Below are 116,017 nucleotides of genomic sequence, written 5' to 3'. Positions count from 1 at the left end.
CCATTATATTAACACTAAGGGTCTTTGGAGGTCAGAAGATTAATGGCCACAGTCTTCACTATTTTAATCCCCCCTTGAGTTTCTGGAGCTGTATAAAATCATTCAAATAGTAAGCAGAATGAATATGGAAACACGTCATGGTACACAAGGGGTTAAGTATTCTGAGCAGTGAGCACACCTGACCGAACGTATTTCTAATCTTAATATTATCTAACCTACATAAAGTGATTCTGGTTGACCTTAGCTGATTTAATTAATGAATCTATTTTGACCTATTTCTTGCCTTACCTTATCATAACTTCTCAATTTTTACCTAACGTTTCCTAATCATTATTTCACCTAGCTTGAGCGTCTTCCTTGCTCATGTTGTGTTAGGGATTCTAAGCTAACCTCATCCAACGTACTTAGGTCTAATTTCATCTAACTTAACCTTATTCAACCTGATTTAACTTATTTAAAGAAACTATATAGACAAATCTAATCTAAGCCAACTCAGTCTTATCTAATCACACGTTATTTGATTTAACGTACCAGTGCAATCTAGCCTTACCTATTATTTACGTAACATAAGCTAGCCTATTCTATTCACATAATTTAATGTAACCTAATATAGCCACACACCCCCACCCACCCACCCACCCACACACACACACACACACACACACACACACACACTTAACATAACTTATCCATCATATCTAACATACCTAATTTTACATTACTTAAGTATCAAACAGTCCTTCCCATTCTTTAACTAATATTTACATCTTCAAATTCGCACACACACACACACACACACACACACACACACAGTATATGCGCAGCTCTCGTCTGCTTCAGGACTGGCAAACACGAATGCAACTCTTGCGTGTAGGAAGTTTGTAAATGCCGATTTATTCCCCGGCTCACGTTTTCACCTCACCCATAACTCTTTCCTTCTTCAAACCAAACATCCATGATCAAGGCTCATCACTTATCTGTATTATCACATGCCACGCACACACGGACGCACAGCACACACACATACACACACACACACACACACACACACACACACACACACACACACACACACACACACACACACACACACACACACACACACACACACACATACACACACACACACACACATACACACACGAGAGAGAGAGAGAGAGAGAGAGAGAGAGAGAGAGAGAGAGAGAGAGAGAGAGAGAGCTGGTAGAAACGTGTCAGAAAACATACACAATCTCGGATCCAAAAGTGTCTGTGTGGAGAGTCCTGGCCTTTGTGTTGAATGGAGAGCCTTGGGACACATACCCTGCAGCAACAGAGGCGACGGGGAATCAGTGAAGCTAGACTGCGTTGCGACAGAGAAGGAGACTCTTATGCGGTCATGAAAACGGAGCAGATTAAAGGCGATTCACACGTTTGGAAGACGAAAAATAGTGAACGAAATGCATCCCAGCAGGAGTAAATTAAGTTGACTCAAGTATTAGAAAGGATAGTAAAGCGAAAAAAACAAATCGCGTTTCAGAAGGAATAAGAGAAAAAAATGCGCATTGAATGAGTGAAAAGACGAGCAGAATACAACTCAAGGAGAGCGATTTAAGAGCATTCGCTGACAGAGGAGAGAAGAAAAGATAAAAAAAAAATGCATCTCAACAGAAGTAAATTGAAAATAATCGCAAACTGAAAAGAAGGTACGAGACAAGACAAGACAAGACAAGACAAGACAGACGAGAGTAAAATAAGATAATTTGCTGACGGAAAAGGGAAGATTAAGTGAAAAATGACAACGATATATTTTCCAATTGAATTAAGTTAAGATTTACGAAAAACGACGAGAGAGAATGGGAATCCCGCGAAATAGCAAATACAGTGCATCCTAAGAGAAGTGAATCTAAGAGAATTTGAACTGGAAAGGACACTCAAACTAAATGGCGAACAAAAATATCAGCCTCTCACAAAAAAAAAAAAAAAAACCTAGTGAGTCTCGTCTCCCGGTGACAATTAAGACGCAACGACCCGCAGTTTGTTGAGGGCTTCTATGAACAATTTTCCGACGACATCCGCCTTTTAACTGATCCGAGACGTAGGAGGTGCCTGCCCTCAACCGACATGCCAGAGCGAAATGTAGTCAATAAATCATTACCGAGATGATCCGACAAGAAGAAAGAAAACTCCTCATTCTCCTCCACGTTCCACCAAAAGTGTTCGAATCCACATCCACTACAGAAAGAAAGAAAGAAAGAAAAAAATTGCTATACTCTGGCGCTCAATTTCTGGAGGCGGAGTATTATGCTGGAGGAAAGGTGAAATTGGGTAGCAAGAAACGAAATACTCGTGTTAAAGTCAGCCCCGCGCCTTTATGACTCTCAGCGTACTAGTAGTGGCATGCAGGTGTGTTTGGCGGCCTCGTATTTTCTTACCCACTGACGGGAAGGTGTATCATAATGAGTTGTGATTTTGTGATTTTCTTTTTTCATCCTATCTCTCTCTCTCTCTCTCTCTCTCTCTCTCTCTCTCTCTCTCTCTCTCTCTCTCTCTCTCTGTGTGTGTGTGTGTGTGTGTGTGTGTGTGTGTGTGTGTGTGAGAGAGAGAGAGAGAGAGAGAGAGAGAGAGAGAGAGAGAGAGAGAGAGAGAGAGAGAGACAGACAGACAGACAGACAGACAGACAGACAGACAGACAGACAGACAGACAGACAAACAAAAAGACAGAGAAACAGACAAACAGACAGAGACAGGGACAGACAGACAGACAGACAGACAGACAGACAGAGACAGAGAGACAAAGAGGTCAATTCACACACACGTAAACCCACCAATCAACATTTGCCCTTCCTGAAGTAGCTGTCCATTGCTTCACGGGCGACCATTTGTCCTGGCCGAGATATGCCAAGGCAGACTTACTTGACATGTGGAGTGACGTGTGGGGCGGGAGGGTGGTGGGCTGGAGTAGTGGGAGGGAAGTAGAAGAGAGTGAAGAAGGAAATAGAGGGGTGGTGAGGTAGAGGAATGAATAAGGCAGGAGGGAGATGGAAGGGAGTAGAAGAGAGTGAAGAAGGAAATAGAGGATGGTGAGGTAGAGGAATGAATAAGGCAGGAGGGAGGTGGAAGGGAGTGAAGAAGTATATATATGTGAAGTGTGGTAGACTGGATATAGTGCAAGGGAGGTGGAAGGCAGTGAAGGTGGATATAAATAGTAGTGGATAGTGGAGGAAGGAGGAAGGGAGTGAAGGTGGATAAGATAGTGGGTAGCTGTCTGGATGTAGTGCGAGGGAAGTGACGTGATATGGATTAGTGGAGGGTAGTGAGATGGATGTGGTGGCAGGGAGGTGGAAGGGAGTGGTGAGTGATATAGATGGATGGTAGACTGTAGGTAATGAAAGTGGAAGGAAGAGAATAGTGATGAAAGAAAGATCATGCAGGTAAGGAAGGGAATTTGAAGTTGATTAGTTAGGTTAGGTTAGGTTAGGTGAGGTGAGGTGAGGTGAGGTGAGGTTAGGTTAGGTTGGGTTTGGTTATAGGTTAGGTTAGGTTACGTTTGGTTAGGTTAGGTTAGGTTAGGTTTGGTTATAGGTTAGGTTAGGTTAAGTTAAATTGGGTGAGGTTAGGTTAGGTTGGGTTGGGTTGGGTTGGGTTTAGTTTGCTTAGGTTAGGTTAGGTTAGGTTAGGTTACGTTAGGTTACGTTACGTTAGGTTAGGTTAGGTTAAGTTGGGTTGGGTTGGGTTGGGTTAGTTTGGTTAGGTTAGGTTAGGTTAGGAGAATAGACATGAAAGGAAAATGATGCTGATAAGGAAGAGAATGAAGTTAGTTAGCTATTCCTTTCTTGCTTTTTTTTATTCCTTGAACGCTAACAGGATGGTCGTAGTAGATAAGAGACTATATTGGCCATTATCAGTGAAGGTCGGCGGAGAAAAAGTAAGCAAATAGTGTTAGATTTTCAAGAGACAGTATCAATCCTTTCACTCCATGCTTACCGTTTGTTGACATTCAGAAGAGTGTAGTTTGCTGTGATTTGCTTGAATACACACGGAAAAAGAGAACAGAAAGTTGATTTTGTCTTTCTAGGTTACACAATTCATTATTCAAGGTAGTGTAATAGAAAAATTAGGGGTTAAGAAAGTTATGAATGATTATAAAGAAAATTGCATGCTAATAACAGAGATAAGCTCCGTATTCTGGAAGCCTTCGCTCTCTCGTTACGACAATTTTCAAAAGCCATACAAAATTATCAGCTGGGTTCTCAAGACTGTTTATACCCTGTTAATAATCTAGAAATGTTGTTCATCTATCACTAGAATCATAAAAAAAACACTGTTAAATACTCGTGTGATTTTATAATGGAGCCTTTTGAAAGTTGTCGAGGGAGGGGCAATAGTGTGTTAGAATATGGTTCAAGGAGTTACAGCAGCGCCGAGCTCTTGCCGACCACTCCCTCCACTAGGAACAGACCCCGAGTTGTGTCTTGACGCCTCTCCTCTCACGACACACTTTTAAGATGGGAGCATCATGACATTTACCAACAAACATTTAATTACTGCCGCGGAACGTATTAAATCTCACAAATGCTTATACTTTCATCTTTTTTGTGTGCAATAAATATTAACCAACCCTCCACTATTTTTTTTACATTAGTAATTATGTTTTTCATGTAAATTAAGAAGCATGCACTGGATTCCTATGAGTAATGAGACATACCATGCTTTAACTTTTCACATTTTAAACTCGGCGAATGAAGAACACATAACTCTTCCCTGACAGGCGAATGATAACCTTTATGACCACGAGGTTATGCACTGAACTGAAAAAAAAAAAAACTTTATATGATGCTTGGCTACCTGTATTTTTTCTCTATAATGCCTTACTATTATGTAGCAAATGTAACGAGACTTGGCCACGGAACAGAAAGCAACATGACAAGCAAATTACACACACCTGCCTTTACTATTGCATATTTTCTGGATTCGATTTTTTTTTTTTTTTTTTTTTTCAAGCGTCAATTTTACCTACTTTTTATCATTTCATAGCCCTTGGGCAGTCTTTTATACGTAAAAAAATATATATACATATCAGATGCTCAAACTTCCATAGTTCGTAATAAGTACAGTATTGAATTTTCTTCACGAATCATTAGTGTTTATAAGCTTATTGAGACACCAACGAACGATTCAGAAGGCGATGAGCGCACAGGGACGAGGCAACAACGAAATGAGGTTTGTTCAATAAGAGTTTGAGTTCCATAAAACAAAAAACAAAATAACAAAAAACATCTACATTTTCTGCTTTTAATTTTTTGCACGGCACACAATGATCATAAACCTCTCCACTACCGCAACTAGATGATTTCTCTTTGCGGTGGGTCAGAGGAGGAGAAAAAAGATAATAGCAATTGGTAGAGAGGAAAAAATTACTAATACTACCTCAAAAAGCACAGAACTCGCAAAACCCTCACTGATAAAGAAATAAAAAAGCAGATTATACGAGGCTTTAGTACAACCTAGACAGGATTAAATAGCACGTAAGTTTCACAGCGTGCTTTTAAAAGAAAGTCTTGATTCTTTACCTACATACCGTCTTACAGCCACCTCTCCTGCCTCCCCCCGTGACGTCTACGAGATCCAACTACCCACGGGCGACGGTAAATCGAAACACATAATCGTGGGTAACAAATCAAGGTCCTGGTTCTCGAGCTACTTATCCACTACCTCCAAATTCCCTCAAGCGATGCGTACCTACCTGGTGGCGAAGGTAAATCGGAACTCATAATCGTGGGTAACAAAACGCAGCTACTGGAAGCGCGACCGGTTCCTGGGTGGCCCGTCATCAGAGGCTGCCAGCACCTCTTGCTTACTCGTGTGTCTTCAGCTTCGTTGTCCTTAGTGTGCATAGGTAACACAAGTAAAGGCAAGCGCTGAGAGGACTTCAATTCGTGTGCCATGATGCAAGAACTACACGACAGCAAAGACTTATGGCAAGATGATGTTTTTTGTGGTGTGGTTATCTAGGAATCACCGCAATAACTCGTCAAAAGAAGTTCCGGGTGGCTATAATGATAGTTCTTCGGTGTGCGCGCGCGCGCACACACACACACACACACACACACACACACACACACACACACACACACACACACACACACACACACACACACACACACACACACACACACACACACACACACACACACACACACACACACACACACACACACGGGAGAGGCTGATATTCTCTTAGTTCTCATCCTTTGAAAAAATAATATGAAAATGACGTACTAATCACTGGATATTGACGACTTATTTCTGGGTAATATATATATATATATATATATATATATATATATATATATATATATATATATATATATATATATATATATATATATATATTTAAACAGGAATCAGCACTAAAATTAACGAATTTGATAAGTTTAAATATATATATATATATATATATATATATATATATATATATATATATATATATATATATATATATATATATATATATATATATATATATATATATATATATATATATATATATATATATATATATATATATATATATATATATATATATATATATATATATATATATATATATATATATATATATTCTTTTTTTTTCAAACAGGGATCTACACAATGAAAAGATCAGCAACAAAATTAACGAATCTAATAAGTTCAGACCTAACCTGGCCAAACTAAATGGATCCCATGGATAAAACCATTGAAACAATGTTATCTCAATGTTATCCAATGAGAGCCGACCCAACAAGAGACCCGCCAAAAAGACCAGACGTAGGCTATTCCTGATTCCAATATATCATCACGCTACACGATAAGACTACGCCTGTAAACAAATAGTTCTACTTAAATCATAACAGCCCTTCAAGATATCGTACTAATAATTGTCATCAGGGACAGGTAACAATCAACGGTGATGCATTTGGCGAGTACAAGACGTGTGTGGCATGGGTCGGGTGGCAGACCTCCCTGCAATCCTTGCCTGGCAGGTGCAGCTCTACATCTCCAGTCTTTCCCGGTTCTGTCCTCTGCGGCCATAACACCGACCCAGTCACCTGAAGATGTGTGAACCCGCCAGGACGAGGGAGCAGTTCCGCTACCAGAGGAGCACGTCACCAAGACCAAGGAGAGGCACTCCTCATTTAATTAAGATCAGGATGCCTGTAAGAGCGGGATGGAGTCCTTGGTAGCCTCAGCTTCTCAAGTCTTCAATATCTAAGTGTGGGATGTCGCTGAACTGCAGATCTCTGACGATCACCTTCTGCGTCAGCGCATCCTGGCCTTAAATAAGGAGCGTTCCTCCTTGGCCTTGTTGACGAGCTCCTCGAGGCAGCGGCCACTGCTCTCTCGTCCTGCGGGTTCGTGTGCTTAAGGGGGTGCATGAGAGTTGTGGCCGCCGAGAACACAACCAGGAAAGATTGGACAGGTACAGCTGCACCTGATAAGCAACGGTTGTAGGAAGATCTGCCTCCTACCACTCCAAGATTATCGCTTCCAGCTTCCTGGCCTCGGCTTAACCTCTTTGAACTGGCTGCCGAGTGAGACACCCAGGGCCATGTAGTACTTACTACAAACGGCTCCATACTTGATGAAGCAGCCTGCCTACCCTCATTTCTAGCTGGTGACATGTCTAATTATGAGATTTTTATAAGTATATACTTGTATCATTGACCAGAAGTCGTGACATGTAAATTATTATCAGTAGTAGTAGTAGTAGTAGTAGTAGTAGTAGGTAATTATAATCACTACTACTACTACTACTACTACTACTACTACTACTACTACCATCATTATAATTTCCCCACAGAATGAGTTGGTACGCATTCCGTGATAAAATAGCATATTTTACACTTGGTAAAGTTAAAATGATGTCAAACTGCAATGATAATGAAGTATAGAGCAATAAATGACAAATGTACATAAGATAATTAGTTACACGTGCCAGAATTAGACACAACTAATTGTATAAATTCAACTCTTTATGTAAGGCTTATTGCTATTAACAGAATAATATAGTGACACTTATTATCAAGTGAGAGCAATCATCAATCAACAACTGAGGATGCAGCACCAATGACACTAGTCTGTGTAACAAACAATACAGTTTCTGTCAACTCTAGAAATCTTTAAAGAAAACGAATTACTCGAAGAGATACTATAGAAATTCTTCACTCACAAAGGTTTATTTACCTAGTTGTATTTACCTAGTTGTATATTATATTTAGGGAGGCCGTGGGGTAGTGGATAAGGTGGTGAGCGTGAGATCGGGCAGACGTCCACGTGTAGGTTCGAATCCCACCATGTATCGCCTTGATACTCTGCCATTTGTCGAGTGGTTTAAAGTTACCTACGACACCATATTACCTAGGTTCTAGGTGGTTACACCAAAGATGCGCTTGAGTGGTGATATGGGTCCTAATATGGGTACCACTATAAATAAAATTGCCTGCACCACTAATGGGTGGAAGCTTAAAGTATAGCGCTTCCAATACTCTTCATATTACCTACAGGCGCTATAGGCCAAAACATCAAAAAATAGATAAATAAATAAATAAATAAATAAATAAATAAATAATAATAATAATAATATTAATAACAATAATAATAATAATTACAGGGTTCATTGTAGTCTGTCTCCATGTCTACTTTTATCCAACTATTCCTTAAATTTGTGCACACTTTCTCCTGCTACAATTTCTTCCCTCTAGCCGTTCCAGATGTCCACCGTCCTATGTGGAAAAACAAACTTTTTAGAGTCCCTCAAAGACTGACTTTTCATGATCTTCCTGGAGTGTCCCCTTGTTCGTCTATCTCCATCCTCCATCAGTGATACCAGGTCTTATCTATCTATATTTTCCATACGCTTTATTAACTTATACATCATTATTAGATCTCCTCTTTCCTGTCTATCCTTCATAGTTGGTAGTTTCATTTCCGTAAGTCTTTCTTCGTAAAGAAAGTTAAGTTAGGTGTGTGTGTGTGTTTCACTGTTTGATCTGCTGCAGTCTCTGACGACGAGACAGCCAGACGTTACCCTACGGAACGAGCTCAGAGCTCATTATTTCCGATCTTCGGATAGGCCTGAGACCAGGCACACACCACACACCGGGACAACAAGGTCACAGCTCCTCGATTTACATCCCGCCTACTCACTGCTAGGTGAACAGGGGCTACACGTGAAAGGAGACACACCCAAATATCTCCACCCGGCCGGGGAATCGAACCCCGGTCATCTGGCTTGTGAAGCCAGCGCTCTAACCATTGAGCTACCGGGCCGTGTGTGTGTGTGTGTGTGTGTGTGTGTGTGTGTGTGTCATGATCTAGCTATCCATAACCTATTCATCTATCTTTCCATCTTACTATATTTTCCTATTTCTCTTTCATTGGATAGTTAATCTTTTCCATGTCTTTGTGAAGCATCGTCCTTGTTTCACTATCGTATGTTGTGCTGCAGTGCTATAATACTGTAACTTCCATCCATCCATCCCTACACACACACACACACACACACACACACACACACACACACACACACAACGTCGAAATGGTGTTTATTACGTTCATGCTGTCTCCGTCGCGGCGTTATCAGACAGGTTAAAGCAGCAGCAACCAGGTATCACTCAGCGCCGCAGCTTCAGACCAACTATCTATCGTCAACTTGTCAATTTTGAAGACTCCGACTTAATTGGATATATAGGTTTGTGCATCATATATACTGTATCTGCCTGGCCCTCTCTATATGCTGTTCTATATATTAGTCTCCAGCGTACTAGAAAAGAGGAATATTTGAGTGTGTTACTTTCAACGAAGGAAGCATCATAGCATTTACAACTATAGACATGCTATTAGAGCTGGTACCAAAGTAGAGTCCGACAGGTACTTACTTCCATTTTTCTTACAACCAGCACGTATCAAAATGTCGCCCGTTTTTTTCTTCGTCTCTTTCTTCTTAACACATTTAAATACAAACATGCACTGAAGTCCTTGATACGCGCCATGTCTAACTTGGTCAATGAAAAACATGTGACTCTTTCCTGACAGAAGAACCTTTATAACTACCATTGTTTCACTATATTTCAATACTATACAGCAGGTATAAAACAATCTCAGCATAGAAGAATAGACAAGTAAACAAGTAAATCATAACTGCAATTAAAGATCAAACTTGACCAATCTTATGACTGTACAGTATGTAATGACAGTTTGAGGCTTTCCTTTAGGAACCGTTGAAGCTTTGTTGCCTTTTTCGAAACACGAGGAGCAACGACGGTCGTAAGCCAGGCAAGATTAGGTGTCTGCAGTGATGAGTGACTTAGTATGAGAATCAAATAACATCCACACAATAACAAACTTAGGTAATATAGACATCAAATATAACATATATTCAGCAAAAGAAGAGACAGACGTAAACTCCTGCGTAATGAAAGTGAAAGGCGGCCACCTTGACTGGCTGATGTACCTGAAAGGCTCGGCAAGCCGAATCGCTCCACGCCTTGCCAGCCTGTCCTGCCGCGCCCAAGTACTACGCACTTCCCGTGTGGGTAAGATAGGCCATGTACCTCCATTGCCCACTGCCCTATGACTGGCAATGATCTACTTCCTTAACACACCGTTTCCCAGTCTTCGGTTTGATCATTCAGTAACAAATCAGTTCCTGTGCACGAAGACGTGCAATAGGTCAGGCCATATTTCAGCCATGCACACTATAGACCTACACAGAGGTGCGGCGTACAGCTATTGAAAATTACCAGTCAATTTCTTTCTTCGACAAGCAAGCCACACAAGAAAAGATGTCCCGTACATGACGCTGTAAATCTTACACTTCATGACGTGACCTGGAGTGAAAACTGGTGTAGGTATGAGAAGCACACTCCACCACAAGGATGTCAAGGCCTTAAAGGACGAGAATGACTAACGAATTCAGTGATCATTGAAAAATCGAGTCACTCAGAGAATTCACAATCACACTACCAACTCACTTGTTGCAGGAAAGTTCCCGTGGTCAAGCCTTAATTCCTTTATACTGGGACCAGCAGATCAAAAAACCATTATCTTATGATTTGGCGTCCTAAGGTGAAGACTCAGTTACTCATACTTTTCCTTGTGGATAAAACGATAATGTACAGCAATTATGACACTCAACAAGTCTCTCTCTCTCTCTCTCTCTCTCTCTCTCTCTCTCTCTCTCTCTCTCTCTCTCTCTCTCTCTCTCTCTCTCATACACACACACACACACACACACACACACACACACACACACACACACACACCTTGGCCACTCAAAAATAACAAAAGCGTCCTCATATTACAAAGCTTCACGCGAAAATTAATAAAACACACAGTAAACAAACTCAGAAAACCTGGAACGAACAAGCAAATAACGAATAGAGACAAATTGAGAAAGGAAAGGAACCACAACAAAGAATGCTATAAATAGAAAACCAGTCACTGGATGAAAGAGAGAGAGAGAGAGAGAGAGAGAGAGAGAGAGAGAGAGAGAGAGAGAGAACGTACACTTCGCCACAACAAGCTGCTATATGACCCCGTTGTCGCGGCGCCTTCAGTCATAAACCACCAGCAAATCACACATACTCGATGCAAGGTTCCCCGGCAGCCTTGTCTAACACCCACCTCAGTCCCGCCCGGCTCCTCGGCTGCACACACGGCGCCAAGGAGGAACTGCTGCCATTACCTATTCATCTACACTCTACACTATTGTTTTGCTTTGGTTGTGCATGTGGGAGGAGAGGAGCGGTCTCTCTCTCTCTCTCTCTCTCTCTCTCTCTCTCTCTCTCTCTCTCTCTCTCTCTCTCTCTCTCTCTCTCTCTCTGTATCTATCTATTCAATCAAGCTTCTGATGTTTCCTTCACTGTACAAGCTTTTATCCAACTTACGTGAAAAAACGTGAAAAAAAAATTATTTCTTTCCACCATCACCACCACAACCACCACCACCACCACCACAGCAACAATAACAACCATTCAACTACCACCACCTCCTCTTCCTCCTCTTCTCCTTAGACATTGTTCAGGTATCAATTGGTAGTCACTTAATATTTTCACTGCTATGGTTCTTTTTATAAAAGAAAAAAGCAAAATTCTTGCTTACACATGGAAAACAGAAGAAATCGATTTTTTTACTGTTCTTTTCGGTTCAAGGACTATTCAAGAGACTGTAATAAGTTAAATAGAGGTAAAAGGTGATGGTGATTATGAGAGAAAAAATTATCCAGCATTAAAAAGGGTAAAAACTAAAGTGTTATAATGATTCCTCGTCCTTCTTTCCCCCCTCGTCACAAGTTCCTGCTTTGAGTACGAGTGCATATTTAGAACCTCGAGCCTGTAGCGGTGCTGCCTACAAATCCACAGGTACCGAGTTATTTAGCTTTTTGTATGTCACTGCCTCAAATACTTTAAACGGTAGAGGTTCTTTTTTTACATTTGTTATCTACTTTATACGACTACACAATTTGTCTACTTACTTATTGATTTATTGATTTATTCATTCATTTGTTTACCTATATTTTTACTTCTACCTGTTACCTTTTTTTTTTTTTTCTTCTTCTTTTGCAATGTCGATACTGAAAGCCACTCATGGTTATCTAGCTGTTTGGATTTCATTATTCCCGATATTTTCAACTATTGCATCTTTTTTTTTTTCATTCATACATAAAGATATTTATTAAACCAGGTTCCTATAAATGCAAAGATTAGTATTCGCAGACAATTTTTGAATAAACCTACCTATTATCACTAACTTTTTTTTTTCTTATTTATACCATGTGGGCTTTTCACGGGAATTTATGGATTCAAGGGGATACTTTTTGGTGTGTCTCCTATCTCAAAGCCCACCCGCTAGGAAACCGTTGCCCCGAGTACGGAAGCCCTACCTACACTCGGACCGTGGACAGGATTCGAACCCGTGTGCTTGGAGACCCCTCGGACCCCAAAACACGCATGGTTCCACTGTACCACGGTGGTTCCCTTTAAATTTCATTATTATTTCCTGTGACCAATTTGTCTGTACGTAACAAGTGATCAGTTATGACAAGTGACTCAGGGTTAAACGAGTCAGACTTATCTTCTTTAGGGTTAATTACTATTGTTGTTGTCTTTTATAGTGGTGGTAGTGGTGGTAGTGCCATTAATATAGTTATTACTTACTACTGCTACTGTTACTACTACTGCTGCTGTTACTACTACTACTACTACTACTACTACTACTACTACTACTACTACTACTACTACTATTACCACTACTACTATTACTACTACTACTGCTACTCTACTACTACTACTATTACCACTGCTGCTACTATTATTACTACTATTACTACTACTACTACTATTACCACTGCTGCTACTATTACTACTACTATTATACTACTACTACTACTACTACTACTACTACTACTACTACTACTACTACTGCTGCTGCTGCTTGTCTTAGTGTGGTTGAAGAAGAAACACGGGGTCTAGTAGTACCCATCATATGATGCTGCTGCTGCTGCTGCTGCTGCTGCTGCTGCTACTACTACTAATAATAATACTACTAATAATACTGCTGCTGCTACTGCTTATACTACTACTATTACTACTACTACTACTACTACTAATAATAATAATAATAATAATAATAATAATAATAATAATAATAATAGTAATAATAATAATAATAATAATAATAATAATAATAACGATACTACTACTACTACTACTACTACTACTACTAATAATAATAATAATAATAATAATAATAATAATAATCATAATGATCTTTCAGCACAATGTTATCATACGAAAAAATACATTACTTAAATTCATTAAATTCAATCATAACCCTCACCATCATCACCAATATCATCATCATCATCATCATCATCATCATCATCAACATATTTTTCATTTTACGTTGCCCTTAACCAGTGTCCTTCTTCTATAAAAATAAAAACAACAAAATCACACACACAGCACACACACACACACACACACACACACACACACACACACACACACACACACACACACACACAGAGAGACAGACAGACAGACAGACAGACAGACAGGACAGACATACAGACAGACAGACAGAGAGAGAGAGACAGACAGACAGACAGACAGACAGACAGACAGACAGACAGACAGACAGACAGACAGACAGAGACAGACAGACAGACAGACAGACAGACAGACAGACAGAGGACGGACAGACAGACAGACAGACAGACAGAGAGGGACGGACAGACAGACAGACAGACAGACAGACACAGATGGACTGACGGACAGACAGACAGACAGACAGACCGACAGACCGACAGACAGACAGACAGACAGACAAGCATATAAATAGGGGTAAATGAGACCGAAAAAGAAAGTGAGATTGAGCATAACCGATTCGCGAGAGAGAGAGAGAGAGAGAGAGAGAGAGAGAGAGAGAGAGAGAGAGACCAAGGGAGCGGCAGACACACACATAGACAGACAGTGACGGGAGAAGACAACACTTACATGCATTCTCTCTACTAATTCAAGTAAGGAACTTATGACCTTCTATACACAAACTACTGTGGTTTCGGAACATTATCTAACCCCGTCATTACCTTTCTCTTCTGAGCCACTCCCTCCATCCTGCCCTTACATCCCTCTCCTCCTTCCGCTCCCCTCCCTCACTTCCTTTTGCCTCCTTTCCTGCGTGTCACCTTACTTCTCTGCCCTAGATTTGCTTTCTATACCTCACGGCCGCCCTGTCTGTCGCCTGGTGTCGCCTGCCGCTCCGCCACGCACAAGGTGTCAAGAGGTATTGCCACATCGACACATTCACATTTACAGATTCCTCCCAATTCACACACCACAGAATCATGTCCTTTATATACCACTTCCCAGCTGATATACGAAGCAATAAATCATTTCTCAAGCTACGTAAAATGTGCGCCGAGCAGAAATACTAGCCTTGCATATATGTTATCCTTCAAATGAGAGGTGCAAGAGTATTTGTCAAATTGTGTGAATTATGAAAGGAGATATTGAAGATTTGGTTTAAAAAAAAGTGGAAAGGAGATCCGATCTGACGGCCTTCGGTGCAACAAGTTCCTGTGGGAACTGGTACATCACAGCAGCGGCGATGGGGCTGTAGCGCCTGTGTGCCTGCATGAGTGCCCCGAGTCTCGGCCTTGTTCGTCACGGTGAGGCAAAAGCTCACCAACGAAACCAAACACCACGGAGAGGCGCGTTATTTTTTTCACCTTTGAAAGTAGGTCTGTGATATTTATCCTCCAACTGGGAGTGGGTTGAGAGCAGCCTACCTTGGGGTGTGATTTGACTGGATGAAAATAAAATGCAGAGGAGTCAGACGATGGGTGTGAAAGAGGGTGGGGGTAGTAGAGGCTCGCGCGTAACTGGCAGTATATAAGGGACGCAAGGAAGTTCCAATGCATCAGTCAAGCAGCCTGCTGTCTCCTCACACCTCCTCGCCTCAGCCACCACAACCACCACATTACCAACATGAAAGCCGTGAGTGATCTGTTCAGACTTTGAACATCAACAGTAAGGGAGTTCTCGGGCATTTCCTTTTACAAGTTTAACTTTATCTCGGTACATAAATTAAGACTACCAGCGTATTGTTTCCTCACCAACTCTTGTCTTTGCCTTGCCCCAGGTCGTGATGATGATGCTGCTCACCGTAGCCGTGGCAGAAAAACTCTACGCACCATCGCCAAGTGCCTCAGCATCTCCCGTGTCCATCCTCAAGGACGATAGAGTCCATCCTGATGCTGCAGGAAACTACGTCTTCGATGTCGAGACTGAGGACGGGATCGTCAGACACGAATCAGGCAGCGAGGGAGGAAGCCAACAAGGCTTCGTGAGGTGAGACAGCACTAACGATGTCAAAAACTCAACGATAGCAAATTAGTCCAAATTTTACTTTTTGCTATTCAGCGTTAACATGAATGGCAAAATATACTTGCTGTTCCATGTCCGTAAGTAGTTTTGTGTCCGCATTCCCGTGTCCGCTAAATCACCGGGGCTTCTCTCGGCCACAGCTACACCGCCCCTGACGGAACCCCGGTCCACATCAAATTTGTGGCTGACGAGAAGGGTTACCAGCCTGACTCTGACCTGCTGCCCGTGGCCCCCGCCTTCCCCCACCCCATCCCCCAGTATGTGCTGGACCAGATCGCTAAGGCCGCCGCGGAGGACGCCGCTCAAAGCATCGAAGTCAGGGAACCCACTGCAACCTACTCACAGCCTTAACTGTCTTCTTTCTTTTTTTTCTTTCGTCTGCCTGACTGACACGTGATGACTTGATATACTGTACAGTGTGTGTGTGTGTGTGTGTGTGTGTGTGTGTGTGTGTGTGTGTGTGTGTGTGTGTGTGTGTGTGTAACAGTATTCTGCTTGTTCCTTATTTATTTTGGACTACTGTAAATTGTAGAATAAAATGCATGAATTTCTTAGTGAATTTCATTATGAGATGAGCATACTTCAAAACGAGGCCCCAAGGGTAATATTAACGGGAACAGTTTTACAAGACTCCATCGCTGACCATCTAGTACAGTATCTAGATTCTGGACTACGCGGCTCCGACAGCAAACAAAACATCAATCTTATTCATGCAGCACAAACTTTGTCGTCATTTTTTTCAACTACTGTTTAGAACATGAAGGGATAACACGGTGAGAAGTTGGGACTATGATGTGTGTGAAAAGGAATTAGAGGCTGTGTTTGAAATGGAAAGAGATTACAGATTGCGTGGTAGGCTACAGGCTATGAGAGAGGAAGAGATTATAGATTGTCTGTCAATGAAGAAGAGTTTGCAGCCTATGAAGGGATTACAGATTAAAGATTGTGTGAAAACGTGGGAAAATGGGATTATGGACTGGGTAAGATTATATGAGGGAAGAAAAGAAATACAAGTTATCTGATAAGAAAGAACTACACGCTATATGTGATGGAGGAATGGCCTACAAGCAATCTGAAGGGTGGCAAGTAATTACAGGCTGTGTTTGAATTAAGAAAATATTACAGCCTTCATATGTTGTGGGAATATACAATTGTTTAAAGAAATTTGTACCATTCTTTCGTATCTTAAAGAATCTATTTTATGATCAGACGTTACTCTTTTTTTCATTGCAGTAGAGCTTTTATACATTCTCTCTCTCTCTCTCTCTCTCTCTCTCTCTCTCTCTCTCTCAAGACCCACACCAGCCTTTACTCCTTTACTCGTAGCACTCCTTATTCTAAACTAAACTAAACTTATAATTCCCTCTTCATTCTCAGACATCTTGTAATCCTTGTTTATTCTACACGGCCTACAGTCAGTCAGTCTCTCTCTCTCTCTCTCTCTCTCTCTCTCTCTCTCTCTCTCTCAAGAAGAAAAGAGAAAAAAGAAAAAGAACAAGAACAAGAACAAGAAAATTATCTTGCTGCCCACACACGTCAGATTGAGGCTCCACCTGGTCCTACGGTAAATGAGAAGTGGTGTGCTGACTGTGCGCCATCGCTCTTTTAGCTTGGCCGGGTCATTCACGGGCTTCCCGACGCCTACGTACAACATGATCTCACCCCGGGATTGTGTTCAAGCTTTGTGATACATTTTTGCTCATGTTCCCTACACTTTCCACTCCCTTCAAGCGGTCTGGGCCGGCAACCAATCACACCAATGACATAAGCGATGGCAAACCGCTTGCTATAACTATCTTTGCCCACGTTTTAAATGCACGAATTGGCCAAAGATGTAAAAATGTATAAATAATGTATGTAGATGTATTGATACTATAGGGAGCGCCATAGTTCAAGTGGTGACACCCTGATTAACTACAAAGCAAGAACTTCTAGATTCCCGATATATGGCCACTGGCTTTTTTTTTTTTTTTTTTTTCTTTTTGGACGGGGTTTGGGGAGAGCGAGGGCCCGCTCCTACGTTCTTCCAGCCGAAAAGTAAATACCACTCAGCTATCAGGGAATGCAAAGGCGAGGGAGAGATAACGTGTATTCTTTTGATCTTACAACTAACCAACCTACTTCATAATCATGCCAAAGTCCAGGAAGCGTGGTGCAATCAGCCCAGCCCCAACTTTATTGAGTAAGCCACACCTTTACAGTACATTACTGACACGATGCTCTTAGGCAGCTAAACCTTCATCTGGAAGTGAATGGTCGGGAAATGGAAGAATGGTTACTATGAGCACAACATGTTCTAAGATGAGAGTAAAGGAAAGGGTTTTTGTCTGCTTGCTTATATAATAGATGATTTTGGTGACCAGAGCAACAGAACCGGATAAAAAAATGTGTGCAGCGAGACTGTTCCCATGTTTGTAAAGCCTCAACCTGCTACAAAGACCACCATGACAAGTTAGAAACAGAGATACAAGATTAACATCCATTGCTTTGTTTACCATGAAGCCTCAATGGCCAGCCCTTCCTCAGCAAGGCAAAGAGCTTGACTGGGACAGTATCACCAACAATGGTGAAGTCACTGCCTTTTTCATCACCTTGGTGGTTTATGAGAGATGTTGAAGACTTTGATGAGATTATAGAAAAGCATGAGGCCAACGAACTACTCTTGAGATTTTAAATCAATATCCTACCTTCCCCACTTCAGTAAAATTGACAAAATATTTTGGAAAGAAACATAAGATTTATCAATTAAGTATTACCATCAATTGATAATGAATGTCACTTATGTACTCTTGTAACTCCTCTACTGCATAACATGAATGAAAACTTAAAAATACGTTTTGGTGAGCTGAGTCTGAGGCAAGATCAGGAAAGTTGTTCAAGAGTGGAGAAACAGGAAGTCCAGACACAAGCTACTTTTCCCCAAGTTTATCTTTTTTTTCTAATACATGAAAATGCTATTGTGTGGAATCATTCCAGTCCCCAGTAAGTCCAAATCAGGAGGAAATTTTGAGGAAGTTCACACAGACGGGTAGAGAGGAGGCCAAAAGCATGTACATTTCATGGAGATACTAGTCATTCCCTTTATTCCATTCTCTGCTCTCTCCTAAACACTGTTGAGTCCATAAGCCAACATGACTCCAACTTTTAATAATTACGACACATTCTCTGTTATCTATAATAATTTTGCTATTTTTTCATTCATTCTTTTCCTTGTTATCTACATATTTTCTGTCAGAGAAAAGGCAGTTCTCATCCCTTATGTCTTATATTTATATGTGCCTCATTGAAATTTTAATGAAGAAGGTACAGTGAAGTTTGGAATGTAACAGTAAAAGTAGGAGTATATTCTATTTTATCATTGAGGAGTAACACTGGCCTATGGAAACAAATATAATAATGAAAAAGGCCTACTAAGTCCTAGAGTTTAGCAGAAAAGTGAGAATACATGTACTGATTACTCTTGGACAGAATAGGGTGAGAAAATATAGCAAGCATTGTGTAGCAAGGCTGAGCAGAGGGAATACATGCAGCTAGCAAGATCAGAAGAGCAGCTAGCATAAAAATAGCAAAAGATAAGAAGAAATACAATACTGCAGAGATGAGAGAGAGAGAGGCTGAAGATGGAGAGAAGTTGGTAAGAAGTTTTTTACTCTACCTTGTCCAGAAGAGCAGCAACACTATGGAATATATATGTGAAGCATATGAGAGTAAGGAAGGGATGCATTTAGCAAGATCAAAAGGGTAGCTAGCAAGAAAATAAAGCAAAAGATAAGAAGAGGTGCAACATTACAGAGATGAAAGAGAAGCTGAAGATGGAGAGAAGTTACGTAATAAGATGAAATTTGTTTTCATTCTACATTGTTCATAAGAGCAGTAACAGTGGAATATTGATGTGAAGAATGTTCCATACAAGGACAAAATTTATGATATAGAAATCAAAAATTTTGTGGGCTAACTGGATGAGATGTTTAATTCCTTTGGGGCTGGGCAACTATGAAAAGATGTAGAAAAGAGCAGTGGTATCATTACCATAAGAGTGGATAAGACAAGGAGTTTGGCCTACATCACTGACAAATAATGAGAAAGTGGATGACAGGAGAGAATCCTGAGGAACACCAATGTTAATAGACTTATGAGAACAACGGCCATCTATCAGAGCAGCAATACAAAAGTACAGTCATCACTAATTTATCATGGTTTCAGTGTGTCATTATCCTCAACCACAAATCAAACTCAGTATTAGCATCATCCCAGCTCCTTCACACCACATCTTTATAAGAACTGTTGAAAAAGGGAAAAAAAAAAAAAAAAGATGGAAGAATAAACAGATTTTTACATTTCCTATTGATGGGGGAAGTTTTGGGCTAGATGGAGAACATTCTTACCATAATTTTGGGTAGAAATATAAAGTGTATGAGATTCAGGTGATGGAAACCTCAAATGCTATTTGTGGGCCACCTGTATCGTGTAGCCTAAAGCTTGAGAGCAGGACAAGTTAAACCAAGTTTTGAAAGTTTGGAGCGAAACAGTGAAAAATGTACGCCTTCATACCAGACGCTATCACCAATGTACACAGCATACAAAGATGGAAGCAGTAGTAATTCCTTGGAAAATCAGAATAATATCTCCTCAGAGCTAAGACTAAACACCAGGCACACCACCAGCTCATGCAATCTCTATCCATTTCTCTGCATCTTCCCTTCATATCTTTTCTGCATATCTAATTTCATCTCAACCAAACACAGTACTTTCTCTCATTCCATATGATCTATGGCCAAACCAATTTATCAGCCAGCTGATTTCATCAGTTGATTATAGCCATTAGAAAATAATTGGTAATGTGCCCAAAGTTCACTGTTTGATGCCGATATTAAAGTTTCTATTTTCACTAATAAAATACAGGGGACATATGGTGTCTTACTATAGTGTCATGATGTCCTTGTCTATCATTTTTAACTTATTTTTTGTTCAAACTGTTCATATGCTGCTTGCTCTAAATAATTTCTGAAAAAAAGTGCTTGATAATGGTAAAATGTTCTGCCTTCAATTTGTATCCTGGTAATAAATGCTTGAACTATATTTAAGCCATTAAAAGTCCATATTAATCTATATATTTATTTTGAAAAATGTAAAAATTTAATCAGCTGATATATCAGCTATTGGAATATTTTATTCCCCAATATCATAATCAGCATCAGCCACAAAAAATCCATATCGGTCAGGCCCCAAAATGTTCACACCTAAAGAAATTCATATTGAGGTGCATGTGACATGGTGATCCCACGTAATGTTTGATGGATGTGTCCCACAAAGTTAAATGCAACTGTACAATCAAAACACTGTGCTGTGTTAATTACTATGAAAAATTGGAGATACATTGGTGATATGCCTACTGGTAAAAAGTTATGTAAATAGCTAGGCAGTAAGGTGTGCAGTAAAGAGAAATCTGAGAAATCATTTGAAAGACAGAGAAGTCAGAAAACAGTTGGGAATGAATCAGAGAGTAAAGATGTTAAAAGTACTCAATGATCAAGTAACTACAACAGCAATTACAACAGCAGCTTAAAGGAGTCTTGAGGATAAAGAAAGAGAAATGCATGATGGATAGTTAAGATAGAGGTGGCCATGGAAGAGATGAGACCCTATGAGAAAATGTTAGAGAAATGTATCAGAATCAGGAGAAATTAGAGTATAGGTCTTAGAACATGAAAGTGATGGAACTCATAAAAAAAAAAAAAGTATGATGAGAATGGATGAAAAGTTTTGTAGGAAGCTGAGTGTACAAAAATCAATGACAAAATTGTTCTTGAAGGAAATTACGAAAGAGATGGGGAGAAGAGTATGGGACACTGTACAGGTGTTAGTCTCATCGTGGATTGAGTACAAATGCTCCAGATGGACAAAACCATTCTCAGACACACATTTCACTGTCTCTACATCAGAAAATCCTCCAGCTAGAATATTAGTGACTTGCCATGTGTAAGCTGAGATCCAACAGTGCTCATGATAAAATAATGACAAATGGAGCAATGGACCCTTTTTTTTCATTTTTTTATTTATACCATGTGGGCTTTTCATGGGAATTTATGGGCTAAAGGGGATACTTTTTTAGGGTACCTCCTATCTCAAAGCCCACCTGCTAGGAAACCGTTGCCTCAAGTGAGGAAGCCCAACCTACACTCAGACCGTGGACAGGATTCGAACCCGCGCGCTTGGAGACCCCTCTGATCCCACAGCACGCATGGTTCCACTGTACCACAGCGGTTGGCAGAACCTTTCAAGAAAAGTGTGAATAGTGTGTGAGCCACTTATCTCATGAGTGGGAGTGGCCTCACCAGCACCTCCACATTGTCATTCAAACTGCTTAATTGAGTTCAGACTTTCATAACAGTCAAATAAAACTGTGACTACATCAACTCCATCTTCCAGAAGATGCAAGACTTTTTTTTTTTTCCAAGACATTTTGACGGGTCTTCAAATGCTGCAAAGAGTATCTCATTGACTGACTGGAGCATTGCCATTTCAACAACGATGTATGCAGTACAGTATCTTTCTCTCATTCAGATACATTTGACAGGAAAGGGATTTTATCACAGACAGCCTCAATCTTCTTTGCAAGATCAGCTTTAGTAGTTTCCCTCATTGCCCATCATCACTGAACAGAGCTGGGGTTACCACAGCCAGTTCATATTGCAAAACAGTTTTAAGGTCAATGTCACATGCCTGATACAGCCAGCAGACAGGAAAATAATATTTTGGAGGAACATATAAGCGTCTCCCTTTTGTTAATTTTTATTGGTTTCTGCATATGTTTGTGTTGTTGTTCTTGACAAAGGGTCCCAAAAACCTACTGATTTGCTGATCCCAGTCAATCACTGAGCAAAATCAGATGTATTTTCATGACAGTTCCATGTATAGTGCAGAGAGTGATTCTTCTACCTACTTAGATGCAGTCACAATATTAAACAAGTCACCAGGAACCTTTTCCAATTTAAATGGATTCTGATAGTGGTTCAGGCATGCATTTCTGACCTCCACATCAGCTACATCTCTAGCCATCCTGTAGGCCCCAAGCTCCTCATGAGTTACATCACATGTATTGATACACATCTTCATTGCTCTTGCATAGAAAACAGTAACATGCCTTGTTAGTAGCCAGTGCAGGAAAGTACCTTTTCTCAATGTGAAACCAACAATATTTCCCTAACTTTCAGCCTCCCGGTTGATCATTTGTCCCAGTGCTTGGTCTGTCGCAACACAGTTGAAAAGGTGTTTGGTTGACCAATGAACTACAAACCTGCCTTCCTCTATATGTTCATGAGATTCTGATGTTCACTCCTCAGTTAAATTTACACATCTAAGCCACATACACTGGTGTGTACTTGGCGTAGTTACTCCTTATCTGCAACCATGAAATACGGATCAGTTTCACATACATAATTGAGGTGGAGACTCAAGTCAGCATCTAGCCTTACGCTAGAACATAACTGCTGAAATTTTCACACATAAATTTTAACATCTGTATTTACGATTATCAATCATTCCCACACATTTCCTAATCGTTGACTTATCGCTGTGGGGAGTGACTTACATGGCCATGCAGTATAGTCCTGTCAGTTAAATAAATCACCACAACCATCATTTTCCTGCTTCTGATGATTAACCACTTTAAAAAATGTGTTTGTTTCTTGTTATAATGAGGTAGGGGTACCCAACCATCTTCTGGGTTTAATCATTACATCAATAGACATTAATGGAATAATTGCACAGATGTTAAGGTATGGAGTAATGTTAGCAGACAGGATGATTCTAATTATGTGAACTGACAGCAATGGAAACGAAAAGTAGTATGTGATGAGTACATGGAGGCAGTTATTGTGTGTTCATGTAAAGGGTAAATATTGTAAGTTATTGTGTATTCATAAAAAGGTAAACGTTGTAGGAATGTGTAAAAGTCACAAGGGGATGAGGTTTGTTTAGTGTTTCAGTCTGTGGGAGAGTTCTAACTAAGACATTAATGGAAGTTATGAACCTGATTATCATTGAAGTAGGGATGTTCTAAGAAAGGAAAGGATCGTGAATCATAATCAGAATTATAATAGAGGCATTTTCAGGTAAGAATAAATACATCATTCATCATGAGAATGTTATGACAGGATGGGAAAAGCAGCATTTTGAGATCTTCTTAAAGCACAGGCATGAGAAGGAATTAAGACTTCAATAATGATGTGTGTGTGTATCTACCTAGTTGTATTTACTTAATTGTATTGTACAGGATTTGAGCGGGGCTCATAGTGTCCTGTCTCCATGTCTCTATTAATCCAATTTTTCCTTAAAGTTATGCACATTATGTGCTGTAACAACTTCATTATTCAATGCATTCCATTTCTCCACTGTTGTGTGGAAAACTATATTTTTCAATATCCTTCACATACTGCCTCATCCTGATCTTCTTTACATGACCTCTTGTCCTTCTATCTTCTTCTGTCAGCAGCACCAGGTCTTCCTTGTCTATCTTCTCAATGCCATTGACTACCTCGTACATTATTATTAAATCTCCTTGTTCTCTTCTATCTTGTAAGGTTGGTAATCCATTTCCATCAGCTGTTCTTCATATGTTAAATCCTTAAGTTCCGGCACCATCTCTGTAGCAATCTTCTGTGTCCGTTCTAATCTTATATATCTTCTTTAGAACAGCTGCACATTCCAACTTTGGACATATCATGCTTGTGATGATTTTTTTTTTTCATCATATCTTTATCCATGAAATGAAATGCCACTCTTATATCAATCAACATTTTATATGATAGTCCAAATATCTTGTTTATGTGTTTTTCGTGTTTCAGATTTTACTGTATAATTACTCCCAGATCTTTTTCTTCTTTAGTCTTCATTATTTGTTCCTCTGTGTGTGTGTGTGTGTGTGTGTGTGTGTGTGTGTTGTTATTCACCACGGTCGTTTGCTGGTCACCTAGCCATACAGAAAGAGCTTAGAGCTCATACTTACCAATCTTTGGGTAGAACTAAGACCACACCACATACCACACACCAGGACAGTGAGGCCACAACCCCTCGAATTACATTCCGTACCTATTTACTGCTAGGTGAACAGGGTCTATCACATTAAGAGGCTCACCCATTTGCCTCGCCGTGCCCAGGATTCAAACACAGGCCATCTCAATTGTGGGTCGAGTGTGCTAACCCCTACACTACACACTGTGTGTGTCTGCTAGGTGAACAGGGACTACAGATTAATATAGAAGCTTGCCGATTTGCCTCGCCGCGTACAGAAATCAAACCCGGGCCTTCTCGGTTGTGAGCCAAGTATGCTACGCGGTATATTCACCTTATAGTTGTATTTACCTAGCTGTATTGTACATGGTTCGAGTGGGGTTCATAGTGTCCTGTCTCCATATCTCCATTTATCTAACTTTTCTTTAAAGTTATGCACATTATGTGCTGAACAACTTCGGATTGTGTAATTCACTGTTTGATCTGCTGCAGTCTCTGACGAGACAGCCAGACGTTACCCTACGGAACGAGCTCAGAGCTCATTATTTCCGATCTTCGGATAGGCCTGAGACCAGGCACACACCACACATCGGGACAACAAGGTCACAACTCCTCGATTTACATCCCGTCCCGTACCTACTCACTGCTAGGTGAACAGAGGCTACACGTGAAAGGAGACACATCCAAATATCTCCACCCGGCCGGGGAATCGAACCCCAGTCCTCTGGTCCTCTAGCTTGTGAAGCCAGCGCTCTAACCACTGAGCTACCGGGCCGTGTGTGTGTGTGTGTGTGTGTGCATACGCACGCAAGGAGAGCTTGAAGAGGTTTACTGCAGGAATAATAGTTGAAATGTTTAATGGAGATGAAAGATAAAGCAAGAAATGTTATTGCAAGATTAAAACAAATAGAAATGGGATGATGAGGAAATGGGATCAGATGTAGTGTCACATCTGTTTGCAGATGACACTTTTTTCAGTTAAATATACATATTAAAATTTAAGAGAATGGTGATATTTCTTCCATAGGAGTTACCTCCAAAACTGCAAATGAATGGTGGGAAAAAGTAAAATGATGGTGTTCGAGAGGACAGAAGTGGAGGTAATTGCCTTGAAAACACCTTATAGGGCAAGTGTTCAGGCTGTAGAAGTGAGGGGAGTGGATTGGAGTGCGAGCTTAACACATTATTACTGCACTGCCGACCAGGGTATTCTTTTTCAGCTTTTCTACCAATCCACAATCCACACTTGAACAAACCCTCATGCCACACGTGTCATACACTCTTCCCTTGCTCTCACCCTGTCATCTTATAACTTTACACACACACACACACACACACACACACTGTAATTTATTTTCACAGTACCCACTCGCTTTTATTGTGCCCTTTTTCATACACAGGTCTGATTCATATAGACGTCACTTGTAAGTAAACTTGACCTAGGTAAACCTAACAACTTAATGTAACCTAACTTAACCAGTTTTGCTTAGCTTAGCTTAATCTAGCCTAGCCTTGCCCAGCCTACCTTAATCAATCCCATTGAAAACGTGTGTATCTACCTTACTTGTCGTCTCATCAGGTGGTTTTTTGGTGCAGCGCTACGAGTAAGTGCCAACGTCCATTGCCAGCCGCCATTAGCAGGTCATGTACTCCGAATTCGACACAATAGTAGGGAAAACACTGTGCGCTCTTAATAACACAATTATTTTCAAAGCATTTCGCTATATGATAGTGGTATTCATAACTAGCACAAGATAACATGTTATTGAATACCAAGAGATTACGTGATCCATAATCCAAGTTCCAACCAAAAAATAATCAACTGTAACAGGCTAGTAAACGAAACATCGCTAATCAGATTAATGAGGGTTCGAAACGCGGAAGCAGTGGCGACTCGCCCATTGGAGCTGCGGAGCTGCAGTTCCCCCAGGCCAAGACACTCACTGCCACGTGTATGACTCCACCAATCTCACACCAGAATAATACGCAACTAACAAATTATGTCATAACAAAAGGTCCTCATATGTTGTTTTGTTTTGTTTTTCCAAATATTTATAACTAAATTTTGAAACTGACGCCCAGTCTAATGCCCATGGTTACATTGCGTTATACGGTTTATAAAATCCTTTCTTTGATTATGTTTTTTTCTTTTATTTATTTATTATTTTAAGTACACACACACACACACACACACACACACACACACACACACACCTCAACCAAACTAGAATCATTAACTTGTGAAGTTGCACTGCAGTTATCTGATACAGTGCCACGTATAATGTTTGTCATTACACTTAAATTTTCAAATTTAAGCACCAATTGTCAGTGACTGCATACCCTCTCCTCCTCCTTTCCTGTCTCCCACCCCCTCCATTCCCCTCTACCCCGCCCCCGTAGCTACCTCCCTCTTTTTACCCAGTATTTCCTCCGGCCCACTCTCCCCCCATCCTCCCTCCTACTAACAACTCATCCCTCCCCGCCACCCTCCCTCCCTTGCTCTACTTCCAAGTTCCTTCCTGCACTATAATAAGGACAATAATAATAATAACAATAATAATAATAATAATAAAAACAGCATCAGTACGTAGTTGTATTGTAAAACTAATAGTAGCAACAGTAGTAGTATTAGTAATAGTAAATTGTAGTAGTAGTTATAATAACAGTAGTATTAGTAGTTCTGGTAACAACAGAAATAGTAGTAGTTCGGAAATGCTCTTGTGAAAAGGCTTTAAGGGCAGTCGGCTGCCAAGAGATGGTCGTCAGTGACTTTCTAGATGACTGAACTTGACTACTATGTTGTTGAGACGATGTGAACTACGAAGAAAGCAATCCTTGGGTCTCTGTGCGGAGACCTTCCCGTGGTGAAGCATGGACTGATGACTGATCTTCCTATTAGTCCTGAACCCTTGATTATAGCTTATTATCGTTGTTTATTATCGTTGGTAATATCAATGTTCGCATTAAGATTGGCAGCTGTTGAACTTTTGGTGCGGCAGTTAGGGAAGCAATGTGTTCGAGTACTATATCTTGGGTAGCCTCAGCTGTGTTGGGATTCCAGCACAGTGGAACCTGAACACAAGATGGGGAAAAAGACCATCCTTGCCTGTTAGTTATTACGTTGGGTCTTCGTGGCTCAGTAGAGTGATGACATTTAGAATTGGCGTGATGGAAGCGTGGGTTCGAAACCCGCTCGGAACTTGCAAAAATAAAAACATTAAAACTGAATGATCATCATGATCACTCCATCATTGTGGATAAGGTGATGGAACTACCCAGGGGAGAGCTGCCCTCCCCAACCTCACCCCGCCAAGCTGGAAACTGCAAGGAGTACCAAACTGACTCGCTCAAATTTATAGGTTAACAATAAGCTAGGTTAGGACAGGATAGGACAGGAAATAAGAGAGTCAATATTTGGTAGTCTACGTTGTGACCAGAATAAGGTGGAGGATGCAGAAGAAGAGGACCAGCTGCAGCAGAGGAGGAAGAAGAAGAGGATCACCACCAGCAGCAGCAGAGGAAGATGAAGAAGAGAACCACAAGCAGCAGAGGAAGAAGAATAGACTCGATCAGCAGCAGAAGGAGCATGCATCAGGAACAAGCATGTAAGTGCACGACATCTATTCTCCATGTATCTACATACTAATCCATTACTTGTCTCTCCCATACATAGACACATAGAACATAGATGTCATTCACTCACCTGCTGTTCCTGCTGCTGCTGATGTTGCTCCTGTTCCTGCTGGTACTGGTGGTGATGGTGGTCGGTTCTTCTTCCTATGCTGCTGCTGCTGTACCTGTATGGGAGAGACAAGTAATGGTACAGTAGCAGCAGCAGCAGCAGAGGAAGAAGAAGAAGACCGACCAGCAGCAGCAGCAGGAGCAGAAGGAGCAGCAGCAACATCAACAGCAGCAGGAACAGCAGGTAAGTGCATGCCATCTATGAATATATGTACTAATTCATTACTTGTCTCTCCTATACAGGTGCAGTAGCAGCAACAGCAGAAGAAGAAGAAGAAGAAGAAGAAGAAGAAAAGCAGGAGGAGGTGGACCGACCACCATCATCATCAGCAGCAGCAGGAGGAGGAGCAGCAGCAACGTCAGCAGCAGCAGGTAAGTGTATGATATCTATGTATCTATTTTCTGTGTATATATGTTCTATGTACCTATGTACTAATTGTCTCTCCCATACAGCAGCAGCAGCAGCAGAGGAAGAAGAAGAGGTTCTGACCGGTAGCAGCAGCAGCAGGAGGAGCAGGAGCAACATCAGTAGCAGCCGGTAAGTGCATGACATCTCCCATACTAATCCATTACCTGTCTCTCCCATACTGGTGCAGCAGCAGCAGCAGTAGAGGAAGAAGAGGACCACCGCCATCATCAGCAACAGAAGAACAAGAAGAGAAGCACCACCACGATCACCACCGAATTGACCCTAACAACTTCAAGCGTCACCAAACCGACTGACTCAAGCACAGGATAGGATAGGATAGGATAGGTTAGGTTAGATTAAGTTAGGTTAGGTTAGGTTAGAATAGTCAGTTAGGTGACCCATGTAGTTGTCAGGGTCAGGAAGAGGAAGAAGAAGCAACAGCAACAGAGGAAGAAGAGGAGCACTGCCACCAGCACCAGCAGAGGAAGAAGAGGACCGATCAGCAGCAGGTTAGTGCATGACATCTCCCATACTAAACCATTACTTGTCTCTCCCACACAGGTACAGCAGCAGCAGCAGTAGCAGCAGCGAGGAAGAAGAAGAGGACCGACCACCACCATCACCACCACCAGGAGGAGTAGCAGCAACATCAGCAGCAGCAGGAACAGCAGGTAAGTGCATGACATCTATGTATCTATGTTCTATATATGTATATTCTATGTATATATCTATGTTCTATGTATCTATGTTCTAATCCATTACTTGTCTCTCCCATACAGGTACAGCAGCAGCAGCAGAAAAGAAAGAGGAGGACCGACCAACACCAGCAGCAGCAGCAGCAGCAGGTAAGTGCATGATATTTATGTATCTGTGTAGCTATGTTCTATGTATCTTCGTGTAAGTAATTGTAATGTTAGCATGTAGGTAGTAGTAGTAGTAGTAGTAGTAGTAGTAGTAGTAGTAGTAGTAGTAGTAGTAGTAGTAGTAGTAGTAGTAGTAGTAGTAGTAGTAGTAGTATTGCTATAGTAAAACTAAATTGTATTGACCCGTGGGGCTAGGCCTAAAATCCGTGCGACGTGCCATATCTCTCATTACTTCAAGGAAAACGGAATAACTGGTTTTTATTAATTTTAATGCATGACTTCGTTAAAAAAATATAAGTGATGGACAAGACATGAATTAAATATTGTAAAGGTACGGGTTATAAAAGTGAAAATGAGGCTGATAATTTACCAAATATTTACTATTATGTCCTCTCAAGATACCCAGTGTAATATAATGAGGGGGAAAAGAAACGCTGATAAGATTGTTTGCACTGGGACAAATCCTCTTCACTGTGCCTTCAGATATACCAGCTGCACCTGCTGTCCTCTTCCTCGCTTGATTTATTGGTAAAGGTGGTCCTTGCAAGCTTTATCTATTAATCATGTACACAAACTTCTTGGTTTGGCTGTACAACACACAGACGAGGAAGTGTCAGTGCGACATTCCATAGTGGCAACCAGATGAGAAGCGAGTCGATTAACTCGATTTGCTCCTTGTGACTAGCGGAGATAGGTGACGCCAGCCCCGCCGGAGGAGGTGAGGAAGGTCGCGGTCATTCCTTTCCCCTCCATTAGGCAAACATGAATCACTATCTACTCAAGAACTTTTTTTCCCCAAAAAATTATGGCAGATGGCAAACGCGTGCCAAATTATGGCAGAATTCCATAATTATGGCAGACAGCGCAACACTGCCAGTGCGTGGTGACCTGGTTTTCTTTTATTATCTCTCCTCTCTCTCTCTCCCTTGTTGACCAATAGAGTGGCTTCATATATGTGACTTCAAATTAGCTGGGTGGAGTTGCGTAGGGAGACCTGGAAAACGAGGAGAGTGTATATTAGAACATTGCCCAAAAAATAGTAATGCCGAAACAAAATATCGACAAAAAATACCGGTATGCAGTATATTAGAAACAAATCACCGGTAAAGTGGTATACCGAAGTGGCTTTGATACCTAAATTATCGATAATACAGAAGCTAAAAATACCGTTATTTCGGTATACCGATTTTTGGTACACATCCCTAGTGGCTGAGCAGAGGTAGTGGGGTGGCTGGCGGGGCTGGGTAGGTCTGGGCGCCAAGGATACATTGATGTGGTGGTTGCGATGGCGTTGTGGTCATAAGCCTATGTAATTTGTATAGGCCTGTGATGTGGTGTGGCGTGGTGATCCAGTGGAGGTGGTAAAAATTGTGGTCATGATGGTACTGTGGTTTTGGAGTGTGGCGATGGTTGTGGTGACGGTAGTTGGGTTGGTGATATTAACGCTACAAGTCAACTGGTATGTGTGTAATTCACTGTTTGATCTGCTGCAGTCTCTGACGAGACAGCCAGACGTTACCCTACGGAACGAGCTCAGAGCTCATTATTTCCGATCTTCGGAGAGGCCTGAGGCCAGGCACACACCACACACCGGGACAACAAGGTCATAACTCCTCGATTTACATCCCGTACCTACTCACTGCTAGGTGAACAGGGACTACACGTGAAAGGAGACACACCCAAATATCTCCACCCGGCCGGGGAATCGAACCCCGGTCCTGTGGCTTGTGAAGCCAGCGCTCTAACCACTGAGCTACCGGGCCGTGTGTATGTATGTGTGTGTGTGTGTGTGTGTGTGATAATTGATGTTTAAGCCTCAACTCTCGTGTTTACTTATCTCTCTCTCTCTCTCTCTCTCTCTCTGAAGATATCCTAGCCCCCCACACACAGCCTCAGATAGACTCATAAATAACATAGAAAAATTATAGAAGCGTGGTGGTAACAGCGGGAGCAACGGAAGTAACTCGTACCGCTCTTTACCTCTTCAATAGTATTCTTTTTTCTTTTCCTATCTATTTATCTCTCAGCCTCTCTATCTATCTATCTATATATTTATCTATCATTTATCGATCTATGAAGCCGTCCCCACACTCCATACCCACATTTCCAAGAAAAACACAGAAATTAAGGAAAAACAAGAGAAAGGGAGAAAATCTACTCATGATAACACCACACATGCACAGCGGGCCCGTTATCACCCCACATCCCGCCCGCCAGTCAGCAGGCAGCCATATCCCCGGCCACGCTTGCCCACGCACATGCACCTACACGCCAATAGACAGCTTAAAACAAGGATTGGCAAACTTTTCAGTGCTAGGGCCACATTAGAAAAAATATATCACAATCCTATGGGCCCGCATACTATATTAACCCAAAATCATTAATATTTGAGATACAAAATTAAAGGTTTCTAAAGAAAAAGCTATTCTTACACGCATGTGCACAGGAAGAAAATGAAATGATCACAATAAGATTTGGCGTTGTTTATTAACTTGCTCTTTCTTATTTACTAACATTTGTCGGGCTGCATGAATTCCTATGGCGGGCTGCATGTGGCCCGCGAAATGTAGTTTGCCCACACCTGGCTTAAAACATTATATATTTCCGCATACAGGATTTATTGAGCAAGATAGCATGAAAAAAAAAATATATATATATATATATACATAAGCTATGAGATGTACTGCAGCAGCGAAACACGAGGCTGGGTGGGTGTGCATGTCAGGGTGATTATTATGGGTATTTATTATGTTTTTGTTGTGTGTGTATTTTTAGTAATTTTAGAATGTTTTGTGGCATTTTCTTGTGTTTTTTTTTTTTTTTTTTTTTGGGGGTTTATATGATTTAAGGGTGCTTTGGGTTGTTTGAGGGTGTGTTTCTTGTGTTTGAAGTGCTTCGGAGTTAAAGTGGGCTGGTTGGGGGTGGGGGAGCAGTGGATTGGGACTGGGGATGGCGCCATAATGCCTTTGTAGAGGGTTAGTGCCGTCTTCCATGACTGTGTTGCCTGAGATTGTTTTAGAGGCTCGATGGGCAGAGATTGGCATACCATAGTTCCAATATAACTTAAGTTTTGTATTGGCTTTTTTTTTTTAAGTGTTTCAGTATTAAATAATGAGCATATATTGTCAAAATGTCGAGATAAACTTTTCAATTTAGGTTTAGTTCTGAATAATGGGTGGGGGGACAGGGAGGGTAACTAACAAAAGTGATGATTATAATAGTGTTTTTTTTTTTCATTAACACACACACACACACACACACACACACACACACACACACACACACTGAGGGATAGTAACTCGTATAGAAAAGATAGACAGACAAGACCCTGGCGTCACTGACAGAAACTGGAAATAGACCAGCTAGGAAGGGCAAGCTTTCCAGTGGTAGGGCCATATTAAAGAAAAATCACAATCTTATAGGGCCGCACAATATATTAACCTAAAATTATTAATATTTGAAATACAATATAAAAGGCTTTTTAGAGAAAAGGCCACTCTCCCACGCATATCCACATCTGCGGAAAGATAATAAAATGCTCACTTTACTAATTGGCTTTCTTTATTAAATTTCAGTTAAATTCATTAATATTTGTCAGATTACATGAATTTCTTTGGTGGGCCGTAATTTGCCCGCACCTGTCAGTTACACGGACGAGAAGACTCCCAAGATCATGAAGAGTCAATGTTTGAGGAACATTAAAGAGTTTGGTTTTCCACATAGAACGGTGGATGCCTGGAACGACTTGAGTGAAGAGGTTATAACAGCAGAAAATGTGTATATATTTAAGGAAAAATTGGATAAAAGTAGATGTGGAGGTCTCTATGAGCCCCGCCCGAACCCAGAATAAACAGCACTAACCAATTAATGATTATTGCTGTTCCATATTTGCATGTCTGTATGAAGAGGGAAGCAGCGTCAACTCTGTTCTTTGAATTACTCAGGGCAAAAGTTTATTGAATTATACCTGGATTTTGTTGCTAGGAACATTGTGCTTATGTACAGTTACCAACCTTCTCATGTAGGTAGCGAGACAAAATGATGGTGAACCCTATCAGCTAGTAGTAATAGATACCATAAGTATCTTGCTAACAACATCACATAAACCCGAAATGAAACAATATTCTCTTGAATCAACATGTGAACGTAAAGAATGATGAAAGCACTCGAGAGGGAGGTGGCAAATTAAACCTGGCCACCACCTGCATTTTTTTTTTTTTTTTTTTTTATGATAATATCTGGAAACAGGCTGCTGTCGGCGGTGACGGTGGAGGTACACATTTACAAGTGTTTCGATGTCGAGTCACTGACAGGGTTGCCACCTGTCCCTTAAAATACGGAACCGTTCCGTATTGAAGCGTGAAATGCTGCGTTCCGTATTGAACCAATATGGAACGCCATTTGTTCCGTATTTGCCTGTATAAATAGTCAAGCAAATGAAATAAATTAATAAGTCATCGTGACCAAATATTGAAACAAATACATAACTAGTTCACAAAAATATATGAGTTTGTTAGGGGTTTGTCGTGCCGCCCGTGCGTTACGTGAACAGTACACGTAATATCTCGCTCCGCCTCCACGGCCCATCACGAACGGCTGTCAGTCTAAAAATGAGAGGGGCGGAGAATACTGCAGTCTGCAGCTGTGCTGTACCATGCTTATGTCTCATTCATGTTAGGTACCTGGTACTGAACCTTGTTACGTCTGCAGGATCTGTAGACTTGGAAAATGTATAAGTAATGGCTATATTTATGATCTATTCATATTCCAGGTAGCTACTGTTTTCTCCAAATGAGTTTTTTTTTTTTTTTCTTTAATTAAGGGAAATATATTTTTCAGTGTCTCATTCTTTAGAATTTATACAGACACATGTAGTTTAAAAAATATATTACTGATAACTTGACTGATGAACGTATTTTGCAATATATCCTCACATTTAGTCAAGATATCCTTGAATTCCTCCTAATACAGGGTACTTATGGAAGAGCTTATCTTCAAGCCTTGTCAATATGATTGACTTTCTACCCGCCATCACTGTTCCAACCTCAGCTAATGCGTTCCGTATTTTTTGGAGGTGGAGGTGGCAACCATAGCTCACTGAACAGGTAAATGTGGAAGGTCAAAGTAATTTCAGTGATCTTAGTATTGAGGAAAACGAACAGCAGCAGTTTTAGGGGTGACTTGGAGCGACTCCCTTCTTGGGAAAAACTGGCAGACGACAGAAAAAAATTGTTTAACTTTTCGTGACAGCATTATTGTATCATTCCTAGTTCACGTATGGAGAGATACAAGGAAAATATATGTAAAAGGAAATGAGTCAAATCACCTACCGTAGACAAGATATGGAGAAAAAAAATGAGGTCGCCGATGGCTGCAGTACACGTAGCTTTCGAAATAAGGAAAGTATGTACTTCCTTACAGACTTTTCGATATAACTGTGCATTGTTTTTGTTATATTAGGCATATTTTTTCAGTGCATTTTAATTCAAAAGTAAAGGCTAACTGTGAATATGTAATTTGGTATAAATGCTAAGTTGACACCAGTTTACGAAATTCAGTCCACTCAAAAAAAACATTCGATTAATTTGAATAACTGTGTTGATAGAACACTATATAAAAATGTTAAAGTGATGAAAATACTAATAATACATTTTAGAATTTCTATGTGAAATCAGGAAAGAAAGCTGGTCATTTGACCACTTTGTGTACATCATCACTTCCCCGAAGTTCATCGGAGGTGTTGGTGGTGGTAGTGGTGGTGTTTCAGTGCTGCAGGGGGTGCTGTCACCTGCTAACTCTATTTAATGAGACACGAGAGCTACACTAGCCTAGCCTAGCATATCACATGACTCTGAACTGACCTGGTCTGCAATGGCCGCGTGGTGACCCAATGGCAGGTGCCCAGCTGTCACCCGGCGGCCCTCACCCTCACCTGACCTGCTTGTTGGCACCACCTCAGGGCACGTGGACAAGGGTAAGGCTGGTGCTTGGTGGGTCTCGTCAAAATGTGCTTCACCTTGGAGCAGCGTGGAAGCTGCTTATCTCCGTCACTTTGTTCAATATTCATGTGATGCTCAGTGAGAGGGATAAAAAAAAATGTAGATAAAAGAGATGCTTCTCTGTAGTTCATTACATATTCATCTTCAATTCCTAAGGCTTATTTTGTTCAAGTGTCACCTGTTTATTCATCCTCCTATCACGTAACTATACACCTCACTATTGCTTCTTGATTTTTGAGTGTGAAAAAGTAGGAAAAAAAGATGCTAAATACAAGATATTTTTAATCATGCCGCTGTGTTGTGTTTTACAAGTGCCTAGAATTGATGAAACTGAAGATACTCAGAAACTTGTTGTAAAAATCTCTACATACTTTGTTTTCTTTGTGTAGATGATCTTATGGTGAAGCAACATCAAGTTCTTAGATTAGCATTAATATGCATAGATATTTGAGGTTTTACAAAGATTATGAAATTATATAAGGTGCCCCATAATGTTTTTTCCTACTCCATATTTGTTATAATCAATGGTATTATGATGATGTGAACTCTCATGAAGGTGATAGTAGCATATAAAATTAAACATAGGGGTAACAACTTACAAGTATTGAATACTGCTTATTATGAGAAATAGCACCAATACCATCTCAATTCTCTTGTGTGGGAAATGAGCAGTCATAATACTCATTGTGACAGTATCTTTATGATATAATTTCTACTTAATTTAGTTTTTTATATTTGTTATTTATTAATTTATTATATATAGTTATTATTTTTACTTATAATTTTTACCATCTAATGAGGATGAAAGGTTCAGCCCTCTTGCTCACATAAGGCATCATTAATCTCACTCAACATTAATGAAACTTGGCCTTCTGGACACCTGTGGCAATTTTCCATCCTTGATTATGATTGCAATATGGTAAATTTTACTAAGAGTGGCTCCATTGTATTTTATTGTGGCCTCTCTCCAGGACAAGGAAGCTTGGGTGTCTGCTGGGAAAGCTAACCTAACCTAACAAATAGGGGTGATTATCCCTTAACCCTTAACGTACAGTGATCGTTTCGGGACGATTGTAGCGTTGCGTGCGGAGAGGCGGGGATCGTTCCGGGAATCATGATTTTTCAGCGCTAAACGTTTGAATCTCTCCCCGTCACTATTGGTCCTGGGGCAAGTGGAAGTCTCTGGCATCTTTTCTCGCTCGCCTCCTTGAGCCTTGAGACATATGTTCCCTCACAATAGGTCATCTTTTCCCATTTTGAGGCAACATCTGGCAATCCCCGTGACCCAGAGTTAGGTTTCGGTACTTGGAGTGATGTTATGTCAGTGTTACTCGGTAATGACATTGAATATAGTGGTGAAAATGAAGACAGTGATTTTTTTATTAAGACAGAAGAAAGTGAAGACTCCAGTAGTGATTCTGATAGTGATCTGGGAGACAGAGGCCAACCCTCACAGCGACGTTCATAAACCTCCTCACATACTCCCCTCGAACAATGCGCTGGTGTGTGTCACCCATGGTTGCCTCTACAGGACTGTGCTTGTCGGCCAAGTCACGTCAGTCCCATTGCCAAGAAGAGTTGCCACATTCCAATTATTATAAAAATCCACAATATTTGTAATATGTGGTTTATTTTTATTTTTCTGTTTTGAACATCATTTCATCTGAGTTCACATTTTCATGACATGAAAGTGCAAAAGTTCCTACTTTTACATCAAATTCATATGCCCAAATGGAGAGAGAGAGAGAGAGAGAGAGAGAGAGAGAGAGAGAGAGAGAGAGAGAGAGAGAGTGTTATCTGAGCTTGGGGGTATTTCTTAGCGGATTCTGCCATGAATTTTTGACGTGCAATAACGTTGGTGTGAGAGATGATAACATGTTGAAAACTACATTGTTGTACTCAGAATAACACAAAGAAATATGCTTTTATAAGAAAAAAATATTTTTAGCATTTTTGACAGGTGTGATTTTTCCCTGCTGTAACAGACGGAAAGTAAATCAATCCCCCGTACTTTAAGGGTTAAGGATACTAACCTAGTTGTGGGGGCTCTATTCTCCATGGACACCCCCTGTGGACACTCCTTTAAGGACACTAACCTATCCTAATCTTATACCTTAATAGGGAGTTGTTGGTCAACCTCCTTTTCCTCATTCTCAAAGGGTACTGCCACCACTGATTCTTTGGCATAGGTTGATTTGAGCAAGACACTGTGTAATCTTCAGAAACATACACCAACACCAAAGTCCTCTTGCTTATGGAAATGCACAATAAAATCCCAGTACTTAAATCTGCATCCACTGCAGTGATACTGGATACTTTTGTGGTTTGCGAACTGACTGTCGTGGCTGTCATGAATACACTCAGTGATTGGCCATAGATAATTGATGTATTGGTCAGGAGTAAATAATCTTCTAATATATCTTTAATAAGACAGCCCTCATTGGCTGAACAAAAGAGATAGAAGAAAGCATGTGATATTCAATACTGGAAGCCAACACACCAACTCATGCATTACACTGTCTCTCCCAAGCAAGCCTTATTGCCACAGACTTAAAATATTTGATGCAGTGCTAGATGGATCACGTCACTATAATATAACCATGCATGACCTCATGTTAGAGAATTGTCAGCTCGGAGAACCAGGTTGTCGTCTCTTTGGGAATTCCCTTTTGAGCCAGGTATCCGATCTGTGCACCTTATGGAGACTTATTTGACAGGAGTCAAAATAGGTAACTTTGGGAGGTTTCATATACAAATAGTGTGGTACCTCGTCATAACAGGACACTTCGGGAGTGAAGGGGTATTTGTTACTACAAATTGTCCGTTACCAAGAAGGGTTTGTCTGCGAGACATATAAACCACATTTTTAGTAATTTATTCTCTTTTAATATCACAAAAAAATATTTTGAAGACTCAAACCATCTTATTCTACACTCAATGCTGAAAAAATGTTAGTTATTATTAAAGAGATGTACAGTAATAAAAATTTGTCTAACCCAAGAATACGTAGTTGAATTAAAGATATAGCTTCCTGTGTGGTCCAGTGCCATCCTTAACAAGCATTTAATTCCCCCATCCTGAATGTTGCATCTTAGCATGGAAGTGTGACCTTATCGATACCTTTACCTTTTATCTAACACACCTTACATATGCAGTCTTACAATGGACTTTTGTTCTGCTGCAAGCGTGCCATATGGCCATCTTCACAGCCTATCTAAGGCAGTAATCTGCAACATGAACAAGTACTTCTTGGAAGAAGTACATGAGAGAGCGGGGAAGGAGATTTGGAGAAGCAATTGTGCTGTTGACATTGTTTAGTTACCACCACCACACTGAGGACACAGTTTGCTCATTATGTCATCTATAAGAAAATCTAGCACAATTTAAGCTAATTTACCCATAGTTGAAAGAAGAAAAATGAAATTGTAGATCATCAAAGACCAGTAAATGAAGACAAAAATCAAGTGATTAGGGAGTTTTTGTTTGGGTAAGAAAACCTTGAAGAGAAGAGAGAAAAGTTATATGAATTATGGAAGTAAAAAGAAAAGAAACTGAAAAGGAGTTTAAGAGAGAGCATATCAACAGTGATACTTTATAGCTTATAGACATTACAGCAAGTAGTGCTTGCTTTAGGTGTGTCATTGGATCACTGTCACACTAGCACATTTTTGTTTGCAGTTTTGTCAACTCAGGCTCTCTCTCTCTCTCTCTCTCTCTCTCTCTCTCTCTCTCTCTCTCTCTCTCTCTCTCTCTCTCTCTCTCTCTCTCTCTCTCTCTCTCTCTCTCTCTCTCTCTCTCTCTCTCTGCCACACACACACACACACACACACACAGTGTCATTATCCTCATCTGCTAGACAACATTCAAACAGAAATGCATAACTACCAATTCACACCACCAGGCCATGGGTCAAACCAGTGTTGGACCCCAATTCACCATGACTGTCACTCCAGTGACCTCACAGGCAAGCAGTCACCACTCTCCACCTTATTACAGGTTTTGTAAATTATAGAAGAAACCAAGTTCCGATGGTAACTAGCATGCAGAAGTAGATAAACACTGGCCTTATTGTCTTGATTATCATGTCATATTTGTATTAATCTGTGTGGCCACATGGAAATCTTGGACTTGTGGAAAAAAAACTGCCATTATGGTCCCAAAAAATTGGTTGATATCTGACCAGTCAGTTATTGAGTGAATCCATTGTTGTGAAGTCCATTATCACGAGGTACCACTGTAGCACAATTTACATCGCAAAGTACTTGTTTCCACCTGGCTCACACCAGACAAAAGCAACTGCTCCTGATGAGAGTAGGGAGGGTGGAGTCTTCCAACAGCGGTGAATAAAGACTTGCAGTGATGTAGGGAGACAGTCACGATGATGGAGGAGTACAGATGACAGTGTAGATTTAGGACTGGTAGAGCCAATCACTGACCATCAACAACAAATGGGTGGCAGCTGCCAATGCCAACCATAGAGATGAACAAATAGTGGTTATTGGTGAGACAGGCAGAGTTTGGACCATCCAGGTTCAGAAGGTTCCAGACACCATTTGGTGGGATGTAGGTGCATCATGGAAGTGGCACAACATCCAAGTACAACTGAAGGTAACAAAGGTGATGCAGGAGAAGTCATGGGAGGACAGTGGCTGACAGGAGGTGAAGCCACTCTCAACTCCCCAAGTGTTCTGCCTCCTAGCACTCGCCAGTCAGTGTTGTGGCCTCCACTTTGAGTCAAGGCAAGGAAGTGAACAATGACAAGCACTTAAGAAGAAAACATTGGAACAGTAAACCAGCCCCCACAAAATAATCCCCAAACCAACAAATAATGGAACAAGAAACCTGAAGGAAGTGAGACAAAATAAAGTGGGGGAAGAACTCAGCATCGGTGATTAAGTACTAGTAGTTACTAGGTCAATTATTCCTTCACACCTCAAAACAAAGCTGCCACACATGTGTTGTGCAATGAGTATTCACTACTATAAGTGCTCTAGCCAGGTATTCTATGAGGAGCCACTGTTGGTAAGATTTACCCACGGTATATGTAGTAATGTGTGTGGAAGTGATGGTGAGTGGAATGTATGAAGGCACTGAAGACCTAGGTAGCAGGATGTGATAATGTCCATTTAGTGAGTTTTCTTCCTTTTTCAAATAAGAGAGAGTGCTTTGTGGTATGCATGTTTTTTTTTTTTTTTTTTTCCTCTAACCCTTACACCAAAATTTCTCACTTTTTTTTTCAATGTTATTATTGAATGTTAAATCTAATTTCTGTTGTCTTTATTTTTTGGCAGATTGTGTGAAGCACCAAATTGAAATCATCTGGAGGAATTATGAAGAGGCAAATAAACATTCAAATGGAAAAAATCATTGAGCTTCCAAAAAGTTGATCTATTCTGGAAGTTGGATCATTAATCTAGAAAATGTTATAAAAGTGAAAACTAGTGATGAAAGGGTTTCCAAGAAAACATTTTTAATTTCTTTTCATGACGTGCATCCAAACAGACAGTAATGTTGCATATGCCCTTCAGTAAAAGAAAACAATGTTACTTAAAAGGACTTGAGAACATAAGTGTACTTGTAAATGTGTTGTGTGAGTTTTAAGGATTACACTGCATCTCATCTCAGACAGAGACAATGTTGCCTGTTACTATTGATGTGGAGGATACCAAGCCTCTCCTGACTCCTGTCAGTCGCACAAAACTCAAAGACTTACTGAGCAGTGTTATTCGTCTCATTCTTTCAGACTCAGATTCCCGCAATCTTTTTTTCTTTCTTCTTTTGAATCTGACCTTTGGCTTTGTTGAGCTGATCTATGGAGTGTGGACCAACAGTCTGGGTCTTATCTCGGATGCCTTCCATATGTTCTTTGATTGCTCTGGTCTGCTGGTGGGCCTGGCTGCCAAAGTCATCACCAAGTGGCGGGCAAATGAACGTTTTACTTATGGATATGTGAGGGCAGAGATCTTGGGTGGTTTCATTAATGGGTTATTGTTGTTATTTGTCTCTTTCTTCATCTTTGCAGAAAGTGTAGAGCGCCTCATGGAGCCTCCTGAGGTGAAGCACGAACGTCTCTTTGTTGTGTCTGTCCTAGGCTTCTTTGTTAACCTCGTTGGGATATTTGTATTCCAGCATGGGGGAGGTCATGGTCATTCTCATGGTGGTCACGGCCACTCGCATGGGGATCATGGCCACTCACATGGGGACAGCCACCATGGTCATTCTCACAATGGCCATGCACATCATGGTCATTCCCATGGTGGAGGTGCACCATCACAGATCATGCAAGGAGTCTACTTACACATCTTGGCAGATACCTTGGGGTCAATTGGAGTCATAGTGTCATCTATTCTTATGTACCTATTTGGATGGATGATTGCAGACCCTATCTGCTCCCTCTTCATAGCAGTGTTGATCCTAGTCAGTGTACTCGGCCTCCTTCGGAACTCTGTGGAAATCTTGATGCAGCGGCAACCCAGGGAGTTGGACGACTTACTACCAAACTGTTTCTACAAGATTCATGCATTACCAGGAGTGTTCAGTGTCCAAGAGCCCCACTTCTGGACATTATGCTCAGGACAGTATGTGGGGAATGTGAAGCTGGAGGTGTCTGGTGCAGCAGACCCAAGATATCTCGTGCAACAAACTCGGGCCATCTTCTCCACAGTGGGCGTAACACAGCTTTATGTTCAGCTGGACTATACCACCATGTAGCACCAAACTTAGGTTTAGGAAATATTTATGAATTCCCATATAACAATTTCTTAACTTATCACCTAATGAAGGCTTGTTCCTGAAAAATCTCCATAGATAATCTGAAATCAAATTCATGTCACGTAAATATTTATAAAAGTTTATAAAGTAGAATATTATATGGACAGTGATGGTTTTAGTGTTTAGGTTTGCTGGAGAGCTTTTGTGAATTAGTGGACCAACAAAGCTTTTTATAGGAGTGCAAGACTTGCCTTATATTTATATTATCTTGTACTCCTTTGAGGCTCTCCCATAGCAACAGTCCTTCCTGTGTAGTTTTGTAGGAGCTGCTACATCCAGCTACCTTTCATCACACATCTTGGAAACCTGACACACTTTATTTATTCATGATTAACCATAAGATTTTGTCATGAATATTAATAGCACAGAATCTCTTCTCAAGGTCACAGAAGGAATTTGATTTTTCATTGGTTATTCATTAGATATTTCTTCTATTCATAAGTACTGCATTTTTCTCTTGAGCTCTCCAAGAAATATAAGCAGATTACTCTTTAACATCACTGCTCAGGTTGTAACAAGTTGTCTTGCATTATGTTTCATGTTAGGTAAGACTTGGTTATATAGAGAACCATACATGTTACCTCCTGTAAGAATAATAAATGTGGATGGTTGATCTTTAGTTATGGTGAATTTTGTATCATCTTTGATGCCCCATTATCCATTACGGAGCTTCCAGGAATGATCATTGCAGGAATGCTTCCAAGAAAACCTTGTCAGCATTTGTTCATTTACATCTCTTCTACACCCCATTTTTTTTTTTTTTTTTTTTTTTTCTCTCCAGTGGTTTCATTCAGCTTTTCTCCAGATACAGTCAAACTGTTGTAACACAACATATCTTCCCATTAATTTTATATAATGAGACATTTTACAACTTGTTTACATTCACGTAAATTGTCCAGTTTTATCCATTTCTTATTTGTATTCCCATGAATTTGGTTCTCCATAATCAACTATGAAGTAACTATGAAGTAAAGTGCATTTCTTGAACACTATAGCTTGGAAAGCCAAATGCTTTGCCAGAATATATTTTTGTAAAGTATACATACTGCAGGTGTAGTTGTAATGATATGTATAATTTCTTGTTCATCAGTGAATTGCATGTTTGTTCAAGTGCTGTATTCAATGTATCATTGTCCAACCACTAACTTCCTTCCAAGCATAACACCAAAAAAAGGTATAGATTTTGAAATGTGATACTGGACCCTTTTTGCATAATGCTTCATTGCAGAATAACTGTTAATGAAGTTCTTAAATATTTTTTAATGAAAAGATTTGTTTCTAATTATGCAACCATACAAGATGTTGAGTGTTTTTCATATTGATGTAGTCACAGCCTTGGATTCTCATTTCTTTGGTCATATTACATTGGTACTAAAAGATGGGGTACATCAAACACTACTTAGTAGTACACTTGTTTTACACTTGACATTGCTTCTGAAAAATCTGTGATTGTAGACATTTCTTACAGTTTTGCAATATCCATATCATTAACACTGCTTCAGTAAAACAATTAGTAGTTTGGGCATTGAAGTTGTTGGAGGAGTGTTTACTTTGTGTACTCTCCCTCTGCATTTAAGATAATGCTCTCTAAAGAATGTCTGTCTGTCATTACAGTTTGAAGTCATTCTCATAAATCCACCTACCACAGACATACCCACCAGGTGTATTATTTGCTGACTAATATGCCCCAAAAGTGGTCTTCCAGCAAATTAGACTTGTACTCATTGCCACAAGTCAGAAGAAAAATGTTCCTCACATATTTACCAGAAAAGTTTATAAAATTAAATATTATTTGATTGTACATGGTACAAGACTATATTTGTTGAATATTAAGAATCCAGTTGTGATTTTATTGTGTATATGGTGCAAGATTGTGTAAAAGTTTGATGAGTGAGTTTTGGGTGAAAGGTATGTAGTCATTGCCTGCTGGATCTAATAGGGTACCTACATTCCTTTTTATAGGTGACGGTTTGAAGAGTTTATATTAAAAGAATGTAAATTAAATCTGGTTTCCCTATCTCCCCAATATATAAATTGTGCCAAAGCTTATTGATAGGCATCAAAATATGTCACAATGTTCATTACTGAGTATGAATATCAATTCAAGTAAAGCATGTGGCATTGACCCACCACAGTGATATTCACTGAGTCCAGGTGTGGGTGGACCTCAACAATGAGTGAATTACAAAACTAATTATCAGATGCTGATAATATAATGAGTATGACCGTACCTTTCTAATCCCTCGAATTATCATCCTATAGCTTTAATCTCTTCCTTGCCTAAAGTTTTTAATCTATCCTGAATAGGAGGATTCTTAAACATGTCACTTTACAATCTTCTATATCGCCAGTATGACTTCCGTCAAGGTTGCGCTACTGTTGATCTTCTCACTTTCCTTACTGAGTCTTGGTCATCCTCTTTTAGAGATTTCAGTGAAACTTTTGCTGTTGCATTAGGCATGTCAAAAGCTTTTGATAAAGTCTGGCACAAAGCTTTGACTTCCAAACTACCCTCCTTCTCTCAGCAACTTTATCTCAAGTTTCCTTTACGACCGTTCTATTGCTGCTGTGGTAGACAGCCACTGTTCTTCTAAATCTATTAATAGTGGTGTTCCTCAGAGTTCTGTCCTGCCACCCACTCTTTCTGTTATTCATTAATGATCTTAACCAAACTTCTTGCCCTATGCACTCCTACACTGATGATACCACCCTACATTTTTCCACATCCTTTCAGAGAAGACTAACCCCTCAATAAGTCAACAAATTACTCAGGGACACCACAGAATGCCTGACTTCTGATCTTTCTAAGATTTCTGATTGGGGCAGAGAAAATTTTGTAGTTTTCAGTGCCTTAAAAACTCAATTCCTCCATCTATCAACTCAATACAACCTTCCAGACAACTATCCCCTCTTCAGTGACACTTAACTGTCTCCCTCTTCCACACTGAATATTCTCAGGTTGTCCTTTACTTATAATCTTAACTGGAAACTTCACATATCATCTTGCTAAAACAATTTCTATGAATTTAGGCATTCTGAGGTGTCTCCGCCAGTTTTCTTGCCCTTCCAACTGCTAACTCTGTACAAGGGCCTTATCCGCCCCTGTATCGAGTATTCTTCGCATGTTTAGGGGGGTTCCACTCACCAGTTTTATTAGATAGGGTGGAATCAAAAGCTTTTCATCTCATAAACTCCCCTCCTCTGACTGATTGTTTTCAGCCTCTTTCTCACCGCCAAAATGTTGCATCTCTCCATCTTTTATTGCTATTTTCATGCTGACTATTCTACTGATCTTGCTAGCTGCATGCCTCCCCTCCTGCAGCCTCACTGCACAAGGCTTTCTTCTTCCCCTCATCCCTATTCTGTCCAACTTTCTAATGCAAGAGTTAACCAGTACTCTCAATCATTCATACCTTTCTCTGGTAAACTGTGGAGCTCCCTACCTGCTTCTGTATTTCTGTCTTCCTACGACTTGACTTCTTTTTTTGAGAGGGAGGCATCAAGAGATTTGGTCCTTAATTTTGACTAACTCCTTACTTTTCTTTTAAGGAACCAGCACTCAAGTGGGTCTCTTTTTTTTTATATGTATTTTGTTTCCCTTGGCTGGCTTCTCTCCTGCATAAAAAAAAAATTAGAAATTACAGGATTACATTATGATAATCACTCACAAACAATAATGGAGGACAATATAAATGAAGTTTGTGACAAAAAAATCAATCACTAATGAAGCAGATTAAAATGTGGAAAGCTACCAAAGCTCTGCTGAAGGATAAATGAACCTCCTGCTGAGTCTTGAACGCCAGACAATTATGCAGGTTAGATAGAGAGAGTAGCATCAGGGATTCTAAGATGTGAATGCCATAGGATTCAAAATACAGTCACAAATAACCAAATGACTATAAAAATTAATCTACAGTGATGAACCTGCAGAAGGCTGACAATTGCCTATTTTTTATAAAAGAGTGCAATAGTAATTTTCTTTGCAGTATGGACCAGATCTACATAGGTGTGAACATATATGGGTAATTTATTAGCACAGATTTTTAGACCACTTGAATTAGTATCTGCAGGTGAGAAAAACAAGAGCAGCATGAAGACAAGTATGACCTGTTGGTATAGCTAAAGAAGAAGGAATGCCACATGATCAATGACACAAACAAAGGTGCATATGTAAAATGACATGCAGGAAGGAACTCTAATAAAGGAAAATACTATATAAAGTATGTAAAGACAAAAGATGGATAAAATTATCATGTTTTGGTAAGGAGGGCAAAACAAGGTATAAAGTATAAGCATGCATTGTAAATCAAAGGAAAATGCATACAATTCTACATTGAGATTACAAATTGACAAAAATTGGACAAAGCCACTTAAAATGGAAAAAAAAAACAATCATAATCATGTGAAGATTTCAAAGAATAGAAAGCAATATGTTAAAGGAAGGACAAAAAATGGAAAACAACTCAAGGCAGGGCAAAATAGCAGGAACAGGAATAAGCCAAACAAAAAATTAAGTTGGACAAAACAGGACATCTGATAGACAAACATGTAAGTGAAAAATATGTTATCAGAGACATGAATGTGAAGAAAACCACATGAACAAAATACAAGTCTGGCAAAATACCAAATAGAATTAATGAATAGTAGAAACATAGACAGGATGCGTCAGATTCAGATCACATGGAGACACCTGGAGTATAAATATGAATACAATTGATTAACATCCATGATAAGTTGAAGCCATTAAAAGCACAAGAAAAAAATATAGACCTGAAAACTTAATAAAGAAGAGTTTGGCAATCAGTAATCCACTTGATTCTGAGACATGATCAGCAGCTATAAGTTTGTAAAGCAAATCACTCCTTCATAAATAGAAAATGTCAAAATCTTTCAAACTCATACTTCCTCAAGACCTCTGGCATCTGGCCAAAAACCATAACTTTGCTTCTTCATCTTTCCCTCCTTTACATTTATCCTGATGGCACCACTGCCATTTCATCTGTCTCTAAAGCTGAACTTTTCTTTCAGACTTCTGCTAACAACTCCAACTTTGATGGTTCTGAGCTTGTCCCTCTCTCTCTTCCTCCCTCTGACTATTTCATGCCTTCAATTAAAGTTCTTCATAATGATGTTTTACACACCCTCGCTGGCCTAAACCCTCGAAAGGCTTATGGGCCTGATGGGGTCTCTCCTATTTTTCTCAAAAACTGTGCTTCTGTGCTTGCACCTTGTCTGGCAAAACTCGTTCAACTCTGTCTCCCAACTTCTACCTTTCCTTCTTGCTGGAAGTTTGCCTACATTCAGCCTGTTCCTAAAAAGAGTGACCGTTCTAATCCTTCAAACTACCACCCTATAGGTTTAATCTCTTGCTTGTTTTTTAATCTACCTTCAATAAGAAGATTCTCAAATATGTCACTTCACAATCTCCTATCTGATCACCAGTATGGTTTCCATCAAGGCCGCTCTATTGATGATCTTCTGGTTTTCTTTACTGAGTCTTGATCATCCTCTTTTAGAGCTTTTGGTGAAACCTTTGCTGTTGCATTAGACATATAAAAAACTTTTGAGAGTGTCTAGCACAAAGCTTTAATTTCAAAATTGCCCTCCTACAGTTTCTATCCTTCTCTCTGCAACTTTATCTCAAGATATTTTCCTGACAATTCTATTGCAGCTATGGTAAATGGCCACTGTTCTTCTCCTAAATCTAATAACAGTGGTGTTTCTCAGGGTTCTGTCCTGTTACCTACTCTCTTTCTATTACTCACTAATGATCTTCTTAACCAAACTTCTTGTGCTATCCAGTCTTACATTGATGATATCACCCTACACCTTTCCATGTCTTTTCAAAGAAGACCACCCCTCCAGGAAGTCAACATATCATGTAGGGATGCCACAGAATGCCTGACTTCTGATCTGGGCAAGAAAAAACTTAGTTGCATTTAATGCCTCAAAAACTCAATTCCTCCATCTATCAACTCAACACAACCTTCTAGACAATTATCAACTTGATACAACCTTCCAGACAACTATCCCCTCTTCTTCAGTGATATTCAGCTGGCTCCCTCTTCTACACTAAATATCCTTGGTCTGTCCTTTACTTATAATCTAAACAGGAAACTTCACATTTCATCCCTTGCTAAAGTTAGGTGTTCTGAGGTGTCTCTGCCAGTTTTTCTCACCCCTCTAACCGCCATCTCTGTACAACGGCCTTATCCGTCCTTGTATGGAATACTCTTCGCACGTTTGGTAGGGTTCCACTCACAGTTTTATTAGATAGGACGGAATCAAAAGCTTTTCTTCTCATAAACTCCCCTCCTCTGACTGACTCTCTTCAGCCTCTTTCTCACCACTGGAATGTTACATCTCTTGCTATCTTGTACCATTATTTTCATGCTAACTGCTCTACTGATCTTACTAACTGTATGCCTCCCCTCCTCCTCCAGCCTTGCTCCACAAGGCTTTCTTCCTCTCACCACTATTCTGTACAACTCTCTAATACAAGAGTTAACAGGTACTCTCAATCATTTATACCTTTTTCTGATAAACTCTGTAACTCCCTGCCTGCTTCTGTATTTCCATCTTCCTACAACTTGACTTCTTTTAAGAGGGAGGTTTCAAGACATTTGTCCCTGTCCTCTGGCTAACTCTATTGATCTCTAAGGGAACTGCCAATTAAGTGAGTTTTTTTTTTTTATGTTACTCTTGGCTAGTTTTCCCTCTTACATAAAAAAAAGTCAATATTGCAAAGAAGCAACAAAAAGCATAGAATATATACTGAAAAGATCAATGCAAAAATAATCACTCATGAACCAGAGAAAGATACATTATGATGCCACAAGAATTAATGAAATATACACTAACAAGGTAAAAGGGAAAAAGAGAAGGCCTTCATTCTGAGAAAAAAAACAGTAGAAAACAGGACGAGTATGGACATAAAAACCACAACCAAGCAAAGAAGCCAACAAACACATCTAGATAAGCAATAACACCCTAAGAATATATATATATATATATATATATATATATATATATATATATATATATATATATATATATATATATATATATATATATGAGGGGTCCCGTGTAAGAAGGGTCCAACACGCCACCCCCAGTGAAAACCACTTAATTGCATAATACACTAGTTTAAGATCTCCTCTATCAATTGGTCTTGGATGGAAGACCCTAGCTACACTGCAAGTATGGTTGAATGTACCTACAAAAAAATATGTCATTTTCACTCTTACTGCCTGGTTCGGCTCCCTTCTTTCACTGAGGCCTCTGAGGCGTGTAAGGGCCAAACATCCCGTATGCGAGTGGCGGCATGTGATACGACAGTTCTGGAGTCCTGGACAGAATTTTGATCCCTTTTCAGGTCATACCTGAAGTGGGATCAAGATTAAATCCGGAACTGTCGTATCTCACTCAAGGAAATTATTCGTTATGAACAGGGAATGTCACTGAGTGATTACACAACAGTTTCGAATCTGTTGTATCTCACTCAATACCATTACATTACTTGCCTGTACATGTTTACAATAATGAACCAAAAGTATACCAGAAAAAGAGGTCGAAGTTCAGAAGTGACAGATAAATGAATTAAAAAATAACTTAACCTGAACAAACTTAATATTAACATTACTGTCTTAACCTACCTAACCAAAAAACACACACTCTAAGCTTCATTTTGAGACAAATGAATGTGATAGTTAAAAAATTAACAGAGTTACAATGATCTAAATATTGCAGAACTTTGACCTCGTTTTCTTGCGTCTTTTGGTTTTAGCGTGTTGGGCCCTTCTTCCATGGAACCCTTCATATATATATATATATATATATATATATATATATATATATATATATATATATATATATATATATATATATATATGATGAAGGATAGCGTGTCTCTAGGTGGTTTCAAAGGATCTTTCCAAATCAGATCAAGGGACTGCTACAGCACACTATTCCATGAAAATGTAAATTTTGGTTTAAGCTATAGAGGGCAATTAGACTACTTTATGCAAGCCATATAGGACAACCTTTATTCACACATTCAATTAACTTTCTAGAGGTAGATAGTGAAAGTACTCCCAGGAAAGGAACTTCTTAAGATTTTCTACTAAAATTGAGAAAGTCAAATCTTTTCTGCATCTATCCGAGCAACTTATCATTAGAAGGCTGGAAAGCATCATTAAATTGTGAAAGTGATGACTCCTAGCTGAAATACAGCATATAGTCTAAATAGCTCAGAAACAAGTTGTGGTAGTGAATGTCAAACTTCCCTAATTCTCAGCCTTCTACCTCTCTCATTTATTTTTATTAAGTTCACTGTCACTTCTGGAGTTAATCATCTTTACTATTGTCCAAGCCAAGCCTATTTCACTTTTACCTCAGCAATTCATGTCAGGAAAATCATTCACAAGATGAAAAAAATAAAAATGTTCAAACGAGAAACCAAGTGTAGTGAATAGAAATTAATAGTAATGGTGGTTTGGTGACTCAAAAAGAAGAGGTTGCTTTGAAGTAATATTCTGTTGCTTTACTGCTGGTTCCTAAATAAGGGTTCTCAAGCAGTATGACTAGGTCTGGCAAAGACAATGAGTAGATGATATGAATGCAAATGAGATGCAATAAATACTGACAGGATAGACCAGCAATGATGATCACTTAAATTATGTCATCAGAATGAACAAAAACACATAGAAGAATATACTTTCCCTTACAAGTACCCTAATATATATGTATGTAAATATGAAAGTGTAATCTATAACAGCTGTTACTAGTACAGGGCAGAGCATTTAAAAATTAAAGCTACTTCAGCCTGAGTCTAAAGAATTTCCCAAGGGAATAACCATGATACGGTTCATGTCAGACAGTACACTGACAAAAGAACAATAGGAAAACATTGGGGCAGCAAGTCAACCTCGGGAAGGAAATCATCTGATAGAATACATGGCGATTGAATGGTAAATAAAAAAAACATTTTGTTTATTTATTTTGCGCAGTATTTTACTTTTTTTTATATATTTTTTTTTAATGATTATTTTCATGTATTTTATTTCTGTAGGGGTGACTTTCGACGTGCTGGAACGCATTCCCTAATGTTATAATGGGTTCGGTATACGGTAAATTCGATATGCGGTAAGATTTTCAGGAACGCATATGTACCGTATAACGAGGACTTACTGTAATTGGAAGAGGAGGCAGGAGAAGAGAAGAGGAAAGCTTTCCGTTATCCTTCCTATATTCGTCCTTTGTCATTCATTCCTTTCTCCTTCCTTTGCTCTTTCTTTCTTTCTGTCCTTCTTTATTTTTGTATTTTTCTTCCATTTTCTCTTTATTTATCCTCCTTCCTTATTTCACTACTTCCAATTTTCCTTCCTCCCCTCCTTATTGCTTTTCTTTTCCTTCTTCCTTAATTACTTCCTTCCTTCGTTCTTCCTTCCTTCTTTCTTCTTCCCTTTCTTTCTAAGACAGTACATTAATTTCTTCATTGTTTTCATCTTTCCTTACTTCGTTTTCTGTACATTTCTTCCTTCCTTCTTTACTTCCTTCCATTCTTCTCTCCTCCTTTGCCTTTTACAGCGGAAGCATCGACCTTTCCTCCTTTCCTCCTACATTGTCTCCATTTGTCTCCTCCTCTACTTCATTCGTCATCTTTATACACTCTTACGTTTCTCCTCCTTTTCTTCCATTAAAAACACTTCCTCTCTCTCTCTCTCTCTCTCTCTCTCTCTCTCTCTCTCTCTCTCTCTCTCTCTCTCTCTCTCTCTCTCTCTCTTCCACTCATCCTTCCATCCTTTCACTCTATCATTCAAGAAGTCACTCCTCCTCCTCCTCCTCCTCCTCCTTCCATGTAAAGACTCAAACATCATGTATTTTGTTCTCAGTTTCCTTCATTTGTTACTTCCGCCCTCCGTCCATCCTTCCTTTCTTTCTTCCTTCCTTCCTTCCTTCCTTCCTTCCTTCCTTTCTCTCCTCTCCTTCAGTTTTCCTCCAGTTACAGGAACTAACACAAAAGTAGTCTGCCTTGCTTTCCTTTTTTTTTACATCCCTTTTTCATTTCTCTCTCTCTCTCTCTCTCTCTCTCTCTCTCTCTCTCTCTCTCTCTCTCTCTCTCTCTCTCTCTCTCTCTCTCTCTCTCTCTCTCTCTCTCTCATTTCTCTTTTCTTTCTAACATTTCTATCTTCTTTTTCTTCTCTCCTCCTCCTCCTCCTCCCTCCTCCTCCTCTCCTCCTCCTCCTCCTCTCTTTTCTTCTTTACTCCATCCCTTCTCTGTTAGTTTCCTTCATATTCTTGCTTGATTTTAGTTCTTTCTTCTTTCTCAATCCAATTTTCTCATTTCCTCTCTGTTTTCTCTCTCTCCTACTTTTTGCTGTCATTTTCCTTGTTTCCTCTTATTTTCCTATCTCTTTTCCTTCTTTACGTGATTTTAGCAATCTTCATTGCATCTTCTCCAACCTATTATCTTTATTTCCTTCTCCTCGTTCTCCTCGTCCTCCTCCTCCTCCTCTTTAAACTTTTTCTCCATGTCCTCTTCCTCATTTACCTCTTCTCTTCTCTCTCTCTCTCTCTCTCTCTCTCTCTCTCTCTCTCTCTCTCTCTCTCTCTCTCTCTCTCTCTCTCTCTCTCTCTCTCTCTCTCTCTGATTTGAATTTAGTTGAGGAAGCAATTAATGGGACTATTCTGCACTGCAGCTCAGGCTGCAGGGCGACTGCGGCATGGTGGATGGCATCAAGCTGTCCCACAGCAGGACCTCCTGCTGGTGCTGGAAGAGGCGGCGGCTTCTGGCTGCCTTTACCTTCCACGGCAAGGAGACGGGCTACACGCCGCCGCCCAGGTGGCGACCATCAAGCTGGACCGTCTGATGAAGAAGGACGGGGAGACTCCAGTTACCGTGACTTGCTTTGCGGGTGGCACCCGTGTCTTTGAGAAGGAAATGCCCCTGGCTGACCTTCTGCGGGCTCTCAAGTGCACCGCCAGAGGGAACCAGGCGGCCCTCTACTTCTGCCTCGTAGGTGAGAAAAAGGGAAGCAGTCAGGCCTACACAGCGCTGTTCTGCAATGGCAAGCGGGTTGGGGATGGCGACATTGCCGGCCGCTCGGGAGGGGTGCTCCGGCAGGCCCGCTTCCATCCCGAGGCTGACTTCCAGGATGCCCTGGACCAGGTCAGCACGGATCCTGAGGATGACTTCCAGGACGCCTTGGACCAGGTCAGCCAGGATCCTGAGGATGACTTCCAGGACGCCCTGGACTAGGACAGCACGGATTCTGAGGCTGACCTGGACGTGGAGAGTCTGGGTTATGAGGTTGACCTGGATTCTGAGACAGACCCAGAAGAAATCAGTCTGGACTATGATGCTGATCTGGAAAGCGTCAGCCAGGACTCTGATAACGCTCAATCTATATTCTGAGGATAACCTGTAAGAGGTCTGATTAATAGGATTTTGAGGCTCCGCTCTCGCTCCAGTCTCGGTCCGGTCAGTAGGCAATGCACCAGGCATTCACACTGGCGGTAACAGGGCTCCGCTCGCAGTCGTGATACATTCAAAAGATATTTTGACTGGAGCAGAGCAGCGAACCAGACTGTTGCAGCCAGTGTGAACTAGCAACGGTCCGCTCCAGTCATGATTCAGCCTAAAACGCCCAACCTAAGGATCAGAAAAACACACAAACATGCAAAAACCAATAAATAACAGATAGAAACCAAACCTAACCTAACAACGAAACCAACCTAACCAAAAAAAAAAAAAAAAAAAATAATAAAAAAAAAACGAAAAAAAACCAACCTAACAACGAAACCAACCTCCACCAACCAACGAAACCAAACCAACCTGAACAACGAAACCAACCAATAAAAACATGGAACTCCAACCTAACCTAACAACGAAACCAAATCTAACCTAACAACGAAACCAACCCTGCCAACGAACAAAAAAAACCAACCTCCGTCACAAACGAAAACCAACCTAACCTAACAACGAAACCAACCTAACCGAACAACGAAACCAACCTAACCTGAACAACGAAACCAACCTAACCTAACAACGAAACCAACCTAACCTAACAACCTAAGAAGGAAACCAACCTGAACCTAACAACGAAACCAACCTAACCTAACGAACGAAACCAACCTAACCTAACAACCTTCCAACCTAACCAACCAGTTCAAACCTAACCTAACCTAACGAACGTAACCAACCTAACCTAACCAACGAAACCAACCTGACCTAACCTAACCAACATAACCAACCTAACCTAACCAACCTAACCAACCTAACCTAACCAACGAAACCAACCTGACCTAACCTAACCAACTTAACCAACCTAACGAACCTGACCTAACCCAACCAACCGAACCAAACTGACCTAACCTAACCAACGACACCAACCTAACCAAGTTGACCTAACCTAACCAACGTAACCTAACCTAACCGACAGGAACCGAGGCTTCCACTGCCCACCGCCACACACTGATCAGCACACCACCACTGGCCACCAATTAGCCTCTTTCACACCACACCCCTGCCACAAGCGGCTTCACTTTCTGTTTTCTTACTCTCTATTTGCATTCTTGGTATTCTACTTTTACTTCCTCATGTTGTTCCTTTTTTTCCTTAATTCTTCCTCCTTTTTTTTTTTTTTTACGTTAAGGCCTATAGCGCCAGTAGGCTCACTTGAAGAGTGTATATATAGGAAGCGCAGTTCAGCTTCCGCCCATTAGTGGCGCAAGCAATTTTATTTATAGTGGTACCCATATTAGGGCCCATATCACCACCCAAGCTCATCTTGGGTGTAACCACCTAGAACCTGGGTATCATGGTGACATGTAGGTAACTTTAAACCACTCGACAAATGGCAAAGTGTTTAATTAAGGCTGTACGTGGTGGTGGGATTCGAACCTACGCGTGGATGTCTGGCCGATCCCACGCTCACCACCTTATCCACTGCGCCACCGCCTCCTTATTACTCACCTATACCTATTACTACTACAACCATCACTCCCAGCACTAGCACCATTACCAATAGCAACAAGAATAGCAAAACCAAACAAACCTATACAACTACACCCAAAACACCTTCACCAACACAACCTGCAGGCGCCCCACAGACAGCAACGCCCTTTCCTTCCTTCCTGTACCTTGAACACGTTCTGTGAGAGGCGACACAGCTGCTTCTGTTTGGCCACGAGGTGCGTCAAGTCACCTCAATCCTTTACCCTTACTTCGTAGACCTATTCTACATGACGTGCTTCTAACCTTTTCCCTTTCTTTCATCTCTCTCTCTCTCTCTCTCTCTCTCTCTCTCTCTCTCTCTCTCTCTCTCTCTCTCCAACCTATCCTTCATTTTTTTCTCCATGACCTTTTCCTCCCTATCCTGTACCTTTTCCTTCTTTCCTCCTTCATTTTCCCTCCCTCATTCCTTTTGTGTGGTTATGTTGTTGTGTCGGTAATGAAGGTGTCTGGAGGGTTGGTTTCTCTGCATCAGCGTGTTTAACAAGGAGGAGGAGGAGGAGGAGGAGGAGGAACAAGAAGAAAGATAAGGAATGAAAGAGAGGCACGGTGAAGAAGGAGAAGGGAGAAAGAGAAAAGGAGGAAAAGAGAGGCTTAATGAAAAGGATGAGGAGAAGAGAGAAAGGGAAGAGAATGCAGTAGGTCCTCGTTATACGGTAGTTCTTTATCCGGTAAATTCATAGTTACGGTATTTGGAAATTACTACCCTCGATTCGATATACGGTAAGAAAAATTCGCAGATACGGTATCCGCTCATGTCATCCAAGAGGGCCCAGCAGGGGAGCAGGGTGATGACGTCATCCACACCACACCTCCCCGCCACTCACAGTACTAACTTTAACTTGACCACCCTTGGAATCTCTTATCTCTTCCCTTCCCCTTTTTTTGCATTACATGCATTACTAATTAGATGAATAAATGGAATATTAAAGGGTTTATTGTAAGCACTAATATATTCATAGTAATCATGGCAAACATTTAAAGCCTACTACCAGCGGTGAACCATGCAGCAACTGATAAAGGGCACAGATGGGCCTGGCAAACCCACTATCAGTGAATAGTGGAAGTTGTATAACATCAAGCACGCCTTAGATAACATCAAGTCATCTTGGGACGAAGTGAAGACGTCTACCATGAACTTGGCGTGGAATAAAGTATGGCCAGAATGCGCACATGACTTCCCAGGCTTCGCTGAAGACAACATCGGTGCGATCAGAAATGACATAGTAAATCTGTGCCATAGGGCTGGCTTCGATGTTGATGATGATGATGATCATGTTCAAGATCTTTTGGAAAGCCATGCTGAATCTCTCTCAAATGATGAACTTATAGAGCTAGACAAGGCATCACAGGAGGCAGAAAAAGAGGGAGACGAGGAAGAACCTGTGCGTGGACATCAAAACTCTTCGAGAATGTCTCGGTGGTATCGAAAAAGCTCTGAACTCTGAAGGAACGTGACCCAAGTTCTGTCAGGAGTAGCAAAGTGGCTCATGACGTAAAGAAAGGTGTCAAGATTTATCAAGAAATCTATGATGAAAAAAAAAAAAAAAAAACTAAACAGTCCTCCATCTACTCGTTCTTCAAGCCAGTCAGACATGCCGTCCTTGTGCTGACCCTGCTACAGCTGGCCCTTTCTCAATATTCTCTTTCTTCAAACCATTGAAACGTGCTGACCCTGCTACAGCTGGCCCTTCTACATCTGCTTCCGACAATGCAGACGACGATGTCTTATCCTCGTCTGCCCACTCAGCAGAAGATAAGAAGGGCTGAAATCCCTACTGTCCCTTAGCCTCGGGAAGGACATCATCTGATAGAATACATGGTGATTGAATGGTAAATAAAAAAACATTTTCTGTTTATTTATTTTGTGCAGTACTTTACTTTTTTCTATATATTTTTTTTTAATGATTATTTTCATGTACAGTAAGCTCCCACATTTAGCGATCCTATTAGTCTGCCGAAACCATCGCTAAATTGGAATTTCGCCAAATTTGAATACTACTTTAAATAGGGAAAAATACCAATCAGAGTTTCGTCAGCCCAAAGTACCTATTTCGAGTCCCCATTTACAGCTGCAACATCGCCACCTTCACGAGAATCAGCATCCCTCGAACCACTAGTGGAGGCCATGGTGATAGCGAAACTTGCTAAACAGCGAGGATAGGAGCACACACTGGATTAACACACACAATAGCTCAAGAGTGTCAAGCGGGAATGCCGGAAGCACTGTGGGACTGACGTCACGGCCAAACAGACACGCAATTGGCTCAGAGCGAGCTGGAGGCGGGACAATTGGTTCAGAGCGAGCGGGAGGCGGGACAGTGTAGTGTGGTACATTCGCTAAATATGAGAGAAAATCGCTAAACTTGAGGGCTTGGCCAGACAGTCGCTAAATTAGGGTTTCGCTAAGCTGGATTTCGCTAAATTCGGGGGCTTACTGTACGTATTTTTATTTCTGTAGGGGTGAATTTTGACGTGCTGGAACGCATTCCCTAATATTACATGTTATAATGGGTTCGGTATACGGTAAATTCGATATGCGGTAAGGTTTTCAGAAACGCATATGTACCGTATAACGAGGACTTATATAATTGTATATATATATATATATATATATATATATATATATATATATATATATATATATATATATATATATATATATATATATATATATATATATATATATATATATATATATATATATATATATATATATATATATATATATATATATATATATATATATATATATATATATATATATATATATATATGTAGTAGCACAGACCACCAAAAGCAGCTGAAAGTAATGCTACTGAGTGCGGACTGTTGTCTTTATTTATTTACTTTTTTTTTTTTTTCCTTGAAAATCTCAGGTACGGAAGTAAAGAGACAGGTGCATTGGTACACACTTAAAATTTTTTTTGTCTTTTTGTACCTTTTAGTTCTACACTTCTGAAAATTTTTCCGCACTTTGGACATCCGCACCTCGTTTGGTGGTCAGCAGGTACGGAGTGTGCAGCTCTGATATATATATATATATATATATATATATATATATATATATATATATATATATATATATATATATATATATATATATATATATATATATATATATATATATATATATATATATATATATATATATATATATATATATATATATATATATATATATATATATATATATATATATATATATATATATATATATATATATATATATATATATATATATATATATATACCGTATTTCCCGTCTCATAAGACGCACTTTTTTTTTTTTTTCCTGAAAAATGCCCCCAAAATCACCCTGCGTCTTAACACTGGAAGGTCAAGTTGATAGGGGTGTCTGACAAGCCTCCAACGCCCCAGGAATGACATAGAAACACTTATACACTCAACAAGCATGCAATGTAATCCTACAATTATCATTTACTTTGATACTACACTTTGTTTAATGAAGATACAGTATACGAAAATATCTATTTTGATACTGCACTTTTTCTGATGAAGGTAACAAGATATTTACAATAACGATTGTTATGAAGTGAATTGGTCGTTTTCATGACTCACCAACGCCATCTACACACAAACATGCCAACTAACGGTATCCTAGCGGACGTCGCAACTCCCCTTCCCTTGCCTTCCCTGTCATTCAGCAGACAATACGCCGATGTAGATGACCGAGATTCAACTACGGTAAGTGACAGCAGCAATGAACACAGTAGCAACGATGAATTCGCAGGATTTGAGGATCAATAAATGTCTACAATTTGTTATTTTGTAACAATTATTTTAGCAGTATTTATTTTATTATTTTTTTTTTTTTTTTTTTTTGTAATAAAGCAATATTTTGATGCTGTTATTGGTGCTGTAGAGTCGCCGACTTGTAACTGATGCTCAGGTAGGTTGTAAAACCCTCAAAACTTTTTTTTCCAAAAATTGCTTAGCTAATTATAGGGTGCGTCTAACCACTTGTAGCGTCTTATGAGACGGGAAATACGGTATATATATATATATATATATATATATATATATATATATATATATATATATATATATATATATATATATATATATATATATATATATATATATATATACAGGTAACTCTCGATTTACAAGATAAATGAGTTCCAAGAGGCATTGCGTATTTCAGAATTCGCGTAAAACAAACTTTTAATTCTCATAAGAAACAATAGATAATAAGGGGATGCGGGATGTGATCCAAATCGTGTATAGGCAAACTGATCGCACAAATTTAATTCATTATATTTTTTCGGTCGCATATTAACAAAAACACGTAAATTAAACACGTGTACATCAAGAGTTACCTGTATATATATATATATATATATATATATATATATATATATATATATATATATATATATATATATATATATATATATATATATATATATATATATATATATATATATATATATATATATATAAGACCCGTACAAAATTAGTTTGTTAATTGGACTGATGATAGAATGAGTTCTGACAACAAGGTTCAGCTGGCAGCCACTAACCCTGAAACATCCTCTATAAATGATGAGCAAATGTATCCTTTAGCAGCTACACATGCACCATTAAAAAACAGTAAGAGGGAGACTAAGTAAATTTTTAACACAGCACATGCTTGGCAAATGACTTTTCATTCAATGACACTAGTATATAAAACTAGTATATATAAGATTATTAGAAAAAAGCAGCATTAAAAACGTTACCAGTACATTTTATATCACGTTTCTATGATGATGAAGGGAACACCTGTATAAATACAAATTTCAGGTAAAAAATTCCTGGTGATATATTTATTAGAAAATTTACTTTACATAATGAATACTGACAAAAACAATCAATAATATATAGATATGCTATAATGAAAGGACTTCTATAATAAGTATTCTTTTCCTTTTGTAATGACAGCTTTCTTGCCCATGCAAGGAACAGAAAAACAAGAACAGGACAAGAACAGAACCCATAGAAAATACAGGAAATCAGATTAAACTAATAAAGTAGAATATGAAATCAATGAAATAAATATTAGTGAATGAGATTCGTCAAATTTATGTAGATATGCAACGCAATTCCATCACAGTAGAAATCATAAAACTATAAATAAATGAGCTAATAATATGACCAATTGTTGGCATACAACTAAGAGCAACAAATTTGCTGGATGATGGAGCACTATTCAGGTACACTTTATAGTTAAGGGCAGGAATATTCTTATTACAATATTTTTGGAGGGTCAAGTGGATCAGGTAAGTACTGGAAGATAGCCAGTTAATACATGAATGGATCACCAGCCACAGCCAGACACTCAGCACTGTTCATGAGCATATCTCAACTTGATGTACATCCAAACTATAAGCCGTTACAATATGAAAACTTATAAATCTATCTACACATTTCAATAATTATGTATTCATTATGCCAATGGAAATCTTTAATACATATACCTCATATAAAAGTAACTACATAAAAAGCAAATAAAGGCTTCTGTATAAAAGAGCACATCACTATTCAACATGAGAATCAAGTACTGTATGTAGATTAAAAAATGCATCAAATTAAATGATCCTCAATCATAATTCCCAAAGGATACAGGTCAAGGCATTCCAGAACATCACAAGAAATAAAAATCTGGGCATTCAAACCCTGTGCCTGATAACAATATATCTGGGAATCAGTGACAAGATCTGTTCAAGTCCCAGACCTGGTGTTTTAGAAAATGCTGTCCTAGTGCACTACACAACATTTACTTGGGTATTCCCTAAAAATAAGATTGCTTATCAAAAAATACATTGCCAGAAGTTTTCTCTTAGGTCACTGTGAGGTTGACACCCCTAAGACACATATAAAATATACAGACACCTGAATAAAGTATTCTTCATTGGAATTGAATGAACAAGTAATTTATTAGCATGGTGTAAACATTCACCTCTTTCATAAAACTTATTGATTAAATATATATACATATATAATCTTGAGAATTTAATCATATATTAGTATACAATGATATATAATTTTTTTTTTTTCTGACTGCTAATATATCCAACATTACGAAACAAAAATCTGTTATTATCTAGCTTTTTCATATGAGAGTTAAATCAAATGATTCTCAATATGCAAGCAATTAGATAATAAATACTTGCATTCCTGAGAACTGTATCAATTCCACACTTCACAAAAACCAGATTGTATTTTGATTGGTTCTAATGTCCTTGGTATCTGTGCTTCATCCATCCAAACAAGTGTCATAAAAGAACAAGCAAATTTAAGGAATCTAGTTCAACAGGTAAGCAATAAAAATATGTTACATGTTTAAAAAGCTAAGCATACTGCCACTCATGCGAGGCATACACACATTCAAATGAATATTTGGTGCTGCTACCTCAGTTTATGTCTGCTTTGGAGTAAGTCCAAATTGGTACACATCCTGTTTGGACATAAAAAAAATCATACTGTATACATACAACCTTTGTTTGAAATACCACATATGTGCTTGAAATTGTATGGGTTAAAATGAGTCACAACATCTAGCTATCCTTGTTTGTGACTCTGGAAACAAAGTCATGATGGTTCATGAGTATATTATTTCATCTACTAATTGCTTTTGTATTTACTATATTGATGGCATCTAAGACACACCTTTTATCATAAAAATGGTGAAAAATATTCATCCCCCTGTAACTCATATACAAATAAGAGGCCTCCTTTAGATTTAATTTTGAAGTTTTCTTAACCTGTACATCCAAAGACTCACACTACAGTGCTATATCATATTTTTCAACCATAACATAAGGAAATATTGAAAATGAGAACATGGCTGTATTCAGTGATCCGTTGTGTGTTGCTGACATCTCAGCCTGGGCTGCATTCTTCACCTCGCCTTTGTCACTGTCTTATCATTGCAATCATGTAATACATTTTCACTGTATGATTGTCTGCTTTTTGATCAGCGGTAATGCTAGTTTGCTTTAAGTATTTATTACATGCTTAACCCACACAGTGCCAGCGACGTGTTAACACGTTGTCAAGTAGTATATCCCGTAGTGCCAGCAACGTGTTAAAACGTCGGCAACTTCAAAAATTCATAACTCAAAAACTTATCAATTTGGAAACAAACTATAAACAGTGACAGATTCGCCAACTCTTCCCATACATGCCCTCAGGCTAGACGCCTCCCAAGTGTCGAGTGGAAGGAATATACAAAAAAGTACTGATGGAAGCCTGAGCCTGTTCCAGATTATAACCTGTTCATGCGTACAGTTGACCAGTCTGACGCAATGATTTCAAGCATCAAGTGTGCCAGAAAGACGATGAAGTGGTACAAGAAGATGTTCTTCCATCTTCTTGAATTGGCAGTTTATAATGCCCATGCTCTCTACCAGCAAGTACATGGCAAAAGGGAAGTCCTGAATGAGTTCATTCTTGAGGTCATTCGGGGGGTTGTGAATGCCCATAGTACAGTCAAACCAACCCAACCTACCAAGAAACCAATGCCAGGTCCTCATGAACCTCGCCTGACAGAGCACCACTTCCCTAGTCTAATACAAAGTAAAGCCACTATGAAATGTCGTCAGCGCCGCTGTAAGGTTTGCTCGTCAAGTGTCAGACGTGCTCATGTTCGAAAAGACACACGTTACGAGTACAAAGAGTGTGATGTAGGTCTTTGTGTGGTACCTTGTTTCAAGGAATATTATACAATCCAAAGCTACTAGTGTACAAGGTGAATAAACATGTAAATAGCAGTGTAAATATAGTGTACAGTGTATATAGATTAGTTTTCCCTTCCCTCGACCAGAGAAAATGAATCCGTAAAAAACAGTGTTCTGGCCGATTTTGACACATCTGTTTCCTCTCTCCATGTGTACTGAAACTTGTTGGAGTACATAATTATACTGAACGTACTACATACTTGCCACAAAACCACACAAAACTGAAGTGACACCCACACTGTGGTTTACAAAGAACCGCAAACTTGCTACCGCACGCCATCCGGGAGCGACAAAACATCGCATCGCCTCAAATACAAAAGCCTCTATATCTCCACAACGGCTCGTAGGTAAGTCTTAAAATTTTACAGGCATGTTTCTTAGACTGAAATTAAGTGATTTATGTAAAAAAAAATAAATAAAAAAATCGCTGGCACTGGGGCGTAATTTTTGGTAAAACCTTCTGGCACTGTGTGGGTTAACTACATAAAACTTTTTTTTTTCTTTTCTGAATATGCCCTGATGAAATTGGGGTGTCTTATATGTCCGTATGTTGTATATGCCATCAAAATGGTAGGTATTCTAGTACAAACCGTGCTTGAATTATTTTGTACAAGCCAATCAATGTATTGTATATACGTATATACATATATATATATATATATATATATATATATATATATATATATATATATATATATATATATATATATATATATATACAGTGGAGACTCAATACTTGAACTTAATTCGTTCCAAATGGCTGTTCGAGTATTAAAAAGTTCAACTATTGATACCCATAAATCAGGCAATTCGTTTCAGCCATTGCCAAACCCAAGTTAAGAAAAAAGCAGCAGTTTAATTTTGCATTCGCTGCTAGCAGTGGCGCACAGAAGCAGGTTTAGCCTGTTTTTGATGGGCTTGTGTCCTAGCAAACACTTCTCTTCCTTTGTTATATAAGTCCTATTTGGTAGTTGTTGTTTTTTTTCCAAAACAGGCCAGTTTCATCAAATTAAAGATGTTGTGGGTTTAAGCGCTCCTCATCTACAAATTTCTTAAATTCAGGCACAAATTTCTCAGCGGCAACTTTATCAGCACTTGTGGCCTCGCCGTGCCTCACAACAGATTGAATTCCAGTTCTTTTCTTGAAATTCCCAAACCACCCTTTACTTGCTTTAAAATTATCATTGGAGTCAGATGTAAAATCAGAAATAAGATCAAAATGCAGCAGCCTTGCCTTTGCACAAATTGTGCCCTCTGATAAAAAATCACCAGCCATTTCTTCATTTCTTCCACTGACGCAGGTCGCTTAAATTGCCTTTTCACACCAATCGCCACATCAGCTGTTTTAATGAGCTTACATCTTCAGTATTGTGGCTACAGTAGATTTAGCCATACAGTAATCAGATGGAAGATCGGTTATTCTTCCTCCTTTCTCGTATTTATCAATAATCAATAATTTCCTTTCGATGGTTGTCACTACATTCTTTCTTGTAGGCTTATTCTCACCACTCACAAGCCTCTTTGGTGCCATTGTAAGCTTCTAAATGCAGAAAAAAAAAAAAAAAAATTCCTGAGAGAAAGCACAGAACAATGATATTCTTAAGACCATGGAGGATCAACTGGCTGCAGTGGCCAGCCAGTGGGGCACGTGCGAGAGCAGGAAGATAAAGACCATTTGTTCACAGCCAAGTGGATGGACATTGGACATTCGACTAATAGATATTTTTTCGAGTATTAAGTTGAACTTTTGCGTTTGACTATCGAAATGTTCGACTATTTAGACATTTGTGTATTGAGTCTCCACTGTGTATATATATATATATATATATATATATATATATATATATATATATATATATATATATATATATATATATATATATATATATATATATATATATATATATATATATATATATATATATATATATATATATATATATATATATATATATATATATATACCAATAACAATGAGATTTTCTTTTATAAGAATGGATTAATAATTTTTCCTTTACTTCCTACAGGAAATATTTGTTTGGTACAGTATATGTCCTATTTAGTGTAAGTCCAAGGATCTGAAACAGATTAAAGGTGTATACCAAGATGCCACTGTCCATAAAATTAGACACATTTACTCAGAGCAAACCCTTCAGTCTGGCTTAACATGATTAATAAAGCAAATTATCGATTATTACAAGTGCTAATGTTTCATCATGAAAAATACAGCAAAATATAGTGAAAGATTATAATCTAAATGTCACATAATGGCTCAACTACAAAGGAAGATAAAATCTAATGAAAATGAAGTAATTATTCTAGAAAATATTTGCATAAGTACTCACAAGAAACAATGAGATTCCCATAATACAAGCTGTCACAACTATCATGTCAATTATTCCTGCACTGTGAGATACATATTGCTGTTTGTAATCTATCTATTATAACAAAAATATTTCACTATTTCACTGATCCACTTTACAAAATATCTGATATTGACTCATAAACAAGTATCTCAGATTCAAACTGACTAGCAGCAAATTTTGTTATTTTCTCTTAAATAAACATTAAAATTATGAAATCACATTAAAAGTAATATAATCACCTGACTGTACATGTGATAGATGCAACTATAAGCCAGACTGATGTGCCCTCTTGAAGGAAAATGGCCAAGACATGATGTTTAGATAATTTCATGCCAACTGTTCTTCTGATCTTATTAAATGCAACCTGGATCCGTTTTCTGCAGCTTCACAAAACAAGGCTTTTGACTTTCACTCACCCCTATTCTGTCAACAATTCTAAAGAAAAAATCAATCAGTATTTTAAGTCTTTCATCCCTTTTACTGGTAAACTCTGGAACTTCCAGTTGATGTCTGTATTTCCTCCTGCCTATGACTTAAACTCTTTTAAGAAGGAGGTTTCAAGACACTTCTTGAGCTAATCACAGACTTGCCTTTGAACTGTCTCCTCTAAGATTGGGCATCTCTATTGGGATTTTTTACAAGCATTCCCTCTCATCTTTATCTCCAAGCCTTCAGTGTAAAATTATTAAGACTGTCTCCATTGATGATTGCTCTTCATTAAGTCACATGAAAAAAAAAAAAAAAAAAAAAAAAAAAACTTTCTTGGTCCACAGACATCTCCCTTGCATCTGAAGCCTTCACACCATCCATGCATCTCAAACTTATACATTTCACATCAGTTGCACTTATTTTTTACATTTTTTGCATTCCTTTAACACACCTCAAAAGCACTGCTACACTATTTGTTCCATTCAACCAGCTTACACTTGCAGAAAATTAGGTCTTCAAGCCTCCTCATTCTTCAATCAATCCATACATTTCTATTCTCTACATGATCCTCAGATACCTCCTGTCATTGAATTTAAAATCTTCCACCTCCTCCATTACTACCTGTTCTACTACTGTCAAAATTATCCTTCTAACAGGTACTTTTATGGTGGTAGGTACTAATATCAATTTAAGTCTAACAATCCATATCTAACGAGTAGACGAACCAGTGAGAAACCAGATGGAATGGCTCCCCATTTCCAGAACAAAGCCAAGTGGTATCAGTTACACTCCTGCTCCCACTCAAAGCAGTTCCACCCAAGGAGTGATTGGAGTTAGTATATTCTAGCTGCCACATATATACATCATTCACAGCATTATTACTCCAAGCGGACGTATCACCCAAGATTCCAGCTAAGCACCTATATACCCTGGGCCTGTGAACTGCTAGGTGCTTAGCTCAAATTAGGTCAGCCCTCACATCCATTGCATGGTCTGGCTTTAGTTTATCCATGCTAAGTAGTCACAACTCCTTCACACAACCTTTTCTTTACATTTATCCCAAGAGGTCTTACTATAAACACTTTCCAGTCTCATCCACACTTTCCTTACTTTATCTCCTGCCTATAATTATCATTCCATTCATAGCAACATGTAACTTGAAGTACTATTCACATAACTTAACAGTAAAAAAATACATTAACCCTACAATCATCATTCTTGTACAGCATAATAATTATTTTCCTCTTAGTTTCATTCACTCTTCATTTCAGCCTTTTATACACTCTTGTAAACTCTTTTATCCTTTGCCTCATCCTCTCCTCTAAATCAGCGATCAGTGTACATCTGCAAATGGCACCTCATTCACATTTCATGCATCTCTGGTATCAGTATCCATCAGGCTCAAACTTCAGTCAAATACTTACTATCTTCCTCAAATTCATATTCATGTGTACAACTAAATACATACTAGTGACTAAAGACAATAGAAGAAAATAAAAGATGAGCAGTATAGTACTCTCCCCTTATACCAAATCTCTCTCCTGTCAAGACTGACTCCCTGAGAGCATCTGTCACAGGTATGGGCAAACTACGGCCTGCACGCCACACATGGCCCACCAAAGGAATTCATGTGACCCGAGAAATGTTAGTAAATTTAAAAAAGAAACTTAATAAACAGTGCCAAATAATATTGTGAGCATTTCATTTTCTTCCCGCAGGTGTGCATATGTGTGGGAGAGTGGCTTTTTCTTTAAAAGTGTTTTATTTTATATCTTAAATACTAATCATTTTGGGTTAATATAGTATTCAATCCTATAAGATTGTGACTTTTTTTAATGTGGTCCTTCCACTGGAAAGTTTGCCCACTCCTGATTTATCATGACTGTCATTACCTCCATCACTACCACTGCCTTGGTAACAGTCTTATACAAGAGAAATAGAAGAAATAGTTAATTATGTCAGGAGCCAAAATGAGTACAAAATACTACTTCTAGTCACTATAATACTATCTTACTATTTAGTTTCCCACTAAACTTCCACCTCACTACAAAGGAAAACAAAACTTCACTTATTATCTATGGGCAGACTACTCTCCCAACACAGTCTCTTACTAGGTGGGGTCAGCAGCCTGATCTGCTGCATCCCTGAGGGCGGCCATCACCACGGGGGGAAAGTGGTGGCGCATCATGAACGGTGAGATGAGGATCTGTGAGAACTCTTTTGTCTCACTCCAAGTGAACTCCCATTCTCCCACACTGCCCTCCAGCCTGAGATTTGAATAAAGATTAGATACTACACATATCTGGTATATGCAATAGATATTTATGACACCTTGTATTATGCATGACACATTCTAGAAAAATATTCATAAAATTAAAACCCATACACATGCTAAAAAAAAAAAAAAAAATTTAAACCCATACAACCAAACCATTTCAAGTAACTGTTATTTGTACATTTTCCTTATACATAAATACATAGTGACATACAAAAATAAATAAATAAATAAATAAATAAATAATAAAAGAATACCACATGTCATCATTGTTATTGTCACTATCATCACTACCACCACCACCATCATCACTTATTCCCCTCCTCATTCATGCTACACAATATTTTCTCCCCATCAACATGGTGCATGATGCTCCACTCTATTCTTTTATACCAGTGTTTCTCAACCTGGGGTTTTGCAAACACCCAGGGATTCGATTCAAGAAGATTTCCAGGAGTACTTAGATGGCTGATCTAAAAACATCCTTTGCAGTACCATCGCATACTGATTTAATTTCAGTCACTAAATTAACATCAAGAAGATTTCCAAAGGTACTTAGATGGCTGATTTAATAATAACCTTTGCAGTATATCTTTGTATATTGAGTTAGTGTCAGTTACTAAATTAACATTCTGTTCAATGTCAGTTTACTGGGGGTTCAGGTAGATGGTCTTACAACTCAAGAGGTTCATATCAAGAAAAAGGTTGAGAACCCCCTGTTTTATACTAAAAGGTCTCCCAATTTTAGCTCCCTAATTTTAAACATTTTAATTCACTAAAAATGCTAGATAGCCTCCACTCATCTCTTGAATATGTAAAAACTATGGTACATACACCACATAATATCACACCATACAATAACCCTGCTATAAAACTTAGAGGGTAAGAGGTGTTCCCTTCCAACAATGAAAAGACCTTTTGTATAAATTAAAGTAAACATTAATGCCACTTACATGAAAACTTATACTTTATGCTTTTCTTTCATGGATGATCTCAAGAGATTGATGAGTGCAAACATGAGAAGTGAAATGATGATATGACACAATATGGATATGTAATGCTACACTGAAAGAGACACGCAAGTGTGCCATTGAGAAGGAAGGATGTAAAGTGAAGGGATGGAGATATGAGTTTGATGCGGAAAAAAGAAAGAAGGAGAAAGGCTGCATTAAGCAGAAAAAGGAAGTGCTATTAGGATAATTAGTTAATAAGAATAAGATATGTTTTTTGAAGAGAAGCCTATGTACTAAAAATCTAGAAACATTGAACATTACGGTGAGGCTTGGCACCCTGTCATCAGTAACTAAGACTGATGAAGTAAACCTGGAACTTACCATTCAAAACAGCAATGGTGATGATGGTAATGATGATGATTTCTCTCATCTTTACATTTCACTAAAGGCATTTTAGAAAGAAACAAGCTGATGCTGCTTCCATAAGCAATACTTCTGGTACATAATAAGAATAGTGTATTGTTCATAAAGTAAATCATAAGCTCACCTGTCTTCTTCTGGTAGACTAGGGAAGCAATAAAGAACCCTGCCAGGCAGGAAGAGCGGTGTTTCTGTGTGTCTAGGGATGTGGGGCCGCTGGGGATCTGGCTCGGAAAACATCACCTGCACGTCATCCACACTCTCCTGCACAGAGGGAGTGGATGGCTATAAATGACAAGAAGAATTAGAATTTCATTCCACTGTGTCTTGTAGTAAAGTACACTGTGAAGATGCAATCAATCATTCATTTAAAACTTGTAATTCATGCATGTAAAAATTTCCTTTTTACCATAAAATACAGCTTAAAAGGAAGAAAATCTGAAGTAGTGATCAAGATCAAATTATTAATCAAATTCCATGGTAAATCTACTTAATAAAAAAAAAAAAAAGCTATTAGTAACTACAGTAGCTTGTCAAAATTCCTAGCATTAAGGGTATGCTTTTGGCATGCACTTAAATAACAATACTCATTAGTTCATTCATTTATGGATACTCTCCCATTGATAATAGCATGAAATGAGTTCTATGAATGTCAAGAAGGATTTGAAAAAGGAAGGTAAGTGTAACATAAAATGAATGCCAAAAATAAAAATAATAGAAAATTTTTGCAATAAATAATGATAAACTAGAAACATGAGATTATAGTAATTTAGAAGCTGTATTTCCTGAAAGGAAAATTTCATCACATGTTTTCTGCAAACAATGAGTCATACAGACACAAGTTAATTAACAAAAGGGATCAACTGACTTATATACCTGTGTAAAAAACTGTTGATAAATGAATGGAAAAAAAAAAAAAAATCTTTAGGTTATTGTGATCATATTTGAAAGATCAAACCATTTTGATTAGTCTATAAAAAAAAAAAAAAAAAAAAATCACTGAAAATAAAAAATTAATGTCTCAAGTTAGATAATAATATGCAAGAGAAATTTTATGTAACTGTATTTATAAGCCCAAATTAAATTAGAACAAATTGTAAGAGGAGATATGAAATCAAGCTGAATATGTATGCAAATCTGTAGAAATAGTGAAGGAAAGGAGGAATATGAGGAAAGTTTTTAAAAGGAAAAAAAAAAGTAGGATCTTTATGATATAAGATGACAGGTATGACAGAGTAGTACAGAGATAAAGAAGCCACTACATATTAGATAGCTTAACCAACATGGTAATAAAATGAGCATGAAAGACCTAGGATGTATACTTTGATAAGTGTATTAAAGATGAAGGAGAGAATTGTGGAGTGGTAGAGATGACTAAAGGTAACACTTCCTGATGGTTTGGTCAAGTGGGGAAAATACAAAAAAGGAAGATAAGTAAGGAGACTAAATGTTTTGAATCTACATTCCTTAAAGGAGGAGTACATTAAGAGGGTATCTGATAGATATTTCAAGAATGGTATAAAGAGTATAACATGAAGGATACAAAATGTTCACGGGCAGTAATAAAGATTGGAAAAAAAAAAAAGTTCAAACTTGATGAAAGAAGAATTCTAAAAAAAAAGTGATGGGAAGAAAATGGTTCTCAAATAAAGTAGTAAATAAATGGAATAAACTCATTACTCTGGCTGTTAAAGCTGAGTCATCAGAGACCTCTAAAAGAAGATTAAATAATATAGATGATGATGAGTGGTAAAATATGTACATATGCAGGGATATATATATATATATATATATATATATATATATATATATATATATATATATATATATATATATATATATATATATATATATATATATATATATATATATATATAGCATCATTTCCCAAATAGATTTTAGATGTCAATATTCCTTCTGACTTTGTTAGCTGGACTAATCTTTATCTATTCCTAAATAGAAGAAAAAAAAAGTTTGGAAAGATGTAACCAATAAAAGCAAGAAAATGGTAATACACTAACAGAAGTTATGATAAGGAAAGTTATTCTTTCTGGGACAACACTAATGTGTGATCAATCACTGTTCTGTTTTGAAATCTAATTCAACACCAATGAGAAGTAAGTGCCAGTCCCCATAGGACTGGTCTAGGATACATGTAGTACATCTAAGAATGGTGAAGTCTTCCTTATAGATAACACAAGTTCTCAGTGTAAGCCACTGCAAAACAATGCAATTAAAAACATGGAACCATAGGTAACATTTAATTTGTTCCATCATCAGTCATGAGCCATTCATGAATGACTCTGGAAATACCTTTCCATCTTGCTAACTGCCAAATTCTGACAAACTCAGCAACATACCAGATAAACATGCTCATACATTTGATTATCAGATATCCGTTAGAGGAGAATATGCAGTTGATAAGAATAACATAAGTGTAGGTTAAGAGATAAGATGCAGGTGAAAGTAAGTACTGACTGGCAGGAAGCATGCCATGATTACAAAATAATAACAATGGGTAACCCAACAACTAATAAATGACTTCTGCTACATGATCCAAATTATGCCCTCTAGTTAAAAGCTTCAACCCAGAACAGTTTCACTAATATCCTTTAAATGCAAGAAATTCTTGACACTGGCTTGAAACAAGCACAAAGTGAAGCAAGACAGGCTTCTTGTAGACTTACCCTTTGACTGACAGTATATAAACACTACATATGAAAACAATTCTGAGTATAATAGTACAAATGATCAATGTGAAGCCCTATATGTCAAAGAACATGAATGTGATGAGGTTAGTGCTGAAACACATTCATTTCTGGTGACTGCTCCTCCCTCTATTCACTGCTGTTTTCTATTGCATTTTTTTTCTAGCTCAGGGTTGATTATCTCAGATCTGACACATAAATATAAAAGTGCAACCATTTTCCATGTCTTATCTCCAAACAATACAAAAAATCTAAATATATAAATGGACTCCAAAAATTCAGGGGCTCCTGTGGAAATTATAAATGAAAAAAAGGGACATGTGTATGCATTGAGATCTGACTGACTACCCTCACATACAAGTCTTTACAACCCAAGCTGAACTTTCACTCTTTCAAGATGAAGATTTCAAGATGCTTATTTTCCAACTCTGGTCTTCCCTACCGGAAATGGTGGTTCAGGAGCCCTTTCTTTACTAAATTATTGTTGCCCTAGGCCATGGCCACAGAGAGAGAGAGAGAGAGAGAGAGAGAGAGAGAGAGAGAGAGAGAGAGAGAGAGAGAGAGAGAGAGAGAGAGAGAGAGAGAGAGAGAGAGAGAGAGAGAGAGAGAGAGAGAGAGAGAGAGAGAGAGAGAGAATTTAATACATATCTTCCCTACATCAGACTACTACAACTACCATTCATATAAATAGCTAGTACTGTCTCTACATTGATTTTCAATTACAGCATATTATTCTCCTTGCTTTGCCTTGCTCAAATCCTGATGCTGCAGCTGTTGCCACTCCTTTTACTTGTGTACCTTAACTGTTCACCTGCCAGACTTGATCCATGATTCATATTTAATTACTTAACTGATATGCTATCCCAAAAGTCTTCCTCTCGGCATGTAAGTTTACAGACAAGAAAGAAAATGCACTGCAGGACATTTTCATTTGGAAAACATATTTGCACAAATGTGATCCATGTGAAAACCAATCAAATTAATAAGTATAGTTAACCAGTTAGGAAGACAGAAAATAAAATAATACAGGCAACCCCCGCTTAACGAAGGGGTTACGTTCCTAAAAAAAAAACTTCGTTAAGCGAAATTTTGTTAAGCGAACCGATTATAACAAGTTTAACCCCTGACTTGAACTTCCATTGAGAGTAAACAAAGCGAGAGTGCATCATAGTACAGTCAAAGGTTTAATGAAAGTAAAAATTATGAATTTAAACATTTAGGCAGTTTAATTTAAGTCATTACAATGTACACTAATGTATGTGTGTACATAACTTTATAATGTTGATGATCTTAAATTTATGAAGGGAGGGAGAGTGAAACGGGAAAGACACTAACCGGCAACTGTGGAATGTAAACAAAGGGCACATCATTGTATCACATACAAAACTTATGTACCACATTTCCACAAGGCTTTCCATTTTATCCATTGTAGAGTCATGAGTTCAGGTGGTTCTTTTAGTTTGCAAAGAAGATACGGTCTCACCAGCCTTCTTAATAGAGTCTGCTGACTTGAAAATAGTAGACAATAGATGGAGTCAAGATGGTGGCGAGCAATGCTATTAGTTTTCTTGCCTCTCTCGTGTCTGTGAATAATATCCAGCTTCACTTCAAGAGTAAGAGACTTCCTGGTCTTCTTAGCAATGCTAGGCGACATTGCAGGGCGTTTTGGTGGTAAGTTGACGCTGTTATTGTTTTGAGCATGGGGAGTGAGTGGTGTGCGTGTTGTCCACGAGAGGCGCTGGTGTATTCAAAAGCCTGTCGGCTTGCGTGATACGGCGGGGCTTTCAAACTTGGAGAAAATTACCTGGATAAAACTTCGTTAAAGCGAGTTTGGTGTTCATTAAACGAGCACATGGTAGTAAAATGAAATCTTCGTTGTAATGAAATTTCATCGTGTGAACCTTCGTTAAGCAGGGGTTGCCTGTAGTTCATTTAAAGTTTGATAAAAAAAATATAGATTTTTTAAGGCATGTATGTGTATATACAACACTAAATCCTTGTTATGTTTCTAAAAATAATTATGTATATAGACACACAATCACATGCTCCCCCAAAAAAATAATGACTAACAACACATAGACAACAAGTTAATGAAAAGAAAAAAACTCAGTTCTGAGAAAAGAAATAAAATGTGCATATGAAGTGAGCTAGGATTTTAATGTTACATATAAGGAAAAGAAGAAAAACAAATGCATGTTAAACTCATAAAATTACAGGAGTATGACAAAAAGAATGAACCAGATTTGAGGTTATTTTTTGAGCAATTGTAAAATAGGTACAAAAATAAAATTACATAAAATAAACTTTGAAAATAATGTAAGAAATAAAGATGGATTGAAATATTGGTAATAAAGAACTAAAGAAGATGCATAAATAAAAGAAAAGAAAAAAAGTGGAGTCTTAATGGAAATATATTGTAAAAAACTATAAGATGAAAGATGCTGTTATGAAAAGATTGACTGTATACATACTTTGAGATATTGAAAGTAGAGAATGATATAGAAAAAAATGTCCATGACAGGCATAAGTAGTAAAAGGTAGTAAGATATATACATACTATAAAAAGGTGATCTTCAAAAAGAGAATGGACAAAAGGATATAGTGTTCCACTTTATAAAAGGAGGGAGAGAAAGGCAAGAATAAATGTGGTAATATACTTGTAACTTAAATTTTTTCTTTTCCCCCATTCAAACATCTCCCTGCCTCAGTTTGTTTTCCTGTGTTCTTTCAAATATAAAACAAATTTTTGTCTCCACAATAATGTGTGTGTGTGTGTGTGTGTGTGTGTGTGTGTGTGTGTGTGTGTGTGTGTGTGTGTGTGTGTTTCATTGTTTGATCTACTGCAGTCTCTGACGAGACAGCCAGACGTTACCCTACGGAACGAACTTAGAGCTCATTATTTCCGATCTTCGGATAGGCCTGAGACCAGGCACACACCACACACCGGGACAACAAGGTCACAACTCCTCGATTTACATCCCGTACCTACTCACTGCTAGGTGAACAGGGGCTACACGTGAAAGGAGACACACCCAAATATCTCCACCCAGCCGGGGAATCGAACCCCGGTCCTTTGGCTTGTGAAGCCAGCGCTCTAACCACTGAGCTACCGGGTATGTGTGTGTGTGTGTTTTACTCAATTACAGTTATCTACTAGTCTTGCAACACATCCAGTTATTATTGTATGGAAAGCTTAGATCTCAGAGCTCATCTTTAGATAATAATGAGAGATAGCAAAGTCAGAACCACTCCACTTACATCCACACTTGCTAATAAAGCCTAGTACACACTATGCATCATGTATCAGCCATGTGGTGCAGCAGTGGTGTTGAAAAAAAAAAAATACTAGCAGCCAAACTGCACTTCAACACTGCTCACTTGTTCCCATGTGTGCCGTTCGTCAGTACTCTGGTTTAGTTTCCTTTATGTAAGGATGTCTGTGTCTGCCAAAGATGGAATCTGCCAAGAGACTGTATTGTGGAGGGTAGTTGCACTGTGTTGCAAAAAAAGAAACTTTTGAAGAAGAAATGTCGAACCTTGTTATGTAAACAACGGCTTTCTCAGCAATTTCTGAAAGGAAGCTTCAGTCAAATATTTTTTGGGCTACAAGTTGGAAATCCAATAGACTTTGAAAATTATGCAAGAATGCTAATCACTGTATTTCATAAATTGCTGTCAAAAATTTATCCATACATTTCTAATGGCTCCAAGCCATAAGAGCTGCAGCTACACGCATCCTCCTACTCTAAACTCTGGTGCATCACTGAGCAGACACTTGAAACTGGAGTGGCCCATCATGTTGAAATAGACATTTTGCAACACATCCATACAACACTGTGCACAAATGCATAGTGTGTATAATCTTTAAGTGAACGAGGATTACATTTTCAGAGGCTCACACATCAGCCTTGCTACTTATGGGACTTCAATTCAATGTTAACCATGTATATTAACCTCTATAGAGTCAATACTATATAGTGTGTGTGTGTGTGTGTGTGTGTGTATTTACCTAGTTGTATTTACTTAGTTGTAGTTTTACAGGGCCTGGGCTTTACGCTCGTGTGGCCCCGTCTCCATATCTACACTTATCCAATTTTTCTTTAAAACTAAGCACACTCATTGCTGACACCACTTCTTCACTCAAACTGTTCCAAGTCTCAACACATCTTTGCGGGGAAACAATATTTTTTAACATCTCTCGGACATCTTCCCTTCCTCAGTTTTTTACTATGTGATCTTGTGCTTTGAATGTCATATTCTCCTCTCAGGATCAGTTTCTCATTATCCACTTGATCCATTCCGTTATTCAATTTATAAACTTGTATCAGATCCCCTCTCTCTCTTCTCTGTTCCAGGGTTGGTACATCCATAGCCTTTAGTCTCTCCTCATATGTCATCCCTTCAAATTCTGGAACCATTCTTGTAGCCATTTTTTGTAGTCTCTCCAACTTCCTTATGTGTTCCACACAACTCCTGCATATTCCAATCTGGGTCTTATTATAGTACTTATCAATTTCTTCATCATTTCTTTGTCCATGTAGTGAAATGCTAATCCAATATTCCTTAGCAAATTATATGTCTCTTTGAAAATTTGATTAATATGGCTTACCAGTTGATTGTTTTCTTCCATCGTCAGTCCTAAGTCCTTTTCCTTTTTTACTTTTTCTAGTTCTACTCCATCTCCCATCTTATAGATTCCCACTGGTTGTCTTTCACTCTTTCCCATTTCCATGACATGGCTTTTGTCCACATTGAATTTCATCTCCTACTTTTTACTCCATTTCCAGATCTTGTTTAAGTCTTCCTGCAGTATTTCACAATCCACTTTTTGCTTTATAATTCTGCACAGTTTCGCATCATCTGCAAACAGATTTATGCAGTTGTTCACTCCCTCTGGCATATCATTTATATATACGAGAAAAAGTATTGGCGCCAATACTGACCCCTGTGGCACTCCGCTTTCTACTGCTCTCCACTTGGACATCATATCTTTAACTACCGTCCTTATTTCTCTCCCCTTCAAATAATTTTCCATCCATCTCAATGTGTTTCCTTTTAAGCTACCCTTCTCCTCTAACTTCCACAGTAATCTTTCATGTGGCACTTTATCAAACGCCTTTTTTTAAATCCAAATAAATACAGTCAATCCATCTCTCTCTCTCTCTCTCTCTTGTACTCTATCAACTATTCTAGAGTAGAAAAACTCAGTAAATTTGTTACACACGACCAACCTTTTCTAAAACCAAATTGGCTATTTGATAATAATTTGTTGTCTTCAAGAAACTCAATCCATTATTTATTTATTACTCTTTCACACATCTTACATATTACACTACAGTATAGTCTGTTCACTTTAGTCTGAGAATTGAAGCTGAGCCTCATTTGAAAGGAGGCCGCTGATTGGCTGGCCCTCTCTCTCACTCACCTTGTGTTGAAAGGCTGCGTCACGAATGCTTTGTGGTACATGCTTTTGTTTTATGCGTTATATCTCATCTTATACATATAATAGACAGTTTCTGTTGGTACCGTTACACTCAACAGTAAATGCAGAAGCTTTGATACTGGGGAAAAACAATTAATAAGCAACTATAAAGAAGTTTTAGTGAGTTGAAGTGGAAAACTTTTCGCGACATCTTTATAAGACAGTTTACTTATCATCATATCCTTTGGATATATTTAAAGGAATGCTGTTATAAATTATTGCATTTCATAAAAGAATGTCTCCTGAATGGTATGCAACTTCCAAATTATAGTTAAAAGATAATGTAAGCGAAATAGAGAATTATTTATGGGAAAGTATGACTCATGAGGAAGGGCGCGGCAGAGTGCCGCCAGGGAAGACACACTGCTGGTTCATCTTGATCCAGTTATAACTGGATTACGCTCCCACCACGACCACTCCTCCGTGCCCTTCCTCGCAAGTCATACTTTCCCATAAATAATACTCTATTTTGCTTACATTATCTTCTAACCATAATTTGATAGTTGCATTACCTTCAGGAGACATCTCTTGATGAAATGCAATAGTTTAAAGCAGCATTCCTTATAATATACACACAGAAAATGATGATAAATAAACTGTTATAAAGTTATCGCAATGCAGCCTTCACTTCAACTCGTCAAAACTTCTTTATTGTTGCATATTGCTATTTTTTACTTGAGTATCGAAAGTTACGCATTCACTGCTCAGGCTAAAGGTACCAACAGAAATTATCTGTCATTTGCATGAGACAAGATATAAGGAATAAAACATAAACATGTACCACGAGAGCCGTCAGTACACAGCCTCTCAACACTGTGAACGGGGAGTGTGCCAACCAATCAGCTCTTGCCTTACCTCCATCCTCATCTCCTGGATACAGTATCGTCGTGCTGCCCACCGTCACTTGCCCATCACCGCGAGTGACACCGTCTCATAAATAATTATATAATTCGCTTACATTATCTTTTAACTATAATTTAGAAGTTGCATACCGTTCAGGAGACATTCTTTTATGAAATGCAATTATTTATAACAGCATTCCTTTAAATATATCCAAAGGATATGATGATAAGTAAACCGTCTTATAAAGATGTCGCGAAAAGTTTTCCACTTCAACTCGCTAAAACTTCTTTATAGTTGCTTATTAATTGTTTTTCCCCAAGTATCAAAGCTTCTGCATTTACTGTTGAGTGTAACGGTACCAACAGAAACTGTCTGTTATGTGTATAAGATGAGATATAACGCATAAAACAAAAGCATGTACCACAAAGCATTCGTGACGCAGCCTTTCAACACAAGGTGAGTGAGAGATGGGGCCAGCCAATCAGCGGCCTCCTTTCAAATGAGGCTCAGCTTCACGGCTCAGACTTAGGTGAGCAAACTATAGTTAGTGATACTGGTCTGTAATTTAAAGGTTCTTCCTTCCTTCCTTTCTTATATATGGAACCACCTCAGCTCTTTTCTATTCTACTGGTACTGTTCCATTTTCTATTGAGCATTTTATGATGTTGTATATAGGACTTGCTAGTTCTTCCCTACATTCTTTTAATATTCTGCCTGAGACTTCATCCGGTCCGATTGCCTTCTCTTCATCTAATTCCGCCATCAACTCTTTTATTTCAAGCTTGGTTACTTTAATCTCTTTCATATAGACAGTCTCTCTATTACCCTGTGGTCTTTCGAATTTGGATTCCTTAGTAAAGACCTCCTGAAATTTACTATTTAACAGTTCTGCCATACTTTTTTGGGGTCTTCCACCATCCCGTTCTCTCCTTTTAACCTTTCTATTGTTACTTTTTGCCTTATTTTTCCATTTATGAATCTGTAGAACAATTTTGGTTGCTCCTTACATTTTTCGACAATGTCCTTTTCATTAGTGTGTGTGTGTGTGTGTGTGTGTGTGTGTGTGTGTGTGTGTGTGTGTGTGTGTGTGTGTGTGTGTGTGTGTGTAATTCACCTTGGTCGCCTGCTGGTCACCCAGCCAGTTTTCCCCATTACAGAGCGAGCTCAGAGCTCATAGACCGATCTTCGGGTAGGACTGAGACCACAACACACCAGGAAAGCGAGGCCACAACCCCTCGAGTTACATCCCGTACCTATTTACTGCTAGGTGAACAGGGGCCACACATTAAGAGGCTTGTCCATTTGCCTCGCTGCGCCGGGACTCGAACCCGGCCCTCTCGATTGTGAGTCGAGCATGTGTAGAGTATGTGTGTGAATGAGCAGTTAGTTTGTTCTGTCTTTCAGTATGACTGTTGTACGAGCGAATGATGTTAACATTGTTGGATCGTGTTTGGATGAGTGCTTCACTGATATGTATAAAAATTGTGTCTGAAGCTTCGAATCCTACCTGTAAGGTTGTTCTGTGAGTTGGGAGTGGGGAGAAGGAATAAACCGGGCAAAGGCAACTGTCGTGTTCCTATACTAAGTTGCTTCTACATGCTATCTAGGCCCGTCAGATTGATTGTCGTCATGGCGTCCAAAGACTCTCATGAAGATAGCCAGATAATGGACCTTCGTCTGAATTCGACGGAGAGTCACAGCCGGTAAAGGAATGGTTGGAAAAACTGGAGCTGGTGTGTACTCTTCGAGGAATCACAGAGCTCCACACTGTTGTGCCTCTTCAACTCGTCCCAGGTGTTCTCCGTCTACCAGCAACTAGACAGCAAAGACAAAAGACGAATTTCAAACAAATAAAAGCTGCGCTGATCTCTGCCTTCGCTGTGGACAAGTTTGTCGCCTACGATCAGTTTGTCACCCACCGGCTTCGAAATGGAGAGTCGGTCGATGTGTATTTGGCTGACCTGCGCCGCCTGGCCGCCTTGTTTGGAGGAATTCCAGACGCTGGCCTAGGCTGCGCATTCGTGGCCGGTCTACCTGCATCAGTCAGCCGCATCCTGAGAGCCGGCTCACGTCTGGAGAACTTGAACATCACAGAAATTTTGAACCGAGCCCGTGCTGTCCTGGCAGAAGAAGAAATCTGCGCAGGAGCAACAGTACCCTCCCACAGATCAAATCAACGATGGTGCACAACAGCCCCGGTGGCGGCCGAGGTAGTGTGCCACAAGTGTAGACAACCGAATCACTATGCTCGTGATTGCCGGGTCGGTCGCAGTGGACGCCTGGGAAGCCGAAGCAACGTGCGCTGCTTTGGTTGTGGGCAGCCTGGTCATATTGCTTCCTCGTACCCGGGAAATGCCACAGGGGAGGTGGTTCAGGCGTCAGCCACTTCTTCGGACTATCAGTAACAAGCGCCCTACCGATTGTTAAACTGTTTGTTGACGAGTGAAATGTGATGCCCTTGTTGATACCAGTTGCACCAAGTGTATTGTGTACGCCCCATGTGGTCACAGTAGAGGAAAGCCAGTGTGAGCATAACAACAATAAGTGGTGACCGTTTTGAGTGTGTAGGGACGGGCCAGGTGAAAATTAAGTTGCTGTCAAGACCATCTGTATCAGTGAGTGCACTCGTGATGCGAGACATGCCACTTGGTTTCGACTTTTTCATGGGTATGAGCGGCATAAGTGTTCTGGGTGGTGTGACAGTGCGTTCCCTGGATGATGTTAAATTTGGTGTTGAGGAATCAGAAGTGGTGTCAGTGGCGGGAAGTGCTTTGTCGGCAAACATTGAAGAAAGGGATTTTACAGTAACTTATGATAACAAAGCTAACAAATGGATTATGCTGTGGAAGTGGTACAGTGGAGTGGGGCCACAGCATCTGCATAACACAGTTCCAGAGTACATAGTATCATGAGATGTTCGGCAGGAATACGAAAATTAACTGTGTCAGTGGATCAAAGATGGTTGGCTGATCCCATACGAAGAGAGTTTTCATAGGCCAGTGAGAGGAACTATTCCCCTGATGGCTGTTGTACAGCAGAATAAGAAAAAAGTTCACCCTGTGTTAGACTCTCGTGAACTTTATTCTCACCTTGATGTGCACACAGGTGAAGCAGATGTTTGCGCAGAGAAGATTCGAGTGGCGTAGGCAAAGACAGAGAGTAGCTCTCGTGGATTTGTGAAAAGCCTACCTGCAAATCCATGTGCACCAATCGCTATGGTCGTGCCAGACGGTGCTGTTTCAAGGACGGAGGTATTGCCTGGCAAGGACGGGATTCGGGCTTAACATAGCGCCTCTCGCCCTGAAGAAGATTCTGAGCACTGTGTTAAGTTGGGACGAGAGAATTAACACTGCTGTCTCGCCGTATCTGGACGACATGCTGGTGAATGAAGATGTAGCTTCTGTAGCAGACGTTGTCCCATTATGGCCTGACTTGCAAACCCGCAGAAAGTGTTTATGAAGGAGCTCGAGTTCTTGGCATGAGAGTCTGGGGGGAGCAACGGGGCCTTTTTTGGAAGAGGGACAACATCATCAAAGACATGCCAGAAAGATTAACGAAGCGGACGGTTTTCTCTCTGTGCAACCAGTTGACAAGCCACCTACCTGTATGCGGCTGGCTGAGAACGGCGGTGGCATTTATGAAAAAACAAGTCAACGCAGCTACCTCTTCCTGGGACGACAAGGTTAATGACTCAAAGCTACGTTCAATGCTGGAAGAGACTTTGAAGAAAGTGGAGAGTTCAGATCCAGCCAGAGGACGGTGGGACGTTGAGGGGAAGCATGCTTTGCTGTGGGTGGATGTGAGCTCTCTTGCCCTAGGTGCCGGTTTGGAAGTGAATGGTGACATTATTGAAGATGTGTGTTGGTTGACACGGGACGAGTGCGTGCACATTAACCTCACTGAGCTAGATGCAGTTATCAAGGGATTGAACCTTGCCATAGCATGGAAGATGAAGAAGGTAACTCTTCTAACTGACTCTAGGACTGTTTATCACTGGATTCAAAATACATTGTCAAAAAAGGCCCGGGTGAAAACAAAGGCCTCGAGTGAGATGTTGATCCGTCGGCGTCTTGGGACACTGAGGACCATCGTTGAGGAATACAACTTAACGATGGATGTAAAGTTTGTACCATCTACAGAAAACAAAGCAGACACTCTCACTCGTGTGCTGAAGAAGTGGCTTAGCCCAGACCGTGAACACCTGGTATGTGGAGCTGCCGACACCGTCACTCCGGAAGAAATAACCACTATCCATGAGACCAGTGGACACCCAGGTATCAGGCGCACACTATATTTTTGTAAGAAGCTTTATCCTTTAGTTCAGTGACAACAGGTACGTGATGTTGTTCAAGAATGTCGACAGTGTCAGTCAATTGATACAGCACCAGGAAAATGGCAAAGAGAACTTGGCGACCCTAGAATTTGGAGTAGGGTAAGCATGGATATATGTCATGTTAATAATAAACATTACCTCGCTCTTATAGATTGCGGACCATCACGCTACACCATCTGGAGAAACATAAGACGTCAAGACACTGCCAGCATCATCGAGCAGTTGGAGTCAGTGTTTTTGGAGTGAGGAGCGCCTGAGGAATTACTGACTGACAATGCTACTAGTTTTCGCAGCTTACTGTTCAGAGTTTGCTGATCGTTGGGGCATAGCTCTTCGGCACCGCTGTGCTAACATCCCATCAGGCAACGGTATATCAGAGCGGTGTCACCAGACGGTGAAGACAATACAGGCGCGCACAGGCTGTCCGGTGGCACAGGCAGTCTACCACTATAATGTGATGCCGAGAGGGAACAGCGTGGCATCCGCCCCAGCCAAATGGATACTCCACTATGAAGTTAGGTTGTTCGCCATTGATGGGGTAAGTCAACAGCAACCATGGAACAGCACACATTGCTCCAGCGTTGGAGATTGTGTATGGGTTTGTCACCCCAGCAGGTGTTGCAATTCCAGGAGCCTCCAGGGCACGGTGACAAGAATTGTATTGGCACAGAGTGTTGAGATTGACAGCATGCCTCGCCACATACGGGACCTACGGTTGGCCACTGCGCCGCTACCGCCTGCCCCAGAAGAGGTGCTACCCGCGAGGAGACCGGATGCATAAGAGGAATACCCCATACTGTTCCAGGTACGAGCCCCAGCTGTGGATCTGGACAACGAAGAAACAACCGAGGAGGAAGATGAAGAAAGAGGCAGCGCAGAAAGACCACAGCTACGACGGAGTACACGAAAGCGTCGTCCTACACAGCCGTGTCAATACTGTGATCTATAGGATCAGGGGGAAGTGTAGTGTATGTGTGTGAATGAGCAGTTAGTTTGTTCTGTCTTTCAGTATGACTGTTGTACGAGCGAATGATGTTAACACTGTTGGATCATGTTTGGATGAGTGCTTCATTGATATGTATAAAAATTGTGTCTGAAGCTTCGAATCCTACCTGTAAAGTTGTTCTGTGAGTTGGGAGTGGGGAGAAGGAATAAACCGGGCAAAGGCAACAGTCGTGTTCCTATACCAAGTTGCTTCTACAGCGTGCTAACCACTACACTACGCGGTGTGTGTGTGTGTGTGTGTGTGTGTGTGTGTGTGTGTGTGTGTGTGTGTGTGTGTGTGTGTGTGTGTGTGTGTGTGTGTGTGTGTGTGTGTGTGTGTGTGTGTGTGTGTGTGTGTGTGTGTGTGTGTGTGTGTGTGTGTGTGTGTGTGTGTGTGTGTGTATTTACCTAGTTGTAGTTTTACAGGGCCTGGGCTTTACGCTCGTGTGGCCCCATCTCCATATCTACACTTATCCAATTTCTCTTTAAAACTATGCACACTCGTTGCTGACACCACTTCCTCACTGAAACTGTTCCAAGTTTCAACACATTTTTGAGGGAAACTATATTTTTTCACATCTCTCAGACATCTTCCCTTCCTCAGTTTCTTACTATGCGATCTTGTGCTTCTAATGTCATATTCTTCTCTCAGGATTAGTTTCTCATTATCCACTTGATCCATTCTGTTAATCAATTTATAAACTTGTATCAGATCCCCTCTCTCTCTTCTCTGTTCCAGGGTTGGTAGATCCATAGCTTTTAGTCTCTCCTCATATGTCATCCCTTTAAATTCTGGAACCATTCTTGTAGCCATTTTTTGTAGTCTCTCCAATTTCCTTATGTGTTTCTTTTTAAGGGGGGTCCACACAACTCCTGCATATTCCAATCTAGGTCATATTTTAGTACTTATCAATTTCTTCATCATTTCTTTGTCCATATAGTGAAATGCTAATCCAATATTCCTTAGCAAATCATATATCTCTCTGAAAATTCTATCAATATGGCTGTGTGTGTGTGTGTGTGTGTGTATTTTACCTAGTTGTATTTACCTAGTTGTAATTTTACAGGGCCTGGGCTTTATGCTCGTGTGGCCCCGTCTCCATATCTACACTTATCCAATCTTACTTTAAAAGTGTGCACACTTGTTGCAGACACTACTTCTTCATCTAAACTGTTCCACGTCTCAATACATCTCTGCGGGAAACTATATTTTTTAATATCTCTCAGACATCTTCCCTTTCTCAGCTTTTTACTATGCGATCTTGTGCTTCGGGTGTCATATTCTTCTCTTAGGATCAGTTTCTCATTATCCACTTGGTCCATTCCGTTGATCAATTTATAGACTTGTATCAGGTCTCCTCTCTCCTTCTTTGTTCCAAGGTTGGTAGATCCATAGCCTTTAGTCTCTCCTCATATGTCATCCCTTCAAGTTCTGGAACCATTCTTGTAGCCATTTTTGTAGCCTCTCAATTTCCTTATGTGTTTCTTTTTATGAGGGGTCCACACTACTCCTGCATATTCCAATCTGGGTCTTATTATAGTATTTATCAATTTCTTCATCATTTCTTTGTCCATGTAGTGAAATGCTACTCCAATATTCCTCAGCAAATTATATGTTTCTCTAAAAATTCTATCAATATGGCTTACTGGTTGATTGTTTTCTTCCATCGTCACTCCTAAGTCCTTTTCCTTTTTGACTTTCTCCAGTTCTACTCCATCTCCCATCTTATAGATTCCCACAGGTCGTCTTTCACTCTTTCCCATTTCCATGACATGGCTTTTGTTCACATTGAATTCCATTTCCCACTTCTTACTCCATTCCCAGATCTTATTTAGGTCTTCTTGCAGTATTTCACAATCCTCCTTTTGCTTTATAACTCTGCACAGTTTCGTATCATTCGCAAACAAATTTATGTAGCTGTTCACTCCTTCTGGCATGTCGTTAATATAAATGAGGAAAAGTACTGGTGCCAATACTGACCCCTGTGGCACTCCGCTTTCTACTGCTCTCCACTTGTGTGTGTGTGTGTGTGTGTGTGTGTGTGTGTGTGTGTGTGTGTGTGTGTGTGTGTGTGTGTGTGTGTGTGTGTGTGTGTGTGTGTGTGTGTGTGTGTGTGTCTGCATGTTTGTGTGTGTGTGTGTGTATGCATGTACACATGCATGTATGCATGTCCCCATGTATATGTGTGTGTTTGTGTGTGTAACATGTATATAGTATAAAGAGGGAAAGGAAATAAATTATTTTTGCCATTGCATGCTCTTAAAAGGAGTCACATGGAAAGAGTGTAAGAGCAGATGGACAAGCACATAAAAAGAATGACCTTTGGAGTGGCAGAGGGCAGGCACAGTACCTTAATGTGGCCTGAGAGAAGGAAGTATGAAAGAAATTAACAAAGCAAATGAGACATAATGTATGGGAGCAAGAAAAAAGTTCCCACTGAATGATTAATACTAAAAGTGGAAGGAAAGGGAAACGGAAAGACTGATGTATGAATGATTGGAAGCAAATCCTCTTTACAATTATGAACACCTGCCACGTAACTGAAAAAAAATGTCAAAAGAAAAAAGTAAATACAATATTACTGATTCATTGCAAATAAGGTTCGCAGACATCATAACTATCTAAGAGGGTACATATAACTAATGCAACTGTCAACTACTTCTGTTACAGATCTGGGCAGACAGCATATACATAATTCCTACATAATCACCTGTTCCTCATGAAAGCCAAACACTGGATTGAACTTTCAAAGAAAAAAAGTAAGACTCATTAATAAGCCCTTATTATCATCAAAGAAATAATATTTGCCACAGACTAAGCTGATCCGAGTGCCATGTCCTGCCTCCTTCCCCATTGTTGGCAGGACACCAACTCTTGCCACTTCAATCATTTTTAACTAGGATAGTTTTCTGTCACATTATCATTTGGCTTTGGCCTAGGATAATCTCCCAAGAGACATCAGTATGACAAAAAACTATAAAAATATTTAGTCTTTAGAAAATTTGGAAACAGCATAAATCATTTATATAAATGCATCAACATGATTGTCAATGAACATCACAAGAAACCTCACTCAGATCTACAATTATGTTGATGTATTTATATAAATAACTTCATCACAATGTGTTATAATACATGCTCCAAGCAGCTGGCATGCTAAGAGGGGGTAGGAGGCAGGACATGGCTGATGGATCACCTTAGCCTGCAGTGACTGTACTTAGCTCATCACTATAAAATACATCAGAGTCCATTCAAAGTTTTATGACAAAAGGTTATAATTATCAATATAGTTTCTTCTTTAGTAATATGAAACTGATTTTGATATGAGTATCTTCCTTATAGGTCTGTGGACGAAACTTCCCTCCAATGCTACAATAAAATTCTAAAATATATGTATATCTATTTCTATATGAATTTATTTACTTTTTGTCTTATCTATTCAGTTTACTTTTCATTCACCAAGTTAAAAAATTATACAGCTCCTCACACATGACATTACACTACACACATCACCCCTCAAACAGTCACAAAATCACTGGCCTCCTATCTACTTACGTAAGTGTAGGTACTGCCACTCCCTTCCAGCAGTGGCCGATCCTGTGTGGGACTGTCCACAGAGTTGGCAGAGTGAAGGGAAGACGTTGATATACCAAACAACATGTACCAACACCCCTGCGCCAACACACGGTACTGGAAGGAGATAGAGGAGAAGAATTACATGCTTGAGATCTATATTACTTAAAAAAAAAGGCTTGCATGTTCTACCTGTTATCAGCAAGTTTGATCGCAAGGAGAGAGAATGTAGAGACAGAATGTGTTTGTGTGTGTAAAGGTAAATTAATATATATATATATATATATATATATATATATATATATATATATATATATATATATATATATATATATATATATATATATACTCATCAGAATTGAAAAAAATTACATGAAATAATTAAAAGCTGTTATGAAGATAAGGCATTTTTAGCAACTTAGGCAAACATGAGATTAATAACACCAACTGAATTATTTCATAACCAAAATCAGTTACCATATTGGCTAAAAAATTAATCAACTAATATAACTGATCATGAAAGCTTCAAAGTCTGTCATCTATCCAACACACAACAGTCAATACAATGCCATCATCCTGTATGAGTGAGAAGACACATACCTTGGGCTGAGGACAAGTATCCAAAACACATTTAATCTTATGGCGCAGGTCATGGAGGGAGTTCAAAGAGAGTCGAGGGACTAGATCATCCCCAACCACCACTGACATCACAAAACTCTGAGGAATATTTTCTTATTGCATTATGGCTCCACAACAGAGGTCATATAGCACTTGCTCAGATTACAACACAGCACTCTCTCTCTCTCTCTCTCTCTCTCTCTCTCTCTCTCTCTCTCTCTCTCTCTCTCTCTCTCTCTCTCTCTCTCCCTCTCTCAAACAGTTTGAGACAGAAGCAGAGAATATGAGAAGCCAGTTTGACTTTGAAGAGTTGAAAAATAAACTAAGCAAACAAGATAGTGTTGAATGCCTTACTTAATAATGTGGAAGAAAATAATAAAGCTGTAGAGTCAACTGTAAAAAAATCAGAGGAGTGTGTAGGAAAAATGGAGCAAAATAAGAGAGAAATTGAGACAAGTGTTAAAAAGTCTGAAGAATTAGTGGAAAGAAAGTATAATGAGGTTGTAAAATTGAGCAGGGATTTAAATGAGGACAAAAGTGAATTAACAAAAATGAGCTCCAGGGTGGAAGAAATGGTGGGTGACATGAAAGGACTGGTGAAGGGAGAAATCAAGGAAAATGCCAACCTAATAAGAGAAGAATGTGAAAGGGCTTCCTCAATTATTATATCAGGAATACAAGAACCAGTGATTGAAAGTATAGTTAAGAGACAAGATCATGTCAAAAATATGGTGCATAAGATATTTGATGAAATAAAGGATGATGAAGACAGATGGATGGAAGATATATTAGATATAAGGCGAGTGGGTAGATACGATCACGATAAGAAAAGTTGTAACAAAAGACCTGTGAAAGTGAGATTCAGCTCTGAAAGAACTGCAAGGGAGGTGTTGGCCATGGCAAGCAGGCTCAGAAGGATAGAGGGAATGAAAGAAATCTATATAAATAGAGATATGTCATTACCAGAGAGAATGAAAGTTCAAGAGATGAGAAAAGTGGCTAGAAGTCAAAATGAAAACAGAACAGATGAAGAAGCTAAGAAATATTTTTTTGCTATAAGGAGGGAAAAGTGGTGAGACTGTTCAAGAGAGGTGTGTCAGTAGAGGTGGAAGGGGCCATAGGAGGGATGATGGCCCCCAGGGAGTAGTGACAAGAGGTGTGAAGGAAGAAGTCTTTGTGGATCTAAGGTTAATTTATACCAATGTGGATGGCATAAGCTCCAAAAGACTAGAAATAGCAGACTTGCTAAGGGGAAAAAAAAATCCCATGGTATTTTGTATGGTGGAAACTAAAGTAAAAAAAGAGATAAATTTGGAGTTGTTTGGCTGGGAAGGATACAACATTTGGAGGAAAGACAGAGTGGGTAGATTTGGTGGAGGAGTTTGTATTCTGGTCCACAACAGTTTAAGGGTGAAAAATATAGAGATTGAGTCTGAATTAGCTGAAGTGTTAGCAGTGGAAATTACAACGAAAGAAAATGAGAAAATAACAGTGATAACGACGTACGTAGCACCATACACAGGAGCTTGGACAAGAGAAAGCCACGAGAGAATGAGGAAAGAGACCTTGGATACCTTAGAAAGATTAATCAGAGGATCAAATCGCATCATACTTTGTGGTGATTTTAACTGTAAAGAAGTGGACTGGGAAAGTATGGAGCCGAAATGCGAGGAAGGGAGTTGGGGAGCTAAAGTATTTGATCAAATGACAGAAAATGCTCTGTACCAACACATCAAAGAAATGACAAGAGTTAGAGGAGATGATAACCCATCAAGATTGGATCTAGTATTTACTAGAAAGGAGGAAGAAATAGGTAATATCACGATTGAGAGCCCACTAGGAAGAGATCACGTAGTCCTAATATGTGAAGTGTGGCTCAGATATGGATTGGAGTGTGAGTCCCAGAAAACTGCGATTAATAAGTACAACTTTAAGAAGGCTGACATAGAGAATATGAAGAAATATTTTAGAGAGAGGAGGTGGTTCGAGAGGATTTTGGAATTTGAATACAGAGGCAATGCTGGAAGAGGTACTGAGAGTATACGACGAAGTGGTTCAGAAAACAGTCCCTTTATATAAGCCAAGAGAGAGATAAAAAGTGTGGTTTAATGAGCGATGCAGAAAAGCCAAAGAAGAGAGAGATAGAGCATGGAAAAATATGAGAAAAGAAGGAATGAAGGGACAAAGGAAAAGTATCATAGAGCACGGAATATGTATACAGAGGTGAGAAGAGAGGAAGAGGCTAAATATGAGAAAAACATTGTGGATAAATATGAAAGTGATCCTAAACTTTTTTACAAATACATTAATGGTAAAACAAAAATTAAAGGTGCAATTCAGAGGCTGAAAGTGGAAGGAGAGATTATTGAAGATGAGCGAGAAATAGCTCAGGTATTAAATAACAAGTTTAAATCAGTGTTTGTAAAAGATGGTGATTACGTTGGAGAAAAAGGAGTACTAGGAGGATATAAAGGCCCCAAGTTGGAAAACATTGTATTTGATAGAAAGGAAGTCATAACAAGACCAGATGCTGGATGTAAATAAGGCAATGGGACAGGACCAAATGTCAGGATGGGTGTTGAAATGTTGTGCTGAGGAATTAAGTTGGCCAATTCATCAGTTATACATACATGAAGTCATTAGAAGAAGGATATGTTCCAGAAAAGTGGAAGGAAGTGCAAATAGTAGCCATACATAAAGAAGGAAGTAGAGAGATAGCATTAAACTACAGGCCTGTTTCTCTTCTGTGTATATTAATAAAGGTGTTAGAGGGAATAATAAGAGATAGATGGATGAAGTTCCTAGTAGAAAGAGAAATTCTTTCATCAAAGCAATTTGGATTTAGAAAGGGAAGATCTTGCGTTACCGATCTTCTAAGTTTTTATTCAAGACTAATTGACATAGTTGATCTGAAAGGAGGATGGTTTGACTGTATATATCTTGATCTAAAAAAGGCTTTTGATAAGGTATCCCACAAAAGACTTAAGTGGAAGATGGAAAATGTGGAGGACTTGGGGACAAGATACTTAAATGGATGACAAGTTACTTATCAGGAGAAAATGAAGACAGTAGTACGGGTGTAAGCTCTGAATGGGCTGAAGTAGAGAGTGGAGTCCCACAAGGGTCTGTGTTGGCACCCCTAATGTTCCTGACATATGTAAATGATCTACCGGATGGAGTGAGAAGTTATATTAATTTGTTCGCAGATGATGCAAAAATAATGAGACAAGTAAAAACCCAAGAAGATTGTCAAGGTTTACAAGAGGACTTGGATATTATTCACGAATGGAGCAATAAATGGATGATGGAATTTAATGCTGACAAATGTCATGTGTTGGAAATGGGAAGAAGTATACACAGACCTCATGCAAGCTATAGGTGGAGTGAATCTAATGTGTGTAGAAAGAGAAAAAGACTTGGGGGTTATAGTACAAAACAACTTGTCACCTGAGGGACATATTAACAAAATTGTAGGGGAAGGTTTGGCAATAGTTGCAAATATCAGAACTACATTTACTCACCTGAATGAAACACTGGTCAAAAAAGTAATAGAATCAATTCTGAGGCCAAAATTAGAATATGCACAGGTGGTATGGGCGCCTTATTTGAAGAAACATATACATAAACTCGAACGGGTACAAAGAGCGGCAACGAAACTGGTGCCAGCCTTGCATGATATAGATTACCAGGAAAGATTATGTAGACTAAATCTGCCAACGTTGGAAGAGAGAAGAAGAGGTGATATGATCGAACTGTTCAAGTGTGTAAATGAGATTGACAAGATTGATAGAGATGACTTTCTCGAGCTGGATATGATGAGAAGACCAAGAGATAATCATGATTTGAAATTGAGGATTCCAGGGTGTACAACTGATATTAACAAGTTCAGTTTCCCAGCAAGAACTGTCACTGCCTGGAATAGATTACCGCAGGGTGTAGTGAGAGCAGGAAGTATCCATAGTTTTAAAGAAAAGTATGATAAATGGATTCAAGCGAATGGGACACCACGAGCGTAGCTCATTTGCCGTAGCAAATTTATAGGTAAACTCTTATAGGTAAACTCACTCTCTCTCACTGAGAGAATGCTGCCAACCAATATTAAACTCAACTTATGGATTGCACAACAACCACCCTCAAAATAAGCAAGAAGGAGAGGGAAAAAAATCTGAGTATCACTGGACACAGGTTGCTAAACAGTAGAAAAATGTCAATAAACTGAGTCATCTTAGATAACAATAAATGAAACTAACTCCTTATTCAAAACACAAAACAATAGGAAAAAGACTTCTTTCCACATCACTAATTAAGTGAATTATGGTATCCATGAAACATGTCAATCAAAGTGTAAATATCCATTTTTTTCTCAAGTATTACAAGGAAGAAAAAAGATTTCATATTATACTGTACATGCACTCAATTACAGTTTCTATATATTTCAACACTTCACAGCTATTTCATTTACTTACAATACTTTTTTTTATATTTCAAAACACCTACACAACTTCTCTTACCTGAGTTGCCTGAGCAAATTCCCGGGAGCAGAGTCCCCCCGGTGGTGAGAAGGCAAAGCACCTGAGGCCTGGATACCGTGGCTTCAGAAGGGCAGCCACTACCACAGCTGTTCCTGCTCCTAAACTATGGCCTGAATCATATTACCATATATTACTACATATCTACATTTTCATGTTACTTAACTTAATGCTACACAAGTTACATGTGATGTAGAAAACTTGAAATAGTAAAGAAATTTCAATATAAAATAAAAAGCAAAATAATAAACATGAATCCACTTTTTAGGAAGTGAATTTTTTCTGCATGTACAAACAGTAAAAGATTAATAAATAAATAACAAATCTTGGGATCAATCTTTCCTTATCCATTATTCTCACACACATGAAATAATTTATGGCCTTATAATTATCTTACAAACTATGTATGTATGTATGTATGTATGTATGTATGCATGTATGTATTTATGAAGGGGATATGAGAAGAGACAGAAATGGGGGTGTGGAAGGGAAGAGGAAGAAGGTAGGCCCAAGATTCATGTCAAAGCAGCTCTAACCAAAGACACCCGACATGGAGAAAAGAAATATAGATAGAAAAGCTGCTTCATAGAGTAGGGAGCCATTTGTACATGCATATAAAGACCTTATTTATTAATATGATATGAAACAAAATTTTGATAAGCAAAAAAAAAAATAAATAAATAAAATAAAAAGATAAATAATAATAATAATAACAATAAATAATAATAATAATAATAATAGTAATAATAATAATAATAATAATAATAATAATAATAATAATAATAAAAAAAATAATAATAAAAAAAAAAAACTTGACTTGGCTATTTTGGCATTCTTTTTTTAGGGAGAAGGAGTGTTGGGTTTTTCAATGTCAAACCTGGAACTAACCCATCTTTCTGTCTTTTCAAGTACATTTCACACAATTCCCTTGATAGCATCCAATAAACATGTACAACACTAAGGAATTAGACCCATACAGAAAGCTTCACCAAAACATTTTCTTGGTAAACCTGATCCACTCACCAGTGATCACCAAGCCATAACCAGGGCGGGATGAGCAAGCTTCATTTAGGGCCCTGGATTCATCCAGCCTAGTAAGGACACTCCGAGCAGCTATCACCATACCTTTGTGGGCCATGCATCCTGCAGGCAAGCCCTCACCCTCAACCTGCAGTGTAATAAACCAGTCAAGTGACATTAAAAATAAGGGCAAAGCTAACATGAAATTAAATCTAGCTTGGCCTATTTCTCCTTGTAAATATGGGAATCAGAAGCTGCACATTCTGATAAACTCATTACAGCACTTTTATTATGCCAACTCAGTAATTGAAAGTACTTGACATGAAATAAAACAATGTTGGCAGAGTATACTATAACAAGAATATGTTTTGAAAATTTTACAATGTATACAAAAAGATTGTAAAGACATACAAAAACAAAAAATGTTTGTCTCTATCACTTTACTTCAGTCTAAGATTTAACCATTGAAAGAAATTACTGAAAGACGAACTTTATCACTACTACAACCTAGAAATTTCAGAAGGGAGTACTAAAGCCAGAGAACATTTCCAACTATATATCTAAAGTATATCTTAAATTGTAAAACACAACAGTAACTGCCAGCAAATGAATGCCACTCACCACAGTGCACTGGGCATTAAGGTCTGTGATGGCATCATGCAGAGACAGAGTGCCTCGGATAGCCAGTACCACATTTTGGGTCTCATCGTCAATGGCAATAAAGAAGGGAACCTGTGGATGGCACAAGCAGGCTTTACTAAAAAAAAAGAAATAACCTACACTCATAAGAGTTCCTTCTGTGAAAATAATATCTATCTGATCTTTACTTCAGTTGATGTACATTTATTGCTATCACCTCTTTTAGTTCAATTTTGATAGCTATACTACTTCAGGAAAGGCTGTGTTTTTTCATCATTTAATTCAAAGAGCATCCTCCCTTTCTCAACTTATCAATTCCTCAAACATCCAGTTATTCACCATCCATAAAACAGAAAATCTTGTCAATCTAATTCCTACAGGTCATTAATTCATACACTGCAAATCATTATATCATATACCTCAAAAAGATACTTATTAAAAATGGTAAAAACAATCCCTTTTCTCAGTCATGACCTATACAATAATCTAAATTCTTAGCAAAAAAGATTCTCACCTCATAGATTTTATTGTGGAAAGTAATATAAGTAATATTCTCTTCAGAGAGTCCTGTGATGGCCTTGAGTGCTGCAGTGTGACACAGGCAACAATTGTCTTGCATTACATACCGTGGAGTGGACCTGAAGACAGTTCCATGTGACTATTATGTATTCATATTTATATAGGATATCCCTTTCTGTCAATCATAACATAATTAATCAAATAACAGTATAAAGTATAAGATCTAAATTTTAGTGATAGATGCCATATATCAAGAAAGATTATCATGTGAAGAAATCAATCATATATGTGTTACCTGTGCTTGACTACCTTTAAAGATGTTTTACACAATCTACACCCTTTAGAGCAAATGATTATCTATTACATGCAGGCTATGAGCACTCACCTACCAGGCTATTTCCATAAAGGAAATTCAATCACCAAGTGTCCAATTAAACCAGGGATTCTCAAACTTTTTAACTTGTCAAACCCCAATGAAGTTTAAAAATTTCCATGGATCCCCTATCTTTTAATTCAAGGAAAATGATTCCAAAAAGCAAAAACCATGTGTGGCAGTAGTAATAGTTTTTACATCAATGATGGCACCCAAGGGAAAAGAAAACATTACGAAACAAAATCCGCTATTTGTCAATCCGAAAAAAAAAAAAAAAAAAAAAAAGCATGGTGCATCCAAAACAATCGCCAATTTAGTTAGCAAGGTTTCTTGATACTTCTCTCTTGAAAGATGTCGAGTTGTAGGAATGAGTAGTAAAGCTGTGAGACACTGAGGGTTGGTTGAAGGTAGTGTAGCCCGCACTGCTTAAATTTCTCAATATTAGTTATGAAAAATAAAATAATTACTTATGGTTTGAATTCAAGAATTCATTCTTTTTTTTTTTATCTAATGGTACCCGATTTTATTCAGAATTTTACAAATTATAATTTAGATTATAAAATTTCCAGATGGAAGCTTCAATGGTCCCTTCGACCCCAGCAGTAATATTCAGTCCCCCCAGTTACTTATCAATCTCCTTTCGACCCCCTGGATATACATCAACCCCTTGGATGGTCCCATTGACCCCTTGGGGTCAATATCAACCACTTTGAGAACCACTGGACTAGATAGTGTTTAGTGGTAGACACTATTAAAAAAAAAATAAATAAAATAAAAAAATAAATAAATAAAAAATTAAGGCAATGGATTTACTAACCTACAACAAGAACAGCACAGCAAGTGAGCTTTGAGAGAACAGCACCCTTGGCAAAAATTATGATAGATGAACCATGGCCAACCATAGGAGGCCATGGCAAACTTCATGAAATGTTCTGCACTGCCAACCTTCATCCATTCAGGCCGTGGGGATTGCTGGTAGGGCAGTCTCCCCTCATCCTGTAGAGTGCCTGCAAAATAAAGATATCACAAAAAAGAAAAATATTATCATAGTCACCAATGTGAGACAACTTGTGAACATTACCAAAATAAAAGATGCATGAAAGATGTTGGGAGTAAGAATGTACACAAGGTTAGTTCTGGCAAATAGCAATGAGTGAGTGAGTGAGTCAGTCTGTGAGAGATAAGGCAACCTCATAGTTCTCCAACCTTTACAGTAGGCAGTCCGTTATACATATAGTTAGATAGAGAAAATGTAGTGTTGGATCCATTTCACTTTTTTAAAAGTATGGTTGACCCTGGAGAGTACATTAATCTTTACATTTTTACACTGTGACTTACCAATACTAGCTGTAGAGGACCTGCTGATAGGAAGGTGACGATCAATTTTCCTGAAAGACTCCTCTCGCTGCTCTTCATACTTCCTCTTGAGACGAAGTAGCACCAATGCAGCTGCCAAGTCTGATGCCACCAGGTCAAGGTCCTCAAACAGTGAAGCAAACACATCTGTACCAGATATGTGGAATATAATAAAATCTTAAATATACATTTATCTGATATGTGAATCACAATCAAATCTTAATTTCAAATTTTAATTCTAAATCTAAACTTTATGTAAATGGCAACAATACAAGTCATGGCACATGAAATACATTTGAAATTTATCTGAAATTTCATGTATATAAAATTTTATGGTCATAATGCTTATCAGATTCTGCCCAATTACATGAAACCAAAAGTCAAATTTATGTATTAGTACTAAACTTTCTATCTATCAAACTATCATTCTTTTTATTTATGGTGGGTAGTGGCCAAAGGCAACAAATTATATATAAAAAGACCCTCTCTACATTTTGTTTTCCTTTTTTCAGTTTTATGTCCAATTTCCCTGCTCTATCAAAGCTAGGACAGCATTTTGTAATGAACAAACTTTAGATATGACATTTGAGAACTGTTACTCTGAGTGAATGCCCTTCCTATCCTTGGACTGCGGTCAAAGTTTGAACTTCTGGCCCCTCAAAATGTGCACAGAGTACCACTGTACCACAGCAGCTCCCCTATTTTTTTTTTTTTTTATATATACCATGTGGGCTTTTCACAGGAATTTATGGGCAAAAGGGGATACTTTTTGGGGTACCTCCTATCTCAAAGCCACCCGCTAGGAAACCGTTGTCCTGAGTGAGGAAGCCCATCCTACACTCGGACTGTGGACAGGATTCGAACCTGTGCGCGGACCCCAAAGCACGCATGGTTCCACTGTACCACAGTGGCACCATACTTGTATACAGTATCTGATGCGTACTTATTTCTATTCCTAAGGATGCAACAAAATGTCTCAAAAGAAGACAAATGGGGAACATTAAAAAAGATTATGACCACAGCAACCACAGATGATTTATGACATATACATTAGCAACAACTCATCTTCAGTATACCACCACTGAAGCAAGCAATTTTCACACCTAACCATGACCAACACACCAAATCATGAACAAGGAGCTGAGAATCTATCAACCTTCAGCATACATGTACATATTCTATCCACCACACAACAAATTGTGTTCCTTCTACTTTTATTGACCAACAGCATTTGCAGTTCCTAAACTTTCAGAATATTTCTTTGAATTCTTCACACTCTCATCTTGAAATCTTAAACCCAAGCTCCACCAATTCAAAAGTATCCCACATTATGTTGTAAAGACTGCTCTCAGGCAGAACATGATAGTAATTCATTAAGAGTATGTTACTTCTTTTTACACTAACATTAGCACACAAGCTGGTATCAAAAACAGTGAATAATTTTTTTTTTTTTTTTTTTTTACGTAGGGAAGAGGGCCAGCCAAGGGCAAAAAAAAGAAAGTTAGAAAAAAAGCCCACTTGAGCGCTGGCTCTCCAAAGAGTACAAAAAGTGCCAAAACCGTCAGCCAGAATTAGGGGAGCAAATGCCTCGATACCTCCCTCTTAAAAGAAGACAAGTTGTAAGAATTCGGAAATACAGATGCAGGGAGGGAGTTCCAGAGTTTACCAGTGAAAGGGATGAATGATTGAGCGTACTGGTTAACTCTTGCATTAGAGAGTTGGACAGAATAGGGATGAGAGGAAGAAGAAAGCCTTGTGCAGCGTGGCCGCAGGAGGAGGGAGGCATGCAGTTAGCAAGATCAGTAGAACAGTTACCATGAAAATAGCGATAAAATATAGAAAGGGATGCAACATTTCGGCGGTGAGAAAGAGACTGAAGACAGTTAGTCAGAGGAGGGAGTTGATGAGACGAAGAGCTTTCGATTCCACCCTATCAAGCAAAGCTGTGTGACTGGAACCCCCAAACATGCGAAGAGTACTCCATACAGGGACGGATAAGGCCCTTATACAGAGTAAGCAGTTGGAGGGCGAGAAAAACTGGCGGAGACGCCTCAGAACACCTAATTTCATAGAAGCTGTTTTAGCAAGAGATGAGATGTGAAGTTTCCAGTTAAGATTATGAGCAAAGGACAGACCGAGGATATTCATTGTGGAAGAGGAGACAGTTGAGTGTCATTGAAGAAGAGGGATAGTTGTCTGGAAGGTTGTGTCGAGTTGATAGATGGAGGAATTGAGTTTTGAGGCATTGAAAACTACTAGATTTTCTCTGCCCCAATCGGAAATTTTAGAAAGATCGGAAGTCAGGCGTTCCGTGGCGTCCCGCGTGATCTGTTAATTTCCTGAAGGGTTGGACGTCTCTGAAAGAACGTGGAAAGATGTAGGGTGGTATCATCAGCGTAGGAGTGGATAGGGCAAGAAGTTTGGTTAAGAAGGTCATTAATGAATAATAGAGAGAGTGGGTGACAGGACAGAACCCTGAGGAACACCACTATTAATAGGTTTAGGAGAAGAACAGTAGCCGTCTACCACAGCAGCAATAGAGCGGTCGGAAAGGAAACATGAGATAAAGTTGCAGAGAGAAGGATAGAAGCCGTAAGAGGGTGGTTTTGAAATCAAAGCTTTATGCCAGACTCTATCAAAAGCTTTTGATATGTCTAACGCAACAGCAAAAGTTCCACCGAAATCTCTAAAAGAGGATGACCAAGACTCAGTAAGGAAAGCCAGAAGATCACCAGTAGAGTGACCTTGACGGAAGCCATACTAGCGATCAGACAGAAGATTGTGAAGTGACAGATGTTAGAGAATCTTCCTATTCAGGATAGATTCAAAAACTTTAGACAAGCAGGAGATTAAAGCTATAGGACGGTAGTTAGAGGGGTTAGAACGGTCATCCTAATTAAGAAAATGCCATTAAGAGATTGTGTTCTTCATCATATACTTCATATGCTAATGTAGTGATGCAACAGATAATTACTATATGGTAATTTACAAATAAGTTCCAAAAGAAAAGTTCAAAGCATGATGACCAAGTAAAATAAATTCCTAATGCAGAATGCACACAAGTTAACAATATGCTGTTCTGTGGATTGACTGACCTGCTACATTCTTGAAAGCTTCAGAAATGCTGTCATCATGCGACCGCACACAACACAGCAAGCGACATCTTTTCTCCCACAGCTGAATATAATGACTCCTAGATTGGAGAAAATACATCATCATTATCAGCAGACTCATCTCCTGTACTTAAGAATAAAGAATTAGTGCTCCAAAAATTAAAATCTTGTAAAAAAAAGTAATAATGTTAATTGCTACATAAAAAAACTACGAAATTAAAGATCTAGGAATGAAATTCCTTATGTATATTATCCCAAAATCCACACTTGCATTGATGATCACCATCATCATTTTCATTTAACATCTGCATTTTCCCATTTAGGGTGGGGTTGGATAGGCGATGACTGCTTTCCACAACTGGCAATCTTGTGCCATATGTTCTCCTACTCCCAACAGATTCATATTCTCCATCACATACTCCCTCCATCTTTTCTTTGGCCTTCCCATTGGCCATCAGCCTCCAACCCTCACCTCCTCCACCTTGCTCAACACCCCTCCTGCTGCCCTTCTCATGTGTGCGAGCCATCTCAATCTTCTCTTCCTCAGCTCAACAGAAGGATCTTTAACTCCATACATCTCCGCTACCTCAATGCTGGATCTCCTGTCTTGCCACCTCACTCCTGCCATGTATCTCAACATCCTGTGTCACAGCTACATAGAATATCTGTCAGTCTGTCTAACAACACCCATGTTTTTGGTTCATACAGAAGACCAGATCTGACACAGGCTTCGTATACCTTCCTCTAATCCTCAGTTCTATGCTGCAATTTACCTATAAACTGGCAATTTCTCGCCATTTTCCCCATGCAGCAGCTATTTTCACTCTTTTTGCTCTCTCTCTGCACCTGCTTCATAGTCTAACATATCTCCCAAGTAGCAGAACTGTTGTACCTCCTCCAACACATCTCCATTCACCTCCATTGGTGACATCATTTGTTACACATAGTTCACAACACTGAGTTTGCCCCAACTCCTCGTCTGCAACATCCACATGGCCATCTTCCTAGCTGAATTCTTTCTCTACCTTCATTTGCAGTCACCATTAGTTTTTTCTTTTTCATGTTTACTTTCAGTCCCCTCTGCTCCATCTCCTCCTTCCACCTATCAAACATGTCAGGCACTTCTTCCCTGGATTCTGATGTCAATACCAAAGCATTGGCATTGAGTACCTCCCACAGGCCATCTCCTCTTGCCAGTTTAATAGCCTCCTCCATTACTGGTATTGCTGATCACCATGTAAACTTATCATACACTGGAATGGAGCTGACCTCAATGGTGCCTTGAATCCCTGAAGGAATTCTACGAATTACACATGAAGGCCACTGTCTAATAAAATCAATCAATTTTGAGTAATCTCTTATGAATCCTAGTGAGCAATAAAAACAAGTTAATCATCAATCATCTTACATAATCCAAAGATGGGAAAATGTTAACAATTGAAGCAAAATAAATACACAAAAAACAACATTTTACATATAATTAAAAGACCATCACAACATATGAAGTCTCTCTCTCTCTCTCTCTCTCTCTCTCTCTCTCTCTCTCTCTCTCTCTCTCTACACACACATATATGTATATATCTACAGTATGTGCATAAAATTCTTTATGCAAATGCAAACTACACAATTCTACTACATAGTTTCAAAGAGTACTAGAAACATAAAAGTAATCAACAATACAAAAAGTAATTCTACACATTAATGGAAAAAGCAACATACAACACTAATGAATGCAAAAACAGAGCATCTACAGGGAAAAAATCTACATGTAAAAAAATACAGAAGCCAAGTAGCCTACCCAAGAGTTCCACCCTCGACTACCCCTTGCCTGGATGGTCGCTTCATGGGGTCAAAGAGCAGCAGGATCCCCAGCAGGATGAGGGCGATGGCTACCCATGTGTAAGTGACCAAAGCTGAAACACAAGTGCCAAATGCAAAACTAACATTAAAGATGACAAGAAAAATCTGCCCTAGTAACCACAAAGACATAAGTGACTTAAGTGACACAGAAAAGCTGCACATATGTACATAGTGATTTTAGACAAGTGTTACCTTTCATAAGCATTGGCAAAGCAGTGTCTGGTTCACATTCAATATCGCCCATCAAGATCCACACTGATCCTATGATGTTCCACGCCACCTCAGGGATTCCAAACACAACTCTGTTCAGGATGAGAGGGGAAATTAGATGTAGGCGCCGCAACAGCGGAGGTCATATGGCGCCGCTGTTCAAGATGAGACATTGATTGCACAAAGAAAAAAAAATCTTTATTAAAATATTTCATGACATGTCTGTGACAATTATTTCTTCCAAGCATTCATTAAATCACAATTACAGTGTCTCCAGAAGATGGCACTTTCATACAGCACCTGGTAACAATGAGAGCAGGGACATGCTTTCTGGGGAGGGCATTGACAATGGTGCCTCGAGAGCTGTGCACCACCAGCATCACTGTGATGACCAGTGTTACACCCAAAAGCACCAGGCTGACCAGGAGAAAGAGGCGAAGCAAGTAACTTCCATGAGAGCACCTGGATGTGTCTGACTCATGTTGCACCAAGATAGCTGTGGTCAGCCCCAACCTGTCAGGTACATGCCAATATTGAATACAAACAATATGAGGTTACACTTAAATTCATCAAAGAATTACAAAATGGAAATTACTAAGGATATTCTTCAGATTCATTATACAAATTGTAAAAGTTTTACACATTAAAAACTATGCAAAGTATTTCTATTAAAAATGTTCATACATAGATGTACATACTCCCTATAGTAGCAGTACCCAGTGACAGACATTAGCAACACAATAAATGATTCCATCAGTGAAAAATATAAAAAAACTGCCAATTAACAAAAGTTTTTGCTAACAATAACTATAACTAAGAGGTTTTATAATTTTTATCATTATCAGAAGTATTACAATTATTAACACAAAATTATGACAAATACATTAAAATAGTGATAGTTCAAAAGACATTTCATTCACATCCTAAGCAAACCTTAGCTAAAGTAAAACAGTTTTGCATCACACCAAATGTCCTTCCATCATTGGCATGAAGCTAGCAGTGAATCAGAATCATGCAACAGTAATGGACTAAAACAAACAAAGAAGAATAAATAGGCACAGTGAGCCTCACCAGACAGACCGCAGGATGACCTCTATGATGCCAGGAATGACCAGGTCATCACTGCCAATCCTCCAGCGCCGGTTGAACACCACCAGGGCCGGCATCTTCTTCCTTCACCCACTAACTGTTCACATGACATGAGAGACCATGAAAACACCATGTGATAAAACTAATCAACTCTCTATTCTGATGTAAAAAGTAAAGACATTGATCAAATCATGGGCATTTATACAGTGAGTTGTGTAACACTGAGAGCAGGTATTTTGAATATTTTGAAAAAGTTTCATTCTTGTATAAAATCAAATTATTGCAAAAAAACTTTTACAAACCCAATAAAATTATTAATCTCATGTATTTACATAAGTATAACTCCAACAGTCTGGCCAAATATAAATATGACACCTATCATACTAGTAAACCTGTGTATCTGTTATGAATTCCAACTTAATGTTCTAGTTAATTTTGTCATTAGTAATTTCTTTCACATGTTAACCCCTTCAGTAATGGAACACATTTTTACCATGAGTTTTGGGCACAATTAGACAATTGTATTTGTATTAGGAAGGATCTATGGAGCTCAGAAGAATAATGTCACTATTTTGACCTCCACATAAGTTTCTGGAGCTGTATGTGTCATGGTACTACAGGGGTTAACCATATCCTCAAATGTTATTCAACATTTTTCTAATTCCCAGAAAAGGCCAGATATGAAGGATTAGTCTTGATTATTAGTGTCACATATTTATTACATCAATATCAACTATATTCTTTGTATAGATATCAAGTGCAGTAAACATCATTTTTCATTCTTAATATTGATTTATACGAATTATTTCTTTATAAGATTTTTCTTCAACAATGCTGCACAATTACACGTAAAATATTACAAGCCTTTGAAGTGAATATGGTCTTGTTAAATATATTTTAACACATATTGCTTACCTTAATGATGAGTTGAAAACTCTGGGAAATATGATTAACATTGCAATAGGAGCCTCAAAGTTTACCAAATATCACTTTGATTTTATCACTTATCTTTAGGTAAAGTGGTATCACGTCACTGCATCTTGTCAGTAGTTCAGTTCTTAGCAATACACACCTAATGGTTAATCCATCTTAGCTTCAAATCAATTTGCCAATAGCCATGACATACCAAAGATAGGTATAACACTCGTATCTAATGCCTCATCTTTTTACAACTCTAACAATGCGATCCCATTTTTTTTTTTAAAGATAATCCACATTTATCCACAGTAATTTATTTATTTATCTATTTATTTCTTTTTTTGTGGGAGGGAGCCATTCACACACAGATAGCTATTATAACAGCCACCCACATCTTCTGGTAAATAGCACACTGTACACTGTTATCCACACCATCAATTAGTATTCACAGTGAGTACACAAATTTCAGGCAGTGGTTAGGTTATATCAAAAACTATAGAGTTCAAATATCACAATAATGACAAAAACAGTGAAATTAGTTACACAATAATAGAAAAAACACAGTTTGTCTGAGAGAGCAGGACTAACATAATTATGAAAGTTTTTCTAGTGATTCCAATTAATAATATTCAATGCAAGTCACACAGAAGAAAAACTTTGGTTAATGCTGAAGCAACACAAGCATGAACATCTGAGGGCAGGGTTGTATTAGGTCAGTTTTTATTAAATTCAGGACACTAATTTCACTGTTAATCTATTGGTAAACGAGATCATGATTTGAAAACTGTCTCAAAATTAGTATGGTAAAGTTATTCCCATAATCCCCAAATGTTTTAGTTAAGAAACTACACAAGAGAGAATGCAGAGGTGCACATCAATACATGTTGTTACCTTTTCTCCCTGCTGCACTACTGGCTGGAGCTATGACCACATCCCAAGGTCACCATAGCTTCTCGTTTCATTCTTATCGCAGTGGCATGCGTCTTATCAAGGGAAGCGGCTCTTTAAATAATCAGAATTCCCCTTTCATATCATAACCTTTACCGATTACCAACACAACGCTCACTACCACCAGGACAACAAACTAGTACTACAAAACAACATTGCAACACACCAGTACTTTCAGTATGTAAATACGAGATGAAAAAAGGAATGAAAAACTGAACCACGCCTACCTTACTGTTAACACATCACTCTTGCCTTCTCGCTTCACATATCATTGTTGATAAGGTATTTAGAGGTGCATGGCATTGAGGGAGAGGTAAGCCGACACACGGAAGAACAGACAGACAGACAGGCAGGTAAGGGGCAGGTAAGGGCAACGGTCAACTACTGTTGTTGTTCAGCCGTCACACGGATTACTAATGAACTGTCAGATTTCCACCCATAACTACATACTAATCTCATGACATATGAATTATTATCACTATTAGCAGAAAAAATATCACGAGAAAATTTCTTTAAGCAAATCAAGTTTTTTTTTTGTGTGAGTATGTGATGGTTTCTCTCTATGCATGACCGGAACTGAAATAAGTGCTGGTATTGACGAAATAATAGGAAAGTAATTAATATAATGAGTCGATTAACATCTCATTATCTTAAATTACTACAGTGGTAAAAATGTATCTTTGTATTTTTCACGTCATTCGTTAATTTCTGGGTCATTTCAACGGATCATCAGTAAGCTGTCTTCCTCCGAGCTCCAGCTGATTAGTGTTTACTTCTGCAGCAGGCGGCACGTGGAGGTGTTCTCGCAGCAGCCACACACACAGCCACAGCCGCCACTGCATAACCACTGGCTCACCACATACAATTATCGGTAATTATAGTTGTGTAAAGAAAGTATTGTCTTTTAAATAAATGTGGATAGTGAATGAAAGGTGTCATTTGGAATACAATAGTGATACTTTCAGCAGCTGCCATAGTTAGAGTAAAGTGGAAGTGTGCGTTACGACACACTAGATTAATTATTGTAGGGGTACAGGATTCATAATGAGGAATACCATGGGACGGCATTGAGATAACCAGGTAGTGTGCGTGAAGACATTAGGAGTACAGTGAAATAATGATCTTGATTAAAAGTGAGATGAGACTTTCTGTTATTACTTTTTCTAATAGTAGAACAATGTGTCTGGGAGTGGACAAAAGGATGTTGTACTTTGATATGAAAGAAAGTGATAAGGTGAAGTAGGGCACTGTGAGAGGATATCATGTCCTGTCAACTAAGTAATAATGTAATTTGATTGCTGGGTTTAATGCTAATAAACATAATTATATGTAGTCATTGTTATTATTATTAGTAGTAGTAGTAGTATACAGCTTGAATTTGTAATGCATTATTAATATGATCTGTGTTGAAGATAGTGTGGCAGCATGTCCAACAGTGTGGCAGGACTGGTGCAGTATGTGGTGGTACGGAAAGACTTATTTACCTGCCTGGCTTGGCCTGTGGGAGCTGTCATTGCCCAGGCCTGTCATGCTGCCACGGCTGTCACCCATCTCTTCCATGACGATGACAACATGAAAACCTACTTAGCAGATCTGGACAACATGCACAAGGTATGTGCTGTTTGGACTCCTTGCCATTCTAAAGTTACTGTAGGGTTATAATGTTCACAAATTAATGAACTCTTCCAATTATATATGTAGAGTAAATCAAACTGGCCCTTTGCCGTATAAAATAAAATGAGGTCTTTATTGATGAATATAGGTAGATATTTATTTCACATTCATGATTAGCTATTGGTCTAGATATTGCCTCCATACCTGACATAGTATGCATTAAGTGCTATCTTGCAGGTTGTGTTAGGAATAGATGGTGAAGCCAAAATAAGACAGCTGTCAGAGAAGCTGAGTGAGGCAGCAGTGGATCACAAGCTCTGGATAGAGCAGCCTGAGGACATCCCAACCTGCCTGGTGACCAAGCCTTACCCCAAGCAGGAGGTGAGCAAGTACTTCAAGAAGCTCAAACTCCTGAAGGTAGACGAAGCACAGGCACAGTCACCAAAAACTGAAGAGAACACCTCTCAGTGACTGTGACTGCAGAGAAGTAAGTGCTTGTGTGGCCTTGGAGGAGTAAAAGTAATTGGTTTGGTTTGGAAGTGAACAGATGCTGATGTGATTTATGGAAGTGACCTGGTGATGTGACCTGAAAAGAGAGAGTATCCTCTCTGTGACTCAAGAAGAAAGAAAGGCAACCAGTGTGACCTCCAGGAGTAATTGCCACTGTGACCTGAAATAGCAATTGGCAATGTGACCTCAAGGGACAGCTGGCACTGTGACCCTAAGGGACAACTGGCAGTGTGACCTCTAGGGACAACTGGCACTGTGACCTCAAGGGACAACTGGCACTGTGACCCCATGGGACAATTGGCAGTGTGACCTGAAGGGACAACTGGCACTGTGACCCCAAGGGACAGTTGGTAGTATGACCTCAAGGGACAACTGGCAGTGTGACCTCAATGAACAACAACTGGCAGTGTGACCTCATGGGACAACTGGCAGTGTGACCTCATGGGACAACTGGCAGTGTGATCTCAAGGGACAACTGGCAGTGTGACCTCAAGGGACAACTGGCAGTGTGACCTCAAGGGACAACTGGCAGTGTGACCTCAAGGGACAACTGGCAGTGTGACCTCATGGGACAACTGGCAGTGTGACCTCAAGGGACAACTGGCAGTGTGACCTCATGGGACAACTGGCAGTGTGACCTCAAGGGACAACTGGCAGTGTGACCTCAATGAACAACAACTGGCAGTGTGACCTCAAGAGACAACTGGCAGTGTGATCTCAAGGGACAACTGGTAGTGTGACCTCATGGGACAACTGGCAGTGTGACCTCAAGGGACAACTGGCAGTGTGACCTCATGGGACAACTGGCAGGGTGACCTTAAGGGGCAACTGGCAGTGTGACCTCAAGGGAGAACTGGCAGTGTGAGCTTAAGGGACAACTGGCAGTGTGACCTCAGGAGACAACTGGCAGTGTGACCTGAAGGAGCAACTGGCAGTGTGACCTCAAGGGACAGCTGGCAGTGTGACCTCAGTTAAGGGACAACTGGCAATGTGACTTCAAGGGACAACTGGCAGTGTGACCTGAAGGAGCAACTGGCAATATGACCTGGAGAAATTAGTTGACCGTGTAATCTTGAGTTATTGAGGCGCGGAACATTATTGAAATGTGTTACTTATGTAATAACGCGCACTTGTGTGTGTGTGTGTGTGTGTGTGTGTGTGTTCCATGCATCTCTACAATAAACAGTTTACTGGCTCGTAAGTGTTTTTTAGAACTCACAAAAGAAATAATGCATTGCTACCGAGCCACACTCATGTTTCCTCAACATTTGTCTGCCTATAGTTTGGCACGTGCTGTAAACGTACACGTGTCGCCAAGCCTTTCAGTGTTTTCACGAGTATTATATTACATTTCGATCATTGTTATTATTGCTATCAGTTTCCCTCATTGAGTCCCAGTGATACTTATAGGCAGGGGAGAGATATCGTGTTCCATGAGCCAGAAGCCACTCTCAGCTGTATCCTTCTCAAATTCAGCGCTTCACATACTGCCAACCGCATCAGGTACTGCTCGTGTAACTGTTCTGCAATATCCTTGGTGAATAAAGCATTCCAAGCCTTAATACTAATGACTATCCGACACTAATATTACGTAAATGGTACAAATGAACGTTGACCTCTAACATGAAGAATACCAGAATTATATTAGTGATGAATAAACGAGATGTGGTAACTACTGGTGTATGAGAGGCGGGGCCGCGAGCGCTCACGTTCGGCCAGTGCTGCCGGGGATGGCAGAGAATAACAATGTGCTGGAGGAAGATGCGGCACGCGCCCTCACCAAGCTTCGTCTCTTGTGCACGAAAATGGTTCAGGACGCTAGAGATGCGGGCGTCACCACGGAAGAGATTAAAGCCGCATATACGGTGATGAAGTACAATGAGTTAGATGATAGTGTCAATGAAGATAAAAGCAAATGCGGCGATTCCACCAGAGTAGTGAGTGCCAAGCAGTGGCACTGGCACCAGTGGGCGGGTGTGGGGGCTCTGGTGGCGCTGCTGGTAGCTGTTATATTGTGTTACTACGGTGATATTGTTAAAACCCACTTGATTACCTCCAAATGCTTGGTCAGAAATAATTATATTGTAATGGAAGCCACTCGGCCACCCACCAAGTGCGGGCGTGTGTGCAGCGGTGTGGGCGGTGCCCTGGAGCTAAGTGCCAATATTTCGCGGGAGGAGTTTGAACGGTGGGCGTACCTCTCAAGGCCGCTGGTGGTGAGGGGAGGTGCCGCCCACTGGCTAGCACTAGACAAGTTTTCGGTGGGCTTCCTGCGGAGTTTATATGACAGTATCGAGGGATCCTACGAGGCTGTTGCAGAGGACTGTCAATTCTTGCCTTTCCGTAGCGAGTTTCTTGACCTTAGGACAGCTCTTGCCATGCACCCTGCTCGCGCCGCCGCCCGACCCGGCACCAAACACTGGTATTTTGGCTGGTAAGTGACTGCCTCTTGTACATGATAACAGTATTCGGAGAGTTTACGTGTTGAAAATAGGATATTATTATGTGTATAAGATTTTAGCTACCATAAAGTTGCATGACAACAGGCACGTGGGCATGCATGTTAAGCTACAAGTGAAGTGTTTGTGTGTGTGCGCAATGGTAGCTGTTTATCTATCCCCTTCTCTGAAATTATCTTTTTATCAAACTTCTCCCTGTTTTATCTGTCCTGTTGATCATTTTTCAAGAGCGTGACCACGGCAGGAAATTATCTCCGCACGCTGACATTTCACCATCCTTGCCACTTCAGACCTCACACTCACCCATTCTCCCTCTTTTTCCTCGTCGGGGGACCTGCCCTTGCACTCGAGCAGGGTTCATTGAAGACCTTGCTTGCACCTACCGCGTCCTCCTCCTCTTCTCATTCTCACCAATTATCTTCAGGTGAACAAACTATCTCAAGGTACAGTGCTTCATTTAACTTTTTTCCACTTCATAACAAATTCTTTTCTCATTTTATGATGCTTGCCAAATCTACTGCGTGTACGTACACTTTCTTCTCGGTACTCTGTGTATAGGATACTCAGACCGCATGCTCTTTTTAGCCAACTCATTACCTTAACTCGGATGTGGCTAGATAGATAGATAGAGAGAGAGAGAGAGAGAGAGAGAGAGAGAGAGAGAGAGAGAGAGAGATTCCAGGGTGACAGGAAAACAGTCAAGGGATGGGCGTTTGGCAGAGGATGTGGCGCCCGGCGGTGTGGCCTGCAGGGGAGGTGGATCATTGTGTGACGGTGGCGAGGGTGGCCGGTGAGGGTCACTTCCTCTCCTGTTGTGATCCTCTTCCGGGGTGAGGCGAAGGGTGGACCGCCCAGCCCGAAGCGAGGGGAGGGGCGTGGTGGGCCCGGCAGGTGGTAGTTGAGACACGCGAATCAATGTGACTGTACCTACGTGCCCTCCCTTCCCCTTCCTTCCTTTCCTCCCTCCTTTCCTCCCTTCCCTTCCCTCTCTCTCGCCCTCACAAGCCTGCTTGCCCCCCTCCCTGTCACTTTTCTCCCTACCCATTTCCTCAATTATGGTTATTAATTATACATTTGCATGTTGCTTAATTGCCCTTTGATGTGTGTGTATGTGTGTGTGTGTGTGTGTGTGTGTGTGTGTGTGTGTGTGTGTGTGTGTGTGTATTGTGTTGTTTTGTGTTGTGTTGTGTTATGTGTGTGTGTGTTGTGTTGTGTTGTGTTGTGTGTGTGTGTGTGTGTGTGTGTGTGTGTGTGTGTGTGTGTGTGTGTAAAGAGACAGCACACAACTTTAAAACCGCAAGCTTTACCTCACCGTCTGCTTCAAGGTTACTCCAGTTTGTTTTTGTGCATTGTATTCAGAGTACAAGCAGGGAAGATATGCTTGGGAAATGATTCAGAAGACGCGAGCAGTGTCTAATATTCTTCTGGGAGTTTGTTAAGAGAGAGAGAGAGAGAGAGAGAGAGAGAGAGAGAGAGAGAGAGAGAGAGACCCATACATGATAGCTTTCCCCTTCAGGAGTAACTGTTCCCCCGGGGTTAGCAGCGTCCTGAGGCAACTAGCTCCCCGCCCTTCCTTCCTCCCGGCCCTCTCGGAGTCCTCAGCACTGGACTGGATATTCATGGGGTGTCCGGGACCGGGGGCTGCCTGGCACGTAAGTACTGTTTGTATTTAGCCGGACTGAACCGTCACCTCCTGTCTTTGTACTTTTAATAACTGTAATGTCACTAATTATGTATGAAAGCAGAAGCTGAAACGAATGCTAATGGCTCACGTGAAACTTTGTATAATTAGGTTGATGCATTTTGAAAAGACAGTCACGCACTCTCTCTCTCTCTCTCTCTCTCTCTCTCTCTCTCTCTCTCTCTCTCTCTCTCTCTCTCTCTCTCTCTCCAGCTAGACTACGTGCAACGGCCGTCCTGGCAGGCGCAGATAAGAGGCACTAAGACGTGGTACTTGAGGCCCGTGCCCGAGTGCCATTCCCAGTGCCAGCCCTTCAACGTCACCGTACACAGAGGCGATATTAGTAAGTAGCTGTGAAACGTTAATGTTCTGAGCTCTGAATAATCCCTAATACCTAAACGAAAACTGCTTCATTATACATACAGGTGTACATTTAGCCAAAACTGTGCACCTGTGTAGCTATTCTATAACATTAAGACCTCCCCCACCCCCCCTCTCTCTCTCTCTCTCTCTCTTACACAGTTTATCATTATTTTTCTTCCTCTTTTCTTGTATTTTTGCCCTCTTTTATTTGTTCTCTCTCTCTCTCTCTCTCTCTCTCTCTCTCTCTCTCTCTCTCTCTCTGTGTGTGTGTGTGTGTGTGTGTGTGTGTGTGTGTGTGTGTGTGTGTAACCATTTATCATTCTCGCACATAAAACAGAGAGAAGAGAGAAAAAAAACCTGTACCATACCATAATAATTTCTCCCTCGGTGTTTGTTAGCTACGGGCTGGCTGTTGGATCAATGGCCCGTCTCATACTCCCTTTAGTTCGCCACGAGTTGCTTCTCTTCCTTGTCTGGAGGTTTATTCACCTTTAGGTTCAGCACCCCATTAACTTAAGCCGCGGCAAACATTCCAGGCCTCTACTCAGTGCTGGTGCTTTAAGTCAACACTATTGTCTGAGAAAACTCTTGCGTGAGGTTATTTAACTAACTGAGGGAGGGGAGGGTTGTGTAGGGAAGGGACCGTAACGTGCCTGTGTGTGTGTGTGTGTGTGTGTGTGTGTGTGGTGGTGGTAGTTATTGTAGTTGTGGTGATGATAGTTGTTGCTGTTGTAGGTGGTGATGGTAGTGGTGTTATTGTTGTTTTGTAAAAGTAGCAGTAGTAGTAGTAGTAGTAGTGGTAGTAATAGTAGTAGTAATGGTAGTTGTAGTAATGGTAGTAGTAATAGTAGTAGTAGTAGTAGTAGTAGTAGTAGTAGTAGTAGTAGTAGAGGTAGTAATAGTAGTTGTAATGGTAGTTGTAGTAGAAGTAGTAATAATAGAAGTAGTAATAGTAGAAGTTGTTGTTGTTGTTGTTGTTGTTGTTGTTGGTGGTGGTGGTGGTGGTGGTGGTGGTGGTGGTGGTGGTATCAGTGGTAGTGGTATCAGTGTTATTGTTGTTTTGTAGTAGTAGTAGTAGTAGTAGTAGTAGTAGAAGTAGTAGTGGTGGTGGTGGTGATGGTGGTGGTAATAGTAAGTTTGTTGTTCTTGTTCATGTTGTTTTGAGGTAGTAGTAGTAGAAGTAGTAATAGTAATAGTAGTAGTAGTAGTAGTAGTAGTTGTTGTTGTTGTTGTTGTTGTTGTTGTTGTTGTAGCAGTAGTAGTAGTAGTAGTACTAGTAGTAGTTGTTGTTGTTGTTACAGTAGTAGTAGTAGTAGTAGTAGTAGTTGTTGTTGTTGTTGTTGTTGTTGTTGTTGTTTTAGTAGTAGTAGCAATAGTAGTAGTAGCACTAGTACGGAGAAGCAGCAGCTGTAACAATAGTAAAACATGCATTTTTACCTACACACAAAGCACACATTTCTCTCTCTCTCTCTCTCTCTCTCTCTCTCTCTCTCTCTCTCTCTCTCTCTCTCTCTCTCTCTCTCTCTCTCTCTCTCAGTGTTTACCTTTACGGAGGGGAGGGAGACGCAGAGATAGAGTTGCAGACTGAAGTAAGAACGTCTGACTCAGTTGTTTTCTTGGTTTGCAGTATTCCTGGACACCAACCAGTGGTACCACACAACCCACATCCACGAGGGCGACCTCTCCATCACCCTGGGCTCCGAGTATGACTGAGAGAAGTAAGCAGGCAGTCTAGGCGATTCTTGACCCTTGGTACCCCTGCTCCTTGAAGTGTTCGTTGCCTTGGTTGATAGGGGATGAATGGGTTCGTTTGCAGAGAGAGAGAGAGAGAGAGAGAGAGAGAGAGAGAGAGTTATGTTTATTGTCCGTATATAAAGTTTTCATTCTATACACCACCACCCCGCACCCACAAAGCCTTAATGTACATCCACGTCTTACTGCTGTACTCTCCCTCTTTGGACACTTCACAGAAACTTTAGGAGATTGATCTCAAGGGCGGATAACGTGACCGTGAAGAGATAGATAATCAACAGGAATCGAATCTGTGGCAGGTAGGGCACTTACGGGAAACGCATTTAGCGTGAGAGTCCTGCCAGTGATTTGATCCCTGTCATATACCTCATTCTCTTGCACTCGTTGGAGGAGGTGGTAGGAGCTCTGTTCTTTTTTATGTAGGAGGGAGAAACTGGCAAATGGCAACAAGATGATGATTATACAAAAAAGGCCCACTGAGATGCCAGTCTCCGAACAGGATCGAGAGTTGGCTAAAAGAATGAGATGAATGTCTTGAAACCTCTCTCTTAAATGAGTTCAGGTTATAGGTAGATGTATGGGAATACAGAAGCAGGTAGGGAGTTCCAGAGTTTACTGGCGGTTATTGGACCACTACGAGCGTTGTATAGTCATCGCTGCTTTTTTGTCAGAACGGCACATCACGTGGAGAATCAACGGTTCTGGTCACGGTGGAGATACTTGCATATCCACCTACACAGTAATTCTTGTCATGAGTTATAAGCATTATTGATGAATAAATTGCTTGGTGACAGAAGGAAACCAGGACAAGAAGCTCACTGACCCGCTGCGTGACTAATGCATGCAGACAAAGAATAATTATTTGAGGGGATTTGCAGAAAAGGAGATACGAGTATGCCGTGGATAACCTTGAGGGTGGTGGCGTCATGTATTATGCTCCAGACGTTTCTATGTGTATCAAGGTGGCCGCGGAAGACTAGACTCGCTACCTAAAGTTCGAATCTTTCCCATTATTAAGGCTGTATTTACCTGGGGAAGTCTTCTGTCAAGGTTAATATTGTCAGTCTGTCCTTCACCGCGCGGCTTTAACCAAGAAAGAGAACCGCTGCAAAGGCTTATCCCATCACCATTACTGGACTGGACTGGATAATAGAGAAGAGAATTGGGGACCATAAATCTCGGTTCCGTCAGTGTGACACGGCCTGTGTTCATGTCTGAGGCTGAGTGACTGCATCTTTCATAGCGGTGCAGATCGATCCTCTCTTGCACTTAAGAATTTGTCTCTTGATACCAAACGCTGTCATCTTCCCTCCACCATACTCCGTCTGAACCGACCACTGTATGTATAGTAGAGGTATACACGAGCGGATCCCTTTCCTACGTATACATATTTCATTCCCTGTGTATAGATTTTTATTTATTGCATATATTCTAAGGATCGGGTGGTCTTGGTTTCTACAATATAAATTAGGACAGCGGAGAAGAGAACACACGATGAGATATTTGAACTATATAACACTACCCTGAACACTTCCATAAGGCAAAGCTAATCAGGAATAAAAAGACTAAATTCCTCACGCCACGTTCCCTTCACCGCCATCCAAACAAAGAACACAAAGAAAGATCAAGCAGCAACATGTTATTTGGCCCTTACGAAGCTGTCTATTCTTATAACACTGGCGACACAATATATGGATTATTTCTCTAAAGTGCGAGTATTTTCGTCTGGTTGTATTTTTGTACTGTCCTGGAAAATATATGGTAATTGTTGTGTCTCTCGTCGTAATGGATAGGGTCTTATTACTCAAGCATTTAAACGTGTCCGCGTCTAATCTCGGCTATTTTGAAGACTAGTTAAATCTGCTAAGCGTTTCTTTTTCAGTCACAATTTTCTTTCTTCCTTCCTTTCATTCTTTTCTCCTTTCTTTTTTTTCTTCTTCTTTTTATTATTATTGTTATTATTATTATTATTATTATTATTATTATTATTATTATTATTATTATTATTATTATTATTATTATTATTATTATTATTGCTATTATACTATTATTTTCTTTTCTTCGTCTTCTTTCGTCCTCTTATTCTTTTCTTCTTCTTCTTTGTCTTCTTCGGCGTCGTTGCCGTTCACGATCCTAGTGATGATCAGGAAGTGTTTTGCCTCATCAGTGGGAACAACACTCATGAGAATCCAATTTACCATCTTCGTGGCCTTAAGAAATAGTCTTATGAGAACCCAAAATGTTCAGAGTGTGGGAAGTAGAAAGCGTAAGTTCCGTCTCATATAAATTTTATTCTCGTCATCACTGCTGCGTGTCGTAATGCTCTTAGTCCTTCGGTATTTTTAACCCTATGACTAGTATGGGCGCGTCCGTCATTACCCTCTGGAGCAGCGTGAAAGGTGTATGCTTGGAGACACAGACGAAAGAAAGACTTGGAGGTTGATTCTCTCTCTCTCTCTCTCTCTCTCTCTCTCTCTCTCTCTCTCTCTCTCTCTCTCTCTCTCTAAGAAATATTCATATAAGATAGTTTGTCACAAAAAATAAGCAGCATAAAGAAACATGCATAGATGATTAAAGAAAAATTGTGTTAGTGTCTTTCGTTGTAACAAATCC

General features: G+C 39.5%; 5 protein-coding genes across 12 annotated transcripts; 4 read left to right on the top strand and 1 right to left on the bottom strand.

Moving 5' to 3' along the window:
- Positions 1-15,065: 15,065 nt before the first annotated feature.
- Positions 15,066-16,462, top strand: LOC123518892 (cuticle protein AM1199-like). The gene is made up of 3 exons (XM_045279946.1): positions 15,066-15,521; positions 15,667-15,875; positions 16,052-16,462. Exons 1-3 carry the CDS (start codon positions 15,513-15,515, stop codon positions 16,260-16,262), a joined length of 429 nt encoding a protein of 142 aa, XP_045135881.1. The 5' UTR covers positions 15,066-15,512; the 3' UTR covers positions 16,263-16,462.
- A 19,184-nt stretch (positions 16,463-35,646) lies between these two features.
- Positions 35,647-44,710, top strand: LOC123518845 (zinc transporter 7-like). The gene is made up of 2 exons (XM_045279884.1): positions 35,647-35,910; positions 41,227-44,710. Exon 2 carries the CDS (start codon positions 41,570-41,572, stop codon positions 42,644-42,646), a length of 1,077 nt encoding a protein of 358 aa, XP_045135819.1. The 5' UTR covers positions 35,647-35,910; positions 41,227-41,569; the 3' UTR covers positions 42,647-44,710.
- Positions 44,711-60,533: 15,823 nt separating this feature from the next.
- On the bottom strand, positions 60,534-105,418 carry LOC123518668 (diacylglycerol lipase-beta-like). Of its 5 annotated transcripts, none has more exons than XM_045279616.1 (17): positions 105,253-105,389; positions 103,142-103,256; positions 102,371-102,583; positions 102,053-102,162; positions 101,799-101,913; positions 99,983-100,080; positions 96,870-97,034; positions 96,349-96,538; positions 95,154-95,277; positions 94,622-94,732; positions 94,004-94,148; positions 92,963-93,093; positions 88,434-88,550; positions 87,816-87,950; positions 70,037-70,194; positions 68,373-68,528; positions 60,534-62,184 (listed from the first exon to the last, which is right to left on the bottom strand). In XM_045279616.1, coding segments are annotated over exons 2-17 (2,064 nt in total). In that variant the 5' UTR covers positions 103,237-103,256; positions 105,253-105,389; the 3' UTR covers positions 60,534-62,183. The 5 variants fall into 5 exon arrangements, with proteins under 5 accessions (XP_045135551.1, XP_045135550.1, XP_045135552.1 ...); XM_045279615.1 differs by lacking the exon at positions 60,534-62,184 and adding an exon at positions 104,969-105,079 and having other exon boundaries at positions 65,435-68,528; XM_045279617.1 differs by lacking the exon at positions 60,534-62,184 and having other exon boundaries at positions 65,435-68,528; positions 70,037-70,173; positions 105,253-105,418.
- A 370-nt stretch (positions 105,419-105,788) lies between these two features.
- Positions 105,789-108,711, top strand: LOC123518671 (putative peptidyl-tRNA hydrolase PTRHD1). 2 transcript variants are annotated; one of them, XM_045279620.1, is made up of 3 exons: positions 105,789-105,896; positions 106,438-106,636; positions 106,877-108,711. In XM_045279620.1, the coding sequence occupies exons 2-3, from the start codon at positions 106,451-106,453 to the stop codon at positions 107,108-107,110; spliced, it is 420 nt and encodes a 139-aa protein (XP_045135555.1). In that variant the 5' UTR covers positions 105,789-105,896; positions 106,438-106,450; the 3' UTR covers positions 107,111-108,711. The 2 variants fall into 2 exon arrangements, with proteins under 2 accessions (XP_045135555.1, XP_045135556.1); XM_045279621.1 differs by having other exon boundaries at positions 105,801-105,896; positions 106,442-106,636.
- A 24-nt stretch (positions 108,712-108,735) lies between these two features.
- Positions 108,736-113,616, top strand: LOC123518670. 3 transcript variants are annotated; one of them, XM_045279618.1, is made up of 4 exons: positions 108,751-109,583; positions 111,125-111,260; positions 111,503-111,632; positions 113,280-113,616. In XM_045279618.1, exons 1-4 carry the CDS (start codon positions 108,832-108,834, stop codon positions 113,363-113,365), a joined length of 1,104 nt encoding a protein of 367 aa, XP_045135553.1. In that variant the 5' UTR covers positions 108,751-108,831; the 3' UTR covers positions 113,366-113,616. The 3 variants fall into 3 exon arrangements, 1 of the variants encoding a protein (XP_045135553.1); XR_006678861.1 differs by lacking the exons at positions 111,503-111,632; positions 113,280-113,616 and adding an exon at positions 109,963-110,032 and having other exon boundaries at positions 108,736-109,583; positions 111,125-111,181; XR_006678862.1 differs by lacking the exons at positions 111,503-111,632; positions 113,280-113,616 and adding an exon at positions 109,963-110,051 and having other exon boundaries at positions 108,736-109,583; positions 111,125-111,161.
- The last annotated feature ends 2,401 nt before the right edge of the window (positions 113,617-116,017 follow it).

Source organism: Portunus trituberculatus, chromosome 44, assembly GCF_017591435.1.
Source record: "Portunus trituberculatus isolate SZX2019 chromosome 44, ASM1759143v1, whole genome shotgun sequence".
NCBI lineage: Eukaryota > Metazoa > Arthropoda > Malacostraca > Decapoda > Portunidae > Portunus > Portunus trituberculatus.
This window is presented reverse-complemented; position numbering and strand designations above follow the sequence as displayed.

What these genes read in the sequence shown, in the direction of transcription:
- LOC123518892 (XM_045279946.1), top strand. An exon ending in AGCCAACAAGGCTTCGTGAG is followed by an intron (nt 15,876 to 16,051) that starts GTGAGACAGCAC and finishes TCTCGGCCACAG; the next exon opens with CTACACCGCCCCTGACGGAA.
- LOC123518845 (XM_045279884.1), top strand. Translation starts at nt 41,570, where the DNA reads ATGTTGCCTGTTACTATTGATGTGGAGGATACCAAGCCTCTCCTGACT.
- LOC123518668 (XM_045279616.1), bottom strand. Translation starts at nt 103,236, where the DNA reads ATGCCGGCCCTGGTGGTGTTCAACCGGCGCTGGAGGATTGGCAGTGAT. An exon ending in GTCCTCTACAGCTAGTATTG is followed by an intron (nt 96,539 to 96,869) that starts GTAAGTCACAGT and finishes TTTATTTTGCAG; the next exon opens with GCACTCTACAGGATGAGGGG. An exon ending in TTATGGCTTGGTGATCACTG is followed by an intron (nt 93,094 to 94,003) that starts GTGAGTGGATCA and finishes AATATGATTCAG; the next exon opens with GCCATAGTTTAGGAGCAGGA.
- LOC123518671 (XM_045279620.1), top strand. Translation starts at nt 106,451, where the DNA reads ATGTCCAACAGTGTGGCAGGACTGGTGCAGTATGTGGTGGTACGGAAA. An exon ending in ATCTGGACAACATGCACAAG is followed by an intron (nt 106,637 to 106,876) that starts GTATGTGCTGTT and finishes GCTATCTTGCAG; the next exon opens with GTTGTGTTAGGAATAGATGG.
- LOC123518670 (XM_045279618.1), top strand. Translation starts at nt 108,832, where the DNA reads ATGAGAGGCGGGGCCGCGAGCGCTCACGTTCGGCCAGTGCTGCCGGGG. An exon ending in AAACACTGGTATTTTGGCTG is followed by an intron (nt 109,584 to 111,124) that starts GTAAGTGACTGC and finishes TTTCCCCTTCAG; the next exon opens with GAGTAACTGTTCCCCCGGGG. An exon ending in CGTACACAGAGGCGATATTA is followed by an intron (nt 111,633 to 113,279) that starts GTAAGTAGCTGT and finishes CTTGGTTTGCAG; the next exon opens with TATTCCTGGACACCAACCAG.